This window comes from Platalea leucorodia, assembly GCF_965183815.1.
Source record: "Platalea leucorodia genome assembly, chromosome: 2".
Classification (NCBI taxonomy): domain Eukaryota; kingdom Metazoa; phylum Chordata; class Aves; order Pelecaniformes; family Threskiornithidae; genus Platalea; species Platalea leucorodia.
Window position 1 is genome coordinate 24,231,468 of NC_138824.1, and position 144,179 is coordinate 24,375,646.

At 40.2% G+C, this 144,179-nt stretch overlaps 1 protein-coding gene across 1 annotated transcript; it reads left to right on the forward strand.

Moving 5' to 3' along the window:
• Positions 1 to 21,430: 21,430 nt before the first annotated feature.
• B3GLCT (beta 3-glucosyltransferase) lies at positions 21,431 to 82,876 on the forward strand. Its single transcript, XM_082333637.1, has 15 exons — positions 21,431 to 21,545; positions 29,755 to 29,816; positions 32,397 to 32,436; positions 40,302 to 40,411; positions 54,131 to 54,207; positions 58,108 to 58,219; positions 61,162 to 61,298; positions 62,642 to 62,705; positions 67,561 to 67,692; positions 68,668 to 68,737; positions 72,443 to 72,556; positions 74,052 to 74,151; positions 75,154 to 75,273; positions 77,653 to 77,797; positions 81,249 to 82,876. The coding sequence occupies exons 1-15, from the start codon at positions 21,458 to 21,460 to the stop codon at positions 81,414 to 81,416; spliced, it is 1,539 nt and encodes a 512-aa protein (XP_082189763.1). The 5' UTR covers positions 21,431 to 21,457; the 3' UTR covers positions 81,417 to 82,876.
• Positions 82,877 to 144,179: the final 61,303 nt, after the last annotated feature.

Sequence of the window (144,179 nt, forward strand, 5' to 3'; positions counted from 1 at the left end):
TCTTAGGGCTTGCAAAAAGTAACAACAGGTTAAATATATTAATGCTACAGATCACTTGCCCTCCTTAAGAGGACCTTTATCTCTGTGTCCAGTGCCACAATCCACTATAATACAAATGTCCAACAGGACATTGCCTCCTAGCTGTCTCGCTCTAGCTGTGTGTTCAGGACCGCATCCCCTGCTACAGGCAGGCCTTAACCTCCTGCATTCCACGTGGAGGCATGGCGGGTACACAGATGGCGATTGCGCTTGTCAGTGGTACATCTGTTACATGCTGCCCTTCTGGTCCTGGCTTGTTATGAAGGGCAGGGAGAGATGATTGTGTTCGGAGTCCTGAGTGTCCATCTGTGGAAGAGGCAAAATGTCAGTATTCTGCCCCTACTCCCTTTCTAGATACTGTGCTGTAGCAATCTATCTCTGCTAAAGCTTGGCTTCGGAGTTGAGTAACATTCAGCTCTGTGTTGGATCTTGACCCCTCCTGAGTGTATGTGAGGAGGAATTGGTCCCCTAAAATAATGCTTGCCTGTTTCAGAGGAGCCACATAGCTGAAAAATCCACTGAGACTGCTGTGTGACTGTAGCTGAGGATGTAACTTATAACTTCAGAATAAGCTGACAGGTTGGCCAGACACTTAGGTGTTTGCGTATGTTGATGAGGTTCCCTGTCCCTGCTTGACATGGTAAATATTCCTGATAATGCACTTCCCATTTTAAATGAGGAGGTAGACTTCAAACTATGTAGGTGCTTAAATATCCTGCTTTTTCTTGGGTGGTACAGAATTGCTCAAAATACTTGCGTCGCCTTTATGAGTGTCTAAAGTCCTTGCATCCTGGATAATACTTCTCTAGAGCTTGAAGGTGAAAATCCAGTCCCTTTATTACCAGTTGATCTGTACATCAGCCTTCGCCCTGTCTGACAAGAAGCTGGGTGCCTAGTATTTTCAGTGATTGTTTAGAAAAATCCTGTTGTGGCAAATGATAAACATACAGCATACCCGCTAGTTTAAGTGTCACCATAGATTATAAAAGTAGATACCAAACATTCCTTTTGCTTTTTCTCCTTGGGTGTAAATTGTTTATCCTTGAATAGAAATAAGAAAACTTGACTGTTTGCCCAGATTTGCAGCTGGTCTCTAAAGGGAGAAAAATGTTAATCTCGGCAGTGAATTTGGAAGTTACTCTGCTGGCACCATCTGTCTGATGGTGCAGTACAGTGTTGTGCGGTGCAGTGGCTGAGCTATGGCTTCAGTGAACTGGGATCCCAGTACAGAAATAAAGTTTTTCTTACTTGGCTTAGAGCAGAAGCACATATTGATAGCGACTTGCATCGTCTGTGAATTCCCAGTGTGGAACTGTAAGTAGTGTGGAGGGTTGGGGAGGAGTAGAGGGGAGATAAGAACTGCTGGGGTTGGTAACAGTGGTGAGATGCTTGCTCGCGATGGCCCCTAAGGCTGGGCCTGGGGCAACCAAAACAGCGGTGAGGGCTGTTCTGAAAGGGCAGCCGGTGCTGCACGTGGCCAGCATTCTGTAGGCTGGAAACCCTGTGGTTGTGGACGCAGCCCATGTACCACCATGAAGTGCTCTGTGGAGGAACAAGTTTGACTGTTGTGTCATGAATAACAACACCCTGTTTTTCAGCACCGATGAAAGCCAATAAATACAAGATCAAGGAGCCATCAAGAAATGATACGACATTGATTGGCGAAGATTAACACACTGGTTAGGCCTGATAGTGAGAAGATTCACATCTATCTGACTAGGCTGATGCTCTAGATGGAGCCAGCAAGATTGGAATCATTAAAACTGTGATTTACCAAGGGCTGTAGAGATGAGATGATAAACATTTGTTAAAAAGTCTAGGAAAAAATCCTTAAAACTGTTGGTTCTTTCTTCTAATGATGTGGAGACTCTGGGTGTCGCTCTCTTCTGAACTACAGGTAGTATGGGTTACACAGGGACAATTAACTGTCTCCTATGGGGAGGGTGGGGAAACACTGTAACTAACTCCTGTTGGGGTTTACTTGTGTTGGAAAGCTTGTGATTTTAGAAACTGAGAAGAACCGGTGTGCTGCCCTTCCCCTTGATTGTCACATCAGCCTTTACTGAACGGCCGTGTGGATACACATGCTGGCCTGATGCAAAATTTCTGTTAACGTTCCCCTTGGCACCTGGCACGTAGTCTGGGATCTTAATGCTGCTGGGAAGGGAAGAGGAAGGTTCTGCTGTTCCTGCTTTCTCACTGCTCAGTGGGATATTGAATTCTTACACATGGATGCTCTATTTCAACCTTTGTGTTTTTGCAATGCAACAACTACTGCAGCTTGTTACCAGAATGTAATGATTGACCCATGTTGTTCAACTTTCTAAGGTTGCCTTGCACAGTTAGGATGAGTGTTGCTCAGTCTACCTAGGTGTTTAGCTTACGGCAAATAAGAAGATGGTTTGGTGACAAAAAAGTATCTGTTCTGGATTTCCCTTTATTCCTCAGCATGTGCAGGAAGTTCAGCTATGTAGGTGCTCTTATTGTCTGTGACAGTTAAGGGCTTCTTTAAACATGTCCACGTTCTGACTTGGAGAAAAGAGCAATGTGGCCTTCATCAGTGCAAGGAATGCTTTAAAAGGGTAGCTGGCCAGGCCTTTAAAGAATTATTTTCATATTTGGTACTGGATGTTCTATGTTGTAGCCTCTACCAGAGCATTAATAAGGGTGTTAAGAAACTGAATTTGACATGGGAACAGGAGTATCTCATCTGTTAAACCAACCCTAATGTTGGTAAACTGTCATGGGCTGTGGAGGTAGAATGAGGTAGTATTATAAACTATTATAAAACATGACCTAAGTGAACTAAAGAGAACTGGCTAATGTCCCTGTGGAAGGCCAGGCATCACAGAACGTAACATAGGAATCTGTTGAGTACTTAGGATTTCTGCTGTGTTGCCAGGGGCCCAAGCAGAGATGTAGAGGAGCTCTGCTGGGACAGTAGAGGCAGCATTCTTTGTACATAATCTTCATATTTTATTTAAAACAGGAAAGCCCATCCCAGCATAGGCAGGCAACATCTAAATTTTGCATTACAAGTAAATAGGTCTCTGTATCGTTTCCCTGGGGACTTGATATATGTTCTCACTTTGCATTTGTGGGTTGAGCTGCATTCCAGCCCATGCTATTGTTCTGATCTGCTTGGAGGTTACCTCTGCCAGCTCTACAGCAGCTGGCATTCTGTAACTGTGAGCAGTTGGCTCTTATGATAGTGCATGATGGACATGCCGGTCAGTCTAAGCTTCTGCACCATTTCTGTCGCTCATCATTTGAGAAGGTCTTTAATGCAAACCTGGTGAGATTATGGTTCATTTGTTCTTGGGTTCTAGGCTTTAAAGGGTAAAGGGCATTTGAGATCATTGCTTATTCCAAAGACAGACTGACGTTCCTGTCAAGTTGTGGTTCTCTGGAAATATGAATTAATTCACTAGGTAGCTCCAGCAGTCTCACCTGTGCTGTACAATGCTGTACTGCAGCTCCTTTTTTACATTGATTTTCATACCAGTACGTTACCACTGTATGATATTTATTTTTGTGTATGTAAACATTTTGTAAATCAAGTGAAAAAGATCATAGCAATAAGGAAAATAATATGAAATGCCAAATGTTTATTCAACTATATGAAGCAATAGGTAACACATTATGCTTGTAAAATAGCCAAGTATTTTCATTTGGCCTTTTTTTGGTCTCTTCTGTATAGGAAGTGTTAATGATAATGTTCTACAGTATTATCTTTGTTAATACCTCGATCCGCATACTTATCCTGGAGAAAGAAAGAAAGAATGAAGAGGATATGTCACCAACGCGGTAGCGTAACCAGCCTGAAGCTTAGCAACCAATGGGCCCTGCCTTCTAAAGGTTTGACATCTGAACTGTGCTGTTCAGAGCATCCCTACTGTGGGGAATATCCACTTTAAACAAAACGCACAGCCTTTTGGGTAAGGCAAATAAGCCTCACTTGACAGATTTTTGCATGCTTCCTGATAAAAGCCTCGGCACCTGGCAAATCCTGATGTGGCTCTTCACGGCTCTGCCCATGTATGGCATACTTTAACACACAGCATAGCACGGATCCAGATCCCAGAGTAACCAAGGGGGTGATGCTTTATCTTCCTGAATAAGACTCTCAACCCACAAGTAACTTCTTAATCCAAATACAAGGATGTCCTTTTTCTGTGATTGCTTTTTTTTTTAATTTTCACACCTATTAATAGATCTGTGTGCTTATGAAACATGAATTAAAATGGAGCAGGCTTTGCTTTCGAGGTTAACGTGAATTCTTCAAAAATTGTAATTGTGAATGTTTGCTTTGATTGCTGGGAAACTACCATTACTGTCTGCTGTTGATTAAGCATTCTTTGGATTTAGAAAAACACAAAACTAAGACTGAAACTAAATAATGCAAAGGTGGAAAAGGTAGGTTAAAAATTAGAGGGCCAAGGTTATTGTAAGCTGCTTAGTTCTATTCACTTAGATGTACAGATCTTTTGATCCTTTCACTTAAACAACTGGATCATCCTACTGGAAAATGTGAAGATTTTAAGAAAAAGAACACTTATACTTTATTTACTTTGTATTTAATAAACTTAGTACAACAAGGTAAGTGTACCGTAAATGCTTTAAGACACAAAATTATGGAGTTCAGGAACATTCAAATAATACTAAACCTTAAGTGTTCATGAATCTCAAATACTTTATCTTGAGTGATTATGTGTTTATAATTCCCTCATAACTTTTTTTTCCTCCCTGTTGCTTAGACACAAGAAGTGTTTTGAATAAGAAAATCAGACAATAGGATTATGGTGCAAAACAAATTTAATGTAGGTGACCAGCTGCACATCACTAATTGGAAGTAGTGAAGAGTTGAACAGTTTTTAAGTAAATATGGAATTAGTTTGCATAAACTCTCTGATTCCTAAGTGCAATTAATGATCATAATAAATGTTTCTATACTGATAATAAAAAATGTTTCTATAAATGCATTAGCAACAAGAGGAGGGCTAAGGAGAATCTCCATCCTTTATTGGATGGGGGGGAAACATTGTGACAGACGATGAAAAGGCTGAGGTACTCAATGCCTTCTTTGCCTCAGTCTTTAATAGTCAGACCAGCTGTGCTCTGGGTACCCAGCCCCCTGCGCTGCAAGACAGGGACGGGGAGCAGAATGAGGCCCACATAATCCAAGGGGAAATGGTCAGTGACCTGCTACACCACTTAGACACACACAGGTCTATGGGGCCGGATGGGATCCACCCAAGGGTACTGAGGGAGCTGGCGGAGGTGCTCACCAAGCCACTTTCCATCATCTGTCAGCAGTCCTGGCTCACCGGGGAGGTCCCAGTGGACTGGAGGTTGGCAAATGTGACACCCATCTACAAGAAGGGTCGGAAGGAGGATCCAGGGAACTACAGGCCTGTCAGCCTGACCTCGGTGCCAGGGAAGGTCATAGAGCAGATCATCCTGAGTGCTATCACGCAGCATGTATAGGACAACTGGCAGATCAGGCCCAGTCAGCATGGGTTTATGAAAGGCAGGTCCTGCTTCACTAAACTGGTCTCCTTCTATGACAAGGTGACCTGCTTAGTGGGTGAGGGAGAGGCTGTGGATGTTGTCTGCCTGGACTTTAGTAAGGCCTTTGACACCATTTCCCACAGCATTCTCCTGGAGAAACTGGCTGCTCATGGCTTGGACGGGCATACTTTTCGCTGGGTTAAAAACTGGCTGGATGGCCGCACCCAAGGAGTTGTGGTGAATGGAGTTAAATCCAGCTGGCAGCCGCTCACAAGTGGTGTTCCCCAGCGCTCGGTACTGGGGCCAGTCCTGTTTAATATCTTTACCAATGATCTGGATGAGGGGATCGAGTGCCCCCTCAGTAAGTTTGCAGATGACACCAAGTTGGGTGGGAGTGTCAATCTGCTGGAGGGTAGGAGGGCCCTACAGAGGGACCTGGACAGGCTGGATCATTGGGCCAGGACCAGCTGTATGAAGTTCAACAAGGCTAAGTGCCGAGTCCTGCACTTGGGTCACAACAACCCCAGGCGACACTACAGGCTGGGGGAGGAGTGGCTGGAGAGCTGCCCAGTGGAAAAGGACCTGGGGGTGTTGGTCGACAGCTGCCTGAACGTGAGCCAGCAGTGTGCCCAGGTGGCCAAGAGGGCCAATGGCATCCTGGCTTGTATCAGGAATAGTGTGGCCAGCAGGACCAGGGAGGTGATAGTGCCCCTGCACTTGGCACTGGTGAGGCCGCACCTCGAGTACTGTGTTCAGTTTTGGGCCCCTCACTACAAGAAGGACCTGGAGGTGCTGGAGCGTGTCCAGAGGAGGGCAACAAAGCTGGTGAAGGGTCTGGAGCACAAGTCTTAGGAGGAGCAGCTGAGGGAGCTGGGGTTGTTTAGCCTGGAGAAGAGGAGGCTGAGGGGAGACCTTATTGCTCTCTACAACTGCCTGAAAGGAGGCTGTAGCGAGGTGGGGGTCGGTCTCTTCTCCCTAGTAACAAGTGATAGGATGAGAGGAAATGGCCTCAAGCTGCGCCAGGGGAGGTTTAGGTTGGATATTAGGAAAAACTTCTTCACCGAAAGGGCAGTCAGGCACTGGACCAGGCTGCCCAGGGAAGTGGTTGAGTCTCCATCCCTGGAGGTATTTAAAAGACGTGTGGATGTGGTGCTTAGGGACATAGTTTAGTGGTGGACTTGGCAGTGATAGGTTAACGGTTGGACTTTATGATCTTAAGGGTCTTTTCCAACCTGAACAAATCTATGATTCTATAAATGAAAATCGGGGGGGGGGGAACGGAGAAAAAGAAGCTAAGTTATTACTACTTGATCTGATAGCAAACCATCTGGCAATAAGCTGCCAAACCATTATGTATCATTTATATGACTCAGTGCTAATTAGATGTGCACAGATTATGCAGACTCCTTGTGCTTTCAACTTTGGTGGAATGTTTTAAAAATAACACTTGCAATATTAGTATGACACGTACTTGTTATGAATTTCTGACAGTAATCCAAGCCATTTTTTCACTAGAAAATATCGCAAGCACTTCAAAGACTGTTCAAGTTTTGACTTATGTTAAAAAAAAAAAAAACAAAAACCCCCCAACAAACCAATATAATATTAGAGCCTTCTGTACAGACACTAAGAAATTAATTTCTTTCTTTCTCACTAACTTATCGAAAATACACTGACTAAGCAGTTTAGGCCTGAACAGAATGAAAAGATGACAAACTAGATAGATATATATACGCTACAGCTTGCAGTGAGCATGTTTTGAAAGAGCACATAATAAAACATCTTTGAAAAGTGTGTGTGCATGGGACTGTGCCTATGCATACACAAATCCAACATTTGTGTATTTTTTTCTAAAAAGAAGCATAGGTATGTTATTTCTCTGCTTGCATTGTCACAAAGTCACCAAGTGCCACAAACGGAGTACTATAAGTTTCCTTTGAGTGTTTATAGCATGTCTATAGCTATACTTAGAATAAATTAGCTATTATAAATATATGACTATCTATCTTAAACATGCTGTCACAGAAATCTGTTAATAAAATGTATTTTGAGAATTCAAACTCTCTGCATGTGAAAGCTACAAAAATCTATTGGACAGAATATCAAATACTGAAAGTTAAAAATCAACAGGCTGAATAATTAACAGGTCAAATTGCTCCCTTCTCCTCAAAAAATGTCTCAAAGGTGGTACATACAAAACTATGAAAATGATTCTTTTGAAGAAAAAAAAATTGAATATGCTTGACTAAGAAATATTATGTGTATTCTGGAAATTAAGGGCCTATGAAGGGAGCTTGTTTATTTGTTAGGCGACCATAAGATTCAGTTATGAATATGGTGGAAATAAGGCAGCACAAACCCATAGTTGTATAAAGGACTAGCAAATGGGAAGAAGTTAAGTAATATTTGAAAAACTATCAGAGCATTCTACTAGAGGGATATAGATCTTAATGCGACTACTATTTGTGATGTGGATGCTTGTGTAAACATAAGTGTGACTTGGTGTGTGTAGTTTCTTGTATTTACAGATGATCTGGAAGAGTTGTAGATAGCTCAAAGAGCTGGCAGCATGCTTTACAGGGTAGAAAGCATGTTCTGCAAAGTGGCATAAATAATCCATTGTTTAGATTTACTTACAGACTTAGAATTACTTATACAAGAAAGAGGTATATGCTTATCAGAGCATTTTTTAATTTTAGTCATAGTCATGTAACGTTCCTCCAGTAGAAGGATGAGAGCAAAATTCAAAACAAAAACAAGATGTACACTTTTAACAGTGAGTGTCATTAATGATCTCCTGGTAAACTTTTCCAATATGATAAACATGTTTGAATTCTTTGTAGTTATGGATGGTTGCCTTTCTAAAAAATTACTGTCCTTTGAATGTGGGCTAGATTCAGGGCTCCGTGGATGAAAACTGGATTTTTGTGCAAGAGATTTGATTTTAGTAGTGTCATAGTAAAGCCCATGCACTGCTTGGAACATGCTGAAGACTGGTCCCTAGGAGAGGCCCCAACTGGGTGGGCCCAAAGAGTGAGAAACTAAAATAATGAGGACCTTAGGAAAATGCTGGTAAATGTATTTTGACAGCTTGTCTGGATTTACCTGGGCTATGCTAATTTCCATTTTACAGAGAATTCAAGCTGAAACAAAAGAAATATGAAATATTTGCCTGTTTTGACGTTTACCACATCTGTTAATCTTATGTCTGAGCCAAGCCTTGGCATACAGGTATGATTACTAATAAGCATTACATACAGTTTGTTGGTTTGTTTTTTCTTTTTTGCTTGCTCTTGGATCAATGAAGAAAAACAAGCTTATGTATAACTTCTGGACATTGGGTGGCACCGTTGCTTCACGTAAGCCACCATATAGATGCCTTCTGGCTTAAGTTTTACAGTGTTGGCTCAGCTCCCTTTTTTCCTTCAGCATAACTATATAAGGGAAGTCAAAAAGCAGAACTAGTAGCCTTCTTTCTTTTCTTTTTTTAGCTTGTTTTAAGTAATCATCTTGCTTTAAATGGTAATGGATTTTTGACCAAGAGCTGATGTTACTTAGTTTAAGGAACCGTTGTTCATTTCAAGTGCTGATCTACAGATCTTCTGTGAAGCTCTTGACTGAAGTAGAAAGATATTCTTTACAGCCAATCTGCTTTTGTGTGCCTGTGCCCCAGCCAGCCTGTAGTGAAGCTGTGCACTAATGTTGTAAAAAGCAGGAATAGCACCTGTGTGTTTTATTGTCTTTAATTAAAACTTCAATGTAAAATGATTTTTTAATTGAGCTGATTTGCGTCAGTGACATGGCTGACATATCAAATACCATTATATGTTTCTGTAAGTGCAAGATCTCCTCTTCGTTTACTTTTAAGATGTATTTAGGTCTTTTTAATTGGATCTTGACCTCCTTGCTGGCAGGTACAAAGTTGTTCCAGATCAGGAGACATTTGTATGTATGCCACTTTCAAATTTAATGTATTACTGGTATAAAAGCCTATGACAAATACCTATTTTAGCTACTGGCATAGATTTTTTTTTCTGGGGTTCATTAAATTTATTGTACAGAGCAAAATACTCAAATGGTAGCTAACAGTAGATAACTAATAGCATTTTGCCATTAGATTAATTAAACAGTCAGAGACTGCATTTTGAAAGTTGACTGACCAGGTACACAGTATTTGCTACTGTGGAACTGAATGAGCCAGTAAAAAGGAATACAGTATTTGGGTTAATTTTTAGTTTATGGCTGTATTTGAGGCAACAGTGCAGAATTAAGTTTTGCAGTTGTTTCAGAAAGTCTCATAGCAGAGCAATGTCAGAGTTATGTAGATCAGTGTTAGGCCTGACTTACCTGAGGGAAAACATTCTGATGAAAGCTGAAAGAATAACAGTGATTTTTTTTTTTAATTAAAAAAATCCTTGTTTGCATGTATGTTGGCTGTTCAACCTATATACACCACAATTTTAGCATAAATAGAAATCTGCATGAAAGTATTTGTTATTTTTTGAAAATCTTGCCATGCAGTTGAGTTATCAGAAACAATAACAAATCACATATCGGTAGTATCTGCTATAAACCACTTATGAACCTGCTACCTGCAGAAGTTTGCACTGTTAAGCCTTGTAAGGAATGTGTTTGCTAGAATCTGAACCAACAAAGTTCAAGAACAGATTATTAAAATAAATTTCTTGGATTATCTATTTGATATGATACTATTTCTCAAGTACTGGAAAACCAGGTAAGGATTTTCTCTAGGCCCATAAAGGGTATGATGAGAAGTAATGTCCTAAAATTAAAACAAAGAAGATTTAAGTCGGACATCAGAAAGAAGCATTCTAATTGTGAGAAGTAAATACTGAGGTAGACTGTTAGATAGCAGCTTCTAATGACGAGGATTTCAAACAACTGCCAAAACGGTTTAGACACAGTTCGTGGTGCCTTCTGGCTGGAACTGGGAGGGAGGAGATAGAGGAGGACTAGGGACTGTGGTTGGAGAAGTGACGCACTGGACTGTATTTTTCTTTTCTTTCCGTAGGGACTACACAGCTGATTGTGTACCTTTGGGCTCCCACAGGGTCTGGAGCTCAGTGTCAGCCAGGAACTGGAGTCAATGCCTTGCACAACTGAAAGATGCTTTTGGTTTCTGGTGTCTCCATGCTTTGAGAGGCAGCATGGGTCCTGCTGTGTGCAGATGTGAATGAAATGACCTCTTGAGGTTTCTTCTAAGTCCTGTCCGATCCCACCCTGTGATTTTAATATTGGACATTCTGTAGTAGATTAATCTGCTGGAAACAATTTGTCTTTCAAACTTATTATTCAGACCAAGATCCCTGATCTGTTACAGTAAATTCACTGCAAATAATGGTGATTAAAAGAAAAAAAAGTTACTGATTTAGAGCTGAGCACCCACACAGCTGCTTGCTCACTCCATCACCTCCCCCAGCAGGACACTGCACAGAGGAACAGCAAAAGCAAGAAAACTTGTGGGTTGAGATAAAGACAGTTTAATAAGCGAAGGAAAGAGAGGGGGAAAGACCCAAGTGATGCCAAGGCAATCGCTCACCACCTCTCAAAGCGGAGCAGTGTCCAGCCAGTCTCCATGCAACAGCCACCTTGGAAGTCAAACCCCTCACCTTCTTCTAACCCTGCTTTTATTACTGAGCATAACTTTGTATGGTATGGAATATGCCTTTGGCCAGTTTGGGTCCTAGCTGTGTCTCTTCCCAGCTTCTTGCTCACATTGGGGGAAGGATGGCTCCATCTGGGCTGCTATGAAGACAATTAACTCTGTCCTGCCCAGACTCAGTACACCTAGTCTTTACAGCTTTTTAGGTAAAATTCAACAAATGAGTTGTTTTCCACACCATCTACACAAAGCTTCAGTTATTGAGGTTTACTGTGTATCTCATAGGCATTTTCTCAGGACTGGTGATGGTTTCTGTAGAGCTATGTAAAGATTTGTTCCTGCTAAGCAGCATAGCATACTGGGCATGACCACAAAGCAGTTTTTCCAGAGTCTTAACTGAGTGGTTTTGGTTTAGAATATATTTTGGGGGTTTTGGCAATATTTTTCTTTGTGATTTTGACATCAATCTCCTAAACATCTGTTGACTTTTGTATTTCCTCTGTGTCATGTTCACTTGATGTTGCTGTATTTGAATGGTTCTATACCATGTGTGACCTTCTGTGTTTTTTGTGATCCGGTTCCATTTGACTTTCTGTATCAAAAGCAGAATGAAATAGTCCTAAGGGAGCAATTGCTGGTGGGCATAATCTAAAACTGCTTTGAGGCTAATACAGGCTGCGATGAATGCAGTTGCTCTGAAGTGACATGAGGACATAATGGCTCCTAAGGGCCATTTCATAACCGAAAATTCCTGGAATGAGGAGTGCTCTGGTTCCTACTGTCAGTTTTGCTCAATAAGCTCCTCATCTGGTTAACAGTTCCAGCCCTTGTTTCCCCTTACCCCGGTCCGCAGGACAAGGCAGATGCCCACCTTTGAGCAAAGAAGATGAGGATGCAGAAGTCCTTTTCAGACATAATTAAAACTATTTTTATTGCACAGAGGATGGTTTTGTGGTTTTGTTCATGTCAAGGGATGGTTGTTAGGTGACTTTAGTCATAAGCAAGGATGGTTGGCAAGCTCAGAATTGAATCATTTTACCTTTAATAATGACTGACCTTTCTGCCAAATAATTATTTTAAACCACCATTTTGCCTAAGTAGGGGGCCTCAACAAGCAGCAAATACCAACTTCTGTGCTTGGAGACAGTTTACAGGCCCAAAATTATAGATCGATTTTGTCTGTACGTATGTGCCAGATAGGTGTCATGTCATTTTCCATTCCTCTCCTTACCATCTCAGAATAAGAGAATAATTTAGGCTGGGAAGGACCTTTTGAGGTCATCTGGTCCAATGCCCAGCGCAGAGCATCTCTAAAGTTGCTCAGGCTCCTGTCCAGTAAGTTTTGAATGTCTCCAAGGACAGAGATTCTTCAGCCTCTCTGGGCCAACTTGTCTCCGTGTCTAATCTCTGTGACTTTTTTGTTATATTAATTTAGAACTTCTCTTACTGCAACTTGTCAATGCTTATTCTCTTGCTGTGCACTTACTGAGAAGAATCTCTAGCTTTCCCTCCGTAGGTAATTGCTGGCAGCAATTAGATTCCCCTGTAGTCTTTTTTTTCCATCTATCCTGAACAGTCTGTTATCTCGCACCTGCCTGGTACGCCACGTGTCCCAAGCCCTTAACCAACTTAGTGGCTGTCCAGTGGATTTGCTCCGGTTTGACAGCTCCGGTTTGACAGTCTCTTTTGTGCTGGTGGGCCCAAAATTGTACAGAATACTCTAAGTGCTGCTTCCAGATAACAAGTCGAGGGTATTAATCACTTCTTTTGTCCTGCTGACTGTGCTATTACTGATGCAGCCTGTTGTATAGTTGGCCTTCATTATCACAAAAGGGCACTGCTTTCTCACGCTCAGCTTGACCACCGGGACTCCCAGGCCTCTTCCAGCAAAGCTGTTCCCTAGCCAGTCAGTCTCCAGCCTGCTGATATTATATGAGGTTATTCCGACCCAGGTGCAGAATTTTACATTTATTTTTGTTGAACAACCTAAGGTCTCTATCAGCCCATTTTTAAAGCTTATCAGGGGCCTTTTGAAGGGCAGCCCTGCCCTCCAGGGTTTTAAGTGTTCCCCAATAGCTTGGTGTCATCTGCAAACATGCTGAAGGTGTGCCTCCCAGGAATTGTTTGGGACAGTAATAAAAAAGGCCAGCAGCTGCCTGTATAGTCCAGAGTTGTTGGTGTGAAGGCAACTGCTCTATTTTATCACTCTGTATCAGGTAGCTTCAGATATCAGGGCAGAATGTAACACTATGACATCATTGTCAGAAGCTTTTTTGGGATCTATGAGGTTTGGGCTCCCTCCTGTTTTTCTACTCTACGCCAGAAAAAGTTCCTGGCTGATGATGAGCATGAGAAGATGATTCCTCAACATACTGGCCCTCCTTTAATCCGTCCATGCAACTTACTAGCTTTTTGACACCCTATGCACTGGGATGCTGTGAGATGATCCATGTTTGAAAGCTACTCCTATAGTAATGCCATTGGCATTTCTCATATCTCAACTAGAGATGAAATTTCTCTCAAGTGTCATTAAGAACAAAACATTTATGATACATAACACATGTCATATTTATGATACATAGCTGCAAAGGTTTATGGAGACACGGGTGGCAAAGTGAGAAAACTATGCCTAATCTAGTTATCTTAAAATAAAATGCTGAGACCTACCAGCTAGTGGGGATTTTCCAACTCTGCTTGTTCAGGGGCATGATTATTGTGGAAATCCGAGCTGGTTCACAAGAGAGCTACTTCAGCTAAAGGAACTAGCTCTTATGTTCCTGCCACTGCTTCGGGTGTTCTTATCTAAGTGTAAACCCCCTGCACTTCTTGGGATTACTGCCATTAAACACTGTAAGACAGACATACCCCAAAGGCTTTGGTGTCACCATCTTACAGGATGGATTTTTCCAGGATCTAAAACATAGTTCAGATGTTGCACGCTGTTGGAACATCTCTGGATGTTACTGTGACTATTTGTCTCTTCTACTCCCAGGGATTTTTTTAAATTTTTTTTTTCCCTGCCAAATTGGGATGTCATAACAACTTTTGAGTTGGTTTCTGAACTGTCAAAGTTTACAGTGCAGCTGTAATTAGGTAAAACAAAATATGTGGAACCTATTTGTGAGATGTGGGACATCTTGAGGCAGTAATCCCAACAGCTGATGCAGGTTAGTCAATGCTTGAGTGATCACGTTATTTACAGCCCATCAAAACAGCAGAAAAGTTAAAGAGAAATTCAGAGGACATTATTTGTCCGTCCACTCCAGTGTTCCTTGAGCAGTTCACCTTGTTTTTTTCCCTGCCACTATGACTTAGTACACAGTGGAGAAGGGTAGGTGATTCTTTATACCGCTATTTCTTTTCTTGTAGGAATAGAGGCAGGGGAAAGTAGTCAATATGGCCGCTAAGCTCTTTAAAATATATGGAACCATTCTGTTCCTACATGGTTTTGCTCAGTTAAATTCCTTGCTGTTCATCAATACTTTGACTCTCAGTTGACAAGGTAATATTTTCAGACATTGATAAAAAGACACTATCAGGTAGTTTAGGACTAATGTTTTGTATTTTCAAATAGCTGCACTTCAGCAGGGAAAATATAAAGACTTCAGATACGCTTGGTGGAGGCAGTTCTGTGTCAGATGGAAGCAGCAGGAGACAAAACAGGAAAGAGTATCGAGTCTGACAGTTCTTTTAGGCAAGCTGTTCATTTGACCAAAGGAGTGGGCAATATGCCCTTGGCTTATAATCAAGACTGAAAAGCTTCAGTCCTCTACATCTGCCTGTAGAAGTATTACCCTTGTTTCTCCTTGACTGTGTGCAGTACAAAGACGGGAGCGTAGATCATCTTCCTCTCATCACCCGACAGTTGCAAGAAATCAAAATAATGCATTTTCTCTCTAGTTTTAACCTGGCAGCTAATTGTCTGCAGATACTGATTCTGAAAAGAGTTTATACTATAGCTTTTCAGGAATGTTGTACTAAAAATAATTCATAGCTGAATCTTCCTGTCAAGATCATATAGGATTAAATAATTTCAGTCAATTCTGAACCTAGATGAATTTCTAATCAAATTATTTAATTTTAAAAGTAATCTCATAACATAAAACTGGAGACAACACTTCCAAAAGTAGAAAAGGAAAACTTTATAATTGCACATAGTTGAATGTTACAAAATAGTAATACTAACTTAGGGATAGTAAGGTCCTTTCCACAAGACACTGACAGTCTGAGTTCCTTCTCTGATATGATAGGTTAGTATAGTAATTTTCAGGTAGACTGGATAATCTCGGAGTAGGTTTTTTTGACAGATTAGATATATTGCAGTTAGAATGAAGCCAAGGAGGAGGTCAAAGTTTAGGAGTGCTGAATGACTAAAGCCAACATGGTGACTTTGCAGGGAGAATAAAGAGCTGTAGAGAACATCTGAGGATGTTCTAAGATCTAGTCAGTGAAATTTAATGTCTGAACCAATATGGCAAGAAAGAAGAAGAATCAGATTCTGCAACTGAACTACTATCTTGTGGGAAGGAGGGATAGCCAAGTTATTGACTGATTTGGAGGAAAAGAAGTGGAAAAGGTTTCAAGCAGGGGTGGGGAGGGAGGGAATTTAGTTCCTAGGTTTACCTTCCAAAGGATTCCAGATTCCAAGCTTGCATCTCTCCCACAGACCTGTTGATTTACTGCTACTGTGTGTTTTAAACCACAAATTTAAGAAATACAAACTTGACAAAGCTGCAGCTAAAGGTTGTATTTTTTATGCTATCTGAATAATAACCATAACCATTTTAGGTTTCCTTCAGGCTGTTTCTTTAAGATTATGCATTATTCAGAAGGTGAGCCACACCTGGAATCTGGCAGTCCGGAGGCAACAGATTTTCAGTGATGCCTACGAGAATGGTCTGCTCGGAAATTTCAAGGTGTGGTCTATAAGGGAGATTGAAGGAAGCACTGATGTCTAAGTGGCTTGATCGTCAGGCTTACAGCGTGCGTGTGCTCTGATACTGCAACTTTATCAGTTCTTCTGAACAAGATGGGGCAAGTCCCAGGCCAAGCGTCACTGACTGACTCATGTCTACAGCGCTCAGGGCTTTCCCCGCTACTGCAGATTTCTCCTGGGAAGAGCTATTTAGAGTGGTCCAAGTGGGACAAGGGAGCGTAGTTAAGAGCTGAGCAATGCAGACTATCAGAGCTCCCATGCTCAAGCTCACTGCCTAGCATTTGACAAATGCATGCGTACTCCCAGGGTATTAGCTGGACATTGTGATGTTAATGGAATGGAACTGTCATTGAATTACTGTCTTGAGTAGCTGAAAGCTGAGAAACTCTGTTTCCAGATGCACGTTGTGATTCAAAAAGTAACTGTGTGATTCTGAACTCATTGGGATTCGTTTTGCTGATTTCTGCAGGATTAGTCATAGCTGAAAGTCATGCCCCTGCTTGTGCAACTTGCTGAGTCGGACAGAGAGGTCAAACGGCAGCAGCCTGAGGAAGAGCTGGAACAGAACTCAACTCCGGTGATTAATAGGGCTGTCTCCGCTGAAAAGGCCTTCCCGCCCCATCCATTGTAAGAAACCATCCAAGTACACTGTCATTCCTGCATTAGTTAAACATTTTTCAAATGGCTAATATAACAAAGTAGTTCCAGTCAAGTTCTCTAACTCAGTAATTGCCGTTGTGTCTGGTTCATAATTCCTCTCTTCTTCTCCCATAGAATCACAGAGTGCTTTGGGGTGGAAGGGACCTTTAAAGGCCATCTAGTCCAACGCCCCTGCAATGGGCAGGGACATCTTCAACTAGATCAGGTTGCCCAGAGCCCCATCCAGCCTGGCCTTGAATGTTTCCAAGGATGGGGCATCTACCACCTCTCTGGGCAACCTGTTCCAGTGTTTCACTACCCTCATTGTAAAAAATTTCTTCCTTATACCTAGTCTGAATCTCCCCTCTTTTAGTTTAAAACCATTACCCCTTGTCCTATCGCTACTGGCCCTGCTAAAAAGTCTGTTCCCATCTTTCTTCTAAGCCCCCTTTGAGTATTGAAAGGCTGTAATAAGGTCTCCCCGCAGCCGTCTCTTCTCCAGGCTGAACAACCCCAGCTCTTTCAGCCTTTTCTCAAAGCAGAGGTGCTCCATCCCTCTGATCATTTTTGTGGCCCTCCTCTGGACCCGCTCCAACAGGTCCATGTCCTTCCTGTGCTGAGGACCCCAGAGCTGGACGCAGTGCTCCAGGTAGGTTCTCACCAGTGCAGTGTAGAGGGGCAGAATCACCTCCCTCGAGCTGCTGGCCACGCTGCTTTTGACGCAGCCCAGGATACGGTTGGCTTTCTGGGCTGCGAGAGCACATTGCTGGCTCATGTCCAGCTTTTCGTCTATCAGTAGCCCCAAGTCCTTCTCAGCAAGGCTGCTCTCAATCCCTTCATCCCCCAGCCTGTATTGACAAGTGGGGGTTGCCCCGACCCAGGTGCAGGACCTTGCATATTATAGTCTTTCTATAGGAAGAGATGACAGAGCCAACAGAGTATCCTGAATTGCTGCTGGGTTGCCAGTGCACAAGGGCAAACCACCCTTGAGCAACATGCCAGCCTGGCCAGTCTCAAGCGGACACTGTTGTCATCTGTCTCTGAACTTCCCCCACTGTTCCCTTTTTCTCTGACGGGGCAGTCTTAGCATTTTGTTCTGAGCTAGAAAGGTTGGCTGTCCCTTCGTTTATGTGAAGGGGTGGGTGAATAACACATTCGCCCAAATGGCACAGTTGGAATACAAGTAGGGTTTGTATATATTGTGGAAGTTCGTCTTTATGCTTGGTAAAATATAAACACTTGCCATAACTTCAAGCTTATTTCTCCATTGGGGCTCCAGATTCTTTGATTTCTTGTAGCCATTTGATTAATGAAAAATGTGAAAATAGTGACACTGGGTCTATGAAAAGGTGTAAGGACTTAAATTGACCATGTGAATGGTCCTGTTGATCTCTTAACTGCTTATGTACATAAAGTGTTTTCAGGACCAAAACCATAGGTGAAAAGTCCTCATTCCAGTCACTGACAATTTTCAGTTGATGAAACATTGCTTTGTCTCTCGCATCAAACAGCTTTGCCAAAGTAAATCAGCAAAGCTTCCACAAATCCATAAGAAAAAACAACCTCAGAAATTCTACAGGCCTCACAATCCCACAATTTATGATACAATACTAAATGTTATTAACTAAAATGTAGTAACTTAGATCCAAAATTGCTGTAACATACATGCTATTACAAATATTTCAAAGGACATAGTCATTTACTTTATTATTTTAATTACTCTTTTTCCAGAAAGTCCAGGTTTACTTTTCATTCTGGAAAAAATGCTGGTTTTTTTTTTTCTTTTTTCCTTCTAAAATTCTCACATGTGATGAATAATTAATTTAAAATGTTTAATTGTATTTAATATCTGTAAAAGATATCCTACCAGGACAAAATAAATTTAATATGCATAACTTTATGTATATATTTCTGACAGGTTTTCTTTGTATTTGCAGCCCCCCTTGTTAATCTGAGAGGTGGGACAGCAACAGTGCTACATTTGTATTATTTATGAATGTAAGATATATGTAATACTATAAGGAAAGGAAGCTTGGTGGTGTTCTCAACCTCTGTGTTCCTTACCAGAAAGTTCATTATTTTCGTCCTTCCTGAGATGGAAATTCTCAGCAGGGTAGTTAGAACAACAAACAAACACAATCTGAGTTTGTATGTAGAGCAGAATTCAAGAAAGAGTTATTTCCTCCTTCCTCCTTCTAGCCCTGAATATGAAATTTAAAACACATAAGTGGTATTTTTTTTAACAGTTGGAGTACATTAGGTTTCATGGTAGAGTTCCGTATTTCTAGGGAGGTTGTTACAATGAGATTTCTCTTATATTTGTGAGAAACCAAAACATTGATTACATCTCAGCAAAAGGTGGGTTTTTTTTTTTTTTCCTTACTGATTTGCTGCATGGGGAAACATTTGAGCATGGGTCTATCTTAACCATCTTGAAAGTGAAAAGTCTTATGTTTATCCCAGCTGTTGTGGGCATGATCTTTGTGACGTGAATACTTACAGAAACCAGCACAGAACAGAGAAATGGGAGAAAGGGCAGGAAACGCTGCTGAAACTTAAAAGGAAAACCAAGCAAATGCAGAGATATGTGTTAAGCGGAAGGATTCACGCCTTTTATGTTGTTACAGGTATAGAAATGGAAGGATAACTTACCACTTCTTTTTCTGGTAATGAGCACACACATAGAATCAGAGATAGAAATGTAATATAAAAGTTTCTTTTTCATTTGCATCGGAATTCTTATTCTTGAAGCCAATAACTTGTTTAGTGAACCAGAATGTCAGCAACAAGCAGTTGTTTTGCAAGGCAAATAACAAGCTGTGGTTGCTCACGCTTGCGTCCCATATTCCCTCTCTCTTCAACCCCCTGCAGTATAAGGGGGAGGTAGCAAATACATAAAGCAAGTCTAATACCCCAAGGAAGTCTGGCTAAAGTATTTCTGTTGCAATAGTTTTAAAGGAAAGTGTGAAGTCTCCTACCAAGTTACAGTGATATAGATGAGCTTGCCTGAACTTGCAGTGAGAGTAGATCTAAAAGCTGCAGAGTTTTGAGGGAAGGTCCAAGTTGGGTCCCATGCTGTTGGCCTTACTGGATTAAAGATATGGGAAGTTTATGGCTGACCTGGCCGTTGCACCATTCATCTCCAGTGAGATCAGTGCATAATGAATGGTTGGGTTGGTACGAGGGGTCTGCCTGGAAAGTATTTGATGGGAACATGTGTACATATAGACGTGGCTGAAATTCGTGTCTATGTGTACCCAGCGTGTAAGGAATCATTACCTAGGAGCACCAGGTGTTAAGCTCAAAATCATGTTTAAAGGCAAAGAGGAAGCATGCCTTATATATAAGCAAAGCCAAGAATTTCTTGTTACTACAGTTGAAATGTGAAGAATCTAATAATTATTAATACAGATCTAATTGCTACAGAAAAAGAAAGAATGACAGTGCAGTGAAAATCTTATACACACTGCTGGGTTTCTCCTCCTATTCCTGCTCACCCTTCTGTGGCTCCCCTGGGTCTGGAGGTTGGCGGTTTCATTCTGGGGTGTGGGGGGGGCGTCACAGCGAGTTGTCAGCATGTGGGGCTCTTCACTGCGACAAATCTGACCTTTGTGTGGATGGTGTCTTCTTCCTTGCTCCAGGATCCATGGGGGGTCATTTTTTGTTTGCTAAGAAGGTTTTACCCTCCTGATCTTTCTTTGTTGGTCTGCAGCTCTGTTACATCCAAATTTAGTGTGTATATTGTGACATTAATGCATGTTAGATACTACTTCTTTGTCCTCTGTGTTATCCCCAAAACCAGTTTTGTGGGGCTCCCGGTCTGCGCTTCTTTAACCGCCTGTGGGTGAGTTGTTCGCAGCGCCAAGGCTGTGCCCTGCCCGTGCGGCGTGCCCGCGCTCTGTCCCGCACCCCGCGTCTCCGCTCCCGGTTACACAGGTAGTTAGGAAATGGCTGGCTGGAGGTGTAACGTGCTCTTTTGGGGTAATGGTTTGTGAGGGTTGTTTTAGAGATGAACTGGCCCGCTTGTTACTGTGGACCAGGTTCCTCTCAGAGTGCTGGGTATCAGTTGACTGATGATATTTAAATTTGTTTGTTAGAGAAGGATGAAGCTAATAACCAAAAAAAAAACCAAACCCTTTTGTCTAAATTGGACAACCTAGAAACCTCGTTGGAGGACTTTCTGCGGAGTTAATAATTTAGCATTAAGAACTACAGACATGATTGGTTTTGGTAGCAGATGCTGGCTGATCAGTAGTGGTTATGGAGAGCTGCGCTTATCAGGATTATTTTGGGTTGGGCCCTTACTCCATGACCGTGCGCGGGGCTGCCGGAGCTGCGGGTGCCGGGGCGCTGACGGCCGGGTGCCCGCAGCGCCGCTGGGCGCCGCGGGAGGCCGCAGCCGCCGGGAGGCGCGGGGCCGCGGGGCGCCGCCGGGCCGCGGGGCGCCGCCTCTCCCGCTGCCGCCCGCCAGAGGGCGCCGCGGCCGCCGCTCCGCCTCCCCCTGCTGCCGCCGCTGCCGCCCGGCCCTGCCGGGAGGGAGGGAGGGAGGGAAGGGGAGGAGGGCGGGACGGCGGCGGCACCGCCACCAGCCGGAGGCCGCTCGCCCGCGCTCCTGCGGCAGAGGCGGGCAGGCGGGCGCACCGTGCCCCTCTCCTCCTCCCCCCCCCCCCCCCCCCCCGCCGCCGTGCGGCTCGGCGGCCCTTGCCAAGATGTCTCGGGAGCCCGGCTGCAAGCGCTGGCTCTTTTTCGCTGCGTGCGCTCACCTCTGCTTCCTTCTCCCGCCGCTCCGCACCCGGGGTGAGTGGCCGGGTCCGGGCCGGGACGCCATGGCGGGGTGAAGGGAGGAGATCCGGGACGCTCGGCCCCTCCGCGGAGGGGATGAGGGGGAGGAGGGCACGGGACAGAGCTGGAGAGCTGGGGGGGGGGGGGGCGCCGGAGCCGCCGCCGCCGCTTCCTCGCCCCTCCGCCCGCCCCGTGAGGGGAAGCGGCGGGGAGGCGGGACGCGCCCCTTCCCCCGAAGTTTGTTGGTGAGCTGGGCTGGAGCGCGGACGGGGCAGCGCCGGCTCCCCTCGGCGGCCCCGGCTCCCCTCGGCGGCCCCGGCTCCGAGGTGCCGGTGCCGGCCAGCGCCGGGACCGTTTCCCGCCCCGGGGGCCCCGCGGCGGCGTGTGGGGAGGAGGGGGGGCCTCCCCCCGGGCCCCTGCGGGGCAGGGGAAAGCCCCGGCGGGCAGCCGGTCCCGACGGGCCAGCCGCTCCGGTCGAGGAAATCTGCTTTGCACAAACTCGCTAAAACCCACCGCGAAGCCACTCGTGCTCCTGTTTGAAATAGCGCCTTACTGCCTGGGTGTCGCTGAGGGGAGGTGGGAAGGTAATGCCGCCTGGTTACCCTGTCAGCATAGGGGAAAAATAGTCTTATATTTTAGAGACGTTTTTAATGTGTCTAGGCAGGTGGGGGAAGATTAAAAGAGAAGGGTTAGCAGTGTGTCAGCACTGGGATCGCCACAGGCTCTTGGAGTTAGGAGCTGCTGCCGTGAGTGTAAGAGTAATGTTTACATCTGTAAGAAATGTTTGCATCTGTTCTGTTTCTCATTATTTCTGTTCCTGAATGTTTCCATCTCTGTCAGCATAGGCTTGTCAGTTTGTTCTGAGCCTTTGCATTTGATTCTCTTCCACTAGTAGGGCTTGTGGATCAAAATCCTGCAGGGGAAACTTGGTACAAATCGATCCTGTTTTAAGCAAAGTAAAACTGTGATATTTTCTTTTTTCTCCTGTAAAACACTTTTCACCTACGCAGCTTGGTTTTTGGAGGAGTCCTAATATTCTACAGCTCTTCCTAAAGCTGTATTTCATTCTTGCTGGGGTGAGTAGTTTTGCTCCAGTGCTTCAGCGAGATACTATAGCACTTGCAACCTCGAAGGGATTGTAATTGCAGTCAGAGAACAGCAGCTTCAATTTTCCGTGTCCGTGTATGTATATTTATTGTACACACTTACATACATACATGTAGGTAGAAGGCAGAAATGGAAAAACTTGGGTTCTTGTTTGTGCGACTACATCTGGTTTGGTAGGTCCCAATTAATGCTTGTATAGAATTTTTTCACCTGAAGCTTATTGCAGTATCATGGCTTTCTTGTAGTTCTTTAAATATCCTTTTATATTAAAGTCCTTTATTTCGTAAATTTCCCATGCTTTTGAGATGGCCAGGATAGTAAGTTTGCAAAACAATCAGCTTTTCTCTTGGAAAACAGAAATAATTTGGATTGCATTTCACAGAAGAAAACAGCTTGTCAGTTAGTCGTTAAGTCATTTCATAAATTCCAGCTTGCAGGTGGCAGCTTGCAGAATGGCAAAACATATTCAGATGATTTTGTTTGGTCTAACTTCTAGACAATCAGAAGGGATAATTATGATGCTTTTTCTCTGTTTTTCTTTGCTCGGCTTTTATAAAGGTACTGGTGTATGCAGCAGTCATTTAGACGTTTCAGTGGCTCACACTGGTGATTTCAGCTGCCTTCTTCCCATATGTGCCATTAGCTTAAAGAAATCTAGTAAAGAAATAAAACGAGTTGCTTTTATTTTATGAAAAGCGGGAGAAATGCTGGAAATTTGCTTGCATCACCCCCTCCTCTTCCTCTTCCCCCGTTCTCTCTCCCCATTTTGGGTTGATAAATCTGTAAGTCTTCACTCTTGCCTGGCTAGACCAGGGTCTTTGATGCTGATAGGGTAGCAACAATGAAGAAATATTATAAAAGCTTGCATATAAATAAATGAAGCTGATTTATTTTGCTTGCTAGCGCTCCCAGGCTGTCTCATTATAGAAGATCCTGTCTCTTTGACTGACAGCGTCAGTGCAGATTTTTTCTGGAATCACGTCAATCCATAGAATCTTATGTTCTTTGAAAACTTGGGAGGGGGAGGAAACCCAACCAACCCCCAACTAAAACAAAAATAGGCCTTTCATTAAATTGTAATTAGAAGTATAAAGAAATGCTATTTCAACTGTTTTGTCTACTGTGTACAACGTAATCAATGGCTTTCGTTATTTGAAGTGGTTATTATTAGTCATGGTTTTGCCATACATAAGTCACAGAATCATAACTTTTTTGTAGCTCATTTAAACTGACCCACAGTCCAGTGAGGTGACTGGAGTGACTCGGGGGTCATTCAAGTCGGCCTTGAATCAGACTGTAAAAGAGGAAGGTAACAGAAGTGTTGCCTTTCTGCCTCGAATGGATTTTGTCTGTGAAAGCAAAAGAATTAACTCCTCAGTTTTTAACACCCTTTGCACTTAAAGGACATATAATTGTAAACGTTTGGAAGTTGTTTACACTTGAAAGGGTAATAGTGAAGAAAGGATTACTTCTACATTTATAATGTGGTATTATATCATTACACATATTTATACAGTATATTGTATTTTAATACTACAGTATTTACATCTATTTTCCTAATAGTTTGTTGGCACATATTCCTGCACTTCAGCTGCTGAACAATGAAAATAAATGATTAAGTTCTACTTTCTAGTGTTATAAGCAAGCCTATTTACTCACCAAAATTTTAATGGAAATAATGGAACACTTAAGAAAAATAAATAGGAACTGAAGTTGGTTATAGTACATTCTCAGATTAAATTTCCAGGTTTTGAATGGATCCAAAAATATTGTCTAGCGTTTTTAGTGGATTTTAGTCCTGCTTTCAAAAGAAATAAAGATTGATGAAAATAAAGAGCTTTAAAGTCTTTCTAAAATTTCTTTCCCTTTCTTACTTATCCTCAGTTCTTGACCATTTAGCAAAAGGAGGGGAGGACTGGCAATTGGCACATTCAGCTTCTGTCTGCTTGTGCCAAATGATGTAAATAGCTACGTGTGTTAACAAACTTCAAAGTACACAATGCATTAAATAATGAAGTGACAAATATAAAATTACAGGTTGCGTTTAAGACAGTGCCTTGCTGTTTTTTTCTGTTTTAGATAGCTTTGTTTGCGAGAAATTGTACAGTTAATCGCCCTAGCTTTTTTGGTTACTGTGGCGCCTACACAGTTTGCACTTTACCAGCTAATGAGTTTCTTCTTGCAATATATTTTCTCTGTGCTCTATGGTAAGTCAGTGGTCCACCTGAGGTATGCTTGCATTGCATCAAAAAACTCAAAGGGACTAGAGGAAATTCTGGATTTAGCAAAGGTACCTTGAGCTCCAGAGATTGATGTGTGTCTTAGGGACTTCTATACTGAAAGAAATCTGTTGCAGTGGTCTGAATTAATAACGATGTTTGGACATGAAAAGTTACTGTTTTGTTATAGTAGCATCCGATAGCTCCCAGACATAGGTCATCCTTCTTTGTACTTTACAACACAACAAAAAGATATCCTTGCCACAGAGAGTTTACAGTTTCTATCTGTGTTGTACAACTTATCTGGTCATGAGCTGCATGTATAGTTAGAATTTTTCTATCTGTGGTCCACTCCTGGGCACATCTTTTTCAGAAACCTCTTGGGAGTGAATTATGGGTGGATGAATTAATCTTAGAGATGTCCACTTGCACCCAGGCACTGTATTTCCTACCTGTCCTGTGACCCCATTGTTGGTAAGTCGTATGCCAGCTAGGTTTACCACATTATTCTTATGCTGCTCTCTTCCCAGTAAATCCTTAGAAGAGGATATTTATTTCCAGACTGAGAGATCAGGTTGCTTAGCCAGAACAGTCTTGGCCGTATGTTAGTAAGACTTGAATTTACCCTCCAGGTGCATCCCAGTTTATTTCTGAAGACTGCTTTACTTGTATCAAATTATGTGTGCATAACAGATTTGCTAATAAGGTTGTAGAGCGGCCATGGCATATTTGTTACTAAAATAAATTCATACAGTCTGCCCGAGTGAAAAGCTTGGTTACTGTTGATGAAGACTCTTGAGGCTTTTTTTGTGGTGTCTTCAGGGGTCTGCTAGTCTTAGTGAATGGTTCTTCAGTAGTTTAAAAATAGTCTGAACAGTTCTTTTCTTATCATTAAAATGTATTAGCTGGAAAAAGTCTTCCTGAAATATTTAATGTAAAAGATACCGAGTCATTTTAATATGTTTATTTGTTGGAAAAGAAGGGGAGGCTGCATGTCTGAAATCACTGGGACTAAGAATAATGGTATAGAGAGAGACTTGAACGTTTGTCACAGATATTGGTTTGTTTAATAAATGATGAGTGTTGCACTGTACATCAGGGCAGCTGCAACAAAAGTAATTTTTAGCCAGGCATATTAGGTCTACCACCGTCCTCAAAAATGCAGAAAGATTGATATGGGAGATAGTCCAGGAGAGCTGATTCATTTTCAAGGTTCACCTCCTACAACCTCAAGAATGGTCCATCCCCACATGCAGGAAGGCAAGCAAAGATGGCAGGAGGCCCACACAAATGAACAAGGAGCTCCTAACAAAACTTGCACATAAAACGGAAGCACACAAGAGGTGGAAACAGGGTTAGGTCACCCCAAGAGTCATATGGAGACACGGTCTGAGAGTACAGGTATGCCGTTAGGAAAGCCAGAGCCCACCTGAAGTTGAATCTGGTGAGGGATTCAACTTGTGAAAGGCAAGAAAAAGGTCTTCTATAGGTGTATCAGCAGCAAAAGGGAGACTAGAGAAAATGTGGGCCTGCTTCTGAATGGGGGGAGGGACTTGGTTAAAAGAAGGACATGGAAGAGGGCGAGGAACTCAAAACCTTCTTTACCTTAGTCTCTACTGGTAAGACTCGCCTTCAGCAATTCCAGGCCCCTGAAACTCATGGGAAGGTCTGGAGCAACGAAGAGTTACTCTCACCGGAGGAGGACCAGTTTTGGGAACATTTAAACAAACTGGACATACAGAAGTCCACAGGACCTGATGGGAGGCACCCACAAGTGCTGACACAGCTTGACGATGTCAATGTAAAGCTGCTCTGGATAATCTCTGAAAGGTTGTGGTGACTGGGGGATATTCCTGAAGACAAGAAGAGAACAAATGTCACCCCTGTCTTCAAGGAGGGCAAGGAAGAGAATCTGGGGAAACTATAGGTTGGCCAGCATCACCTCCTCATCACTGGGAAGGTGCTGGAGCAAATAATCCTGGATACCATTGCCAAACGAGGAAGGACAAGACAAACATACAAAGGACAAGAAGGTGATTGGGAGAAGTCAGCATGGTTTTATGAAGGGGCAATCATGCTTGACCAACTCAGACTTCTGTGATGAGATGACTGGCTTTGTGGATGTGGGGAAAGCAGTGGATGTTGTTTATCTCAGCTTTAGCAGGGAGTTCAATACTGGCTCCTGTAATGTGATAAACAAACTGATGAAGTATGGGCTAGATATGTGGACAGTGAGGTGGATAGAAAACTGTCTGACTTGCTGGGCTCACGGGCTCTGATCAGTGGCATGGTGCACTCCAGGGGTTGATAATGGCTCCAGCAGTGTTTAGCCTCTTCATTAATGACCTGGACAATGGGACAAAGTGCACCCTCACCAAGTTTGCACAGGATACAAAATGGGCAGGAGGGGTTGATGCTGCCATTCAGAGGGACCTGAGCGGGCTGGAGAAATGGGCAAACAAGAAACTTGGAAAACCAAGTTCGATGAAGGGAAATGCCAAGTCCTGCACCTGGCGAGGAGTCACCCCATGCACCAGTGAACACTGGGGGCACACTGTCTGGAAAGCAGCTTTGCAGAGAAGGACCTAGGGGTCCTGGTGGGCAACAAGCTGACCATGAACCAGCAGTGTGCCATTGTGACAAAGATGGCCAGCAGCCTCCTGGGCTGCATTAGGAAGGGTGTTTCCAGCAGCTCAAGGGAGGTGATCCTTCCTCTCTGCTCAGCACTGGTGAGACACACCTGGGGTGCTGTGTCCCGGTCTGGGCTCCCCAGTACAGGAGAGACGTGGACATACTCGAGTGAGCGCAGCAAAGGACCATGAAGGTTATGAATAGATCAGAGCACCTGACACAAGAGGAGAGGCTGAAGGGGCTGGGGCTGTTCAGCCTGGAGAAGAGAAGGTTCAGGGAGAATCTTACCAACATGTATAAATTCCTGATGGGGGGCTGTAGAGAAGACAGAGCCAGACTCTGTGGTGCCTAACAGGACATGAGGTAGTTGGCACAAACTGAAATACAGGAAATTCCGTTTAAACATGAGAAATATTTTTTTTTTTTACTCTAAGAGTGATTGAACACTGGAAGAGGTTGCTCAGAGAGTTTGTGGAGTCTCTGTCTTAGGAAGTACTCAAAACCTGGCTAGACAAGGTCCTGAGCATCCTGCTTTGGGGTGGGGTCGGACTAGATGATCTTCAGGGGTCCTTTCCAACCTCAACAATTCTGTGGTTCTGTGATACGAAGATGAAGTAGGTTATTAAAATGATTCCCTGAAGAGCATCATCTGTGCTCTCAAAGGCATAGTATGAAATAGGCCTTTCTTTTCCAGGTTATCTGAGTATTGTTTGATTTGTTTCAAGGATTATGTACATTAATATTTTATAAATCTTAGAAGCAGTGTGGCATGGGTTATTGAATGTTATGGTGAGAGAGGCAGCATCTCTTGTCAATCATAGTTTTTTCAGGTCTCGTGTGCCGTTCCTCAGCTGCATATTAAAAACTGAAAGTCATGAAAATTCTGCTTGCATTCAGTCTTGCGAATAAGCTGAATTTATGAGGTGATACTTCTTCAGGTTAATTCTACGTAATTAGTACATTTTGCGGAATAAGGGTGTTTTGTATTGATCTTGTAATTAGGATTGTGTCAAGTAGAAGATGTGGATCTGGTTTGTGTAGGGGAAGATGTTCCTTATCTGGAGCTGTAAGTACTGTTATGTTGGAAGAGAAGGAGGAAAAGGATCAGAACATGCTGTCAGCAAAGGATGTAACATAATTGATGAAATTTGGTCTCCAGTTGAAAGAACATAGGGATACAGGTAATCAGAGATGGAGCACCACAGGCTTTGGACAATCTTGTCTTCTTGCTTTCCTACATTCCAGGTTTCTAGCATCTCAAAGGAATTGACAGTTGCTAGCAATTCACTTCAAAATCAATTTCAAGCAATAAATAATTTAAACTTGCAGTGAGACACTCCACTTGTATCTGTTGATTTTTTTTCCACCCCAGTTTTTAGGAAAACCATCTATTTGAACATGATGAGTAGTGTCTTGAGTTCCTTCCAAATTATAGCAATTTACTTTCATTTTCATATCTTTAGTGCGTTTAAGAAAAAGACTCCTTACGAAGAATCTTAGCAAAGCTCTCTTATGTTAAATGGAACTGATTTTACAAATGAGCAAGCTGAGACAAATTGATTAGATGACTATATCAGCAACAACAACAAAAAAACAAAGCCAAAAACCCAGAACCCTTTTTTATGATTATTTTTCTAATACAAACCAGAAGCGTGTGCATGGGGTGGTGTCAGTATAAAAGGTTTAAGATAATGCTAGATCTGTACAAATTAGCTCTTCGGGATCTCTGTTCTTTTTGTAAACGTTTATTTGGGTCTCTTATGCATTAACAAGTTTGGCTGTTGCTCAAAGATGGCATTCAAAGTGTATGACAGTCCTCCTCAAGTTTGATAGAAATTTCTGTCAGCTGCTGTCAGTTTCTGTGGTTCCATGTGAAGCTTTGGTAATCCAAACTTTAACCTAAAGATAGAGTGGAATGCAGGTCTCTTATGTATAAGACAGCACATTATGCTGTTGTCAAGTGAACTACTGGACTGAACAGATTTGATTTTTTTTTTAAATGGGATTTATTTGCCTTGAAGCCAAGATAAATTGGCTTCACATCAAAGAGTGATCTTTTCAGCGGTGTATGGGAATAGAATTATCAGGCAGCAAACGTATAAATACTGTAAGAACGGACTGTCTTATGTTCATAAAGATTATTACCAATATAGTATCATTTAATGTGAAAATCTACCTAAATGTTGTTTTTTTTCTTTTGCTGCAGAACTTTGTCAAGCGTGAAAATGAGCTCCTATAATATGAAAAAAGTCTGCTTTTTCTTTCAGCTTTTGCTGTAAGTGTAGTTCCTGAAGGTGCAGAAGATGAGACTGAACTACCAGTGCTGCAGGTAATAAATTTTGATTGCCAGAGCAGGAACGTTTTACAGACATTATAAAATCATCTAGAAGAGACCAGAGCAGAAAGCCTAACATCTGTGACATGGATTATTTTGATCACTGACTTCAGTGGTACTAAATGTCACATGGTGCCTTTGTTTTATGTGGCCTATGAGAGACCTCTAATGGGACACAAGTTGCATGTAGCACTACTCTTCTAGTATTACTACTATCTTAATGTATCCTATGGTTTCTTAGAATTACTAGAATAAACTTATACTTAGCACTTTTGATTTCTTTGTTATGCTGCATTTTCTGACTTCTGTTGACATTTGTATTAAGAGAATTAGGTTTTTTGGGTTTTGTTGTGGAACAAAATTGTAATTTAGGAAAAAATTTATTTTCTTTTTTCCAGGATCAGCTGAAGAGTGCATTAGAAACTTATAGTAAAAAAAACTTAGCGGTTTTGCATAGCTTCTACAAGTTGATAGTGTTACTGCTGTTGAGAATAGTTTTTGAGTATATAACCTTTATTAGTTCAGAGACAGGTTTTCCTTTCTTCTTGGTTTTGTTAAATGTATAATACATTGAGAGGGAAATGGGTGCCTCTCTGCTAAATTAGCATTATTACATATTGCTACCCAAGTCACGGCTCAAGTAAAGCTTGCGTATGAAATTTCAAATTAACAGACTAGAATCAAATAAAAGTACTGGAATGAATCAAGACTTAGAATCTATAACTGCCGTTTAGATCTAGTGAGCTCACATCAAATGCAATAGAAGTATGATGAGAGATACGTGTTTCTAAGTAATTTTTGGTTTTGATGATGATTGCTATATCTACAGTAATTTTCATAAATGAAAAAGATCCTTATTGCAAACTGCTGATCTGCTGCAGTGTATCTGGAAGACTAGGTAATGTTCTGTTTTCATTACTTACAAGTTGCTGGTTGTCAAATTGCATTACTGTCTCAATCCAGCTGTTTAATTATATCATTCATATGCAGGATATAGTTTATGAAAGCTTTCCTACTATTTTAGAGTTTCAAAACCTTCCCTCATATGAAGTCAGAGGTGCCTCCTAGAACTCTTCAGGCCAAAATACTTTTGTTGGTGGTTTTTTTTTTTTTTTTCACATTAACAGGAATATAACGGGCAACAATTGTTTTGTGTTATAATAAAGTTAATTGTAAAATACAGCTTGTTCATCACTGTGTACCACAAAACACATACTTTTTTGTTTGCATAGAAAATTAATCTTCCCATGTTGTTTATGATATAGGTTAACTTAGAATGTGGTGTATTTTGCGCAGTAAGGTGGCAGTACTGTGTATAGTCATCAAAATAACTTAGTCTTATAAGAATTTTTTTAAACTTTATTGACCCAGTCAACAAAAAAGGGTCGTAAGCATGGATGCAATGCAGTCATTCTTGAAAAGGTTTTACAGATGGCTACCAAGGAAGTTTGGAGCTTATGCATTTCAGTGTAAAAGTCAGACCCGGACAGAGGGAGAGATCATCTGAGGCAAGTAGGACTAGAAGGATTAGATGGATATGATATTATAAAAAAAAAAGGGGGGAGGGAAATGTGTTTATAAATAGGAATTAAGTCACAAGGGTAGGAAAAGCTATATATGAGCTTATTACTGAGGGGTGCCTTTTATGGCATTTCTATCTGAAGGTCTTAAAAGACTTGAACCAAGATAAGTCCTGCAACACCCGTATGCAATTAGTAAAGATGGTCTTGATTTTACATGTGGAGAAACCAAAGCACTGAGGTGCTGTTACCAGGGAGAAATTGTGCATTAAATGAAGGCTCTGTTTTCCTTCCTACAATTTTTGTAGGAAGCACAGAGCTATTTCTCCAGTCCTATCTCTCTACCAGTCAGCAGTTCTTAAACAACACCTTTCCACCCAGCCTCTGTTAGGTAGAAGCAATTGAATATGCTCTAAGGTATTTTTATGTGTGTGTCTTCGTTTCCTGGTTAACGATGCAAATGCAATGTCACTGTTGTGTGTTCCTCAGCACTCTGTTAAAATTCCATCACAAATGTATGTGATACCTGAGTAAATCCCAGTGAAGTCATGTTATGTACAACAACCTCTTCATATTTATTTGTCTTGATATAAATTGCTTTTGAGTCGTCTTTTAAGAATTGTGTTTCAGTAGATGCTTGATAGTGGATCAGATGAGTGTGTTGGGTTTTTTTTACACACTGAACAGGTGTGTTTGTATTATAGAGTTCCATATTCCAAACTTTGTGCTCAGGAGATACATATTAAAAAAAAAAAAAAAAAGACATCATTAGTATTAACTTAAAGAGCTCTGGTATAAATTGAGTCATGGAAAAGCATTCTCTCTATTCTTTTACTGTATTGTCTAAGTGATAGTATACAAACATGTAGAATATCTGTTTCAATTCTCAATCATGAAAAACTTTTTACTTTAGTTTTTTTTTTATTAGTTCTTAAGGTAAAACCTCTGTGTATGCATTTACAGTCTGATGAATGCTTTGACTCCCTCTATCTCTCTATAGAAATATTTGAGTTTTTGCGTATATCCTTATTTTGCTTTTTCTCCTTTCTTCTAGAAGTCTGAAAAAAGTGGAACAAATAGAAAAATAAGCAGAGGTAAGTACTGTGTAGTCTGTATTTGTTTTCACTTTTGGCTGCTTTTTTAGTATAAATAAAATATGGTTATGCTTTGAAAAGTGACTGTGTTAACAGTGCCTAAATGCTCGACAGCATTGTCAGTTAATTGCCAATTCCCAAATACTTTGTTTTTTTGTTTTTGTTCCTCATGTAGTCTCATCAAACAGAAGCTTCTCGATCTTTGTTCATATTAGCAATTATTGTAGTTAAGTGTTTTTCTGAAAATGTGCACTTGCGCTATGAAACTGATGCATTGCTTTTTGTAGTACACAGTATTTTAAAATCAAATTTCATGATACTTAGTAGCAGTTCTTGTAAAAATTTAACATGAAACTGAATTTTACCATTCTGTTAGGCTCTCATGTAATGACTAGGGTTATTATAAATTACTTGTAACAACCTGTAATAACTTTGTCATATCTGGAAACAAGCATTAAAGAAACATGTTAAACATTAATAGGATACTGAGTGGTAAAATACATTTTTACTGGACATGTGAGATAAATTATGAGAATAACAATTCTGCAAGCTTCTGCCTTTTCTGAAAACAAGTCTGATGTCCTTCCAGCAAAAAGTTTACAGACCTGAGATAAGGACTTGCCATCTCTGCACTGTAACCTAGTGCTGCCTCTGCTATACTACAGCAGTTCAATTCGTAAAGCTGCCTGGACTGTTATGGTACTTCTCACCCTTTTAAGCCCTGAGCACTTGGGTCTGCTTGTTCTAAAAAGAACCAGCTTGACCAAGTCTCTGTTGCAGCAGTTTCTGAGTAGTTGTGAGTTCATTCTGACATCAAAGCTGAACACTGGCAAGGCTTACCATGCTTTTAGTGGAGTTGCTAACAGAACTCTGAACGGTGCTGAGAAGATCTGTTTTTTGTTTGTTGGCTTTTTTGGGGCTTAGTTGCAAGCTCTGTCCCTAACACAGATAACCACTTTTGTGGAAGATAATTAAGTCCATTGTCCCATTAATGTCCTGTTTTAGCATTGAAAGGTCAGGACCTTTCTATAGGAGCTTTGTTACTCTGTTTCCCTGTTCACCCATCCTTAGCTGGTGTCAGTGAAAGTCCATTTCCTCTTTGTACTCTTTCATCTCTTTCTGTGGAATCTCATAGCAGAGCCAGATGCTGGGTGCTGCTTTTATCACTCCCAGCAGACCTGCCGGGTCTCACTTCATAAAACCCCCAGGGAGGCATTGACAGACTTTTTTTTGGCTTTTGACAGTGCTCAGTTTTCGTAAGTCTTAATATAATCTCCTTGCTTAGGAAAGTTCTATTTAGGAACATTACAATAGTACATTAGTGATGTAACTACCATCTGTCATCTATTGTTTGTTTCAGTAGGAGATCACTTTAAAGCAGACAAAAGTCTTTTATGCAGCAGGTAGCAAAATTTAGAAACTTGCTTAACAGGAGATAGTGGAAGCAGACCATACCAGCAGTTTCAAGAGGGGACAAGTCCATAAATATATGGTGAGATAAATAGGCAGCAATGTATCTTCTGGCATTTCCTAATGCAATAGCTGTGGATGCTGTTAGAGTATGAGGAGCACTGGAGAAAGTGAAGGTCTTGTGGTGTCCCTAAATAGTATTTCCTGTTGCGACTGTTAAAGACGATATACTGGACTAGATGGACCATTGGTCTGACATAATATGTCGTTTCTTGTGTTCTCTATCTTTTTTTAAATGAGATTCTTCCTCTCCTTAAGAAAGAATATTTTTTTTTTTTTAAGAAGTTTCTTTTAACCCATTTCTGTGGGTAAAATCAAGGAAGGACTTGAAACAGAATGAAGTTCTTGATGTTCTTGGTTCCTGTGATTTTTTTCATTCTTTTTCAAACTGTTATAGAAGAAAATTCTTTCTTCTTTATAAATAAGCTGTACCTTTGTAAGAAGGAAGTGGAGTTACCATCTGTAGTTTTAATTTCAGAGTTTTAAGGGATCTCTTTAAGTGTCCTTAGCCAAGCCTTTGAAGACAGCTATCATCAACATCTTGATATCCTAGTCACTGGGAAGGCAAGTGTAATACAGAGAAGACTGAACATTATGTTCTTACGGTTGCTTTGTCTTCCCAGAATGTGAGATAGCTTTCTGGATTGGCTGGTGTGCAGAGTTTCATGCATGGATATGTTATAATCCAGCCGAAAGATCAGTGACGTGACTTACCAATGTTGGGTCATCATTGCCATGCCATGGCAAAAAGTTTTGCCCTTCAGGTGGATGTATAGGTACTCTATTGATGGGTGTATTTGACCCCAAATGGTAGGCCATATTGCTGACCAACAGTATTTTTAGCTTTTAGAATATTTGAATAGCAAAAGCAAATCTCCTTCTTGAAGTGAGGCACTGGCTGTTTCAGGATAGTGTACAATGATTTCACCTTCTTTGGAAACTCAAGGAAGCACTGAGCTTTGGAGCATGAGTTCTCTAGATTCCTTCTGCAGTCTGTGGAAATGGTCACCCTCTGGAAGTGCCCCTCTGAGATCCAACATAGGTTGAGTCATTCTCTCTGGAGATATTCCTTTCACCACAAGAGTATCTACTAGCTTTTGGCTGCAGGGTGAGAGGGTGTTTGGTTTGGGTTATTTCTTTCTCTCTTTTTTTTTTTTTTTTTTTTTAACGTCTGTGTTAAATGAGAGAAGAATGAAGTAGTCTTGAGGCTTTTTTTTCGTTGGATTTGATTCTTGCAAATATGGTGATGTTATACTTCCTCTGATCTGCAAATACCTGCAATATTCTGAAAGGATCAAAAGTATTTTTTGCAGTTATGTCCTTTTAATATCCTGCCTGGCCTAGATCTGCATTTTATCTAGGCTCTCTAGGAATTAGTGAGGGAAGTTTGGGTGGAAGGGTGAGAACAACATGCAAGATTTAAATACGTTTTTCCTTTAGTATCAGAGCAAATGCGTAGGTGATGAACCTTTTTTTTTTTTTTTTTTTGGGGGGGGGTGGTTAAGTAAGTGTTAAGACAAGTCATGAGTTCTGAAGTGGTAAGCAACATACTTTATGTACAACAAAACTATGAAAGCGTGTGCAGTTTGGATACTATTATTTCTAATTTCAAGAAGTAAACAAGTGTACTAAAAATGTGCATTTGGAATTGATTTTAAAGGGGTTTTTTGGATGTTACTAGGGCAAGTAGTTTAATAAAATTCAGGAAATAGAAATATCTGAAATATCAAACTGCGTTGAGAGTGAGTGTTTGAAGTTAGGATGGCTTTCAGTTCTCCTGCTGCAGGCCATAACCAGATAATCAGTCATTACGATACTTATTGCATATATGATAAATAAAGAAGCACGCACACACAGATGAGACTGTGTGTCTGTATCTATCTATCTATATATGTGTATGCATACACTGCCTTTAATCCAGAAAGATCCCAATAACTTTTGTATAAACACGTGTACAAATTGTGGTTCTTGGCATGAGAAAAGACTTGTCTCCGCTTTCTGCTTTTAACTGTGGAAGCTTTATATTAGGCTACAATAATTTGCTCAAAATATAAGAACTAAAAGATCCTGATGTGGAGTTTCAGGTTGATTCTAGCGTTGGTATAAAAGGAGGGGAAGGCCTATAGAATATGCAAGTGGCCTAATTTTTTTAAACCTAAATCAGAAGCTGAGTTTTCTGACCCACACAGTAGAGTTTCTGGTTTGTGAGTTAAAGCACCAGTGCTTCTGCAGTTTAGTTTTTGTCTGACTAAATAACGAGACATTTGGTACTTTCTCACTGGAATGAAAGCCCTCTTTTCATTGTACAAATATTCCATTTAGCCTTGAACAAATTAATTTTATTGCCATCATTTCTTAGGAAAGAAAAACCCAAAGAAAAGAGGAGCTAGATTTAAGCACCATTGACAGAGCTGCAAAGATGTCAGTGGCATTCTTTTACCTATTAGAGGATGGTGGTTAGACTGCATCCTAGTTGTTTTAAAGTCATAATTGTAATTTTTGCAGAAATGGTTTGGACCATGTCAAACATACTCCAGGAAGTATATAAATCATCACTGAATTCTGTCTTTTCTGTGGATGCCTGTTCTACCTTTTTATTGATGTGTTTAAACATTCAGTGAGTCAGAGGCATGGTTCTAGATGCCCGCTGTTTCAGGAGAGTTAGGTAATTAGGAATCTCAGGAGCCATTTTCACTCTTCTCCATTTCTAGAACAATAGGAGAGAATGGGGAAGACCCGCCTCAGAATATACTTGCGGCCTGACAATTAAGACTGGCTTGGAATGCTAAAGACCTACATTCAGGCCCAAACTGCCTCACAGATGAGAACTTGGGGTTTTTGCATCCTGGGTGAATGCTTTAACCTCTGGCTACCAGAGGAAGGCTAGCAGGCAACATTATCATCTTATGTTCTTCTAGGAGCTTTTTTTACTGGGGGGGGGGGGGGGGGCGGGCTGAAATGTTTGTCTTAAATTTTTCAGTAGCTCTGAGTTGACTAAGCAGCCTTTTGTGGTCAATAAACTTTGCAAAAAAAAAAAAAAAGTCATATAAGTAGTTCATTAGTGCTGGTCGTTATACTGCAATGCTTATCTTCCAAATAGCAGTATTTCCCCACTGCCATCTTTTGAACTGATTTAGTGGTAACTCCTAAGGAGGTGTATTTTGCATAGGGTCATTGTATAGTTGCTAAAACGTACATTACAGTTAGTGGCTTGTTAAAAGTTTTTTTAAGGCTCCATTCTGTTTAGCAATGAGATATGGTTGTGATAAGACTCAGGAAGTTTCAGCATTCCTGTTGCCCCCCCCTTTTTTTTTTTTCCCAATATATATTCTTTTTTCTGTGAACTTGCAGTATCTTTCCAATCAATGAGCATTTGAGATTGTTGAAGATATTTTCCAGATATGGAAATGTGCTAGGGAAATAAAAGAGAAAAGAAGACAACAAGAGAAATAAAGTATATCAGTAGCTCTTTTGGACATTAATCTTCCGAAAGACTCCATTCTTTGTCTTGCTTGCTTGACTATTTCTCAACTTGAGAAACAATTTAGGTGTTTAAAATTATACATACTTTCTCTTGACATTTTAATACACTAAATATTTCTCTTAATGAACTATTTTAAATTGTCTATAGCAGGGGAAACTATTGCCATTGGATTAAAGCAGTAACACCAAGGTAGTTAATAGATTACTCCTAGAAAGTATTCTATTGTGGGATATCACAGCTGTTGTTAAATGTATCATAAGTGAAACAGTGTAATTTAGATGCTTGTGTATCTGTAAATGTACTGATAACTAAAACAGTAATTGTGTAAAGCAATATGGTTTTTGCTTTTTATCTCTGGGGATATTTTCAGTGTTGCGCATGTAGATTTAGCCCTTTGACTCTCACTAGCATCACTGAAGTGTAGTTTTAATTTTTGCACTAGTTTCAATTTTTGCACTAATTTTAATTTTTGCACAGGAAATCTAGCAAATTTCTTGCTAGATAGCAAATAGCTGTTATTCAGACATTTTTAGTGTGCATGGTTTTTTTAAGCAGTTTGTTGGGTGGGTCAGAGCATGAAGGAACGCTGCGTGGGAAAAAATGTGAAATGAGAACTGATATCTGTCAGTGCTTATGCCATCTCCGCAACTTTATCACCAGAAACCTCACACAATTTGACATTTTCAGAGTTTGTCTTGGTGAATAAGCTAATAAATTGAGGGAAAAGAACATCAGGGGAAAAGTAGAAAAAGATTTAACTGCAGCTTTGAGCTGCCGTAGGTCTAAATTAACAAGTAACTCTTCAGAGGAACGAAGGAATGTAATTGATGGTCAGGTCTTGGTCATGGCAATCTTCTCATAATCTTAGGAAAGATATTTAGGGTTAATGATCTTTTTGTTGCCACTGTTTTTCTTGTGGTCCTTCATTATGTGCTCAGTTTTACTCTTTTTCCTGGAGACTACTACATTCCTTCTTTGGACATTTATTCTCCATCTTTGTTCTACTGTTCTTCACTCATTCTACTCTATTTGCCAAGTTAGCGTTTTTAACCTAGAGGTCAAGATCTTGATGTGAAACTAGGATCTTTTAGGTTGACTTGGTCTACGATGCAAGAATATACATTTTAAAAATAAATATTGCATGAAGTAAAACTTGAATTTATACCTCAGTGAAACTGCAGATTAAAAGTGTTGAAATACTCTGTTGCCTGACACGAAGCTTCACATGGTTCCTCTAAGGTGCTCTGTCCTTGGGATGTTTATCTTTACACAGACATTGCTGGCAGTAAAATCTGGCGGCTTTCAGTCCGCTGTGACTCTCTGGATTTTCTCTACTGAACATTCATCCTGGACTGTCTTCAATTTGACATGTATCCTGTATCTCATTGAAAGTTTGGTTTTGCTGGAATACCAGTAACTCTTCTTAGAAAGCTCTCCTAGAGGTTTTATATCTTTAATTTCTCTGTCAGCTTTCCTAGTGTTGCTAATGATGGTGGTCTCGAAGTTCTGCTTTTCTGAAATTCGACTCCTATGTCTTTTTTGTTACCTATATATTTTTTTTGGTGTGCACTTTGTTCCTTCTCCACATTTTTTGACATTCTGTGCAGATCCCATGGGACTTCATCTTTGATTTCTCTCCTTTTGGTACTGTCTTGTCTTGGAGTGATGTCATCTGTAAACATTAACTCAGCAGCCTTTTCTGTGCTGTCTCCTTGAATTAACTAGAATCTGTTATCTCTTACGCCTGATCTGACTGTCACCTCGAGTGACTGAACTTAAATGCAGTTCTCAATCCCCGTCCACCCTCCCCACCAGTCGACTTACTTATCTCCTTGAACACTGAACATCATTACTGTCTTTTTGTTCCTTAGGTAGTAGTTGGTCAGTCACTTGCACCTCTTAAGTTGTTGCACCCTGGATGTCCTCATCTGCACACTTTCTGCATAGTATCTATAAAGTTCAGCCTTTTCTGGCAAACCAAAGAGAAACTGCAATATAGTGGCTCCTCATCTCATACGTTGCTACTTCGTTACAGTCTTGGGTGGGCTATGCAGCATAGGTCAAACTTGTTAAGAATTTTTGAAAGGGCATCTGTCCTCTTCCTTTCATCTTCTCATCCTCTGCTGTGTTCTGCTTCTGAATGGGATCAAATCTGCCTGGTTTTCTTAGCTTTCAAGGTGCTGAGAGATTATTCTATCTACTATCATCAAGAAAATTTGGCTATCATCAGCTTCTCCATGGTATCAGCCTTTGTTACCTACTTGTATTTTTTAATAAGCGCTTTTTTGGGTCCATAAATGTTTGCAAAGCTACTTCATTATTTTCTTTTAAATTTCTCACAGTCACCTCTTGTGTTGAAAGTTCTTAACTATTGTGCCTTTAAACACTGTGAGAACACATTTGAGGTGTTGATGCTGTCCTACCAGATAAAAGTTGTACCTCATTGTTCTCATGTGCGTCTCTCTCCATCTGATGTTTGTTTCTGGGTAGGGTTTTTAGCTCTTTATTGAAGAAGCATATTTTCCATTTCATGTTCATCCATTGCCTAGTGAGGGGAGATTCTGGCCCATAACTAACACCTTTTAACTCTGGTGATAAGGAGTGCTGGTGTATTGGAGAAAAAGGAACTTAATGAATGTGGCTACTGTTAACTGTGGGCATAAGTTTCTTTGTTGCTGCAGTTCTCCTAGTCGTGTCATACTTTTTATGTGTTAAGCCTAAAAAGGACTGGTTTGGATTTTTTTGTCTGTTAAATTATGCCTTTTTATTATTTCATGAAATGTTTGTATAACTAAAGAAATAGCTTGCTATGTAATAGATTCCCTTGCCACACCTGGGTTCTCAGTAGCTTTGGAGCAAAACTGAAAATAACTTCTTTTGTCTTTAAATCTTGTTATTTTCTGGTTCACAGAATTAAAAGAAATTGTATTTATCATCCAGAGTCAAAGTAATTCTTTTCATTCCAAGAGAGCAGAAGATCTAAAAAGAGATATTTTAAAACAGGCTGCAGATCTTGGAAAGGTATGTTTAGATAATATAGATTGTACCTTGTTATGTATGTTTTTACTGCATTTTACTAAAAATATAGTTTGCTATTGTGCCTTTTTTGGATCCATTTTATTAATTTTATTAATTCTCTTCTGTGTGCTTATAAGAGAACTATTTCAGTGGGTGTTTATTGATTGTATGCCATGATGTATCACCAAATACTTTTAGTTTGAACTATCTACCTTTTTGTATAATAATGGTTTTTGTTTGGATGGCATTTGATGTAAAAGTGATAACAAGAAAGACTGTAGTGTGCGTTTAAGAAAAAGTCAGATGCTTGCTTTATGAAGTGAAAAACATAATCATTTAAGCACTACTTAGAATAATCTTTAGGTGAGTACTTTATTACATCCAATGAAGATGCTGTAATGTAGATTTTGTCAGAATTTCATTGCACAACCGTAGCATTGTGGCAGTAGAGCAGCAATATATGTGTACGTTAAAATTCCGAGACAGGATTCCCTACTTCCTACAACAATAGTCTTCCACAGCACTCTTGCCCACGTAGGTATTAGCTCCCTCCCTGGTGCAGTACCTTCCCTAATGACTCCTTGTTCCTCTGCCACCCCACTGCAGACTGAGCACTCTGCCTCTCACTTGCTGGTGAGCCACGCTGGCCTGGGAGCTGCACATTGTACAAGTCTGCTTTTGGCTTAACACTCTAATATGAAATTTTACTTGTAAAGCTTTAGTCTAGAAAGAAGAGGTTTTTGAGTGACTTACATTGAAAGTTAAGGGTACATAAACAATGCTGTATTTTCTTTTGTCTTTAATAAAAATAAGAAAAAAGTAAGAGAGGCATACATCCCCTGATATGAAATAGCTTGCTGTGAGGCTATTGGACCTATTTTTCAACTCCCGGTTCTCTTGTAAAGGAAAAAGAAGTCTGATTTAAATTGTCTTATCTATCTTGGCCTTGGAGTGCCTAAATTAGGTTCCTGGACGTTTTAGGCTTCATTATCCAAGCTTATCAAACCTGTTGTAATTAAATCCATTCTAACCACAATTTTTAATCCTTTAATGAAATCAATCATGTGAACAGCCTTTGTTCTGCAGAGTTCTGCTCTCTGAGAGTCCTCTTTGGGATTGAGACAAGTGTTCAGATACAATGTGTGCAGACAGGATTATGGCTTCAGTTGTTAAAAACAAGGATTTTAGTTGAGTTCTGTAATTGATGTTGCAGAATATGAATGATGAAAAGATCACTAAGTGGAAGTATAAACAGTTTCAGTGAGGCAGGAATATATGCATGTTTTATGGGAGAGGTAAAGTCTTTTTTGTAATCAAAGAGTTGTACCTGTGAGTACTTTTGCCTTGAGCAAACTGAACTGGCTTTTTAAAAACTTTATTATCTAATTAAGGAGATTCTTTTATTGGAATGCTGAAATGGTGATGCTTTTCCAATATTAAGAGGTACGTGTTAGACAGCATTCATGGCATCTTAGAGATGCAGTGGTGGAAATATATCACACCAAAAATCTCGTACCTGAAATCTGGGAAAAGGTGAAAGCCATCAATGTACAGGAAAAAAATGAGCATAGCCAGCATGTACGTGGCATGTCTTGGTTGTTTTTTGTCAGCTCACAGTTCCACTGCAGGCCACTGTGAGGCATGACCCAATAATACTAATTACGGAAAAGAGACAGAAGGTGTCTTAAATTCTGCACATCAACATTTGAAGTTCTCATTTTTCATTAAAAGAATACATATGAAATTATTACTTTCAGGCAAAGGAAGTTAAATCCTTGCGTTTTAAAAGACAACTGCTGTATAGAAACAAAGGACTGGATCAACTGAATCATCAGGTTCACTTGCCTGTTGTCACAAGACCAAATGATAGATGTTTAGTCCATAAGGATTCATTAATTATTATTTTCCTCTTGTAAAATGAGAAGTGGAAGCCAGCTGTTAGATTTTTGTTATTTAATGAAACCAGAATATCTGCATTCCTTTAAAATGGATTAAATCACTCACATTCGTATTTACTTTACATCAATCTTTACAAGTAAGTTGTCTATTTATTTTCTTTCACTATGTACTTAAAACATTTTTTTCATGTGAAACTAATCGATAATTCCGGCCACCAGTAGATGTCAGTACTGTGTTCATGCTTCAAAGCCTATACCATAGTGATTTATTGAATATTAGTCAAAACTCTTAAGTTAGAAATAGCAATGAAGAAAATTTAAGAAAATTGGTAAAATTTTAAGGAATTTCTGAGATTTCTGAGCATTTAAGAAGCTCTGTAAACTAGGCCTTCCTAAGAAACACCAAATAAGAATAAGGAAGCTGTCAGAGTGTGAAATAATATTTGGGACTGTTCCCTTTCTATCTTCTTAAAAGATTGAAAACCAGGATTACTTTTCTGGCTGTTACATTTAAGACTAGAAAACAGGTAAAATATAGTTTCTGAAAAATGATAGATTTTGTCTGAAATACTGTTTTAGATGCAGTTAATGCTATTTAATTGCCTGGGCTTGTGATAATGTTCTGAAGACAAAGGTCCGCGTATTTCTTTATGAAAACTGGTCTAGTAGAGTAAATGCCTTTGTTTGTTTCTTTGTTTCCTTGAGGGTTCTTATATTGAACACCCTCAGCCAATTCATTATGTTCAAAAAACTTTTTTTTTTTTCCTGAAAATCCTAGAGATTAAATGGTATCCTATATATATTAACCAGAAGAAATATAGCAAATTAGTACTATTCATTATGGAGATTAAAAAACAAACAAACAAACAAAAAACCAAACCAAAAATGTAAGAATAAGACTTTAAGACTGATACCATGGAGTACTGGAAAATGAAAATGAGTATCAAGATCAACCCCATTTTTTTAATTAGAACAGGTATGTTTTATGCATAACTTTATTTCCCAATGTTATTAAACCTAGTGTCTTTTTTTCTTTTCTGTAAAATGTTAGTGTGCAATCTGTTTCCTTCCTAGCAACAGCTTTCTTTTCTTCTGCAAGGATTTATTCATGTCAAATAAATCCTGTAGCCTCATGAAATGCGCTTATCACTTTAGTTCTTAAAATGCTTATTCTTTAAGATGTAAGAGTTTATCTTGCCAGGCAGCGGACAGTTTTTTGTTGACTGACCTTATGAAAAACACGGCTCTTTGGCATATCTTGTCCATTAGCTTTCCATCTCTTTGTAGAACAAAGATCAGGTGCCAGTTATACAAGAGCTGTTGGGGAAGGTACTGCCGTGTCATCTGTGATATTAATCTTGTACGCCACTCTACTTGGCCCAGGTCTTGCTAGTCTTTGACCGATCAGCAGGACTCTTTCCACAGCGAAATGATGAATCTAGACTGTGTGAAGGTATCTTGCTGAGATGACAAGTCCTGCACTTCCCTGTGGTGAGGGCAGAGATGCTGATGGGGTACCTGGAGCATCTGGCACTCTTACTTTCTCAAAGAACTGAAGTCCCTGCAGGGGGTCCCTCATGGACTGAAAAAATTAGAGTTATTAGGGAACATGGTACTGCAGCAAAAGAGAGGGAGGAAGAAGTTCCAGCCTTTATCCGTGGCCTCCTGAAACCACATAAATCCTTGTCCAAAAGTTTTGAGTATCGTAGTACCTAGTACGTGTTGCTCTTGTGATGCTTTTTTCTGACTGTATTGCTTGAGTCAGATGATAGTACCAGTAACTACTAAAAGCCCTGGATCATCTCTGGTTTATGAATAGAAAATTCTGGAAACAAGATTTCTTTGTCCTTTTCTCCTCTGCGCCCCCAACAATATTTTCCATTTAGAGAATGAACACCTAAATATTGCTGTACCAGTTGAGTTTTCTCCTAAACTTGCATGCTTGCACCTTGCATAATTTGGATTTTTTTGTTTAAAAGACAGAGGACAAATTAATGGATTAATTTAGTATTTCAGACTTGCCCTCATTTTCAGATTCCTGTATAAAGTTTAGTTGGACCTTCATTTTTATCCAACCTTTTCTCTCTCCCCCTTTGCTTCTGTTTTGCCTGACTTCTATTTGTAGCATCAACCAAAACTTTCATATTTATACCTGTCTTCCAAATCTGTCCACAAAACTTCACATCTATTACGTGGGTACAGCTTGCAGTATAAAAACCTTGTCTTTAATAAGTGTGTGCATTTAAGTGGTCAGTGTATGAAGTTTGTATTTCCCCTTCCTTCACCATATTAATATCTGCATTTGTTTGTTTTCTGATGTATTACTTATTCTGCTTACATACATTGTCTGATACCAGCATGTTCTTGGTCACTTTCTTTCCTGTTGAGTACATAGTTTCTCTTCATAATGCTTAATTTGTTTTAGGATTTGCATTTTAAAATGCAACTGCTCATTTTGGGGCCTCAATATTTGGGTGCTCAACTTCTGAAATGCTTCTAAACTCTGATCTGTTGAAGGGTAAGGTGCCTCCAAGTTCTGAAAATCAAACCTTTTGAAAATGTTTCAGGAAAAGTGTACAAAATTACTATTTAGTTAGGAAAATCTATTTCAGAGTTGTCTTGAATCTTTTCTCTTCAAGGGCATCTTGCAGGACTTCACAAATTTGACTGACTTCTGTTTTATCTCTGCTTTCTTCCAGCTGTTCTCTTGGCTTTTTGTTTTAATTGTTTGATCTCTGACTTTTCGATATGCCCTTGCTTCTTATTCTGCAAAGGTACCAGAATACTTTTGACAATTACTAGGTTTTATTATCAGCAAAATCAATATCTAGCCTATTAATTATTTTGTGCTCGAGACTGTAAAACTTACCTACACTGTAATGCTAGAAGATTAATATGATCATCTTTCCATAACAGGTATTCAGTAGATTTGAAAGAATTTGTAGAAATTCGATAATATTGCACTGAGATCTTATAACAGTTTCAGCAGTGACAAATGGGCTCCTTTCAGCCCTGCCTTACACATCATACAGTGTTTTTACAGACTTGCTTTTCCCAGTCAAATATGTGATAATTGCATTGGCTTTTGTATGCAGAAAATTGGACCTGTCACCTTACAGAGATGTCTTCTCATGTCAGGACAAAAAAAAAAAAAATATGTGAAATTGGCAAGTTTAAAGTGCTTAGGCAAAGGTGCCTCTCAGCCTCTTCTGCAGCAATCTCTGCATACATCACAGGATTTGAACGAAACCATTTTGCTAAGGTATATAGTAAAGAATGAATAAGAGATTGATCTAAAGTTTCCTCTTCTACTGTGACAGCTGTCTGCTATGTTGAAATTGCTCCGTCATCTTTGAATAGAGTGCCATATTTGCTGCTCTCAAGTATACATGAGACTAGAATTACTAAATCATTAAAATTAACCCTTAAAATCAGTACTTGTTAACAGTTTTCTTTGTTTCTTGTAAATTCTCCTAAGCATCTGCAGTAGTGCTTGAAATACATTTACCAAATACCTTTGTGAAAGCTTCTTTCTGTTCTCCTGTTCCTGTTCATTCTCTTCTTCCTTTCTTCTTCCTAAGTTAGAAAATGGATTTTAGGTTTACTTGGTAAGAGACTACTGGGGAGAAGGGACCTGCTGCCCCACGTATCACATTAAGTTAGCTAGGGAGATGACCGCCTCAAACTCGCTGTTAGTGAAAGGTGCTCCAGACTTATTTGTCTGTGAATATAAAAATCTACTACGAAATGGAAATACTTAAAACTTTCTGTAAGGCTAAGAATTTCAGTAGATATTGCAATAAAAAGTTGAAGGTTAGTGAGCTTATATTGTTTCCATAGACTAAAGGGAGAGACAAGCAGAAGACAGAAGTAAACCATCGTCTATTTGTGTGTATGACATGGAATTTGCAAACCGTCCAATGTTAGAATAGACTTTATAGATTTTGAAGGGACAATGTGCTAATAATAAAAGAATCAACAGAACCCCATAAATAGCTTAATTTCATTTTTGGAGTGTTTTTATTTGTTAGTTCTGATTGGGAATGGATTTTAGTATTGTGGCTGATATTAGCGTGTAAGGTGAGTTTTTACTTAAAAGCAAAATCTATCTTAAACAGCTATTATAAATAAAGAATTGTATTCAGATCAGTTGGCAACATAATTATTATGGTTCACCATTAATACTTAGTTTTGCGAATAATAGCTGTGTACTGTATATCACACGTCTGTCTTCTGTATGGTTGCTTTTATTCAGAATGTGAGCTGTGGAGACAGTATTCCTCACTGCTTTTATCCACACAAGTGATAAGCAAACAAATGGCACTTTAGAGCAATTTATTATTGTCATTCTAGGCTACTGTCTCATTATACGCATCTCTGGTGGCATTTATTATAATAAACACTCAAATCTTTTCCAGATTTTTACACCTTTTTTTTGTCTTGTTACAAAATAAGACTTATTTTGGGATGTTGGTGATCGTTAACTCTCAAAAGGATAAAACAGGGAAGATGGGATATCTGGGGGGAAGACAGGAGATTCTAGGGGAGGAAAAAGAAAATGCAGAATAAATCGGTGAGAACTCTCATATTAAGTTTCTTCCTCCAGAGGTACACTTTTTAATTAGCAAGTGCAAATACTTGTCTCAGTTTTCAAAATTCAGACTTCTGCTCAAACTAAATATTAGACTGACTTAAAATCCATGTAATTATTTTATTAAATCCCAGTTAACTGAAAGTATAGCAGATGTGCCATACTTGCTTGGCACATCTGGACTAATATTTGGACTATTTCTACATTAGCAAGTAGTTTGGTGCAATAGGACCAAATATGAGGAGCAGTGCAGTTGATTCTGAGGAGCTAGCACTGGTGTTACATGACATTTCAAAGGGTTTTACTTTCGACTAGTTCTGATTTGGTTCTGTGAACTGGAGGTCTATTAGCAGTTACAGCACATCATCCCAAAGGAATACAATTTGTGCATTCTGTGATGCAAGCCAGTGCAGTGAGTAGGAAAAAATGCACAAAAATGGACTAACCTAGCCTGAATATATGAGGGAGTGTTAGGAAGAAGCAGGAGCTGCTTTTGGTCTAGGTCTTGATCTTGCAATTAGGTTTGAACTTTATTTAGCAAATATCTCTTTTTTTTTTTTTTTTTTTTTTCCCCTAGATAATAAGATTTACGATAATAATTTTCAAATGGATCGATACATCTGAATGTCGTTCACATCTCCGTAATTACAAGAATAAAATTAGTTTGGTTTTTATATTGTTCAGTTTGAAAAGTCAGGACTTGACAACTCTATCAGCAAGCACTAATTGAAGACTCCAGACTTCATTTTGATCTTTGAAACACGTAGCCCATGACTAACGGGGAGGGGGGGCATAATTCATTTGTTGATAGATATACATTTTGAAAAAAAAAATTTTTTTAAGTTTAGTAGTTTCTTGAGTCTTCTCATGTCCTGGGCATCTGAATTATGATCTGTTCAGGTTTTCATCTACAAGATTGGAGGAAATTGTATTGGAGTCAACACATTTTCTACTCCTGATCATGGAAAACATAGGCGCACTTATAAATTCTTTGTATGACTGTCTTTCAGTTTGCGGCCGGACAAATGTTTGTACTGGTAGTTGAGGAAAATCTTGTGGTGTCACGTCAACATAATGTAAACCAAATTAACACTGATTGCTGCTGACCACAAGTGAATTATTTCTGCATCACTAAAACCTTATTGGACCTTTTACTGATTTTCTAATTGTGGGAACTCTAGGCAGTATGTTAGCAATTGGCAATAGTGTAATATGCGTGATGAAATTTACTCCGATTATTGTTGAAGAACAACCCAGTAAAATAAAAAAAATCAGTGGCTACCAGCGTCTTTCCCACATGAAAAAGTTATATCAATAATTATAGGTTATTGAGACAGAAATACATTGTAGTCGAAAGCTTTCTTTTTGATGATGAAATAGCTTATTGCATAAGGATTAATATTGCAGCTAACTGCCTAAAAAGTCCCTTCAGATACACATACTTATTGTAGCTATTTTCCTAGGCAATGAGTTGCTGGATCTAGCGTGCAAGCACTCAGAAGTCAGTGCTTTGGTCACGCGTCCAAGTATATTTTCTGGCAGCTAAGTTGTATTCTGAGGATTTCAATATTGTGTACAGTAGGAAAAAGGAATAAAATTACTTCCTCTTCACTAAAATTCTTTTTTTGCCTCTTATCTGAAGTTATAGTCAGGAACACTTCAAATCACTTTCTTAAGTTGCAGTTATTGCCTCTGTAAGATTGGGTAAATGCTTCCATCTTTTCTTTAATGTAAGATCATTTGACGACAAACTTACACACAGCATCTTGCTCTTGATTTATGAAAGCAGACTGCTGCTATGGCCTTTCCATGAACCCTTTGAAACTGCACATAATATATTACGAAAACTTAGTTCTTTTTAAAAATGATAACCAGGCATCTGAGAGTAGAACAGAAGTAGAGATTCTCTCTAGTGGAAAATAGTAGATTATATTTTATTACTTTAGGCTTCCTGAGGAGCAAAAGACTACAAAATGTCTATTTATTGGATATTATGCTTTGTTAGCAACACAGGTTTTTTTAAATGTTATCGCAGCCTTTCAATACTTAAAGGGGGCTTAGAAGAAAGATGGGGCCAGACTTTTTAGTAGGGCCTGTAGTGATAGGGTAAGGGGTAATGGTTTTAAACTAGAAGAGAGTCGATTCAGACCAGATATAAGGAAGAAATTCTTTACAATGAGGGTGGTGAAACACTGGAACGGGTTGCCCAGAGAGGTGGTAGATGCCCCATCCCTGGAAACATTCAAGGTCAGGTTGGACAGGGCTCTGGGCAACCTGATCTAGTTGAAGGTGTCCCTGCCCATTGCAGGGGGGTTGGACTAGATGGCCTTTAAAGGTCCCTTCCACCCCAAACTCTTCTATGATTCTGTGAAAGCAGCTTAAAGAGAGAAATAAAGCAAAGGTTAAAAAGGCCATGACCATCTTGGAGAAGCTCCCAAATCACTGACTTGTTAAACAGAAGCAAAGTACTTTTGTTATAGCTGTGTTGTAAAACAGTACTTTAAGTCATTCATGGGTTTTATTTGAAGGGGTATAGCGAAATAATGTTTTGCCCTGGATTTTTGGACTTGATGTTCTGATAAATATTGATACTTATGTCTTTAAAACATGAAAAATATTTGAAATGTGTATTGTAGTTTTCAATGTTTAAGCAAATTGTTAGAATATGGAGAAGATATTGTGTGCAGTGTAGTATTTGATGGTGGCAATTCCTAGCAAATGGACTGGCCTGCTCGATTTAGAGGTAGGAGATTTGCTCTTACTTTCTGTCATTTTAGAAATACTTCAGGGTGTCTACAGAAGTGGCATGTTTGTGAAAATAAAGCTGTAGGGAGACTTCAGTGTGTATTCCACAGCTCTACTTCTCAGAGTAGTCATAACGGATGACTGGAGGAGCTTGGCTTATTTAACCTCCCAAGGGAGGGTTGAGAAGAGGGTAGATAGGCTAGCTCTGAATGTGTCTTAGGATTAATTTTTGTAAAGAAGATAAGAGAGCAGCGAAAATGTTAAGTGCTTGTAGAGCATGTAGAGCAAAAACTAGGAAAACATTTCTAATTCTGGAACTATGTGATTCAACAACAGTGTCTAGGGTTTAGGATCTCCCCTCTTGCCCCTCAGTTCTGGGTTTCATGAGGCAGTTTAATAAACTTACAAAACGCAGAGATATAGGCAAGACACCGGCAGATACCAGCATGCTGGACTCATTAAGAGCAGATTCCTATACACTACTGTATTTTACTATAATGCGTTATAAGTAAGTTTGCTAATTGCTCTGATCAGATGACTCAGTAATATAACAATAAACATTACAGTCATGTTTTGCATTTTACCGCAGTTCCGTATCTGTTTATATGTAGTACTTGCGATATTATGTCACATAGGGCATATAATAAATAGTGGTTAGCAACGTCCAGTTTGAATTATGTTCTAAAAACCATGTTCTCATTAAACCATACACTTAGGGCAAGGTTTAGTTATGCTTAGATGAAATTCAGTGGAGTCCATTCTGCAGGAAAACAAAGCAAGCACAGGTCTTCTAGGAGGTCGTAGAGGATGTGACCTAGCTGTGGCTCTGGAAATCCCATTTTAGCTGGAGGTGATCTCTTCCAGCCTGGGTGCTTACAGAGGTCCATTTTGGCCTTGTTTCTTCTAGGAGGTTGGGTAGAGAAAGAGAGCAGGCTTATGAGGCTTATGAGAATGTCAAAAAGAAAAGATACCTTGCAAAAGTATCAGATTAGCTCAAGAAAGAGTGCTTTTTCTTTATCGCCAGTCCATTGATCTGCACAAAGGAAGGAGTTGGGGTTTTTTTGTTAAAGAGGAGATACCTAAGTATATGGTACAGCTACTTAGATTATGCAATTTACTTCATACCTTTTGCATGGGCAAATGTTGTTTGTATCTAAAATGAATACAACTTCAGCCTTTAGCGTGATACAGACACTGAATATATTCTTAACTACTTTTATCTCTGTCTGGCTCCTATTGTACATGAAATCCATGACCACATACAAATACTAGCATAACTGCAGGGTTTGTATGCTTGTAAATAGAAATGTTCTTGTAAAGACAGAGGTCTGCCCTTTTATCTTCCTATCTGCAATCCCATAAGCAAACATATTTTTATGGTTTTACCATGAAGTGGTTACATTTTAGTGAAATACCAGATGTTGAGTATACTGTTACTAAGATTTGTCACTTCCACTAAAAACTTCTGGACTTCCTTGGTTTTGCGATAAATTGAAATTAACCAGAAACGTATTTGATGGATTGGCTTGAACTAGAACCATAAATCAGAACCACTGATATTTTAGATGCAGGTGAATATCCTGTTCCAAATTAGAGTTTTGGCATTGTTTCTTTTCAATTTTGGTCATTCACAATCGCATAAATATTTTTAAAAATAATAGATCATTTTTTTTTTTATAGGGTTAATGCACTCCTGAGAGACACCATTATTCTTTAGAGTGGTAGAGATGTTTTCTTTAGTGTATGAAGTTTGGAGGTTTTTAGGTATTTCCAGGTGCTATGCTTAACTGCTCTTAAAAAGGATTTCAAGTAAACTTGACAGAGTCTGCAAACACTGTAAACTTTATCTTATAGCTTTTCTTAGAGAATAAATTATTTTTGTGTTTAAATGTGAATTTTATGTTAATGGCATTGGCTTATATTCATGAGAAGCATTCATCAAACAAAAATGTTTTGCGTGTGCACGGTGTAAGAGGAAAGGAGTTAGGCCCTTGAGAGGTCAAGATGATTTGTCTTAGGAGCTGCCAAATCCACCAGCCTGACAGAGGTGAGGCTGCTGCAGCTCCGTGTCCCCAGGGCCAACCACTAGCAAGGCTACGCATGTGTTCCCAATAGGCACATATGCATGCATACACACACTACGTGTACGTATATACGTGGTCATCCACATAGATTAACACAGAAACCACAGCACTCTTACAAACACAAACTGCACCAATGGCCTGACCTTGTTTCACCTTTCTGGCTGGTCAGGATGAAAGCCTGTTTGTAGAATATGTATACATAAATACACACATCTACAATATGGATGCCTCCAGTAGCCGGTCTTTGACACTCGGTCTGTGCAGTCGCTGGTCTCGCATCACCGGTCTGTGCAGTTGCCAGCACGTGGGCACATGAGGCTTGCTCCATTCCGGTTGCTGATGCTCAGCCCTGCTCCTGCGCACCCGCACGCACACACTATGGATCCTCCCAGTAGCTTTAGGCACACAGTGTATCCAGTAGTCAGCCCCCGGCCTCCCTGTTGCTTCACGCACAGACGCACACACGCAAAGGGATCTTTCTGGTACCTGGTGCAGACTTACAACCCTGCTAGTAGCTTACCCTTGCACCCCAGAGGCTCTCCTGTAGCTGGGACCTCCTGTTTCCTCCAGTAACCAACTGTCAGGCCCCTTGGTCTCCCCAGTATCTGCCTCAGACTTGTGGCTGCTCCGATACCTGGCTCCCAAGCCTCTTCTCCTACTCCTAGTCCAGCTTGATGCTCACGAGCAATGACGCACACTGAAACACACACCCACACAACATGCATGCACCCCACTCTCCCCAGTTTCTGGCAGCACAGAGATGTGCACCACTGTGACTTATGGTCCCCTCTCCAGTTGCAGGCACTCAGGTCTGAATACACGCAGACAGACAGAGCCTCCTGCCCAGGAGTCAGAAATGAAATTTAAGGAGAAAACAGGACAGACTGCAGTGATCAGTGCAAGCAATGGCCAGACAAGCGTCCTGACCAGCAATCTCTTTCAAGTGACCAACCTCTTTTTTCCCTATGTTTACCAATGGTTGTTCCTCCTCAAACGACCCTGATCCCTCTTTTCCTGGCCTTTTGTCTTCCCTAAGCATCTCATAATAAGTTTTGTGCCATCCCAAAGTGCTCTTCCCCTGAATCCCATAATGAGTCACATGCCCCTGTAGGCAGTAACCCCCTGTCAGACTGCAAGGTGAGCAGGGAGCCTCTCCCTTCTCTTTAGCTGGTGAGTGTCACACCTGGAGAGGCTGATGGCTCCTCTGGGACAGCCCTTGGGGGGAGCTGGGTCAGGGTGCTCAGTTTTCTCCAATTACATTATTGGGGTTCCTACCCTGTTACTGTTCCTCTGTGCTGCTTTGTGTTTGTGGTGATGAGCCTTTAGTCACATAACTTAACAGTTTGTATGATGGAAAGGTGGGATCGTTTACCTGCTAGTATTAAGTCGTTTGTGTTAAAGTGCATTACTGCCACCAGAGCTTTGTTAGGTTAATTGTTGTAATGGGATGTACTTAGATGGTGAGGAAGTTTAGATAAACTGGGAGGTTAGACTCTTCTGGCAGGAAGATTTTTGCTTCAGTGCTAGTACAATTACTGAACCCAAAGGATTTAGACATTTGTGAGGTGGTTGAGACCCTAATGATGCTGCAATAGAGAATTATACTTGTAAGTGTAGTAAATCAATGGAGTAAGATACTGCCTATATATTACTGGATATATATCTCTGTCCCACTTTTTACATGTATGAACTAGTGAATAAATTACGCAGTCTGGTTTATCAGAGGGCCGTGTTTAAAAAGTGTTTTCTTGGGAACTACCCCAGAATGATAGCTTGTCTTCTAGACATCGGGATCTGCCACACCGAAGAGATTTCAAGTAACAAAAGAGCAAAGAAATTTATGAAAATATTTTCCTTTGTAGGAAGCTTCTTTGGTTTTTCAGGAAGAAAAAATGCTAATGCATTTTGATTTTTGCATAAACTCGTGGGTTTTTGTCATGATGTTAGTGTGACAGGTCAAAGCTGAACTCAGCAAAATAAAGAGTGTTAGAACTCTCGCGTAAGCTCTGTGTAACGTCCAATGGAAGCCTTTGTAGAATACCCTACATTATTTATAAGTCTTTCTTTACAGTATGGGATTTTATGATATGGTAAAGAAACAAGTATGATATATTGCTTAATTGATTACATGGGACCTATACAAAATATTTAACTTGAAGTGTATTAGCTTTATATCTAATAGAGAATTAAGAAATAATGAGTTGGAAGAAGCACTTTCCCTAAATTGTGGGTCACCTTGTTTCATACCATCCTAAGTCATGTATTCTGCAGGGCTACTTGACAGTAAAAAACAATGAGAAACTAAGTAGTTGTTCCAGAGTAAGTTTTTTTAAGATTGGGTGGTGTTTAGGAAAAAAGTGCATATAATTCAAGTTTAATGGGAATATTTTTATTTTTCTTAAAGGAATTACCTACGGTTCTGCTTATTCATCAGATGGACGGGCATGAAGGTGCATGGACAATATTACCATTAATGAGAGAGTAAGTGTAATGAATGACAGTTATTTTCAGAATTTTTTTGTAACTAAGAATATAAATATTACTTAGACCACTTCTTTCAAAAGCAAAGTTTTTGAGTGAGAGTTGCAACTTTATCTTTTCACCTTCTTGCTCTACTATTTTTGGTTTTCCAAAAGCTATTTTAAATAAAAGAGCAAGAGTAATATAATGTAACTGAATAACTACCTTCTTCAAAGCATTGTGGGTTTTAAAATTATTAGGGAAGTAAACTAGTCAAAAGAGATACCATTTTTAAATGTGTATTTTCCTATTTGGTCCCCATTTCTCACAGTGTGAGGTGTGAGGTATTTCAGAACTTTTGACCTTTCAGATTTCTTGGCTGAATGAAGTGGATAAATAATTTTTAAGAAATAGATAATAATACCTGTTTGGGGTTTCTATCTTTTATTGCTTACAGTATTTCTAAGAGGTGGTATGCCTCTATAGTGAAAAGGTGTAGGTCTCAACATCTTTTTAGAAGCTTATATGGCCAGTTTTCATCTTAGTATGGTCAGAGATGACAGGTAATCTCAAATATCTTTTCTTCTTAGCTTATGCAGATGGCTCCAAGGAAGACATGCTGCATTTACAGGATAGTATGTTGCAAACTGTCAGGAAGCAATGATTCTTGTTTCAGAAAGTCCTAAAGCTCCATGGTGCTGAAGGCTATCCTTTGCCTAAAGCTTGCGTTTGAAATTGATGCCAGAGACTCTGCAGCCTCTTGATGTTTAATTTAGTTAATATAATTTGTTAGAGTTACTCAGAAGGATGTTTTTGTTTTGGTTTGAGGTTTTTACATCAGAGTGGTTGCAGGACAGGATGCTTTTCCTTCTGCTTTCCATTGCTTTCTGTGTGTGTAGAAACATGAAAATAGTGCTTGTATAGTAGCTATCTTTGAGATACATGTAAACTGTGAAAAGAAGCAAAAGGAGAATTAAAGTAAATTGAAAAACTGGAAGATGATGTTCCAACTATCAATCATCTTTGTTTTTCCTTCTTAGCTCCTGTTTCAATGACCTAGTGGTTTCTCTTCTGAATTATTTATGTTCCGGTGACAGGGTTTACAGATCCAGTTCTCATAGCAAAACTCAGAAAGAAAAATACAAATGCTCATTTTTGTGATAAAGCAGAAGAAAATTCTTCAGAAATCAGAAGAGGAATCTAAAGTAGAGATTTCCATCTTGAGAATTCTGGAACATTAATTTCCTTGTGTCTACCGCTTCGCTTACCACTTTTGGAAGAATGAATTGTGATATAAGATGCATTCTTATCTGAAAACTGCTTTCAGAAGAATGGCTTTCCTCAGTTCTGTAATTGTCAGCATTTTTACGGAAGCCTCTAAACAGTTATGACAATTCTTAATTTTTAGTTCTTGGGCACAGGTTAACTTGGACAAAATACTTCATTTCAGAAGATGTAATCGTAAGGCATCAGTGGATGTCTTATGACACAGCACCCTTACTGTCTCCAGAAGGCCCACTACATTTCTTCTCAGTAACCATGTTAACTAAGCAGAGAAGAAATCACTTTTTTAGATTCTTACCCTGAAACTGGATCTTACCTGAGCATCTCCAGTGGCTCCTTGCAATCCGAACTCCAGATCTGTGTGCTATGAGTTCTACATAGGACTCTCTGCAGGCCTTAAATACTTGAAAATCATTCTGTTTCTCCATCAATAGCTAGATGAACAGATCATTCTTCTTGTGAGCTTTTGTGCTGCATTCACAAGATGCAGTAATACTTTTTGTGGGGGTTATTCTAGTATTTTCTCCTTGCCCTTCACCTGCTTTTGTGTGAATCCAGATATTTCTCTCCTGAAGTTCTATCTGAGCACTAAAGCGTGAGAGAAAAGCCTTCAGTCTTCACAGGGCATTGGATACTGTACATATTTAAAAACATGAGAGTATCTGATACCCTTTCTGTACTTGTTTGGCAAGTTTTAGAAGGAACAGCTAGGAAGTGTCTTTCCCAGCTAATTGCATCTTGTTTGCTTGCCTGAATGGCAAAGAGTTGCCCAGATTTCAGTGTTGAGTAGGCAACAAGTATATGCTTTTATGAACTAAGAGGATGATTGGATCATTCTTCTGGCTATTATAGTTCAGCAGATTATCATAAGCAGAAAGCAGTGAATAATCAGATACCATTGCAAGACACAGAGGAAAGCCAGCTTTATAGGAAGATGACTATCGTGGTTTAACCCTAGCCGGCAACTAAGCACCAGACAGCTGCTCACTCGCTCCCCTCCAGTGGGATGGGGGAGAGAATGAGAAAGGTAAAAGTGAGAAAACTCATGGGTTGAGATAAAGACGGTTTAATAGGTAAAGCAAAAGCCACATATGCAAGCAAAGCAAACCAAGGAATTAATTTGCTACTTCCCATCGGCAGGCAGGTGTTCAGCCATCTCCAGGAAAGCGGGGCTCCATCAGGTGTAATGGTTACTTGGGAAGACAAATGCCGTCACTCTGAATGTCCCCGCCTTCCTCCTTCTACCCCCAGCTTTTATTGCTGAGCATGACGCCATATGGTATGGAACATCCCTTTGGCCAGTTGGGGTCAGCTGTCCCAGCTGTGTCCCCTCCCAACTTCTTGTGCACCCCCAGCCTGCTCACTGGTGGGGTGAAAAGCAGAAAAGGCCTTGACTCTGTGTAAGCACTGCTCAGCCATAACAAAAACACCCCCCCATTATCAATACTGTTTTCAGCACAAACCCAAACCATAGCCCCATACTAGCTACTATGAAGAAAATTAACTCTGTCCTAGCCAAAATGAGCACAATGACTTGTCCCAGATGAAAAAAGACTGAACTAGTTTAGCACCTGGCAACCATCTGGTGCTTCTAGCATGTAATTAAAAGACCTGCAGAGGCAGGTATTACATGTTCTAGCATAAGTATTTGTCAGATAGTGGGTTTGGGTTTTGGGTTTTGTTTTGTTTTTTTGTTTGTTTTTGTTTTTGTTTTTCTTTTTTCAGGCAAATACCATTCCCTAAAACAGAAATTATTGTATCACCCTTTTTAACTTATTTTTTCTGACGTACATTTCTGCCATTTATTTTCATTGCTGATTTTATCAGTAGACAATGCTGTAGAGGAAAAAAATCTGTGATGTTTAGAGGTGCTAATTTTTTTACCACTCTCCTCAGATTATTTTTTTAATTAAATCAACGTAAAAGCTATGCAAAGGAAACTGGAAAAGGAAATAAAGATTGGGCTTTTTTTTCCCATTAGGATGTCATGAATTAATAAGACTTTGTTTTGTTAAGTAGTGGAAGGATTAAGCTGGGAGAAGTAGAGAAATAAGGATAGAGAGTTTTCTGAAGGAGTCAGGAATCCTGCATTGAGATTAGTGTTAGCTTTGAGGAAGGTAGGGGAGTCCCTTCAATCTGTGTAGTTTCACTGTACTGAAAAAGCTAATGAAGTTTTTAGGTTGGGGATGATCGGTGTCAAACAGCTGTGAGAAAACCTGTCATTAGGCGTTTTCATGATTGTTGCAATGGTGTTAGATGCCCAACAGTGGGGCTCCTTGGAAGAAAGTTAAGGTACAGAGGGGAAGGTTACTTAAACTGCTATCTGTAAACTTCTGAATTCATAGGTGGCTATTAGACCTGTAGTACCTATATATTTCTGAGTGGACATTCTTTATGTATCTCTGTTCCCTTCTTTCTGGAATAACTGGTGCTATATAAATAGATAGCAGCAGAGGCAATATCTTTATCCATTCACTGTAGTCCTTCAATATGTAATTCCAAGTTAGTAGTAAAAGTTTATGTTTCTGTGTAAATGAATAATTGATTGCAAAGTACGTATATTTGGGGAAAGTGGGTTGAATCTATCATTCTGTTCATAAGCCAGTGTATTAGTAAAATGTTAATTTCTTTTGTTAGCTTCTCTGTTACCTATGGTAGGAACTCCTCATGGATTTTCTTCTGTGAAGAAGATACAAGAATACAAGTTGTAAAGCTGCTAGAAACACTTGGAAGATTTGATGGATCTAAGGTGAAATAAAAATTTATATATTTAACTTTCTTTCGAATGTGCCTGAATAGGTTTTTAGATGGAACATGTGGAATCTTTTTAAGTACAAAATTATAAATACAGAATTTTAGAATTCCTAGTTATGGAACAGTTTCTGTCGTCCAGAATTTGATTTTATAACGCTGCCTGGATGGCTCAGGTCTCCAAACATTGAAAAAGATGCATCCAAACAGCTTAAAATAGGGGAATAGATTTCTGTTGCTGAGGCTGAGAGTGAGCAAGGTATTTAACGTGAAGCAGTATGAGCGCCTGTCTAGCTGTTGAATAACTGTTAAAATTGATCAAAGACTCCTGTGGATAGCCTGAAAATGATGTAGCATCAGTAAAAAGATGAATATAGTCTGCTGTGTGGTCCCCTCTCCCCATTTTCCTGTCTGTCATCATTTCTGTTTATCATCAGACAGAATGACTGATGTTAGTTTGACTGTCTCTGATTTAATATAGTAGGGTATTTTATTTGCATTCTGTTTCTGAACCATCTTGGTGATAAGACAGTTTTCTCTACCTGCTGGAAAAGAAACAACACCAAAAGACTTGCAGAACAAAAGAAAAATGCAGTCACCAAGGAACAAAGGAAATTTGGCAATGCAACTGACATGAAAGCTGTTAATGTTTAGAATTCTCAGTGTTCAGAAAAAAATTCAGCTTGATGTCCATCCTTTGCCTGGAATAAAAGAAGCCAAAATCTCCTGCGCGAATATGTTTTCCCTCCTTATTGTTACCTTGACTGAGTATTGAACTCTGCTTCAGGCCTCACTTTAGCATATTTACTTCTTTTGCAGGCACAGGGCCTCGTTGTGTTTTCTCACAATTCTTTTCTAAAATGGTAATAATAGTAATTCAGAGATCTTACATTTCTAAACACTCTGTCTTCAAAATGGCTGACTGAAGATATTCAGGCCTTTGGAATATCCATTTATTTCCGTTTCAGAAACACCTACTCCTAATTGATGTTCTCAGAATAGAAACATAAACATTTTTGTTCTAGATGCTGCCCTTATGCCAGTTTTAATCTCTCCTTTGCATTACATGTAAATTCTATTACAATAACAAATTGCGTTTCAACCTGCATTAAAAGGAAAATAAAATGTTTTGCTTTTGTACATAGTAATTGTCATCTTAGTGTAATAGCCTGTAACTGATTCCTTATATACAGTGGTAGTCCATCAGTCACAAAATTTAAGATGAGTTAGACCAGAATGAGCTCATTCATTATTCATTTTAAAATGTCAGCAGTCTGCATAATAAAAAGCTGGTATACATTAATCACAATAAAAGGTCTACAAGGGGCATGTGAATAGTTGATGAATCTGCAGCTTTTCAGTCTGGTTATGTAGAGATTAGTAACAGAACTATTCAGACTGATATGAATGTAATATTGAGTGAAAACAGATGTGTGAAAGCATTGTAAGAGACTGTAGAGGTATGTTAAGAGAATGACCTGCATTGATAACCAAGGATGATATTGACGGCAGTAAAACTAAAAAACAGTGAGGAATATCTCATTTACATAAAGACCTCAAGGCAAGCACTCAGATAGTGAATTATATCTGAACATCAGGAAACACTTTTACTGTGAGGCTGACTGAGCATTGGCACAGGTTTCCCAAAGAGGTTGTGGAGTCTCCATCCACATATCTTGTGACATAACTCACAAGCCATCTGGACATGGTCGTGGGCAACCAGCTGTATAGGTGACCCTGCTTGAGCAGGGGAAGTTAGACCAGATGATCCCCAGAGGTCCCTTCCAACCTCAACCCCTCTGTGATTCTATGTTTCAACAGCAGATTGATTCAACCTGTGCTTTCATAATGGAAGATGGCAGCAAGGTTAAACCAAATTGTATGTGCTACTCCTCTTCCTGTCCTCCTAAAATGATGGGAGACTGCAGGCCCAAAGATATCCAGAATGAGTAAACCAAGCTGATGGGCAGCAATGACTTAGTAGCTGTTGATACCTAAAGGGTATAAAAGATCTATTTAAAAGACAATTTGTCTTTGAGAATCATAAGAACTCATAAGATGTTGTAGTAAGACACAGTGAGGATGTGACATTTTTCCCTTCCATCCAGTGAGGATGTGACTTTTTTCCCTTCATTACAGTCCTTACTCTGCAAAAATTTGGGGGTATACTTGTTTTATATCCATTCTAAACAGAAAGATTAAGACAACTGAGAGTAATGTTAAAGCAGCAGTATTTAAGTCTGTTAATTATTTTCAGATACAGCAGAGTCAGTAGTAAATTCTGAAACACTGTTATTTAAAACTCTAATAATAATACTACTACTTAATTTTTTACTTTATAAACGCATACTTGGGACCTTCTTCATTTAACTGTTTTGAAGATCAAGGTATTTAAAATGTGTTTGCTTTTTAAGTTCCCTAGTGTAAAAGAGGCTAGACAGATGGAAATTCAAAATGGACATATATATAAAGTTCCTGAATGCACTGCTTTTGAGTGTCTTCTCTAGTCAGTAGTCAGTTTGTGTGGTCAAACCCTGGAACAGATTGCCTGGAGAGGTTGTGGAGTGTATTCAAAACATGACTGGACAGAGTCCTGGGCAACCTGCTCTGGCTGACCCTGCTTGAGCAGGGCATTGAACTAGGTGATCTCAAGAGGCTTCTTCCAGTCTCAACCCTTCTATGATTCTGGGATTCTGTGCTCTTTGAACAAGTGGAATTCAGGGCATATGCTGGAGTTTGAAAATATAGTGTGTATTTGAATTCAGAGAACTGCATTTAGTTTCCTTTCTTACCCAGTACATTTTTTGTCTGGATTATTGTGAACAATATGCTTCCCTTGTTTTTGTTTTCAGGTTTGCTTTATTCAGCATGAATGCAGTCGTCATCTTCACTAAAAGGATGCTGTAGATGAACAAAATTGTTTCCTATATTCCTTTACAGGAGTGGTTTTTAGGTAAAGCGTTATATGATGAAGAATCTACAATAATTCACCATTATGCCTTTGCTGAAAATCCTACAGTCTTTAAATTTCCAGATTTTGCTGCTGGTTGGGCACTTAGCATTCCACTTGTTAACAAGTAAGAATTGAATTTTTAATCACTTCTTGTTTATTGATAGTAATTAAGAATGTGTTTAATTTAGATGCTAATCAATATTATTTTAATGAGTTACGATTTCATATGGATTAGTATTTGTTATAAAAGATGAAGGTGTTCATGTACAGTTGAAGGTCTTATTGCAGATCATGTAGATATGCAAAGTCAAATTTTAATTTTGAGCTGTCTTTGAATTGAAGCTGCTGATTGCAGCTTAGCTATGGCAGACAGCTTGGGATGTATCCAACCAATGCAGGCTGGCGTCTTGACTTCAGATCCTACATGGAGCTTTTGCTGCTGCCACCTATATTATCAACATCCATGCCAGTACACATAAGCCTGCTTTAGTTTGAGGATCTAAGGTGCATAGCAAGACATTCAACCAGGCACAGTAATGTACAGCTAGCTCTGGGTATGCCTACATAGACTTGTGCTCCCACTATAAACTTACCCAGAAAATACTACTTTGATAAAATTCCATTTCTTCGTTATTCTATGCATTCCAAGCTTAATTATTATAAATAAACACTTAAGAATTCATTAGTAGACAAGGGTACAGAAGTAGGTTTCTGTATCGTTGCTGTGTGCGTCATTTATTTTGCTTCACTCTGTGTATCTAAAAGTTAACGTCATGTCAGCTAGTTAATAGTTCAGTACTAGTTGTTCAACTAGTTCAATACCATCTCTTGTAATTTTAAAAATGTATTCTCTGCCAGACAGCAGTTTTATTCCTGGATCTTAGAATGACTGCATAGCCCTCTAGAAGTGTTTCTCATGCTATAGAGACAACCCAGATGTTTATTTCAGATTAGATGCTTAGTTTTTAAATTAGATTTGAAAAGTTCATAGATTGCAGAAGTTGAACGCATCTTGCTGTAGCAAGGATGGATGTTTTCATAAATTGAAAGTGCCTAAATACTGTGCTTTGGAATACACAAAAAGAGAATATTGTCTGAAGTTTGAGATGCTGATCAATATTGAGCTTCAAACACACTGGTGCTTTTAATCTGTTGAAAATGTTATGCCAGACTTTCTGTCTGCTCCAGATGAGAACGTTCTTCTTGGGCAGGAAGAATGTATCAAAATGTGCGTGCTGAAGACTAATATTAACATCATCACACTGTGCTCAGATGAAAAAAAAAATTATATGAAAAAGAAATATGAGTTGCTTCTTGGGGCAATAAATACAGAAGTGTGATTTATTTTTTTTCCCCTTATAAGATGGTCAGTAATACCAGCCACATTTTGCTGCATACACTAGTGATTGATTTTTTTTTTTAATATGGTTTTTTTTTGAGTAAATTTCTTCATCTTTAATTGTATAGGCTTGCAAAGAAGTTGAAAAGTGAACCACTCAAGTCAGACTTTACAATAGATTTAAAGCATGAGGTAAGCAGTGATGTGATGAAAGAAAAAATTGTCTCAAATCTATATATTTGAATACTGATAAATGGTAATGGAAATAACAGATTTTTCTTAGATGTTGCTAAAAAGTTTGACTGCAATGACATGTTTAATTTCTTTGCCTTCCTTTAGAGTATTGTAATACTTTAAAACTCTATTTCAAGCTTCAAAGAGTTAATGAATAAAATTGCATTCCTGTATGAGTGCATGCATGTTTGTATACAGTAAGGTATCTTCTAATGCTTGGTCAATAAAGAAGGAGAGAGACTTCCAATCCATGAAGCTTAAGCTGACATGAATAGTGTCTCAGATACTTACCAGCCTCACTCTCTAAATCAGACTCTTAAGAGCTGGATATGGTGGACTTGGTTTCCTCAAGCTATTTAAACCAAGCTGTTGTGTGAACAAGCAACATGGCAACTTGCACGGAAGTCTGGAATTATTTTTTTTTCTCCTCTGATTTGCAACAGTTTTAAAAGGTAGCTACCTGGTCTTCCAGAGAATAAGTGAGTTGACTGAAAGGAATAGGAGAAGAAAGGAGTGGGGAGATCTGAAAGATCAGTGCTGCCTTTTCTGAAGCTTTTTTATTTTTTCTGCCTTCAAGATGTTTGTGCAGCCCGGGGTTTTCTGCAGGTTTCCAGCCTGAACCAGGGTGGAAGGGGATGATGAAGCTGGAATAAGCTTGCTGATTTTGGCCTGAAATTATGAGTGATTTTGAATTCATTTTAATTTTTTAAAACTCCTGAAAGTCAATTGTGGTTCTGGCCCAGAAAAAAAAAAACAGCTTACTTAAAACTACTGCTGCTCTTCCAGATCTTTATTCTGTAATGGTTATAAACCTCCTCATTTCCAACATAAATCTACAGTGTATTTATAGAGTATAAATTGGTAGCATATTTAAATGATTTGGTTTTGTGCCAACACTATTCTTCCACATAGTTTCCCCTCCTTGACTAATGTATTTCTAAGAAGCATTTGGACCCCTCTCATTTTGCTACGTGAAACAAGCCAACAAGCTGTTTCTTTCCTCTTGTTAATTTTTCTAAATGCAAGACCTTGGGCTTCACACTGTTAATCTTTTTTTTGTAAGTTACCTCAAAGTCGTTCCTATGTTCCCAATATTTCAGTCTACCTCAGCACTGACAAAGCCTCTAAACATAGTGTCATAAAAAAAACTTCATTAGCAGATATTTCTTTTATGTGCCACAGATTGCTTAATGAAAAACAGTTGATCACTCGACTGGCAAAATGACTTCCACCCACTTCTTATTCTGTTAGCAGTTCTTTGCGTATGTTTAATTTCAAATTTATTGCTACTGATAACCTACTTCAGCCCTGTAGTTATTCTTTCTGCACAGTCTCGTGTCTCCCTAGAGACAGTTCCATTCCCCCTCATTTATTTTGTAAATTGCCATCTTCTCCTTCTTAAATCATTTTTGTCTCTACATCCTTCTTGTGTGAATCAAGACTGATAAGAAATCAAAGGATATAATCTGTGATCTTTAATGATTGTGTGTAATGCTTAAATTTATGAAGGATGATAAGTGTTTTAAGAAATGTTTTAGTTTGACGGAGTCCTAATAACATGTGCCTCCAGTCCTTGGTATTTTATTGTGCTCTGTATCAGGTTTTTTACACCCTACTACTTTCGAAGTCCCTATTTCTTATATCCATAACATTAATATCACTTTTGATCTGTAAGGCCTATCTTGCAAATATGGTAAAGGGTTTTTGTCATGCTGCTGCTCATTTGTAGATTGTTTTTTAGACTTTTTGTAACTGCACAATATATAGCATATTCCCTGATGCCTGTTCAAAACTGGAAGTGAATACTGGATTTTTTTGTATATCTAACATTAGACTTGAACTATGACTAAAACTACTTTTTGTCTTTTTATTGTAAATCCATTTCCATTGTTTTAGGAACTGTCTATCATCCTGTTCTATAACCCAAAATGGCACTCTAACCTCACTTCTGAAATATGATAGCTTCACACCGTTCTAAGGCTCTCTATTGAAGATTTCATTATTCAGTGGGAAATCTTAGGACATTATGAACTTTCATAAATAATTCATGTTAAGTTACAATGGTTAAATATTCTTTGTGCTGCAGGAGCATTGCTTCTTTGTTGGTTCATGTGATAGACATTAATTCTGAATAGCTGAATTTTGAACTAATACAATCTTAAAATGTACTGGAAGCTCTTTAGAAATCCTATCCCTTGCTGTTATGGAGTCTTTCCGCTATAAGGCGGGGTCAAGAACCACTTATATCCCATAATGTGAATGTGGTGACAAGACAAAAAGATAACTTTGGAGGTGTATGTGTGTTTATTGGCTGCTCCTTACCACAAGTGTGTATGTGTTGCATGTAATTTCTGTACTCCTCCTCTACTCCAAGCACTATCAATGGAATTTGTCTTAACTGCCGCTCATGCTTATGCATTTTCTTCCCTACAGAGTGGCCTTTCCCTGTAGTACTTTGTTGCACTCATCCGTAATGCTAGGATCATCTGTGTTTTCAGAAGTATTGATAACATGCAAAGAAACGTTGATAAACATTCAGAAACATTGATAACAGCAAAGAAACAGACCACTTAATAATGGTGAGGCTAAGAGAAATTAGAACTTGCAAACTACAGAACTCATTGTGGTATTGAAAGAACCTGAAGCTGAGTTACAGTGGTTTAGCAAGTCGCTATCAGCTGAGCAATAGTAGCGACCACATTTGTACTTACAGCTCCCGGTCATCTGCATCTGCTCAATTACAGGGAAAAATAGAGTAATTTAAACTGTTTTCAGTGCAATCAAACTAAATGTTTTTACTCTGCAGTTGAGGTGGTCTAAGACCGCATGTGTAGTTACAACAGCCCAGCTACAATCAGCAACTTGCTAAAAAGTCATCAGTTATTTGTGTTCTAGTATGTGACTGTACCCTAGCTGTTTGCTATCAAGAATCTTTCAAATCTGGAAGCTTAAGTTTCAAAAATATTATTATATAATCAATATAATATCAAGCCTGCCCCCAGTCCAAACAGGGCCTGTAGCAAACAGGCCCTTCTATTTCATTCCCTTTAAGTTCCAGAAATGGCTGTGTGCAGGTAGTTGGGATTTTCTGAGGATGTTGAGACCTAAATGAGACGGACAGGAAAATAATCATCTATAACTCAGAAGTCTGTAATTGGTTTGGTGACTTGGGCTTGTCCAGACCATAGTTAATGCTCTTGGTTTGCACTGGGTTCTTCCTGAACACTGGGGAGAAGGAAATATTTTGCCCTCTTAATGATCACATTATTTGCTAAAACAGGAGCTGAATTCTGGCCCAGTGGGCCGGGGCCAGTTAAAGCTAATAGCCCCTAAGCAGGCATAAAACAGTGAAAAGGAGACTCATTTTCATTGCCTTTGGTGTGTGTGCTGGGTCTCGTCCCATACTCCAGTGAAGCACTTGTTTTCCACGCAAGAGTCATTGGGAATATGTGGAAATAACATGGGAAACAGGAACTAAAACCCAAGACTGGTTTTCTTCCCTTGGACGAGTCCCATTTTCCCTGTGCAGTAAAGTCAGGCTCCCCTTTGCTACACTATCTTGTTGGTTCCATGAATCTTACTTTTTGCACAGTAACTCAGTTTCGTGAGGTAGCGTGGAGAGTCTTTGTCCCAGAATATCTATGGTTTCTTGGTGTAGACACCCTTTTGAAAACTAGAAGCTGTAACTTCTGACTGAGGCAGAAGCAAACCTAGAACGCAGATCTCCTACATCTTGAGTATATGCTGAAATAGCTCTTGTCCAAAGATGCTTTCACATCTTTGGCCTACCCTCAAGAGAGATGAAGCGTTCAGAATCGGGAGTGTATGGCAGTGCAGCTGGGAGCCTCTGAATCCACATACTTACTGAGATATTATTTTCTGCCTTTTAGATTTTTAAGAAGTTCATTTTGTTCTTACAAGTTTCTGAACAGTTTTTTATATAAAATGAACTTAATCTTTTAACTGGTCTGAGGTAGGTATCCAGCATAGAACTTTCCTGCCTGAATACTTAGTCTGGGAAAGTTATAAGCAGTGTAAAACTATTGCAATAGAAATGTTGGGCAAGTCTCAGTGTTCTTGATGTGTCATGAAATACAGATTGAAATATTGTTCTTTTTATTATGAACTGAATGTAAATACAGAGGTTGGGGTTTTTTTTTAATCTTCAGATATCACTGGTTTGCTTCTTCCTTTTTCCCCTGTAAATTTTGGCTGGCCTTTTTTGTTGTTGTTGCATTTAAAATGGACAAGAGTCTACTATAGGATAGCATATATATTACATTATCTTTCATTGTGTTTTACAACTTCTCAGAGTTCCGTTACTGATTTTGAGCATTTTAAAATGTCACCAGAGAATGGGTCTATTTTGAAAAGCTGAAAATTGCCACATAGGATGAAACAGGCCTAGCTATGCCAAATGATCAAAATAATTTTAAAAGAGCGACACAATAAGAATTTTTGTTTACTTTGAAAGAATGTGTAAATACTCACTTTACCACTTCTTATAAAAGTTAAAGATGAGTTGTTTCAACATGCTTAAATATATGAAACTAATTGTAATTCTATGAAACAAATTTTGAAACTTGTCTGTCTATAGAATTTCTTTTATAGCAAAAAAATTACATGTTGGCTCTGGAAATGTGAGCAAGGAGTAAGGTACGCAGCTAGTTAATCAACTAAGGGACAAATCTTCTGCAGCATCCCATATTTTTCAGTTTTCCTGTTAAGTTTGTCCTGTAATATGATTTCTTTGTAAGCCCTGAGAATTTTTATCCAGTTTCATTACTGATACAAATGTTTTCTATTTTGATAGATTGCCCTGTATATTTGGCAGAAAGGGGAAGGACCACATCTTACTCCAGTGCCTGAGTTCTGCACAGATGATGTGAACTCGTATAAGGTTGATCATTGTGCAACAACATTCAGTAACTTCCTACCACTTTGTGTAAGTACCATATTTTAAATACTGCTTGCTTAGTAAAGGTAAAACTCTTACTAAAATGCATAATACTTGACTCGAAAAATCTCAAACCTTAAGAAAATATTTTTCAATAAGTTTAAAAAAAAAAAAAAAGTTTGTTCTGGCATTTATCTGTTTTTGGATATGCTTTCAGCATTCTGTGCATCAGGATATTTCCTGGCAAACATACATCACATATGCTTTAATGGGTCTTTCTACCACAATGTTTGAGCAGCCCATAATCTATAAAGTATTTCTCCTTACATTTCTGTGAGATACTGAAGTGTAGATAATCTTTTTTCACAGATAGGAATCTAAAACTTGTTGAGGCTGAAGATAAAACATAATATAATATTTGGTGTATTAAAGTACAACCCACCTCTTCCACCTCCAGGAGAAGACATTTATGATATTGTGGATTAATTGTTGCTAGAGGCCAAAAAGTGTTCCATGCTTCCAGGAGAGCAAAAGTCTAGGTGCCAAAAAGGAAAACAAATAAAAGTAATTAAATGATTTTATTACAGTTGAAGAAATACAAAGATTTCTAGTGTGTAGCATTTAAGCTTCTTTTCCAAGTATGATACAGTTCAACGTGTTGTCACAGTGATTAATTTCAAAGAAATTAAGAAAATGGTCTTTTTCAGATGAATCATTCTTAGTTCAGCAAGTTCTATTATCATTCTCTTTTCCTAATGATGTGTGTTTTAGTTCACATTAGAATATTACATCAATGGAAAAAGTACTTCAATAATGTTATTTCAGGAATTTTAAACCACTAGTGACCTTTTTTCAAGGGACAAAAATGTACTTTCTAGTATATTACTAGTACACTATCCTACTTGATATGCTATACAATGAAAAGATATTTTCTGTTTTAGTTTATGTATGGCCATACATATAGTATAAAATGTTACAGGCAGAGCCTGCAATAAAAAATTAATTTTTGTTCTGTTCGTATAGGGAGAGCCAGTGAAAAAGGAAGATGTTTTTGTTGCTGTAAAGACATGTCGGAAATTTCATGGTGACAGAAGTAAGTTGTTGATTAGTTAAGGTAGTATTTCTGTGCAATATAGTTTATGAAATTAATATTTAAAAAATAAGCTGATATATGCTGTCTGTGTAGCTCTAGGACTGAATATTTGCAAAATGCACTGGGAAGCATGAAAGCTTCAGAATTGTAAATGGCTTATTCTTTAGGTAAATTTTTTTTTGCTATTCAGAGTTCTTCAGGAGTGCTGTGAAATGTTTAAGACAAAGTTGTGGTTGTTTGATGTTTCATCATTAGTGATTGGTTGGCAAAAATCTTGAAACTTAATATCTAAATGAAAAATATACATAAAGTTAGCTTACACTGATGTAAATTGGAGCTGTCGCAATATTAATTAATATAGCAACTATTAATATCCTTCGGTGTGTTTCCCCCACATAATTGGTTCAGTTCTATTCCTTGTGCTAGCAGTGACAATTGTGCAGCTGTATTTAGAAATTAGAGCAAGCTGAAAGCTCTCTCTCCTCTCCTCCTTCCTTTTGTCCTGCCCTCCCACCCAATAAAAGACTGAGCAACTTATGCTGTCATATTGCTTTTATCTGTTGTCACCCTATGCAATTGGATGTGCACAAGTGTTTTGTAATGCTTGGTATGGGAAATTTTGTCTCTTGTAAAAATCCGGTCAGCTGTAGTACTTTGTACAAGCCATGGCCCAGGTCAGGAGTCTCCATGGGTGCAACGCTATAGTGTGTTTCATCTGGAAATTGTAGTGTTACACAAGTAATGAAAGTCACCATGAAAATATGACCATGATATCCATGGTAAAAAGAACAAAGAAAAAAACCTAGCACAGCCCAACAAGATACATCCAGTGAGTATTAGCTTCCTTCTCAGAGGCATGGAAAATAAAGACACAGAGAGACACTCAGCTTCAGCTAATACACAGTAAGGCTCAGCTAAGTTGAGGTAGATCCAGTGTTTACAAAACTTGGAAGGAAAAATTCCAAATCCACTGATTTAACAGAAGACACTCTAGCTACTTGATGCCACCTACCAGTCCATTCTAGTTTACTTCTAGACATTTTGTTAATAAGGAAATTCAGGAATGGATTTATTTCCAGGAATATACTTGAATTTTGTGTGCCCTCATTATTATTATTATGTATTATTATTGCGTATATTATTATTACGTACTCCAGGTACGTGATATTGTCGCCATTAGGCTTACTTTGTTCATAAGCTTAATTTAAAGTGATTATTATTGGCAAAAAAAATTGAAAATTAAGTGATGTCTAGTAGTTGTACCAAATTTTGTGGGGGTTTTGCCATGCCTATTGTTAGAGGACAGGATGAAGATAAAAGCTCTTCTCTTGACCAAATCCCCTTTTGCTAATGCATCCAAAACTGTAGGTTCTGTCATGTCTATATTTAGACTATTTGCCAGTTGTTCTTCTTTTTTTCAAAATAAGATTTATGTAATTTTTTTCTTAATATTATGGCACTTGATGAAGGCACATTTCCTGTATTTTAATCACCTAATCATTAGGGTATCTTTAGCAAGTAGCTTTTGACAAAACAAAATTGACTATCCTGTAATTGGAGTTCACTGAAGAGTTCTCCTTTCTGGATCCATGTTTATTTTCTTACATCAAAATTAAAATAAAAAAATAAAAAACTAGAAAGTCAGTAAAAAACATAAGGCTTCAAAAAGGTAGTGTAAACATCCTTCAAGAAACACCTGTTGAAGACTGAGGAAAATTCTTGAACTTTCCTCACAGCTTCCAGTGTAATGCAATAGAGGATAATCTTACTCAAGATTTTGAAAGATTAATGGATGCCAGCTTCAGAGAGCTCCTTTTACCTGGTAAGTCATTTTTTATTGTATGCCAAAAACTACATTACTGCAACATTAAGGCTTAGAATTCGATGTGCAAAAGCTGCTAAATTTTACTTCGGAACTTACTCAGATATAACTCTCCTTCACACACATACTGTGTATGGTTATATAAGAAAATTTCAAGACTGCAAATGCATCACAATTCTAGAAGTACCACAAATAAAATATAATTAAGAGCTTAGAGCTGACCTTCTATAAGTAGATCTCAGTAGTGCGGTATTAAAAATTCCATGTGATCACAAGTATTAATACATATTGATAAATATTTGCATCAACAGCTAGTCAGAAATTTCAAATAGTTGTTCTTTCTTTGGAACATATGAGTTGTTAGAAATTACAAAGTATTATGGGATTCAGTTTCCAATAGACATTAGTCTGGGTGGTGACACTTCCATCAAAACAAGCAAGGAAAAGAGAAAGACACTTTAGCTAGTAGCCCCCTTGTTAGACCACTTAACTGATGTGAGACTCGGGTCCTTGCTTCAGCGAACTTTTTTCATTTATACAAAAAAGGGGGATTCCACTGAAGAAATTGAGAGGCTCAGGCCGTAATAGCCAATAGTTCTGTGTGTTAAGGCACCCTACTGAGGTTGAGGTCCTTGGTTGGAGAAAGGTGAAACAGCCTTTACAGGTGCATCTCTTCTGCCTGGTGAAGGTTGGAAGCATTTTGTATATCTGTGACCCTTCTGTACTGGGGCCTTTCTGAAAGCTCTCTGATTTTGTTCTCCTGAGAAACACTTTTGAAATAGAACATTTCCACAAAATAAGAAAATAATGTCCTGCCTAGTTGTGTTTTTAATTCTATTTGGGGAAAAAAAAAAGTTTACATGGCATTCTCTGTCAATGCATGATTATACAGTTGTTATATGATGTAAAGTGACTTTTTAGTACATAGGAGGTAGAGATAATGTATTGTGAAATTCCTGGGTTTGCATTTCAAAACTCCACTGTCATGTTGTATGAACATATTTTTTGTACCTAATTCCCTTTGGATTTTTTAATGCAAAAATTTGAGAGCAATTTTAAGTGTCTAAAACTTGTAAAAGCAGTATTGTCCCTTGCACAATGGTACAGAAGTGGAATTATATTTTTCCCAAATATTTGTAGCATCATTATTAGAATTTTGTATGATCAATTTTAAATGTTTATGTCAAGTGGCAAACTAATAAGAGAGGATTGCTCTTATAAAGGAACACTAAGCAGTCCTCCTTTAGAAAGAATCTCCATGGGATAAAAATGGGTTGTATGATATTTATAAATGTCCTTCTGTGAGTGTGTCTCCAGAGACAGGTGCTTTTCAGCATTAACGTGACATTGCTGTCAGATATGATGTATATAACACAAGCGTAGTGTTTCAAAAGGTGCATTTGGTCTGTTTCTGATTCAGAATATTTTACATGCTGTACAGTTGGATGTGCTGTTTTTAAAATGTGACAGTTTCAATACTGGGAGAATGATTGATCTCTGATAGTGTTCATGCTGATGTGTGCTATAAAGTCTACCATAGCAAGTGTAAAAGTAATGAATTCCACGCTTGGGTTAGCATAAATGTAAACATCACAGTTTTCAATGTAATATGAATTAAAATATAGTAATTTTTTAAAAGAAAAGTTATTACTATAAAAATAAAACTGCTCTGACTGGGTTTCATAAAAATGTAAAGTTGTTTCTCTCTAAATATTGTAGGAAGGAAAAAAGAATGAATGTTTAGAACCATGATGCTGTATTTGAAACAGCATTTTCATTACCATGCAAAAGAATATATCAATTAGCAAGGTGCATAAACGTTTTGATCAAGTACTTATTTTAATCAAGTTACTTATGTTTCAATGTCAATGATTGTTTTGCAGTACCAGTTGTAAAGCAGACTTGGGAAAGAGAAGCTGCCCTTATTGAATACTACAGTGATTATGCAGACATCTCCATTCCTACTATAGATTTAGGTGTACCTAATACTGACAGAGGTGAGCTATTGACTGTTGTTGTCAGTTTTGCGCAAATAACTGTCTAAAGATGGTAAGTTTTATGGATGATATGTATATTTCATGTATAGTATATGATTTAGAAATTCTGTATTTCTGTAGCACGTTTGTGCAGTCCTAAACTAAAAGAATGCTTTTGCCACACAGGAGATTGATGGAGAGCACAGTTCACCTATAGAATTCACCTGTAGAATGTTCTTTTTAGTAATGTTCTTTTTAGTATCCATCTTTTTAGATGGATGGAGAGTACAGTTCACCCACGTAGGTAGATTGTTCTCTTTAGAGTGATCTTTTTAGTAATACTGTGAGTATGAAAGCATAGTACACTGATATACTCCAAGAGACAAAAATTGGTGGTATTACTCTGGGTAACAGTAATAACTCTTGAGTTATTGATGATCTTGAGTAAGATCATCAGTGGTAGCAGAAGTCATAGATTTATGTCAAAAGACCTCAGACAGTGCCAGCTGGTTACTGAGCATAAACTACTTGCCATATGGTATTCAAATATTTATACATTTGTGTCTAGTATGTCTTGATTTAAGCGCAAAAACTAAATGTTAACATTGGAAGATCTTTTTATGGCAAATAATGTTATTTTAAAGTAATTTACTTTTTGTTTGAATAGAAAAAAGGCTATGGATATGATGGATACCATGAGTTTATTAATTTTAGGGCTTTTTCTTTCATTTGATCTATTGTTCTTAGTCTCACAGCCTCTGCTACAGGCTATTACCTTCTGAATTAGGGGTGTCCAAGCTGTGGCCTATTAGCTTCATCTGGCCCACAAGGTCAGTTGTTCTGATCTCTGGATTATTTCCAGGTGTCCTTTTTTTGTCCTTCACAAGGTCTAGTAGAGGCAGAGAGCGAATAGGCAGGGGTTTCCATTTGCACAGGTGCAGTGTGACACGTGCCACCAGTGGGTGTTTTCAGGAGGCAGCAGACCTGCTGGGCACATGTGGATCATCTGTAGAAGCTGTGCCCAGTAGTTCCAGTCACACCAGGGGAAAGGCACCTTCCACGTCTGGCCTTCGAGCATTGCTGCGGGGAGCAGTGGCACCTGTGGGCTACTGGCATTCTAAACTAAACAACTTGTGCTGAGTTTACTCTAGTACTATTTTTGTCCATCTTTTGTCATGGAATATAATATAGAAATCTTGGTTTTGATTTTGTAAATGTTTATATATCAGTCTGCATTAAGTTCATGATTTCACAAAATCAGCAAAGCTAGGACTTCCTTCATTTCTTAAGCTGAGAGCTACTGCATTTTCTCAAAAAATATTTTTACTGGAAGTAGCTTCAAATATAGTATCCTAGCCTTATTTTTTAATGCTTGTTTAGTAATTGTAATAATGGTAACACCAATTGCTTTAAACAATCAACTGTAATCTAGATGAATAAAGACTGTTTGCAATTAGATTGTTCCAAGATCTCATTTTGTTTAAATTTACATATTCTGTTATTTCTCTTCCTTTAGGTCACTGTGGGAAAACTTTTGCCATTTTGGAAAGGTTTTTGAATCATAGCTCTCCCAGAACTCCTTGGTTAGTCATAGTGGATGATGACACACTGATAAGGTATACATTTCAATATATCAGGAATTGCCACTGTTCATGTCAATAGGAGTTTTAGCAATATTCATCTCTTCTTCTGTATTTAAGAGATACAGCTGTTTTATTAATGTAGATTTATATTCCTTCAAGGAAAAAAATTGTCACTTTCCTTCAGCATTCCTTGACTGGTATTAAAAACAATGTGATCTTGTAACTTGATAAAAACTATGCATATTAGCGTTATTATGTAATCATATAGTCTGAATATGATTACAAATTGTCACATGTTGTGGTTCTTCAGTGTAGGCATGTCTGAGCTGATTGGTTTTAGTCATTTGCTAATACATTTTCTAAGATTTATTCCTCACATAAACGTGCCAGAAGAAAGGTTCTGTAAGTTAGGGTCAGTTGTCAAAGCCACCCAGAGTGGTGTCCAGGGGCTTGCCTTTGTTAGAAAATTAGATCCCATTCACATGAAAACTGACACTGCAGTATAAGCGAAATAAGGCACAGTGATCAACCAGCAGAATCACATGATCATGAACACGAGAATAAGTGGTTCAAGATAATACTTTTCATTAAATGATGTGACAGAAGAGGAATTTGGAAGAGACTATAACTGTCGATAAAGTAGTATTCATGTAACTAAATCTACCTTTTTGTTTTTCAATTATTGGGGAGAAAAGATAATTTGCAAAGATCTTGCCATTGTTTGGAAGAAATCATTTCATGTTTTCTCTGAGATGAGACTCAGTTTTGTTGAGAAACTGTACTTGCTTCTTCAGAAAAATATTTTTCAGCTAATTGATTCATCATTTGACCAAATTCAGCGATCGTATCTCATAGTAAATAACCCATCATAAATTTCTGTTTAAAAGTTTGTATCTCTTTCTTTTTTGTAGAATTTCTGAATTTCTCCTGTCATTTTTGTGCTATTTACTAGAATGCCATTTAGGCTAGCAATGTCTGTTTCAAAATGAATGTCTACATGACTTAATTTTTTTTTAATGAATTTTTGTATTATAGTATCTTCAGGCTCCGAAAATTGCTCAGCTGCTATGACCCAAATGAACCAGTATTTCTTGGAGAGCGTTACGGTTACGGCTTGGGAACAGGAGGATATAGTTATATCACTGGCGGCGGAGGGTAATTTATTTAAACTCCTACTGAGATCTACATCAGTCTGTGCTTTGAATGTAAATGTTTTGAATTACAGCACAAACCAGCTGCAACAGAAACAGTGATGTTTCCTAGTACAATTAAAATGTAATGATGCTCAGAGACCCAAATGTCCTAACTAGTAAGAAGTTGTGCTGCCCATTGGGATCAGATTTGTAGAGCAAAACACTTGGTGCTGAGGACCATGCATGTTTCAGGAGGGGTCATTTCGGCTTGACTGGTCCTGTGAACTGAGTGCCTATTACCAGTTATCTGCACTACATGTTCTCCTGATACACATCATGCAGCTTTGTTTCATCGGATAGAATTCATTCTGCATACTCGGAGGCCATCTTACAATGTGATTCAGGGTGTAGTAAGCAGAGACAATTGGGATAGTTACTTAAAAAAAAATACACTTGTTATCTGGACCGTTGTGGAGCTTGCAGGAGAACCCAAAGCAGCACACCTAGGGATACAAATTACCACAATGAGAATGTTCTTTCCTGTTATCTTTCTTTGTGCAAGCATGGAGAAAAATGATAGTGATTCTTCTTCTGTTTTTGAACTTCATGCAATGATTTATGGAGACTTGGCTGAGCGAGGAGTTTGATGTTGATGTCCTGGAAAATGAGTTTCTCATAGAAACAGATCATTGTGGGTTGATCTCATGCATGAGACACAGGGGTCCCTGTGATTGTGTGCAAGATTTGACTTAAATTAACGTGTATATGAACTTTCAGGTTGGCTCATATTGCAATAAGAACAATCTTTAAGACTCTGATCTGTCCATCTTGTGTGTCTAAAGCAAGTAGTGTGGACGTCTGAATGTCCTTAGTGTCTTTCTCTGTGAAAAGTAATGGCTATAATAACTTACTAGATTCTTATCCATCCATGAGTAAGTAAAAATCAATTGTATGGCCTTCGCACTGTTTTGCATAGTTGCGTACGATCTCACTTAAGTAGGGTTTATGCTTGAGTTAAGAAACAAACCTTCCACTGGTGCTGGTATGTTTGTTGGTTACCAGTCCTATACTTCTATATTTTTTTAGTGTTTATCTCTTAGTTTCTATTCTGTCATCTAGGTGTGGAAGTCTGGGGGTTATTTTCATTCTCCAGTTTGAGCATATAGAGGCACGTGTCATCCATCTTGCTCCATACCCTAATTTTGAGAAGGTTTGTTGTAAGTAAAGAATTCTGTATAACTGGAGGGACACAGTCCAGATAATCAACTAGCAAGAATATTCACCAAATGTGTGCAATTTATGTCACACCTTCTGTGTAGCAACACATGCTGGTCACAAGTCCCAACTCTTTTTTTTTTTTTTTTTTTTTTATTTATTTATTTATTTTTATTTTTTTATTCCAAGGCTCTAGCTTATTATTCATTCTCTATTTGATCTGAGCACTGAGATATGACTTCCTACTGTGCTCTCCATTTTTTTTTTTCTTTTTATGATACATGCAGTCTTCAAAGTTGCAATGACAGTGATGGAGTCTTTTACAACTTTAATCTGACAGTATTCTCAGGTCAGTCTTTTTGCCTTAGCATTCAGTATTTGTAGAAGTTTTGCCATGACCCAGCGTCAAGCAAAGGATTGTTATCTAGTGAATGAACTCATGAAGCCATGCAGTGATTTCGGAGTGTGAATCTTTTTAGTATAACTTGTAGCTAGAGTACCCTGTATTCTGATGAGACTGGGTGGATGATGTAACTTCAGAAAAGGCAGCTATGGAATACTAGACAAGATTATATTCCCTCAGCTATTGAATTGAAGACATCATCATGTTTCTGGTCTATTGAAGGCTTATTTTAGTGATAATGATCTAACAGGTCCAGGCTCTGATTGATATTTAGATGAGCAAGAAAGTTAGGATGAACAAGAGAGCCTTGCAATGGCTTCAAGGAACATTTTTCACTTATGGAGAGAACTCAGTATAACCGAGGAGTCAAGGAACGACAGTTCAGTTTTAGAGTTCTTTTCATTTAATCGCTACATGATAACTAACTGGACAATACATTTGAGTAAGATAGAGGAGAATATCCCTTTAAAGTCCTGGCCAAATTTAGGAGGAATTATCAGCTGTGGTAAAAATGGTGGCTAGCTAAGTAATTGTTGGAATAACAACAATTGGCATAATTGGTATAATTAATTTTCATGGTATAAAGTAATTGCGTTTCAGAAAATGCCTCTTGCACTACTTGTCATTACTGACTTCTCAAATTTTGAAATTTCAGATATGTTGTACCAGAGGGCTACATTTTGTCTTGCAGTTTTATATCATTTAGCAATATTTATTAATTACAGTCATTTGGCTTCTCTAGTAGTTACTGTCTTATACGTTTCGTTTGCTTTTTTTGTTCAGGATGGTTTTCAGCAGAACAGCTGTTCAGAAACTACTTGCCAGTAAATGCCGGTGTTACAGCATGGACGCGCCTGATGATATGGTCCTTGGGATGTGTTTCAGTGGCTTAGGAATCCCTATAACACATAGTCCACTTTTCCATCAGGTCAGAGAGTTATTTTTACTAGTATTTAAAAAATATTTCACTCTTTTAAGTATACGTGTAAAACAGGACTCATAAATATTGCAAACCCATAAATATTGCAAACTCGATCAATGTGTGATAACAATAACCATGCTGCTGCTGCTGCTATGCCTTATTTCCCTCCAGATCAAGTTTGATCAAGCAAATAAGAGTATTCTCAAAGGATGGATTACTACAATGCTTTAATAGTTTATAAGATATTTCAGTTACCCTGTGACTACATTTTATAAAAAATACATTTTATAAAAAATGCATTTTATAAAAAATACAGTCAGAGGTGGGAACTTTAAAAACCGAAGAGAATTAGGAGCCACATGCTTTGAATGCTTGTGATATGTCCTTTTAGAAAAGAAAAAAAAACCCACACCACAATACTTTTTTTCTTCAGCTAATGGAGAACTGACTGTGAAATTTTTCAGTAAATTTGTCTTCTCTACTTATCCAATTTTTCTTTTGATTCAGTGTTTACTATTCGGAAATATCTCATTAGCAAAGATATAAAATGTAAAAGTGTTCCAAGAACTGTTGCTTTTCTGGTGGATTCTGAAGAATGGTATAAATATGATAAATTGCCCTATGCTAGCACATGGGGAAAAAGAGGTCACAAAACATAATTCGCTTGTGAGTATATTCTCCAGTTTGGGACAATTAGGTTGGAATATATTTGAATGTTGTTTCTGTCTTCCAGAATATTTAACAATCTAGCTGTAGTGTCACAGTGGAAAACACAACACATTGAGTCCCAGAGAGATTTGCTGCCTCCTAAACCAAATAAATACTTTATCTTCCTCCCGTGGCATTAAAGAGGAGAAGCACTTATGACTTTTCCCAAACAGTGCACAACTTTTTAAAAAATCAGCATTTAAATCATTGTAGTCATCAATGTTTTTCAGGTGTTAATCTAGTTTAAAAACTAGGAAGACCTGTGTAGCTGATATGAACTGAGATTAAGAGAACAGGCTACTTGAAAATTAGTAAATTGCCATGTAATTCAAAGCAGCTGTCAGTGGGGGGAAAAGTTTGCTATTTAAATTACGAGTTTTTCCTATATTAAGATTTTCTTTCTGATTACATTTACTATTTAGAGAAATGGGAAGACTGAGAATGCACTATTCAATATTTTGATTCCTTGTCCATATAAAAAAATCGTATCTCTTTGCTTTCCTGTTTTGTTTATCATCGCTTACTTGTTTCAGTATAGAAAGTAAGTAATGCATCTTTAAAAGTCATCAGAATTATTGAATAATTTGTGCTTGCACTTTTTTTTTAGAAAAACACCTAATTAAAGGAGGGTTGGAATGAACAGAACACATTTTACAGATTTGTAGGAATAGCCCTTATACAACAAAACAAAGCACCTCCTTGTAATCCTTAATGGTGTACATTTGATACTGAATCACTTTGAAAGTGAAATCCTAGCAGTTTCTTTTTCCACATAGAAAATTACACTTGAATTGTAATTCATCTTTACTGTCGCTTGGAACAAATTCTAATTTAACATACCTTGAACAGAAATTAACCATGGGGGGGAAGAATACTGAATAAAAATTGAGTGTGCTTATTCTACGAATTCCACTATTATGCAACAAATATTTTAAAAATGAGAAAACCAAAATTGGATTTTCTATCAACCTGAAAATTATTTTTTAAAGACTTGGCTGAAATATCATGATGTACGATATTCCTTGAAGTACATGAATCCAAAATTGTACCGAGTATATATTATGAAACAGAAGCAAAGATGTCTTCATCCTTAGCGAGTCTATGATGTAACAGTGTTTGCTCTTTCTTAATGGTTTCCTGTTTGCTACATGCTAAGGTAGGCACGTATTCTGTAACCTGTTCCAGAGGCTTCTGACGTGATGAGACTGTTTAAGAGAACAGGAATCTTCCCATGTTGAGTAGCAGTCAGGATTGTAGTCTTAAAATATAAAATCTGGGCAAGAGCAATGTATTTATGTATTTGGCTTTCGTAAAATACCAAATACAAATTCTAGCAGAAAAAAACAAAAAACAAACAAAAAAACCCAACCCAAGATTACAATAATTGATTCCACAAAATATAAGGAAGAAGAAAGTCAGGGAATTTGTATCTTAAGGTCAACTGCCTATAAAGCGGTATGATTCTCGGAGAGCAATGTGAGAAATACGATGGTTATCAGAGCAGATCTCATTCTTTCAAGATTACCAGAACAACAATATTTTGTCTATAGCTCAATAAAAAGCTGATTGATTTTCAAACAGCAAAAACCTTTGGTCTCGGATATCTAAAAACTGTCTCTATCCAAACTAAATTGCAGTAAATTCTTCAGGTTTTTGGAGCCAAAATATTCATCAAAGATTTTTCAAAAGCCTTGAGGAAGATAGGCTCCCTCTTGATTTCTCCAATGGAATTTTTTAAAATAAGCACTCTGTGGTTTAAATATAAAATTTTTTTGTTTGTTTTAAATATATTCAGACTTCTTACTGTCAAATTCTGTTGCCTAATTTTATGACTGGAGTATATATGGAACTGCATGAAGAACGCAGCATGTAGAATCCATTAATACCGCCATAAGTACGTGAAGTGTGCAATATTAAATCAGTTACTAGGTTAGTCATCAAATCAGTGATTCAGTATCCAAACCACTCAGTTTTCTTCTTGTGTTTTACATCTAGAAAAAAAATGCATGCGTGCCTTTCATGCATTCCTCTTTACAAAAACTCTGCTTACAATGGCAAAATCGAGTTGTTTTACCCGGGACCACTACAGGTGGGGTGTTTCTATACAATGATGCACTTAACATGCCTGTCAGAGGAAATGAAACATGCTTGGTGCATTAAGAGGTCAGCTGCATCATGTGGCTGTGTTGTAATTCTGTCTCTTTTGATATAAATCCTTTTGATAAAGGATAACAATGCAGTTTTTCAGCACCACAATGTTTCCTGCGTTTGGTAACCTTTCCCCATCATAAAACTTCATGTATTTTGGCTGCTTGTGGCCTTATTAGGATCCTGCAATCACACTGGCAGTGCTGGCAACTCTCATTAAGAAGAGGAGCCAGAGAATATTACTTAAAATCATTTTGTCATTATTGAACCAAAATTTTATATTTAAAAAGATGCAATACAAACTACGCTGTTTATCACTTGCTTTCATAGATGGTGACCATTTCATCCTGAGAAATAGGGCATATTTAATATCAGTGTACTTTGTAGCATGATGACTGCAGCGCAAGTTGAAGATCTAAACTAATCCCTATGTATCCCTAATAGAATGATGTAAAAACCCCTTCGTTAAATATACAAATGTTTTGTCAATGCCACATTGCTTTGTTATGATACAGAGGTCATTGAACGGTGATACTTTCTTGTTCTGAAATTATTCTTCATCACTGAGTACTAGCGCTTTTGGTTTATTCTTCCATCTTAGGCACGGCCAATGGACTACCCAAAAGGCTACCTTTCTCACCAAATTCCAGTATCGTTTCACAAGCATTGGAATATTGATCCAGTGAAGGTATATTTCACATGGCTGGCACCAAACACAGAACAGTCACTTAATGGAAAAAAAGTTGGATATAACAGGGAGGATTTATAAGCAGTAGAAGAATTTAAGTGTTGATTAATGTACTGCAGATGAGAGACAATTACTACTGTGATTTTTGTGTTGTTCTCATGTTGTTCATCTGTTCATGACATAGAAGACAATGTTTTGTTCCTGCTTGTTACATTCCTTCAGAGCGATGGAAGAAGGCACCTAATTGACTTTTGGATTCTTTGTTACACTTGGTGTCTTTCTAAAATGTTTTTGGGCTTTGTATACCAATGAACTTGACACATTTAAAATGTCTTGTCTGAATTTATCTGTGTTCTGGTTTGGACTTTGAGTCAGACAGCATCAATTTACATCACCTTCCTTTGTTCTCTCAAAAGTTGAAGTGATGTAATTTGGGAGCCTAATATTGAACATGTGTTGAACATCTATTGAACATCGACTCTCATTGACCTACAGAAAACAGGTCTCTAAACTGTTCTGGAACAGGTTCTTGATCAATCAGAGAGGAGACATGAGTTTGTTTCTGTGACCAGGAGCTAGACTGTGTGAAGGCTATGTTTCTTTCTACTCATTTCAGCTAGAAATATTGTAGTTTCCTGGGACAGATGGACCAAGCATGAACCACTGTTGTACTTTTTAAGTTTATTAGCGTTTGTGAGGAATGTCATGTTCAAAATCAAAAAAAAAGGTTTAGGACAGGGATTTCTTAAGTGGCCACGGGAGGTCACTGTGGCTCCTCTAGAAACCTAAGTCACTGTGTATCTATTTGGCAAGTATAAATCTGACTCTTAAGGATTTTTGCAGAACTAACACTTCAGTATTTCTGATGTGTGTATTTCAATAGTATATGGATGCCAGCTTTAATATTTTGTAGTATTCCTAATTTATATCATCAAGATAAGTGATTTTATGCATATAACATGTAAAGAGTGATTCATATTTAAAATGTTCTTGATTTTTTTCTTTGAGTAATTCAGTTTTGTAAAAATGTTTGTACAAAAACTGGCTTTACTATGTTCTAAACTAATTTTTATACTGCAAAACAGCTCCTTTTAAGATGACAGTATATGGCACTTGTATGCTGTTATTTAACTTCGCTTGCTATATTGTAACCAAATACAGGGTCTTAAAGCCATACTGCTGAAGTCATTTGTTTTGTTTTCTTTTAGTAGGTTAAAAATTGATTCCACTCCAAAGTAATGCAATACTTGCTCTTAAGTCGAAGTAGGGGAGCCACTGATTCCTGTTTCAGTAATTACTGAAGCTGTATAAACATTTGTTTGTGAATGTAGCTTGTGGAATTTAAGCATTTGAATAGCAAGCACATATTCATAATTCGAATTCTGATTAAATAGGAGCAATCCATGTTATGTCTTTTTTCTTTTTTCTTCCCACTATCAGTGCCTTAAACAGTAGACATTTTACTTATACCAGGACTATGTTCTCCAGTACCATGGGTGAATTGTTAATTATGTTTACTGTTTAGAACTGTGAGAGCTGAAAGCTGAATAAAAGCATTCTTCTTTAACCTTTTGTGGCTTCTTCCTCTTTGCAAACTGAGTACAGGCTTATTTAAGCACCCGTGTCATAATTTTATCACCTGAATAGTATTCTATGGTCAGTTGTACTAAAAGGCAGCTTAAACTTTTTTTTTTTCATATTCTGTCCTGACATGCTTCCGCAGATCAGGTTAATTTTCAAGTCTTTAGTTTTCTGCAAATGAAAAATGCTTTTGCAGTGGGCACCTCATGTGATTGGGGATCTTGATGCTATCACAAAATATGTCATTATCGAATTGTCCAGAGGTCTTGCAACGTAGTGCAATCACTTCCAGGTTCAAACTGGTGATATTTCACATCTCCTTGGGCCCTGTGCAGGCAGAATAGGTCAGGCAGAGACAGTTAGCTTTGGGTCCACGCTGTGTTGCACTTGTAGGCTTCTGTCTTATTTAGATTGGGAGCCATCGACTCATTCATTGCTTGCTTACTTGGACTTATACTTCTGGTCTGACAAATGTAATAGCAGCTGTCTTGAAGTCCATCTTTTCTCTTGCCATTAGCTCTGGGTTTTACTGCAAGGATTCTGGAGATGTTAGGAAGCATTAGACTTCTGATTCCCATCTTCATCATTTTGAAAGCAATGAAGCAGTAATATACTCAAGTATTCTGCCCCAAAAACTCTGACTTTTGAGACGTAACAATGCTAGCAGCAGCATGACAAAAGTGACCTTTTATTCCATGAGCTAAAAAATTTAAGATTTTTTTTCAAGCAGAGGATCCCAGAGAGTTTCTGAAAACAAGATGTAAAGCCTTCTGTATTAAATTTAGTTTTAGAAGACTCAGCAAGGCTGTTACTATCTGAAACCTAAAGACAAAACTGCACGTTAATGAGCCTGAACAGTACTAATGTTTCTAAGGAAAATCAGGGGGATTATAAATGGTGTAATGTTAAACCAAAGCAAGAGAAGGGGACTTCACAGCTCACTTCTGTAACAGGCAGATTAAAACAGGACTGCAAAGTTGATTGACTGCTTGAAGTTCCCTTTTCTGGGACATTCCAGAATTGTGGTGTGAAAAAGAAAATCTGGGAATCATTACTGACTGTTCGTGTTTAATGTTTATAACATAGAAAATTACCATGTATTAAGATTTTTTTTTTTTCATGGCATTCTCTTGATAATTTGGTTGGTTGGTTAATCTGCTTTCAGGAGCCAAAAAAAATCTTGAAATACTGGTGCCTTCAATATAGCAGCACATGTAAATGATGAGAGATGAAGTATTTGAGTTCCGCATTTGATTACAAGTGAGAATGAGGGCTGTGAATCCATTTTTATTTCCCTACATCTGCAGATGGCCCAAGCATGGAGACACCCAAAAGGAACCGACCGTTGTCTCTTCCTTTGTGAGAAGGAAAATGGGCAGGAGTCTGAGGCAGCTCGCCAGCTGGGTAACTTTCTTTTTGTGCAGCTCAGCTTTGCCCTAACATGAGCAATAATGACTGCTGACTGGAGGGAGGAGTCCAAATGACTTTATTTTCAGTTCCTTAATTTTTCATGGTTTAGGACTTTTGTTATGGTGGCTGGAACTAGAATATGTCTCAGCCAGAGGCCCAAGACCCTTCGGCTGGGGCTGCACGGCTAGAAGGTGCGTCCCCTGGGTGGTGGATAGGGGATCCCTCTCTGGAGGGTGCACCGGATAAAATTAAAGAAGGTGCCGCGAACCAACGCAGCCTAAGGGAAGGCCACCCTGACAGAAAAACCACTGGCCCTCCAAGTCATGGGGTTGGGCAGGAGGCCAACTACCTCCTCCCAGAAAAAAATAAAAAGTTGCAGAAACGACGAGCATCAGAAATGGCGGGGATGGAGAAAATCGGTAACGAAGTGAGGAGGAGGAGATGGAGCTGGATCGGTCGTGTCCTGAGGGGGAAACCGACGGAAGACTGCGCTGTGGCCCTTGACTCCAGAGCACGCAGCCGCGGACCGATCGAAGTGGAAGAACGATGTTCGCGCCTTGTGTGCCTCCTGGCACTGAGAGAATTCAGATTCAGATTCAGAGAGGCCCAAGACGCCATTCCGTTAGAATCCTGGAAAGTGAGATCGACACTGGGTAAGGACTACCATAACAGGCTACTGTGAAGTGCCTCCAAAGCCAGTAATGGCACTTCATTACCAAAAAACATGCAAAAGTAGCAAGAGGTTTGCTTTTTAGAACACTGTAAAACTCTGAAGGCTTTTGTTCATTGGACTCCGTGATAATAAATATCTTTGAGTTTGCTTTAATGGAATTGCTTCTGCTTCATTGGTGTCCCTGTTAGTCGGGAAGCAGCAGTGCCCCCACTGAAATCAGCAGAAGAAATTTGATGAGATTAACTGGGACCTACATTTGGATGGCGAGAATGAAATGGCTTTGGTGGAGTGTCTTGTAGACTGGTTAGTTCTGAACACTGGGGGAAAAGATACAATAGAAATAATGTACTTAAAGATGCAAAGGTAAGTAGACATTGTGCAAATGCATACAGTGGCCAAAAGGATTCACAAAGAAAGGAAGAACCATTTTGGAAAGCAGGCTATGAAGAGGAAATTACATCAATGGAGTATCATGAAACATTCTTTATGGAAAAACCTGTAGGCATGCTGCTTTTGTAAGCTACAAAAAATAGATGCTAAGCTATTTCTGTGAGAAATAAATTTTTAAAGCAATGTTTTTATAAGTCTGAAGGCTTAAGAGCCTAGCTCTTACACAGAACAACTCTAAAAAAGTAAAAAGCAGTAGGTTGCTAATAGTCTACAGGCTTGACTTACAAAAATAAAAAAAACTAGAGTCTAAGTAGTTTGTTAATTGTCACAATAAAAAGCTAATAAAGAAAATGTTCTGCTGGGAAAATTGTGTGTCATCAGTTCGCTTTTGCCCACTTCTCCTGTATGTATTTCAAACAGCTGTGACTTTGTAGGAACATCTGCTGCTCATTGATGCCATGGGACAAAGTGTTAAGGTGCCTCCTCTTCGTGTGAAAGCAGTAATGAAGTGGGCCAGTAAGTGCTGCTGTGTATGCTGGGTACTCAGAGCTAACTCAAAAGCACTTAAAGACAGATATTTACAAGAGAGAGATCAAATCCGTGGCCTATGCAATGGAAAGAAAAGGTGCTGAAATAAGAAGCCAACACCGACCACAGCCAACGTTACAACTCAAGTTCTCACCCATCCTTGCCATTTACTCTTGAAATTCCTTTTGAAGCGTGGCGGTTGTGGACCACAGTCAAAGACGACGGGGATGAGCCCTGTGAGCTTTGGGCGATGCGTTGGACGCTTTGTTGGATTCTAGCTGGGACACCCTCCAGATGAAGGCCTAATCGGTCTGTTTATACTGAAGCCCATCAAAGTCTTCACAGCAGGAACTCGTATGTTAGCCCTAGTTCTACAGGCCAGGCAAGCACTGCACGCCATCTTCACAAGGTGATGGTGTCCGGTATCTGCTCCCCAAAAGCCTGGGACAGTGGCAAGAAACACGGTACGTATCCCTCAGGAAGGAGGGAAACATTGCATGACTGAGGACCTAGTGAGGTCCTTGACTGTCTTAAGGAGAGCTCTCACTGGTCCTGCTTCAAGTAAGTTAGCTATTGCCTAGCTGGCAAGCTAGCAGAAGTGATACAGAGTGTAACACTAAGTAAACACGGGAAATAATAGCCGGTGCCAGGGCAAGCTCAGTTACAGCTCAGGAGGCATTAGTAGCTCTGTGCTTGCTAAGTACAGTCGATCACAAGTGCTGATGGGCGATGTCAGCCAATTCACCAGCCACTCTTTCCAAAGGCTTCTTAAAACTACTAATCTCACTAATGTTCTGTTTGCAAACTCCCTTTAATTCCATTTGGAAACAAGTACGGCTGTGTTCATCATGGGGACATGTCCTTGAGGTTCACAGGGATTCTCAAAGCCAAGATACCCTTTGGCTGTAAGCATAAGTGGTGGGGCAGCTGGGATTCAGCAACAGGACAGTTGGTGGCTCACCAGCCAGAATAGTTCTTTGTCCCACAACTGTAGAGGCTCTATGATGCTCTAATGTATCAAAAGTGTTAAAACACAATTTTAATGAACTGGTTTTGCCCTCTGCTTTGAACATACTAACTGTCTCTGTATGCCACTTCTTTCTTGCATGGGGCACAAGGTACTAGTTTTCACTTCTGAAGCTCTTTAGCGTCTGTCCTTGTTCACAGGGAGCAGATTGGGAGCTCTGCTCCAGGCACGGAGCCCTGATGCAGCCTACGCTGCAGTCCTGTGGCCTCATTCTGCCCATTCGTGTAGCTCTGCTGAGAAATTCTCAGCCTCTCTCTTGCCCCAACACACCGAGTTAATCATTTGTTCTTTTTCCAGTACGGTTTGTTCAGGCTGGAATTTTCCTGTTGATGGATTGTACGTTAACCAAAACGCTTCTGATCTTACAAATGCTAGTTCTGGAATGACTTTAAACTTCATAAACTTACTTAATAAAGTTTTTAACCAAATAAAATGTGGAAAATCGTCCCATAATTACCAAGTCGTTATGTTCTTGTGAGGAACTCTGCCGAGTGCAGTTTGAATGTCTGAAAAAGATTAAAAGTCCTATCGGAATAAGACATGATTTTGTTTTATGAGAGCTGGCTTACCCCTATCATGGCTTGCCACTTGTTCACCCCGGTGGTATAATGAACACTTCAACAAATACTTGCTTTAGAAGCCTGTAATTGTCGGGCCAGTCTTTCAGAAACAGAAAATATTTGCTGCCCCTCCACATCCTCCTAGGTGTTGCTTATAATGAATGTTTTCATGGCCTTTGTTAGCAATTCAACCACTTCATTCTTGAAATCTTTCTGGTTTCTTGAATGAATATCCTGGAAAGTCAGATGGGTTACAGTGAAGAGGGTAGAGATTGTAGAAATGCAGAAAGTAAAGGAAAGAGATACTGAAGTGGAGCTGTAAAAGTGTACCAAAGTCTATGCAGCTTTTATATCCTCATGTTAGTGCATGCACCTGTATGCTCACAGGTTTAGATACAGACCTCCATGTTGGAGTCAGCCTTGGCAAACCTTTTGGAGAATCATAGAATCATGGAATCATAGAATCATCAAGGTTGGAAAAGACCCTTAAGATCATCAAGTCCAACTGTCAACCTATCACTGCCAAGTCCACCTATACCATGTCCTCGAGCACCACATCTATCCGTTCTTTAAATACCTCCAGGGATGGAAACTCAACCACTTCCCTGGGCAGCCTGGTCCAATGCCTGGCCACCCTTTCGGTGAAGAAGTTTTTCCTAATATCCAACCTAAACTTCCCCTGGCGCAGCTTGAGGCCGTTTCCTCTTGTTCTGTCACTCGTTACTAGGGAGAAGAGACCGACCCCCACCTCGCTACAACCTCCTTTCAGGTAGTTGTAGAGAGCAATAAGGTCTCCCCTCAAAGTTGCTATCATGCTCATTACTGCGAGGACAAAGGATTGTGGACTTATCTTAACGATGGACAAGCTCATGCTGCAACTCATTGCTTTGCTTCCTCATGCATGAATTTGCGGTTGTTCTCCAGCCTCTGCAGAACTGGGACTCTGAGCGGGTGGGTTAACTCCCACCTTTACATCCACCTGCCCACAGGCAAGATCCCAAAACAGCTGAAATTACAGCCAGTTTTAAACAACACAGCTAATGTGGCTTATGGCTCCATGGGCAAACATAATAAAAGCACTGCTCTTCTTGGAAAGCTCTATTCAAGCACCACAACTCTCCACACGCTGAAAAAGGCAAGATTCTACTGCAGAAGAGTCCAACTGCGGGACTGAATAGATCCCAAGAAGCGATAACGTGGCCTGGCTCACTGTATTGTTATTGCCTGTATCGCACGTGAAGAGATATTGAACAGAAACATTAAATGCAGTGAGATGAGTGAGATTATTACGGCCCCTTGAGCTGTTTGCTTGTCAATACTCATTTAAGTAGGAGATATCTTCCTTTCAGATTAAAAAATAACATATTCCAGAACTTGCTCAGTTTTATTTCTAAAGATAGTGAGAAACAATGCGAAGGGTGATAAGGATCTGTAAAAATATGGAGCAGTTTTTGTTCTGTGAAAGACTAAATAGGGTAGAAGTATCCATTTGAAAAGGCACGAGTGGGGCAGAAGTCCATCTAATCATGAATGATACGGAAAAGGTGAACAGGGAGTGATTTTTCACTCTCTTATGACCCAGGTACTGAGAGGTAGACAACAAATTGTCAGGGTAGTTTCAGTACAGGCAAGTGTGTTTCGGCAGCACTGAACTGAACTGCAGAACCTGACGGCACAGGCGGTGCAGGGGCTGAAAAGTGCAAGAGGGCTTATAAAGGGGTTGTACAAAAACACAGCAGAAAGGTCCATAAATGGCTAATAAACACAACAGTTTTTAAGAAACATCTTCAAGCTAAGGCCCTAAACTACTAATACTTGACACTGGGCAGGTACACTGGGCTAAACGGACCTTTGCCCTGACTCAGTATGAGTCTCCCTATGTTATACTGCTACGCACAAAGTTCGGTTCAAAGGGAAGGCTTGGGGGTTTGGGGTACCACCAATGGTGGCTATGGGGAGTGCTTCAGTTCCTGTGCTTATAGACTATCAGAGTATCCTGTGGTTGTACAAGCCACCTCAGAGAGAATGGATCAAAACAGAGGATCTGTCAAACCCCTGCTTTCCTCTGCCTTGACAATGTCTGAGGACCCCAGACAAGGAAATGGTTGTCAAGGCTTGGACGATGGGCCGTGCATGCATGCAAACTTAAGTGCTGGTTTATAACAACTTATGGGCCAAGAAACGTGCCAAAGACAAAGACTCCAAAGCTCGGGCTCTGCAGGGCAGCCAGCCAAGCTCTCTTTGCTGAATATGGTTTTAGGATCCCAGAGAAACTGAGCAACTTTTCGTATCGGGAAGTGAACAAGCTTTGGAGCTGATATGTCGACACCATCAGACCCATCTGTCAGTAGCCTCCTTATCAACAGGGCTGATCACTTTGGGAGGTGGTCTCAGCCATTTCTAAGCCCTGCATAACAAATGGGAGTTAGGGTTTGATCTTCTAGAGATCATATTTGAGGACAAAGTGATTTTGAGGTCAACCTTCTCCAAAGTCTAACTAGAAATACCAGTTATTCTGTGGAAGGCAGGGCTGAACCTGGGTTCTTTCCAAATCTCGTGTTTCAGAGGGATAATTTATGCCTCTCCCTCACTTGGCCGACTTCGAGGGTCCTCAGACAGAGCACCATAACTCAGCATGCCTCCACCTGGACAAAACAGTTCTGGTTCCTCGCTTGCCTAATGTGGCAGGAAAAAACCCAAACCCCTTCCCCTCCTGCCCAAGTGGCTCACAGAGCACTCAGGGAGGACCGGCTATCCAATCCTCCCCTCCCTCACAGCGTAGGTGCTGGGTGAAATGTGTTCATCTTTGGCAAGCACCTGGCAGAGGCCTGGTGGCCACCCAGGGGAAGAGAAGAGACTCTGCATTCTCTTCCCACTGTTTGGGAAGTCCAGGTCTTCTTTATGGACTTTCATCTCCATTATTTTGTGCTGTCTGCTAAGGGTGAGGGACTCAGTTCTTTGTGGATGATTTCCACAGATCACCCTCCAGTAAAGCCTTTTTAAAGATTTCCACATCCCACAGTTCTCATGGGTTTTTCTGTGGGCCGTAGTTAAGGTTTTTCCTGAAGGATGCCCCGTCTCAGCAGGGCTGATGTCTGTCACAGCAGCCTCCTTTTTGTTTCTGGATGTCTTACTCACTGCCACAGCTATTCATGAAGGTGACCTCCTGATAGCCACGGCTTCTGCTGGGCACATATTAAAAATTGTGGCAGATCATCCTTAGCAAACTTCTTCATCAGTAGGATGCCCCTTCAGATATCTGAAGCTTTTCCTGTGCTTATGACATTTTCCTTCGAACTAGGCGTTCAGATGGCCCGTTTTGTTTCCTTTTACATCACACCATCAAGACTGAGATCCTGGGTGACCTGGATCCCAAGAAAGCTCTGTCCTTTTTGATCCACAGAGCCAAACCTCTTGGGCATACTCCAGCAGTCACTTTGATAGCCCTGCTAGGCTACCTTCCCTTGTGTTTTGCTACACCATGATCTTCTGGCTTTGCAAGTTGAAAGGAGTAGACACGGGGCACACTTGAGACTACACATCTGGTCAAGACCAAATGTTCTTGAACACCTTTATGCAAACAGCAACCTCAGCACAGCTCTAGCAAATACAGTGTTGGGGGACCTGTGCACCTACTATAGCTAACCCATGGAGCAATACTTCTACCAGCTCCTGGTCTGGACTGCACACGGGCCCATAAGACCCGAATTTACATGTAAATTATCATTTAGACAACCCAGTAGTTCAGAAGTGATATCTTCGCCCCAGGGTTTGTGGTGTCTTCTGATGCACTGCAATTCCTGCTGCAACTTGGCTCTAAAGTTAGTAATTTATTACTAAAACCACAGCAAACCAGCAGAGAGATGAGGGAAGTAGCTGTGTGGAAACACAGCCTTGAGCCAGTGCAGTGCCACCATCATCCAAACCCTGCTCTCAGGGACTTGCTGCTTGAAAGCTGAAGCTCCAAGCAGGGAAATTTCTTGGTCTTGTCTGTATTTTTCACTTGTGCATGGCAGAAACTCCAGCTTTGTACATCCTGCAAAGCCTCTTTAACGCTGGCCCTGTGAATGGAGCGCTGCCATTTCTCCTGGCTTGAGAACAGGAAGAAGACAGAGCCCAGCTCTAGCTGGGCTGAAACACTCACTCCAGATGAGTATTTCATTGACTCCAGTCAGTATTAATCACACTCAGTCCCTGAGAGGATTGGAGTCAATGCTGTACTAGCTGCTTCTGGGTAAGCAGACCCCTCGTATTTCACTTCCCCCGGGAGTGCCTGTCAGAGCTGTTTCTCAAGAAAACAGCACATTTGCACAGTAACTCAGAATCACAGAATAGCTCAGGTGCCTCTGGAGGCCATCTGGTCCAGCCCTCCTGCTCAAACAGGGCCACCTACAGCCGGTTGCCCAGGACCATGTCCACATGGCTTTTGAACATCTCCACCACCTCTCTGGACAACCTGTGCCAGTGTTTGATCATCCTTGCAGCATAAAAGGGTTTTCTTATGTTTAATTGGACTTCCCTGTGTTTCAGTTTGTGCCCATTGCCTCTTCTCCTGCCACTGGGCACCACTAGAAGACTTCGGCTCTGTCTCATCTACACCCTCCCGTCAGATACTTATTGATAAGATCCTCCCTGAGCCTCTGCCTCTGAGAAGTCTCTGAAGCTGCCTAACACGGGTTCAGATCCAATTTATTTTTATTTACTTGACAGACTTTCTTTAACCTGGCAAGGTGACTCCAGGCGCTTTCCTCTGGAGCCTGTTTACAAGTTTTTAATAACTGTCACAGTGCCAGGCATTTGCTGCACGGTGAGAAGCTGCTGGGGATAATTAGCACCGAGGGGAAAATGTCAAAAAGATTCAAACGTAACATTTATACAAAATGCTACTGCTTTTTAACGTTCTCGTCAGTGGCAGCATGAAACCTCTGCGAGTCCCTGGCCCCCGGCGTTCATCCCACCTACACAGCTATGCAGAGCAAGTCCCCCACCCAGATCTCCATTTCTCTTCCCTGAGAAGCTGGTGCCAGCAGCACTGGGAGCTGGAGACCCACACGAGCTCCCCGGCATCCTGCACGTGGCACCTTTCTGCAGGAAGGGTTATCCACAGCTCATGCCCCTGTAGGAAGCTGCTCAGGCTGTCTGCATCACTTACCTCACATCACTGCTCAGCCCATCGCTCCTATTACCTCACTTTCCTGCTTGGCTTTGCCTCCAGCCACCCTGTCACCGTACCTAGCTCTCCAGATCTGCACATCAGCCCCCCAGTACCGGCGATGAGTTATGTGGCATGTTCCTTCTGCTGCCCTCATCCCACTGGAAATTAATTGGGCAGTTACCGCTGTGAGCTGTAGGTTTTCAATCTTTTGCTTGTGAAGGAGAGTCTGTTTTCAATTAACACTTTGCCCTCTTGCAGGGCTCGTTAGCAGTATCTGGCATAAGGGTTTTATTGCAGCCTTCCTAGGGGTTGCGTTGCTTGGACGGCAGAGGTGTAACACTGCAGGCGCTGGGGAAGGGATCAGTGATTTACTCCAACTCCCCACTTGCTCTGTGGCTTCCCTGACACTCCGGTGTGGAAGTGCCTCTTCCCACCAGCACGCAGGCGATCTGCTCGTAAAAGTGCACACTTCGTTGTGTTGGCTATTTGCGCGTCAGACTGAGGCTTCTCCATGCCAGAGCCTCTCTACCAGTGCAAAGAATGGAAGAAAAGTGTTTGCTGCTGAGACTGAGCAGAGGGTTCAAAGCATCTAAGGGACTGGTGCAGGCAGATATCTCTCTTAATGTTCACAAGAAGTTGCTTCCATGGTGAGAAAAAAAAATATATTTCTTCAGCGATTGCCCCAATAGGACTGAAGAACCAGTTTGTATCTTCAAAGCACTTCAGGAGCAGCCAAGTAGCTCAATGGCAGCCCCACTGCTGAGTGCAGAGGACACCAGGACCAGCAAGCAAGCTCTAAACTGGTGCCCTCTTGCAAGGAGCTGCTCGCTGGTGGCGGCTTCCCGTGGCTCTGTGTCAGCCTCCAGAGGAATTACTGATTGCCGGGTGCAAGGGAGAGGCATCTGCAGGCTGGGCTGCACAGAGCAAAGTTTTTCACTGGAATCATTTAAAGAGGCAATATAACTCTGTTTTTCAGTCAGCTCTCAGGGATCTGACCTACGGGTGATAGCTTGGAGAAAACAATCTTAAGCTGTTTAAACTTGTGAGATATGAATATTGTTTTCTGTAGTATCCCTGCCCTCAAAAAGTGTCCTCTTCTCTGTTAAGTGCTCCTGAATAGTGAAAAATTAGTTATTAATTGCAGATTTCCAGATAACCATGATATATTCTCCTCTCCCATCCGCAAACAGATAAAACCCCAAATTTCAGTAGCAATCTCTGTGGAGCATGTGCCCGAAGAGAATTTATAAATCTATGTACTTCTACTTTACATAGGTACACTTATAAGACCTGTTTCAAAGACCCATGATTCTGTCAAACCTCAGTGTTCAATAGCTCTGAGGAATTGATTTTACATGGTCACCGCCATTAAGATCCTGTATTTACATCTCACTATCACTGGACTGGGAAATAATGCTACAGTACAGGGGAACATACAGTTAATGATTTATACTGTCCTGTGTAATTTTTTCAGGTGTTCCTAATGCCTCTGTTGGCCAAATCCCTTTCTGAAGTACCCTGTTCACCTGGGCTGAAATACCCCAAAGGGATCCAAGCATTAAAGTCTTTGGACTCCACAACTGCAACTGTTTCTGTCTAAACTCTTCAGGTACCCAAGTACCTGTTAGTGAGAACAGTTGTGATGGTGCAGCAACGTTAAGACTTTTAGCCCTCCTCTGGGGTTTACAGACAAGATGTTTCTGCACCAGCTGCTCATGACAGGGTATGTTTATCCCATCCAGAACACAAAGCTTTGCATTACCCAAGCACACAGTGGTGACAGCATTACCTACAAGCTGGGAAGTCATCTGAGAAGGAGCCTGAACACCCATCTCTCAGCTTTAAGCAGAAGCCCGCTGTGCTACCTGAAGCCACTGGACTACACGGAGCAGCAGTGGTGGACAGGTTGCTGTTGAAGATGTTCCATTTTGCATAGAGCACTTACTTATACACCCAGAGGAGCAGTGTATAGATCCCAGGTCTGCCTCTCTACTGGCTGAGTAGCTGCTGGATCTGTTGAGACAAAGAAATGCATGAGGCACACACGCAGATGACAAGGCTGCAGTTGCCCATCTTTCCTACTAAGAAATGTTTAGTGAAGTTGTGGCTGGCTCGCTATGGACATAGAGCGTCTCTCTGCAGCAGAGGTTCATTTATGTTCCCTGTTACAGTAGCTGCGAACCCAAAGTTTAAAAAATAAATGTGGTTTTCATTAGCGGATATTGGGTTTTTACATCTCGGGCACTGTGAGTAACGTTGCAAGACTGTCTTAATTCTGTATCTTTAGAGTTTATTTTTAAATGCACTCTTTGTAATAGATCTCATGGAATAACTATTGAACAAGAAGAAATAGCCTGCGTTAGACAAATTAGACAAATACAAACCACGTTTGAGTTGACTGAGTCATCCCCTTCAGGGTACAATTAATTATTCAAGAAGTACACATCCAAATGTTGCATAAGAGCTCTCTTCCTACTGAAATGATCAAATACGTTTAAAAATTTATTAGGGAGGACACAAATAGCTTCAAATACCTTTGTGAACTTCTAACTGTTTTCAAGATAGTTTAAAAGTCAGTATAAAACATCCATTTGTAACAGCATACTGCTACACGCTATGTGCTCACAGGCATGTAGAGCCCCCAGAAAAAATCATAGCATAATCCATGAATCCTTTATTATTCAGCACTATATCACTGCCCTCGCAGACACCAGTGAGAGCTCACGTTGTTGACTTCTCTGGGAGCAGAACTGCCCCTGAGATCACCGATGGTCACAGCAAGACATCTTGACTCCCCGGCGCGCCCTGCCCGCAGCACCCCTTTCTACAGCAAGCGTTGCACGGCCCCCGTTTCCGAGTGGCAGCATCCTTCTCGGGCTGCACTAGCTCACAGCTGCTCTCAAACTGTGGTCTAATTTCAGATAAAACCAGGGTAAAGCCTAAATTTAAATCACTTACTAGAAGATGTTATTGAATAGAAAATTATGACAGTTTGTTTTTCCTATCAGCAGGAAGCAGGAATTTTAAACAATAAGCTATTGAATAACAAACATTATAATCTTTGTTGGACGAGTGTCTCAATTTTCTTTATGAATAAGGGAGATAAAAAAGGAGATTTACTCACAGGCTGAAGAACATAACAATTTTTCATTTCTCTCATTATTTGTCAAGGGTTGTAGAACAGCCCTGTCAGACAGGCATGGGGAAATGCTCTGTAAAAAAAACAGAAGTGGATTAACCTGGTGGGACTTCTTCACAGGTGTGCTGCAAAGCTCTAGACAGTTCATCAGTCCTGCAGGGATAATTGCAAGTCTGTCGGTTCCTCCCAAAACACTTTAAACTTTCACACCACTTGGGTTTCAGAACCGGTATTGCTTAACAAATCCCATGGCTTATAAGACTCTTAGAAACTCTTTTTCATGCAGTCTTAAATTGGACTTCCCTGCCCAAATTGTCTTCTCTATTTCTTCCTTCCACTCAAAGCAGAATAGCTTCATAGGAGAAAGCAGAGCTCAGAAAAGGGGGGAGTTTTGCAGCCTGTAATGACCAATGCACAATTACTATTTTGTCTTTAATCAACTCCTCTGCACCCAGTACCTGTGAATACTGCAGTGGTATCATTTCTCTACAAAACCGGGAGAAAATTCTCCATAGCCAGTGGGATTAACATCCTTTTCCCAGGAAATCAGGCTGGTTTGCTTTCTGCTATGCCTAAGAGTCTCCAGCTAAGTGCACCAAGTAGCTGTCTTAATTCAGGAGTGCCGAAAGAACCAGACAACCCCACGGTCATTCTGCTCAGGCCTGAGCCTGCATCAGCCTGGCTTTACCTGATGCTCACAGCAGCAGCTTTGGGGCAGAGCAGCAACAAAGCTGGGGCTCGTCCATCCTTTCCTTCATCCCCCAACGTGCCCTGCATGGGCAGACCAGCCACCAGCAGCCTCCCCCGGCACCCACCATTGCAACAGCACAGCCTGGGCAGGGGAGCAATCTGTGTCTCACCAGGGTCCCATATGCAGCCAGGGCTCTGTATGCCCATACAGCATTCAGCTGCAAGATCCCTATATCCCCCGCTACCCCTCAGAGCTGCATCTGGGAGAATATTCAATTTTCACCCATTCCCTCTCCTGTGCTCTCGGTGACCGCACTGCCCATGATGTCTTCGGTATAGGAGGTATTGCCATTCATTGCTGGATATTTCATACCTCCCTTTTGGCCTTCTCCTTTAGCTGCCCACTCCAAGCAGCATCAGCGGGATTTCAGACAGCCTTTATTGATTGATTTTTTTTACTTAAAAGAGGACTTGACAATGGGATTTCAAACTGTATTTAGTAAGAGGCAGTATTATATTAAGGCAGTAGTCAAACAACTTCAAAGTGCTTCCTAACTATGTCCACAGCAAAAAAAGCTTTCTGGTTGTTGGTTCTTTTCACCCTCAGGAACCGCATAAAAACAACACCCCAGCAGCTCGTGCTAGGGCTGAGATGAACAACAGCCAGGGACCAGTCCCGCACTCACATGCCGTGCTTCCTGAAGGGGAAATTAAATGATTTGTTACTCACAAAAACTTAATGAGCCTCATACCCTGCTTCTCCGGGCAGTCCCGATTACCTGAAGCACAGGGTTTCACGTTGGGTCTGCACAGCTTCAGTCCAGCAGGTGATGCCAGAGCAGCCTCAGGCTCCCAGCAGGGAGAGGGCCCATTTCCCCAGACATGGAAAGCCTCTTTCCCCACATTAAGAGGAAAAAAGGATGCTTCATCTTTGTTCTTGAATGTCAAAAGTTCAATAGCCCCTTTCCAGAAACATTCTCTTTCCTCCATCAAATTTGCTTTCAAGCTCTGTGTATCTGTACTTCCAAGCTTAACTGGAACTTACAGTTGCCCTGCTGGGAGGTTCACTTTTTGGACATGGGAAGAATTTCATTTCCACAACTTCATTTGCTTCTCTCTACTTAAACAATAAAGGCATAAAAGGAATGCTGCAGATTTCTCTGGGACATGTAGCCATTGTGAACTGGTGCGTTTGGGACCTTCTCACCCCTACTAGAGCAGGTCTCCTGAGAAGTAACAGGTACTGAAAAGTACCTGAAATTACAGGGTTCAAGTCTCTTCTCACTATGGATATCACTGGATTTGGCCACAGGCTTTCAGGTTGGAAGGAATTAGTTACTCTCCAGTCCGATGTGCTGCCGAACAAAAGCCGTATGCCCTACTGGAGGCTGGGTGCACAATCTGGGGGGAGAGTGAGGTGGGCAAGATGGGACCTCGCTGGAGAGAGGCCTGGCAGCATCCCTGGGAAGGGGTGAAAAGCACGCGTGGACTTAGGGGGGCCGAGTCGTCATGGAAAGGGGACGTGCGGTAGGGGCGGGAGGAGCTCTAAGACTTGCAGAGAAAAGGAGAGGAGACCCAGGCAAACAGTGTGAAAGTAGCTGCTCTGTTGTTATAGTAAGATCTCTTTAAGGGCTAAATAGAAAAAAATACAGCACTGAAGGGATCAATTTACTTCATTTTAAAAAAAATCAAAACCAATTCTCTGCATATCTTGGAGTGCATGGCTTTCATTGACATTTATATGCCAAAATATTACTGTATAGATAAATATAGATCTTTACTCCAAATCATGCTTGAATATTAGAAAAAAATTACGTAAACTCAAGTATTCAAAGACTGATGGCATCTCAGTTATATTTTATCATGTCAGTTTCCACTGAAATCCTTTTTTTGTGAAGATTTAGTTATGACTCTAAGCAAAATTTAATTCAAACCCAGGCCCCAGTAATGGTTTATCTTTGCTCAAGGTTTTTAAGTAGTGGGCAGCCATAAAAGTTTCTTCTCCTCCCCACCTGCAGATTTCCAGACAGTCTCTATCTCCTTGTGCACTTTGGGTCATCCCATAAAAAGCATTCTCAGCTGATTTTCAAGGCCTTTTTCCTGCAGGTACCTATTGCCCAGGGGCATTTCACCTTCTCCTTCCAGAGCACTGCTCTGTACTGCAGTCCTGGCAAAGGTGATGAAACTCCACAGAGACTGAGAGAACATGAATCAACGCCCCCCCCCGCCCCCCCAAGGGTCGCTATGGGCTACATGATTTCTGTGTGGAGCCTCTACGGGACTGCTAGAAAAGTCACCTCCCTCTGCTGGCTCCTGGGACATTCCTCCACAGAGACCAGCATCAGCGGGGTATGTGAAGAAGCTGGAGCAGCAAAAGCCATGCACACAAGCAGAGCAAACCAAGGAATTCATTCGCTACTTCCCATCAGCAGGCAGGCGTTCAGCCATCTCCAGGAAAGCAGGGCTCCATCAGGTTTAATGGTTACTTGGGAAGAAAAACGCCATCACTCCAAATGTCCCCCCCCTTCCTTCTTCTTCCCCCAGCTTTATACGCTGAGCATGACGTCATATGGTATGGAACAGCCCTTTGGCCAGTTGGGGTCAGCTGTCCCAGCCGTGTCCCCTCCCAATTTCTTGTGGCCCCCCAGCCTGCTCGCTGGTGGGGTGGGGTGAGAAACAGAAAAGGCCTTGGCTCTGTGTAAGCACTGCTCAGCGATAACGAAAACATCCCTGTGTTATCCACACTGTTTCCAGCACAAATCCAAACCATAGCCCCATACTAGCCATTATGAAGAAAATTAACTCTATCCCAGACAAAACCAGCACAATATCACAGATTCATTTTGGCTGACATATATTTTAAATACTGCTCCTTACATCATCTCTGGCAGCTCTTCTTTGCTAATAAATTTGAGGTTTGGGAATCAAGACAAACAGAGTGTATGTAAATTAAAACCTACGTGATATAAACAGTGTCAGACACCGAGTCATAAAACTTAATGCATTGAAATCCATTGGCAGTAATTCTAGCTATATCTGGATGTTGGACAGGAATAGATTAAAATATTTTTAAAGGCTAAAAAAAGAGACAGATATTTCTCTTGCTTTAAAGTCAAGATTTAAAGCTGAGGTGAATTGTTTGCTTTCAAAGAAAAAAGGAAGATGGATGGAAGCTGCAACATCAGCTGGGTGGAAGGCAGGGCTGCCCAACGGGCTTATCTCACATAATTAATGTAAGGCTGTTTGCCACGGCGAGCACTACAGCTGCCTCGTGGCGGATGGCAAACTAAAATCAGACTCAGAGGCTGGCTTTGTTTTGAGGAGGCGGTGGGTAGGGTTCCACCACAAATGTAACAAGCTCAAACCCATCCCCAGGGCTCGTATTTGGGATCAAAGAGAGAGGTACTGCCTCTTCAGTTCACCTCTTAGAGGCTGTGCAAACTAATCTTTTGCCCAAATGGAAATTTCTGTGAATGTCATATTTGAATAACTGCCTTCCACCCTTACCGAGAGAACGGGAATGAGTGCAGGATCAGAACCCCTTGAGGAAGCCCTCTTGAAACCTCCTCCATGCCTGTGGATACCTCGGCAAGCTGGCTTTATTTAAACTCCTTGGAACTATTTTGAAACGACCCTTTGATCAAGTAATGGAGAGCAGAATATGTATGACCTGCTGGTGTTAGAGTCCTTTTTCTCTCTGAATGCCATTCAAGCTCTGGAGTGTGTTATGCAGTCCCTCTTATGTTATGCAGCCTGGGATAATCTTTCATGAGAATGAAGTGGATCTCAAAACAGTTCCTCGGGTTTTCTGCTCATTTCAATAAATCTGAACAACAGCAAGAGATTTTTGCTGAAATTCTATTGTCAGAAAAATTTTCCTACCTTATTTAAAAGTCCAAGCTGGTAAGCCTACAAAGATCTCTTTAAAAAATTAAACTTCTGGTTATACATTTTTATTGAAAATTAGAGTTGATAAGAAAACTTTGATTTGAAAAGGCATTTAAGGGAAAAATAATTTTTTTTTAAAAAGTGTTTTCCTGGGAAAAATGTCTTTTTTCATAGGTTTGAAGTGATTCACAGTGTTCTGTGAACTGTCATGAATTGTCTTGAGTCTGCAGGGTTCGAGGAGTCCTGGCTTGTTTACCCTTTCCTTTCCTCTCATGGGACAGGGTCTCTAGAAAATGGTATGTCCCGTCGGACAACACATGCCTCCTTCTGGACGTGTTACGCAGCGTGTGGTGGAGGTCACACTACCCTGAACCTGTTCCAAACTCTTGCTCACAGAGGTCAATCAGGTCATCATCAAGCCTGAGCTGGAATTCCCGTGAAGAAGTGGAAAATATCAAATGAACTTACTGACGAGATCAACTCAGTGTGTTAAAACAAAGCACCTTGATTCTGCAAATGCTGGAGTGATTTACTCTGATCTCTCTCAAAATGATATGTCTCAACTTTTGCCCTGGCCTGGGATGAAAAGCAAGGGTTTAAGGCCAGCATTTGCTGCAGTCTGGATCTTCTGGGCTCAGCTCAGCTCGACAGAGCAGCGCATGTGGGAGCGTCGCTGCAACATCATCCCTCACCTTTGCAGTGCAGACTGGAGCGAATCCAAATCTCTAAAGGTCGCTGAGGTTTCCTCAGGGCTCAGTTATCAAAGAACCTGTAACTTCTGTGGTTTCAGAGTGAGAATTGAGCTAAGGACGCCCTGTGCCTGGCAGGGTGATAAATGTCTATGCCTGGGGACGCTGGCTCTGTTCTTCAGCTTGTGCAATGGTCATGCAAGAAATTGTCTCTCTCAAGACCCCTACAGGGACCAACCCTTCTCCTGCTTACTTGAGTAACTGTTTGGCCTCAGTGCTCATCCAGAAAATCCAACAGAAATAGTTGCTGGTTTTCAGTGAGCAGTTACCTAAATTCCAGTGCCTTGGGCATGCAAAACTGAACACATTTGAGACTTTGCTTTTTTAAAACAGCACCCAAAAAGGTCCCTTCTGGAGCTTTCATCAGGATCATGTAAGTGGTACTTCTAGAGCTTTGCCTAGTGCTTTTTTTCTATTTTCTGTCTCTTGGTGGTGTGTGTCTGCTGCGTATTTTGTTTTGATATGCCGCTGAGAGCCACTCAGCTCACTGTCTCTGCATTATCATTACATCCACAGTAGGAAACCATGTCACTGAATGAATCAATATCCCGTATGGCCTAATTCTAGGGAGGTAGATTTAATTAGTAGAAGCCGCCACTGATACTGCGTTTTTCCATTGTTAGGCCAAATATATCCAAAATTGGCGTTGTCTACTGACTGGGACTCAGTGCATGTGTTAACAGTTTTCTCAAGCACCCAGAAAACTGATCTGATCCAACTATTATGAGCCAGTGTGGCTTTCAGTGCCAAAATGCCCAGGGCTGGACCAAACAGATAGAAGTAAGGGGAAAAAATGAGTTTTGGACTGCAAAACATTAAAGCCATTGGCCCATGTCAGCATGAGGCTTAGCTGTACTTAGTCCCATTAGGCTAATGAGGTCTTAGGGTAACATCACAGACTTTTTTTGCAGGATGCGGTGGCTTAGGATTTATGGCTCTGTTATTCTTTGCACATAGTCATTAAGTCAACGGCTGCTTTTAAATAATGCATGTTTGTTTACATGTTTTATGGGTTTCTTTTGAAGATGTGGATCTCTCTTAAAGCAGTTAATAGAGGTATGCAGAACAGAGTTTGACTCTTTTCCTCTAAGAAAAACCAAGGAAAAGGCTCTGAAGCTCTTTGAGACCCGCAAAGCCAGAGTTTGCTCCCTCGAGGTGAACTAAGCACAGCAAGGAAACACCAGGCAGAGGGAGGTCCTGATGCAGAAAATGTGCTGTCCTTCATACCTGAATCAGAGCAATATTAAACACTGTCCTCGGCTTGCTTATGTCGCCGCTTTCCTGGTATCAGCACCATTGACACACATGGGTTTTCATCAAGGATTGGGTGGGGAGAACTTTCTGAAAAATCTCTTCTTGGAAACATTGCCTAAAAAAGGATTCTTTTAACATGTCGACTTCATATTATTATAATATTATAGCTTCATATAATAAAGGAATAAATGGACAGGAGTCACTAAACTCTAACATACTTGCTCTAGGATCTTTCAATTTAATTAATGTGTTGCTTGCTTTGATTCCTGGGGCATGCCTTGGCACATGCATGAAACGATTACTGTAATTGAAGGAGATGCCCGTTCTGTTTCTGCCTCAAAGCTGGGCAAAGCTTCAGGGCAGTCCATCCCAGACCCAGCTTCTTCCTGATGTCTCATGAAGGATCCCTGTGGGGCAGGAGGTGGCCTTCAGGGCAGAGAGATCGGAGTCAGGAGGCCAACAGGAGGGTGCACAGTGTGTCTTTAGTCCCTGCTGCCCTCGAGTGGCACAGAGCAGTTAGGCCTTGCACCCTGGCCACCCTGGGCATGCAGACAGCAGACACAGCCTGCCCAGAGCCTTGGGAAGCCCTGTCCCTCCCAAGCCCTCAGCATAACAGATGTATCTGACAGGGGAGAGTATCAAGAAAGCAGAAGGGAGACCTTGAGGAGAGAGCAGACTAGTGTGCAAGGCCAGCACTGACCACTGCATGCACCTTCCCTTGGGAGATGCACCCACAGACCAGGGTTTCTTGCCACATGTGAGGCCTGGGAAGTGTCAGGTGCTGCTCTCAAAGAACCCTCCAAACTGTGCTGTGCAGCCCCCAATCCAAGGCTGTCAGTCCACATGGACACCGCAGCTCAGCACAGTACAGCAAACCAAGGGCACGTGAGCTATACACCCAGATGGAGGCAGTCAGTACAGAAATCAGGTACAAAGGTCCCATTTGAGAAGAGGGAGATCATCGCATGGTCCTGTTGCAAGCTGAAACCTGATTTGGAAATGATCCTACCTGGTGCTCATACAGCGATTCAGTGTCCAACTGTGGTACCTCTGTGTCCACTTTCCCCCCTACCCCTTTGCCAGAGGAGCAGTAAAATACATGGAGTAAAATTACTTGGAAGAGTCTCATGGGAGTTCATGTGCAGGGATTTCACTAGTCAGCAGCTGTAGCATTACCCAAAAAATTCTTATTGAGGGCTATAAATCAACCCAAGCAACTTTCACATCCAGGAAATCAAACAGCTGTAAACCTAACAGTGTCCATTGCCTGCAACGAGCTGTGCTACGGCTCTTAACCTTGGTGTGGAGCACAGACGTCCCACCCAAAAGGTACAGGATGAGTGGAGAGAAAAGGAAGGTAGGAGAGCGATTAGATCAAAACCAGACGTGGTGCTTGAGGACATGGTTTAGTGGTGGACTGGGCAGTGCTAGGTTAACGGTTGGACTCGATGATCTTAAGGGTCTTTTCCAACCTTAACAGTTCTATGATTCTATGATTCTTTTCTTCCATAACTGAGCAGCAAAAGGAGGAAATCAGTTTTCTGAATCTTGTTAAAACATTCATGGAAGCCCAGGGCCTTCTTAACATGTAAAGCAAGAATAGCCTCTAGAATTTGTTGTTCTCTTTTGGAGAAGTCTAAAATTGGCTGCTAATTGATTCTCATCTGTGCTGGCCAAAAAAAAAAATCCACAGATTACTCACATTTGACTTAATTTGAATAAATGTATTATCACTGACATGATTGCTAATTATCCTTGCACTCAGTTAATCAAATTAGGATCCTATGACTTGATCAAAGTTGGATAAGCTGTACCAGGGAAAAGATGTTTATTTGCCTAAACCTGTGGTCTTTTTCACGTGCAAATACCAGTGTATAGAAGGTGTTTGGCCTTTGTCAGGATGAGTCTGACCGTGCTGCTATTTCAGAGCAATTAGCACTTTTCCTGTCTTCTGAGAAGGGATCAAGGCTGGCTGCTCTCCCACCTCAGCAGATGGCAAAGGGACTGATGGTACCATTTTCACAGGACCTGGCTGGGAAAAGGGAGAGGGACATGTTCAGCTGCTCAAAGAAGGTCTTGTGTTCTTCACTTCTTTTTCTCATGTCCTAATCCCATTTACCACCTTTCCTCCCTAATCCTGAAACATCCCAGTGAAAAGGAGAAGAGGTTGAGTGATGCAAAGGAGAAAGATCAGGAGAAGAGCCCTGGAGGTGTTTTCCCTTTGCCTGAGAAAAAGGGCAGAGTTTCCTCAGCAACACGAAATGCAGAAGTGTGCTGAGACAAGACAGGAGAAGGCAAAGAGGAAGAAATATTGAGTGGAAAAGTTAGTTACACTGGGGCTAGTTTAATATAAGAGGTGAAGACACAGATGCGGTCGGTGTGGCAATGAAGGGGAACCTGCTTGTTGTGGGGTGGAAGTGACCAGTGAGACGGAGAAGGGGCAGAAGCAGGGAGCCAGGAGTGAAGACACTGTAATTTTGGTGTCCTGGGAGAAGACAAAGCCCCTCATCCAACCCATCAGCTGTCTCTCCAATGTGTCTGATTTATCTTGGTGGGATCACCTAGCTGTGGGAGACCAGAGCATCGTCATGTTAAATATGCATAAGGGTTGGCAAAACTGCTTTTATCACACAGAAAGTGTGGTGCAGGTGGGAGAAGCAAAAACAAAAACTAGAACAAACAAACAAAACCCAACACAGGACAAATTTTTTTAAAAAATCACTGTTTTAATTTTTTTAATCTTGTGAGTAAGTCGTAAGAGTGAGTCCTCTGAGTAAGAACATAAACTGAAAATGAACTTAATAAAACCTCACACTGCAGAGAACAAGTGGAAAGGACCCACTGAGGAATACTTTTATCAGATCCCATGGTTTTTGAGCCCATCTTGGTTTTTGACTCTTTGGATATGGCAACTCTGGCATTATGTAACTTGGAGAGACACAGCAGAAAACTGAGTCATCCTCACAAACAGATAAATAAAAATGTTGAAGGCTATTTACCTCAGCACTGCTGTGTATACATCAGGAGTGACCTTGGGCAGTCAGTATGTAATTTTTTGATTCAAAATCTTCGGTCTAACGAAACATGTCTTTTTCAGTTCCTACATGAAATGCTCAAGAAGTGACTTGCCTGAAATCACTCATTAATGGTTGTAACGAAGTGCATGGCAACCTTAGAAAGCAAGGAAAATGTGACAAAGCACAAGGATCTTCACAGCTGTCAAAGTGCTAGTGTTCACCAGGATTTGTTGGTCATGGATAACCTTGGACCTCATCCAGGGTTCACTGAGCTAATGAGAACGAGTTGCATGGATCTGGGATCAGGCCCTGCACACCAGCAGGTGCATTGCCTGTCTCTGGAGATGGCTGAGCGATCTTCATCCACAATTTGGCTGAGGTGCAAGCCTCCAGCACTGGTTTAGCTTGGATACACCCAGGGTCAGTAATTTAAACAGAATCATCAGAATTTCAGGAGGTTTTTCATCAAGAAATAGGTGCAGGAAATGAAGCTATTTTGAACAACATTAACTGGGGAGACAATGTGTGTTTTGAGTAATCTGATTTTTCAGGTTCCTTCCAGGTAAGTCAAACAGTAGAATGAACTGCAGGTTTTGCAGGATTTTAACCACATTCAAAACATCTCTCATCCCATCTTCCGATGTGATGCAGAACCTGAAGTGGTGGAGTGGGGATCTGGTGGTGGAGATGAGAATAAAACCTTCCTCTCCCTTCCAAAACCCAATAGCCTAATCCAGGTTTCTAGCCTTGTAATTTTTCTATTATTTTTCCCCTTCCCTAAATGTATGAGATCACTTACTGCAGAGCTCTTTAATAGATGTAAGACCTACAGGGCTTTGACCACAAGAATATAGTTTCACAAGACATTTATCCATAGGTAAGTGAAATCATGAGTCAATGCTTGAAAGCAAGAGTCTAAACGTAAGAAAGGCTCTAGAAAGCAAAAACCTCTTATTTCCTGCAAGAAAGAGCAGGCCCATGCCCATGAGTCTTGCCAACTCCAATGGTCCCATGGCAAAGCAATCGCTTGCAACTCTCAGGATGTCAGCGGGAGCTGCACATGCTTAGCATCTTTGAAGATCACATCTTTAACAATATCAGATCAAAAATGTTCCTACAAGTCTATATAATTGGTTCTTCACTGTTTTTTTAGTTTTTTCTTATTTAAACTGCCATAAATGAGAACTTGGCCTGGGGTTCTTCAACTAGAGTTCAAATAAAGAATAATGTTTGATATGAAGTAGGACCAAAATCAGCTCACTTTCCCAGAGTGGCTTGGCTATGTACTATCAAAAGAATTAACACTCACTGCTAATTAGGCGAAGGGGAGATGTCACTGAACACATCATGAAGAAAATATCTTTTTTAAGCAGCCCCAGTTAAAACACTTCCAGCAGCTATGCTATAAAGGCACAGTATCAGGTAAAACAGACCCAAGAGATATAGGAGGTATCCTACAGATCCAAATCTTACAAATCATTAGTTACATCCTCTTCTGGACAACTTTCCATCACCTGCATTTGACTCTGTTTTGCTAAAATTGCTGCAAAGAATTTCTTTACTTCAGAAAAAGAATATATTGGCAATCTGCTAAAATTATTTGGTTATGTTCACCAACTATTTATGGCTTTGGATAAATAAGCAATTAAATCTAACCTTTCAAAATGTCTGGTGTGAAAGCTATTCTAACAGTTGAGACCAACCAAATTCAATACAATCATAAGTTATCAGAAAAGCCTCTGATAATTCTGTTACAGGACGACACATAATTCTTGCAGGCAAACATAACCAGTGGTATATTTGGGCTGTTGACCTGTGACCTTTCCCTGCCTTTATTACAAGAGTGTAAAAACAGGCAGGACATCATCACCCCTTCCATTTGTTTTCACTTTTGACTGAGATAAATCTCACCTCAAGCATAAGATGCCTCCAAACTGTTTCCCAGTAGCTCAGCTGCCCAATTTCATGTAAAGCTAATAATGACAAAAATTCTATGAAAATAAATTTAATATAGAGCAATGTCTGCTAACAATCTTGTTAATCAATCAGGCTCATGCTGGTTTGTCGGTAAGTGTCCCACAGAGCTGTGAACATCCAGCCCCCGAAGCCTGGGGAAGTCACCCGGCCCCCCATCAGTGCAGTCCCAGCCACTGCAAGGAAAGCAGGCTCTGAGCTCGTTTTCTTAAACTTTGCATACTGCAATTAAGGCATTGGGGATCTTTGCTTCCCTCCATTTTCACCTCTCTCTTTCCTTTGAAAACTGCTAATTGTACTTCGCAATATTTTCTGGCAGAGATCTTAAAATATATCATAGAAACAAAATTAATTATCACCTCAACGCTTCTACACCCTGGCATACTCCATTAGCTGAGAGGAGAGGTCAGCTCACCCTCTGTTAATTGATGCATCTCCTGTGTTACGTAAACAGTCAGGAAATTTGAAATATAGCATTGCTAAGGGATTGTTTATAATATGCTAGCACAATTTTTTGCTTTATCCAATTAAATTTTCTGATCCTGTTGAACTGTATAAAGCCCTTTGTTTGAGTTACCCTTAACTTGAGTCTAAATTATTCTCTGTTTTGTGTCCTGTGCAATCCTTGAGTACCATAATGCCGTTTCAGCCACACAGTGATATAGGCCAGTGTCGAAGTTGACTCTCCATTTCTATACATAAATCAAAGCAAACATAAACCTGTGCCTGGCTCTTAGGAATTACTTTAAGCCCTCAAATAAACTCCTTGCCATTTAACATCGCAATTAATGTCCATTACTCTTTTTAAGTAAAACAGTCAATTAAATTCATTCTATTAATGGGACTCTTTCTGTTAAGCAATGTAATAAATAAATATAATATTGTCGCGGTTTAACCCTACCCGGTGACTGAGCACCACACAGCCGCTCACTCACTGCCCTCCAGTGGGATGAGGGAGAGAATCAGAAGAGTAAAAGTGAGAAAATGTGTGGGTTGAGATAAGAACAGTTTAATAATTGAAAATTATTATTATTATTATTATTATTATTATTATTACTACTACTACTACTACTACTACTACTACTACAATAATAATAATAATAGAATATACAAAGCAAGTGATGCACAGTGTAATTGCTCAACATGCACCGACGGATGCCCAGCCTGTCCCCAAGCAGCAGCCCCCCGGCCAACTTTCCCATTCCAACTTTATATACTGAGCATGACATCATACGGTATGGAATAGCCCTGGGGCCAGTTTGGGTCAGCTGTCCTGGCTGTGCCCCCTCCCAGCTTCTTGTGCATCTCCAGTCTTCTCAGTCGGTAGAGCATGACAAGCTGAAAAGTCCTTGACTAGTGTAAGCACTCCTTAGCAGCAACTAAAACATCCATGTGTCAACATTATTCTCATACTAAATCCAAAACACAGCACTATACCAGCTACTAGGAAGAACATTATCCCAGCCAAAACCAGGACAAATATACTTTCAAGGAATGACATCAGTGCTTTTCCCCCTTATCTTTTTTTTAGTCTCTAGAAAGCTTCCCCCCCGCACTGGTTGCAGGCTGCCTCTCTCTCCGCACTCTCGCCTGCATTGGTGCTGCCATTGCGACGGTTGCCAAACGTGGGGGCCACCACCCCAGGGGAGCTATGGAAGCTTTTGGTGGTGATGCACACAGTCACAGTGCTCCTCCCCGCACTCCCAGCTTCTGTACTTCCAGCCTAATCTTTGCCTTTCATGCTTTGCTGCTCCCAGCTGCGTTTGTCAGACACAAACAGGCTCAGCACATTTCTCTCCTTTCTTTCTTTCTTTCCTTTCCATTAGCAGGCTTGAGGCAAAGGTTCAGCTCATACAGGATTTCACTTCTGTTAAGAGCTGTTCTGCATCTGTCCTCAGGAAGCGCAAACCTTTTATCTCAAAGCAGGGCAACTGAGCACTTGGAAAAAAACCCTTTCAGTAGATATATGTCACAGCTTTAATTGAATCCTTGTCATTTCAACAGGGTCTTTCAACAGCTTTGTGGAGTCAGTGAGCTGATGAAAACTTGAGCTGGAAAAAGAGCTTAGTGTGGCTGCTGGCCAGGACAGCTCGCCCCCACAATTCACGCCACATCATTGCGTTCGTTAGACAGAATTAACTGAAACGGTAGCATCTCATTTGTATGAGTGCCGCTATTGCATGAAAAAGCCACATGACTTCATTCAAGTGCAAGCTTGTGTTTGTATCTTGTATAAGATATAACTCTGAGTCACAGAGCAAAGCCTTTCTTATTTGAGTGAGGTAAAGTTAATACTACATTTTTATTAGCCCACCAGGCAAAACTGCTAAAATTAAACAAGTTTTCAGGTACAGTATTCCCTGAAACCGTGAAGGGACAGGAAGAAGAGCCACTTCAGAACCTAAACCAGGGTTTCTGTGCTCAAAATCTTCTTAGTCTTCCAATTCTACCGGCTGATCTCCTGGAAGACAAAAATTTGGCTCCCTTACACTCCTAGACAGTGAGGTCTACAACAGTACTGGGTATTAGTGATTCATTTATGCCTCATGCTACATGTCCACTCTATGGTGGTTTTGTCTAAACTGCCTCATACAGTGAGGTCCCCTCAAAAGACTGAAAGCTCTTAAACTCAAAAAAAGGCAAGTATCATTCAAATTAAAATTTGTATCTTTTAAAATAAAAATCAGTGGCTTGGCCAGATAGACAGAAATAAAAATATTTATCTTTTTTCTATATATGTGTGTATATGTACATAATATGTAACTTCCTCCTGCCCACCCTTGAAGGCATGCTCAAGGCCAAGTTCTTGTCTCCAGCTAACTCAGTGTCTGAAAGGCAACATACTCTGCCTGGTCCCCTCTGGTCCTTACGCAAGCCCTCTTTCCCTGGGAAGCCTGCCTGTATCTGATCTTCAGTGCAATCTTTTGGCCTCTCTGCACAAGACAGGGATCCTCAGCTTCGTGCTGCAATCTGCTGCTCACTCCATCCTTCAGTCTCTGAAACCATCTGTCCTGGAGCAGCAGGGACATGGCTAGAAGGAAAGGCACCGTCTCCCCCAGCCTGGAGCAGATGCCTCCCCAACCAGCTGTCCCACAGGAATGTGGTTCAATGAGTTGTCCCTCATACCTGCTTCACAGCAGCTTAGCAAGGGTACGGATTCAAATAAGGTTGAAACAAAAAACACTGACATTTAATTTTTCCCTGGAACACAGACATGGTTTCTGAAATGAAATACACTTGGTACTGTAGTTGTGAACCAGATAGCTATGAAGCTGTAACAGCTATGAAGCTGGAAGAATCTGTTTCATAGAGTGGCTCCTTTGGCTTCCTGAGAGTGCCGGTGGGACAAGGCAGTCCCTTGGCTTTGGGACAGTCCAAGATTTTCCATACACTCCACCTCACTACAGAGCAGCCCACGAATTTCTTCGATTTACATGATCAAAAAGCTCTCACTTTTTATTTAAATTCCCATGCAAGGCCTCTTTTAACTCAATTTATAATGTTTTTTACTTTATGCTGATACTTCCTGAATTCCAAGGAAGTATCTTCTTGTCCTTCACAGACTCACTTCATAGTCTGTTCTTCTGGAGGTGAATATTCACCTGATTCTGTAATATTCACCTGCAGTCAATGACTGCAGCTCTGTTCTTACAAGCATTTATCCCTTGGTTGAGATGCATGTTCCAAATGTTATTTGTATTTTCGACTTAAAGGAATACCAAGTTCTCTTCAGATTCAAGACTTAGAGCCCATCTGCACACTTGGCTGAACTAAGCAGGTCCTTTCATTTCTCAGAATATTCTCCTTCCATTTCTCAGGACATTCTCTTCTGGTCTGGTTTTGAAGAACGAGAGGGATTCACAACATGTCATGTTACTAAATTATGGACATGAAAGAGCTCAGTATTCAGTCTGCCGCTGAAGAACTGGAAAGCTATATGCAATATATATGCACATGTGATGTTACAGATTTGTGTAATGAACATGTATATATTTAATAAAATCTAATTTCTACCAGATGGAACAATCATTTTCTCAATATATTTTCCAATACAAGAAAGTATCTTTATTTTTGTCATAATTTTATGCTTAGTAAAGAGTATAATTTTATCTGAAGTCTTTGTTATGATACATTTGTTGTTCTTCAGGTACTTCCACACCATTAGAAAATGTCTGATTTAAGAGCAACTGCTGTGATTTTGCTTTTAAGAAATTATTGCATGCTCAGAGTCAGATACCTGAATGCTGTACTGAATGCTAGTCTGCAGGTACTGTAGCTAGTCTCATGGTCAACATGAAGCATGATAATAAATGTGATGCGAAACTGGCGCCTGCTCTGGTTCCTTCCCCAGGGACTCTTGCACAGCAGCATGTTCCTACATGATTCAGAGTTACGTCTGTCCCTGTTCCTGACATTTCCATCAGAAATGGTGTGACTCTGTCTCAAAGTTACATGAGACACACTTCATTCAGCAAGTCGTGCCGAGCAACGGCTGTCCTCAACACAGGCTTGGATGAAGTCTGCACGTGCCCAGTACCCTTTCTCTGAACATGATCATAATATCCTCCTGAAAGGGTCCTTTCCTCATTCAGAAGAAAGACTCAAGTGCAGACTCCTTCAACATGAGCACGATGGACGCACTACTTACTTAGACCACTGACTGAAGCAGGGTGTAGGATGGAAGTCGGGGGGCTCATAACCGCCATGCTGAGGAAAAGCCTTCTGCTCAGTTAATGGAAGAAGCTGTGAGCACCGAGTACTCCAGCAGAGGCAGGTCCAGCCCCAGGGGCAGCCGCAGCCGGTGCCCAGGAGCTCCTGGTAGGTTGTTTCCCCAGGACATACGCATGGACATGCCGTCACAGATGTGCTCTCTGTCCCAGTCCCTATTTAAGTTCATGGGGCATATATCCATCTCTCTCAAAATATACATCAACCCATACCTTGCAGAGCTACAGTTATGGGTAAGTGACTTCTGCTTCTATCATATTAAGAATACCCTTGGAGAGGAGAGGGAGAAGACCAGGAGCTAGCCCCAGGTTCGAATGCTTGTGCGTACTGCTGGAGGCCAGGGGAGAGCGGCCAGGTCCATGCATGTCTGCTTTATTCCTTCCAGGGATACTGAGAATGGAGGTTTATTTACAGCTTCTGGGCTATTCTTTGGAGTGGAGGCTGGCATGCCTTGTATACCTCAACAGAGAATTGTATCCCAGCTTGCTAGCACATGATGTACTGAAAGCTCATAGCTGTAAATTTACAGATGTTTTTCCAAGAACGGATTTTTCTCCCATGGCAAAAGGCAGTGGCAGGCACGCTCTGCTCCTTCAGTGTGTCCTCTAGGCCTGGGTGGGTAATGCAGCTTTATGGTGATTCACAACCTGGGGATTAATAATGCAACTGAAACACCACAATCATAAGACTTCTTGGCTGAAGGAGGACTGAAAAGAAACATAGATGAGAGGTCTTTCGGTTGGGAGAATATTTTCTTATGGGGCCAGATATTTTCCTAGCTGTAATTCCCAGAGATGATCTTTATTATGTGAACATGCCAAAAAATTTACTACCACTGTTAGACAGCTGTCACAGTGTTCAGATTTTGGATATGACAGTGTAGCATGAGTTTTATTTTCATCTGTGCAAAATGGCTGGGTAACATTCTGCAGTAGTACAACATATAAATAATTCTGCTGCTCAGAGAGTTTTAGAAATAAAAACAGAAATTATTTAACATCACTTTTAATTTGAAGTAAGCCTAGCTACCCACTTTCAAAATTCTTGGCTCTAATTTAATATATATATTTTTCCTTGTGTCTTTCTGTCTTCATAAATGACAAATACAAGATTTTTCCTCCAGGAGATACTGTGTTTGTATTGACATTGATAAAATCTTTTTTTTTTTTTTTATAATTTTTAATTAAATCAGCAGAATATGTCCTTCTGTCTTCTTTATTGCTGCAACTTCCTCCAGCATTCACTGTATGATATTAGAGGACGAAAAATAATTCCATGGTAGAAATATAGGATTATTATCAGAAGATGTCAGTTCTCTTTGTGCTTTTTACAGTTTTCATTACACTTCAGAAATGCAGACAATATGTATTTACCAACATCACAAGGTAGTTTGAGTTTTAATTTTCTTTGCTTAGATTTTTAAACCTTTAAATAGTGGGCACTTTATTCAGATAAAGTACTGCTTCCCATCTATTTTTGCAGGGTGCCAGTCTGATGATACTCCTCTTTGATTTACCAAGTCATTAAACGCTGCAAGATGCTAGCTGGTGCTAACAATCATGCTCACATAGCTCTCCCAAAAGTGGCTGAAATGGTTATTGTCACCTGGAGGCCATTTCCTCCGGTGCTGAAAACATCAAAACTGATTGTGTGAGCACTCCAGGCTGCTTCACAGCAAAGTAACCATAAATTAACTCAAACTGTCTTCGGCCCCAGAGGTCAGGAAGCATTGGGATAAGGTGAAAACTGCAAAAAGGCAAGCTAAATTATATCCTGCAATTACCTTACATTTTCTTTACATTATAATGAATAGAAAGCCCTTCTTAAGTCACATGAATTGAAAGAGGAAAATAAAAGATACAGGGTCGCCAGTAAGGGGAGGCGGGGAGCAGTTTGAAACCATTCTAGGCACAGTCCCTAACTAAATGCTTACGCTGACTCTGTTTTTAGTGAGATAGGTTTGGAGTACGATGGCAAAGACAGGGTGGATGGTCAGAAGCAGGCTATGGAAAGAGAAATCTGAGGAAGGAATAAAAAATCAGCTTGATGAGGAAGGGCATAATTCCAGCTCGTGGAATGAACTGGCTTCAGAAACGGTGGATCTGATAGCAAGAATTTCAAATAAATCTCTCGAGCTGGGAGACTTGATTGAGACAGTGAGCCAGGCAATGAAAGTGCAGCTTAATATTCATGTTAGTTTTTAAGCGGCTGCCGACATTATTTATTTGTGGACTGCCAGTTTGTACGGCTTAGCTGCGCAAAAGGCGAGGCAGTGTGCCCGTCACCCGCGTCCCTGCCTTTGCACAGGCTCAGCAAAAGGCTGCCGGGGGCACAAGGCATCCCGAGTGCATGGGCTCCCCCCGGGAGTCCTGCCGTTATCCCAAAGGACCTACTGGCATTAAATGGTGAGCCACGGAGCATATGGCAACTGTGGTGCCACAGAGCAGGCTGAATTTGCCACTGGAGAAAAAAGCAATGAGGAGGAAATGAGGACAGCTGCTGAATCTACTTACTAGATTCAGCACAGAAAAACACATGAACAAATGACTTTTATGCTGTTAATAATGTTCCACTCTATAAGCTTTTACAATTCTATTGCAAAAACGTCAAATATCAATTTATTTGTATAATGCACTCGCTGAGGTACATCACATATTTACTGAGCAGCTGAGGCTTATCGTGCTGCATTCTGCAAGCTCTCTTCATGCCAGTGCGTGACTGATGACGGGGAGGTTTTCCTGCCGGCTCCTCAGCCCAGTCTGTAGGATGTCTCACAGCAGGAACAACCCTCGGCACATCTGCATCGTCTTATTCACACTCATAAATCCAGTCTGATGCCTATCTGACTGACTCAGAAATAGCTCAGAAAAATCCTTTTTCTGCACTGAATTGTGCTAGTTATTCCCCCAAATGTGAGATGCTCTTGGCCTCCTCCTTATTCTGTTTCAAATCTGGAAATTGTCCTCTCGGTTGCAAAGGCAATTTTCTGATTTGCACATCCTTGCCTTAGAGGTGGAAATGGTTATATGTTCAGTTTGTGCTCTCGTAAGTGTGCTCATCCCTTTTCTTTGCATTACGTACACATGTCCTCTGCAAGCTCTTTTTAGTAACCCATAACCCAAGCAGAAGCCCTCCTCCTCTCCTCAGACCCTGGTTCAGCCCATTTGCTCCTGTGAATAACACTCTTGTTAATGGCAGAACATTCCCATCCCTATCAAGGAACAGATGGTTGGAGTTTATAACTACACGCTGAAAGCAAACTCTGTTTATGAGAATGTGTAACTTTGATTCCTAACTCAGGGTGTGTTCTAATTACATTTTCCATTTGCAGCCCTGTGTTTATTTCCACATTCAATTCTAGATTGGTTCTATCATCAACATTAAAATGTCATCTTTTCAGCTGCTCAGCTGGATTCAAGAATCCCACTTCTTTGTGGTTGTCATGGACCAGCATTGTGTTACATATTATAATACAGAGAGACCAACATTACCCTAGTGATGCTTTATTTAACTGACACTGTTACGACATGTAAGAAAATAGGAATAATAGTACAATCTATTTGACCATAAGGAATGAATTACTAGAGCAAGATGCAGACCACACAAATTACTCCTGATGTCTTTTCTCTTTCTTCCTTCTGCTCAATTTTTCATGGCAATGAGCACGCCTGCAGCCTAACTCCAGCTGTCATGGGACCTTTCGCGCTATTTGTGGGAGTAAGTATTGATTTTAGCATCATAGAAGATTGATCACAGCTGAGTTTGTGTGGGGGGCTTAGGCACCAAAATCCAATTTAAGGAGGTTTCAGGCAACCTGTGAAGTGGTCCTTTAGTTATTAGTGGAAAGCAATATTTTGTTTCTATTTTTTCAGGTATCACTTGTATCTATCACAAAGTTTGGTTTTGCTCATCCTGTTCCTAGGAGACAGTTGTGTTTAGTCTTTTATGCTCGCTCATATACACGTATATGTACACACGTATGTTAAGTATATGTATGTATATGTATGTCTTATATATATACATACACATATGTTGCTCTTTTTCCAATAACTCAGAGCAATTAAAAAATGTGCTTTGTAGTTGGAACATGAGATTCAAGAAATAGCTAGAACAGTTTTCCTCTAAAAATCTCATTTTTTTACAAAAATTGGTTTTACTCTTTTGCCAACATACATTTCAATGACATTTTAAAAGTAAAAATTTTCCATTTAAAATTTTGTTAATGGAAAAATGTTCATTTTTGACCTTGTTCTTGATTTAGATAAGTTATATTCAAATACCAATTTTAAAATACTATTTTCCAGACTGTCTATAACATTTTAATGCAAGCTTAATACTTACAGAATAATCCCCATGATCAAAAATAAGGAAGTAATCACTAATCAAAATGAAGCTTTTCCTTGGTGCCAAAGTGAAATGTTTGGAAAAACGTCAAGGAATCTCTGACAAGCATCAGTGAGGACCAGTGGTGGGAAAGGAGCTGCAGAGCCAGCGGCTGCAGCAGGTGCTGAAGCCTCGGGAACCCAGCTTCGGGCGGGAAGCCTGGAGCCAGGCTTCCCATCTCCCAGTCAGCCAGGCTGCTTGTGCCTCCTGAGGGCACGAGACCTTCCTGAGAGACCTTTCCTGAGTCTGGATAATGACCTGCGAGCAGAGCTAAACTAGCAGACGTGGGGAAAAACTTGCATCCAGCCAGACCTGCTTGATCCAGGAGGAGAGCTGGGAGAAAAACTGTTCTGTGCATCCTAAGGGACTGTGGTCTTTCCAACAGGGATTTGCACAGGACTCCCAGCCTGATCCCTTTTTGTGGTTCCCCTTCTTCCTGCAGTAAAACTCTGCTGGCACAAAGCCTTTTGCATAAACCCCTTCCTGCCATGTGGGAAAGTGTGACTGCTGCTTTTGGAGCACCTTGACAAAATCCTGCAGGCATCATTTTTAAATTTGTCATTTATGAGTGACTGGCAGATGCCAGGGTAAAGGTCTAGAAAATGATATTGTGACATGGCCCCAGGAGTAGAAGGTCTCAAGTACAAGGCTACAAGACAGAAATCATCAGCCAGCACTGACCATTCCTGTATCTTCCAGCACTTGGGGTCAGAGGCTCATAGGAAAATTCAGGCTGGAAGGCACCTCAGCAGGTCCAACCTTCTGCTCCAAGCAGGGCAAGCTCTGAGGTCAGACCAGGTTACTCAGGGCTCATATTCAGTCTTATCTTACTTGTACTTTCCTTCAGATATTGCTTGTTTCTATGCTTCTTTATTTCCCCCAGTTTTACAGATCTGCTTCATTTATTGTTGCCAGAGCTGCTCATTCCTCTGGGCTACCTCAGTGCTCATGTTGCCAACACCTTTTATTCTTTTATATGAAGTGCCAGAACTGCAAACTGCTAGATTCTGGCCTCTGCTCTCAGAATCCCTCATCCACCTGCCATGTCAATTGGATTACTGAAATTCATTATCTGGACAACTTTTCTGTGCTCCCCTGATGATGTTGGCTCAAAGAAAAAGGTGGCAGAAGAAGTCATTTTTAGGGAGAAGGTGTTCAATGGCAGCTCGTGTAACCTTTTAATCTTGGGGCACAGGTTCATATGCGACTGTCAGTAGAAAATATAAGTTTTTTGTGGTAGCTCAGGTGATGAGCCAGCCCACTTTCTTACTTTCCATTAGCCCTTCCTGGTATGCCTTCTGTGCTTCTGCGCACTTCTGCACCATGAGCCATGCACTGGGCACCCTGAGAGCCCACGCTCTGCTCCACCACAGCCAGATTTGGGCTGTGTCCTTTCCTGCTCCCTGTGCATGCACGTCTGTGAATGGGGAGATGGAAATAAAAATATGCAATGAAGTAATTTTCTTAATAGCATGCATTGTACGTTTAGCAATATTTTTGTTCTAAGCTGAAACTAGGTTTCCTTTTTTTTCCCAACTTTTGAGAGGATTGTGCACGATGCTTTGAACATCAGATGCAGTCAATATACTGTCACAAAAATAGGTACCGAAGTTGTAGTACAAAATACTCCCACAAGCTTGTTTAAATGCAAAGAAAGCCTTACTCTTGAATGTGAAATGTGCTTTTCATAGCAACGAAACAAAGGGAGTTCACAAGTCCCAGGTAAAATGTAACCTTTAAGAAAGTATAAAAAGAAGTGGAAGACTATTAGTAAGTGTCCTCAAAATATCTGCTTGCATATTAGATGTGTTAAGAGGACCTACGCATGGAAATCAGTGATTTGTAGGCTTCTCTCCAGTACAATCTACTCTCCTATCGCCAATACAATAAGCACATCCACTTGAAAAGTTCTGATGGAAAAATATGCATCAGAAAAATACACATCAGATAAATGTAGTTTAGATACAGTGAAAGCATTTCTGCTGAAGCAACTTAATGTAAAAAAAGGAAAAAAGTTGAAACACAATATTTTGACTGCCCCGCTTTGCTTCAAAGCACAATAACAATTTTTGTGCCATTACTGTTAATTTATCTGTATATATTATGTAATATCTTTATATATATAATTTTAAGTACATTCTGATGAATATTATACAAGTGTAAGATGATACTTTTTTGATCCAACTTTCTGAAAGTGTAAGGTTTCAGTGTTGTAAAAGCAAATGCTAAGTCCAAATGAAAATATATTTTAATTTTCTTTCCATGGAAACAGAATTTTCAGCTTGGCATCCAGATGTGGAAGAAAACCTGCTAAAAACAACCAAGAAGAAAACTGGAATTTTATGTGCAAGTGGATACTTGATTTCTGATTAGTTCTAGTAAGCTTCTGCAAGATGTTGGAGTCTGAAAAAGTCTGCATTTCTCAGCTGTGCCAGCAGCAGCATAGCTGCACAGATTGTCCTAGCAGCACTAATTGCCCTGATCCTTCCATTTTAGCTGCCACTTGCTGTCACCCTTTGAGGAGCCTCTTCTATCTTTGCTCTTGGCAACAGTAGTTTCCTATAATATAAACTCAACATAGATGAACATTGTACAAAGCATAGCTGATGAGCAAGTAAAAGTATTTGTTCCATTTTAGAGAAGGAATGGATTTTTTGTTTCCAATTAACTTTACTCCATTATTCATCACAAAGCCTGTGCCTGAAATTTTTGCATCAGAAATTTAGGCAATTCAGCCAGTGGATTAGACCTCAAATTCATTTATGCACAAAGCCTTTAGGACCAGAATATTGAAATGATCTCTTGAAGATAAAAGCTCAAGACACAATGAGCATGTCCTGCTGCCTAACTACACGCATTTCCAAAGAGAAGAAAATTTCATGAGCGGCTCATGAAACTACTTCTACAAAGACACTTTTCTTAGAGGATCATGGGTACAATTTGACAAAAAGATAGCTACCTTTTCTAAATGTATTTTCTTTGAGATAGAAAGTCACACTCTATACAAGAAAAAGGAATTGGTGTCAACCAAGAGGAATAATATAAAACTTTGATCCCAGGTTCAAACAATACCAGTAAAACTGCTGTGTACTATATTTGTAGTCTTAGTGCCATGACAGTGAATCCTTGATTTTTGCAATAATGTAGTAATTTAGGACATTTCTTGCAAAACAAGAGCTGTTGCTAAAATGAAAGTAGTTGGCTATACCCACTATTGAACTTGCTGCTCTTCAAAATTCCCTGGCTAAAATATTGATGTGCCATTAATCAGTCCATGGCTGACTTTTTCTCTTAGTTTTGGGGAAAAAAGTTGTAGCTTTCCAGGAGTTAAGTCCTTAGCTGGTATGTTCCATCATTCCTTCTCTGCAGTTTTCCTAATTTTTTTATTAATTAAAGAAACGTAATTCTAAGTTACTATATGCTGGACTAGAGCCAGAAAACATCGTGTATGAACTTCAGAGTATGTAAGGCAGTCAGCAGTATTTCTCTACTTTCATCATATGATTTTTTTCCCTTTCATTGCTGCCAATGCAAAATTCCTGCTCAGTTTTGTTCAAGTAAAGCTGTTTTGTGTGTACCCAGGTGAATGTTTAAAATCAGGTGTAAAGGTTTATAAACACAAACTGACCTTTACCTGACTCTAGGAACAGACTCAGTAGGAAGGAGCAGCTGGTTTGTGTGTGCATGAAGCTTTGAGAACATCAGGTCTAGGCACTGAATAGAGATGACAAGGGTCAGGGAGGAAGATGGACAAGGACTAGAGCTTGGAGCAGTTATAAAATGGTGACCTTGCAGGAGCCAGGAAGCTCTTCTGAATCTCTAAAGAGATTTTAGGCATAAAATTCAGAAGAGAAACAGACACAATGGCTGACCAACATATTACTGAATTTATTACTGAAATTACTTGCTGCACAAGCTTCCTGTATCCTGTGCTACCCAGGGCATCGCACGATGTATTTATGTCGCATATTATAAGAATTTCACTGAGGCATCAGGGCTAGAACTGGCATCAGGGGAGGGCAGGGACATGGTGGGGAGGCATCTTGGTGTCAGTTATGCCAGGTTGATTGCATTGAGGTGGGTTTTCAGCAGGAATCACAATAGCTCCCGAAAACAATTGTTTTAATCTGGATGTGTCAAATCTGGAGCTTTTGTGTCTCAGCCACCAGAGAAATAATTTTCTCAAAGGATTTTGCTCTCATCTCAGTTGTGTGTTTGATCCTCAATAGACAATTACTGTGTCACCTGCTGTGTTTGCTTGGTGACAGAGACAAATAGATGAATTTGCGCCCTCTCAAAGGGAGCTTTCCCTTCTCTGTTGCAAAACTTCTCTTTTTCTGGTACACAGTGAGCCCTACAGACTGAGAGCAAAACAAATCACACCTCTCTGCCTGTACAGAGCAGTCACATCTCGAGTAGAAGAGGAGATTGGGCTGAGGCAGCTGTACAGTGGGGTTGAGACTGATGGTGTCAGCGGAGACTGGTGCCTGCCTGCCTGATATTAAAGACCAAAAGTCTGTTGGTTTGATATTACATTATGTGCTGTGACAGCCATTCCCAGTGGCTCTCCACTGGCAGACAGGTATTTATGGGTGTATCCTATCCAGGCAAACTTTCTGCCACTGGGATGTGTAGTCCAGAGTTTATTCAACCTCCTCTCTTTCTCCCTAGCAGATATGTCTCTAGTTTCATTAGGCTTTATGTACTTTCTGCACTATAGAAAAAGGTTAAAAGATGTGAATTAAATGCATTATATCTATTACAGCAGTGCATAACTCTTTTGAACCTCTTTTAAAATTCTTTCAGATCTTTGTGATCTTTTGGTATTAAAGATCCTTTTAAGAGTCCAGCTATTTTAACATTTTTTCCCTCCAACTTTTTGTTTGTTTCTCTTTGCTAAGTTGAAAACAATTAATAGGATGAAAACAGTAATAAATGTTTTAGTCAGTTAACAAAATTGCTACCATGTGTGCCTGCCATCCTTGGAGTGTGTTTTTGAGGAAACAGCCCCTGGCTCTCCCAACTCTACCAACAGCACCGACTACATCTCCCCTCACTGTGAACGCAGCATAGGCTCCCTGGTCATACGTAAACCCTCTGCAGAGAAACAAAAAATTCAGTGGCTTAGACTACAGCTGAGTCCCAGACCAACAGGTGTAGGGAAAGCCAGGAATATCAGCGAGCTACCATCTTGGTCTAAGATTGGCAGTAAAAATTGGCAGTCAAAGGATGCTCTCAGGTGATCGAGGTTGCAGGTTTTTTGAAGGATGGGTGAGAAAAGTGAAACTTTATACATACATACCTTATCTAGCCTTAACTATATAAAAGACAGGTTTAAGCTAGTCATTAGGGCTACCTCTACTCAAGGGGAAAGGGGAGAGAAAAAAGAGACATTAGCATCTCCAGAGAGCTGCTAATCCCATCGTAGAAAAATCAGTGTTACAGATTTATGGACTGAATCAATGGACTGCAGAGGGAACTTAGTTAACAAGCTGTGAGTCCCATGTAAATGGGTACCAGTTATTCCCACTGCATGTGATAGACTGCATAGATTACCAGATGATTGTTATTTCTGGAGGCAGATGTTGGAGCAAACCATGGGAGTCTTCAGAACATAATGACTGGTAGAAAGCTTTCTAGTTATAGAATTCTTCCATTGAAGAATTTTTAATGCATTAGAGTCTCCAAACACCTTGTCAAAATCTTACAATAATTAAATCTGAGAAACAGAGGACATGAAGTGTACAGCTGAGGAAAACTGTATTCTTTGCTAAAAAGACCAGTCTTAAAATTTATAGGTCCAAATAGTTATCCACTGAATTTTGGTAGGTTTTCCTGTCTCTTCCTGAGCATGCCATATAATAACATGCTTTTTAATACTGGCCTGAATTATTGCAACGTGTTATTTAAGGGCCATACAGCCTGCTTCCAATTACGGCAGCCATTGCAGATGAAAAAATAACGTTACCAGTGGTACACTCCGTAATGAGAATGTGAGACCTGGAGAGGAGCGGGAAATGAGCTTTTTTTCAGATTTTTTATTACAGAATATCCTCTTTTGAAGATCTTACTTCTGGGAGTTGCCCCAGGGAAGACTAAACACCAAGTGCTGGGACGAGCAGCGTACAAAAAATGCACTAAGAACCCAACCCTTGTCCATAAAATGAATGACTTTGGCTACTCCAGAAATGAGAGATGTGTACACACGAACTAGATGGGGAAGGGAATGGTTGTTTACTCATCCTAAGAGTCAGATAGCTCTGATATATGAGTGATCTTGAATACAAAGTGATAAGCACAGGCATTTTAGTCAAAACTACTTAGAGTTGCAGGAAACCTCATGGAAGCAGGAATTACTGCTATTGCCACCTGTCACTTCCATTCCTTCAAATTGGGCATGTGTAGAAACAGCTGTCAAAATAAGATTTAAGTACCTATGGAAAATCTAAACCTGACTGAGGTAAATAAAATAGCTACTTCTGTTTATTATTGAAATTGCCAGCTGGGAAATTGGCCATAATCATTTGGAACAGCTACAAATTGGTTTCAAATTATGGGAGTGAAGTGGGAGGTAATTGAACCACCAGTTCAGCTGGAGGAAGAAGTGTGAATTGCACATGTGGCTCAATCTGTGCTAGAGAGAGAGTCACCCATGCACAGACTGGCCATCACAAGGGGATCCAGCTTAGGTTAGCTTCAGTGGAAATCACTGGTAAGAGGTATTTTCTCACACTCAATTACAGATGCCTCAAGTTGCCTTCTCATTTGGTACCCATCTTCTGCATGGGTGCTCTACAGTGTGTTTTTCCACTGGGATAAGTTTTGATCATGCAAAGTCTGCTCTTCACCATTTTTACAGTACCATCTCCAAATAGATACTTCCACCTTCACTATGGATTTGCACCATTTCATATGAAAGGAGAATCAGTCCTAGTAAAATCACTTTCTCTGCTGCACACTATGCCTTTGGGTGCCTGTCTGTATGTAGATTTGTATTTGAAGTGGGCAACTTACCTCCCCTTTCCCCACCATGATTTAGACTTTCAGGGACTTTGTGGAGAATGGATACCTGGTGGTGGCTGAATCTTGACAGCAGCAACGACCAGATCCACACCTCACAAGTCCTGCTGTGGCCAGCCTTCTTGGTGCCACAGCCCTGCTGCTCAGCCTGCCTTTCCCTCCATCCCTACTTGCCCCTGTGTCCAAGTCACCACCTTCTCCCCTCATAGTGATTTCTCCACGCTTGCTACTGCAGGTAGGCAAGGGCAGGGGGCTCATTCAGCCATTTGGGTAGCAGCCAGATCCCACTCTCCAGGGAAGGGAGCTGGCTTAGCCAGCAGCATCTCTGGGGCTGCCCAGTGGACCATGCTGCTTTAGCTTTCAAGGCTTTCTGTCAAATATGACTAAGTAATTCTTGGACTGCAAATCCAAGGCATGCTGTGAGAAGGTGTACAACTTGCTGCCAGCATTGGTTGTGGGTGTTACTATGGGACATCAGTGGTGGAGGTAACCTTTGGAGACAGGCGTTCCCCTCCTCTGGCTGGATATGAATATAGGACTTTCTGCCCCAGTGCCTTTACAAGATGTGAGTGGACTGGATCCACATGAAGATAGATCTGTGCACTATATTGTAAATAATACAGGCTTTTTCTGTTGCTTTATTGGGTGAATAGAATGATTTGGACTAAATTTCCTGGGCAAACTCTTATAATTTAAAAGAAGTGCCTTCTGTGGACATTTTGAACTGATGTTCAAGTCAAGTAACTCAATATTATTTTTGCCATTAAATTTTGATATAAGTATACCTACAGAAAGCGAACAGTAAATGACTGTGAACTCAGCCAAAGCACATTTATTTAATAAAAACATTTCCTGAAAAGATTCTGTGGTATTCATGCATTAAATATTTCTGAAGCTTGAAAGGAGCTGTAATGGAAAGGGTGACATCAAAGACATTAACAATCCCAACAAAGTGAGTTTGGAAAATACAATTGAGGTTTCTCAAATTCTTTGCTTGGAAAAACAGGTTATTCATTCTGTTTTCTTCCTTTTCTGAAAGACTATATTGTCATCTCATGATGAAGTTAATCATCTGATTTTTATTCTGTTTGGTCACTGTTTCTGCGAACAACATGAATATCTGCAATCAGGAAAGTGGTATTTGTAGCAGTAAAGACTAAATTATCCTTGACTGATGTTGACATCTGCTGTATCAGCTGATGCTGTTCCTCCTGAGTGTGTATTTAAAATGACTGTCATTTTCATTATACTTCCACCTATCATAAATTTGTGTCATCTCATAACAGAATTACAAATTCTACTTTCTCAACTATCTAACGGTTTACCATAACTCATTTTGGATACTGGTTAGCTGACTAGCAAAATCTAAGACAACAATTAACCTTTTTCTCACTTTATCTAATCTTTATTTCTGCATTTGCTTATACTTTACAGCTTATTCCAATTACTTTTTAAGCTTTCATTGCTCCTTTCTTACTGTCATCACTGAGGATTAACCAGTTCACAAACCACTGCCCATCCACATTTCAGTGGCTATAGCTTCAGTAACTATTTGTAGGATTTACAGCCCTACCTGGTACGTACAGACTCAGAATCATAGAAGAGCTCAGGTTGGAAAGGACCATGAAAGACCACCTAGTCTAGCCTTTTGTGGTGAAAGGCAGCCTAAATGAGATTATCTATCACCCTCTCCAATCACATCTTGAAAACCTCCAGCAATGGGGACTCTACCACGTCCCTGGGGAGGTTGTTCCAGCGATTGACTGTTCTCAGCATAAAAAAATTTTTCTTCTGTTGAGACGAAACCTCCCTTGGTGCAACTTGTAGCTGTTGCGCCTTGTCTTCTCCATGTGGCTCCTTGTGAAGAGAGAGCTTCTGTCCCCTTTGTGGCTGCCCTTTAAGCACTGGAATACTGTGATGTCGTCCCCCCTGAGCCTTCTCTTCTCCTTCAGTCTTTCCTCATAGGGCAGGTTCTCCAGCCCTTCAATCATCTTCATGGCCCTCCTTTGGCTCTCTCCACTCTGCCCATGTCTGTCTTGAATTGTGGGGACCAGAACTGGCCACAGTACTCCTGCTGCAGCCTGACAAGCACTGAGTAAAGTGGGATGATCACATCTCTGTCCTGCTAGTAATGCCCTTGCAGATGTGGCCCAGGAGCCAATTTGCCTTCATTGCTGCAGCGGTGCACTGCTGACTCATGTTCAGCTTGTTGTCCACCAGGACCCCCAGGTCCCTTTCAGCAAGGTGCTCCCCAGCCACACAGATCCTAGCCTGTACTGGGCTCTTTGTTTGTATTGTCCAAGGTGCAGGACACCTTGTTTTTGTTAAATTTCATACAGTTCTTGCTAGCCCACTCATCCAGCCTGTCCACATCTCTCTGTAAGATGGCTCTCCCTTCTGATGTGTTCACCTCACCACCCAGTTTCTTGTAGATTGCTTTTTGCTTTGTCCCTATTGGTGATGTGGTGCTTATGCCAGGCACCCGTGGCTTCCCTGGAAATGTTACTGAGAGAAACCTGCTGCAAACCTGCATAATGGTGTTCGAGAGTCTGGTTGCAAAGGTGTTACTGGCTGTAGCTGTGTTACTGGCACAAAGTCAATAACAAATTTAGATGAGGAAGGGACAGAGAACTCCCAAAGATGCCTTCTCCAGCCACCAGTTCTAGAGATGACAAAGCAAACCTCTTCCCTCTCTCCCTACAGCTGGGTTGTCGCCTTGGTGACTGTCCCGTTGTGAGATGCGATAAAGGTACTCAAGGTGAGGGTCTGGTCTTGTGTGCTCACTGCAGAGCCCTGGGTGTTTGGAGGAACTCATTGGTCATTTAATGATTTACATATGCTTTATAATTATTTGAAGGTCTGTAGACCTCTTGATATTTCATCAGTAGACCTTAGGCATGGAAACGCGAATGCACAAAAGGGTGGATTCACTGGTCCTGAGCAGAACGCACGACTTACTTAACATTCCTGATTTGTCAACATATCTACAGCACCTGGGACTGATCGGATATTTGTTCTGCAATTTTTTAAAATTCTTGTCACCTAGTAGGTGTCCCAAAGGATCCAGAATCATAGAAACTTTACATAGTATTAGTGAAAATGCATGTCTTGTATGCATTCTTAATACATTAAAATAAATCTGGAAAACAGTCTCACGTTTTCTGTTTTACATTCATTCATTCAACAAATACTGAGGCTTCCTTTAACAGAGCTTGATGTTTCCATAGTTGTTTTCCTTTCCTCCTCCTTTTGTGCAGTAAATCAGTATTATAATGATGATTACAGCAGCTCTGGAAAGTGTGTGCATTGGAAAGCAAAGAAAAATGACAGATTTACTATTTCTCATGTTCTGCACGATTCATTTGCAAGCTGGATTGAAATGCTAGAAATGGAAACATCATACAATGAAAATTTAATCAAAAAGTTGCTCCAAATCCATAATAAAAGTAAACTGGAAATAGTAATTGGGAAGACAGGAGCAACTGTTGGCTTTTGCAGAAGGAAGCTTTTCATACTCAGAAATGTGCAGTTTTGCAGGTTTCGCCTCCCTGACCCCACATGTCTTGTTGGTAGGTAGCGCTGAAACTTCCTTTGCACCCCGAGACTTATTCCGCTGCCTGGAGTCCACAGGGGATTTACACCTAAGAGAGACATTGATTCCAAGGCATTCAGCCTTCCTAGGACACTGATTGATCTCCCTGGCACATTCACAGTCCAGTATGCACAGTTAAGTTTCTCGTATTTGAGCCTTAAGTTTGTCAAAACAGGCTTAGAAGGAGTCAGAATTATCTTTTATTTAAATTTGCTAGGTTATCTGATTAAAGGCTAAACACTATAATCCCAAAGGCCCAGCGAGGATTAGAGGATGACTGACAAGTGGAAACCCCCACAACCTGCCAAGCGGAGATGGAGCTCACTGCCCCAGCTGCTCTCCGAGGCCATCCCAGGGGAACGATTCAGCCAATGTCCCCAGTGGGAAACTGCCAACAGGAGTGAAGGAAAGAATCGCTCCCCCAGAAAGCCTTGCAAAATAAAGCCGGTTATTGCCTCAAGGGGAATAGGACTTGCTATTGCATGCAGGGGCAAGAGAATTTGGGGAGGGCATAAAACTCATTATAGAATATTTTAAAGGTTTTGTGAGCATTTGTGAAAATTATGATTAGGCAAAGGACCGAAGGTGGGGAAAGGAAGGGATGAAAGCGGACAAGGGAGAAATACATGAGAAAATAGAGGGGAAAAGGAGATAAAATTTGCTGGTCGCATGTAAACAAGGACACTGGTCTGGATGTCTCTCTACCTAGGCAGCCTGTCAGTCTTCTTATTAAACTATTCCTATTTTTGGCATGTACATGCTCTCTGTTTTGTGTGTGTGCCTGTACGTACATGTGTGCACGATCCACTATCAAACTGCAAGTCAGAGTATCTGGAGAGCAGGGTAAGAGGTCCAAGTGCCAGTCACTAGGGAGACAACTTATTTCATTTGATGTTAGTCTACAGCAGTTCGTATGCTAAAACTATATTTAAGCATAATCACACTGAGATTAGTTTTTAAATAGTAATTAGATACTCACACTTTTGAACATAACACCTTGATGTCTGCCTATTTATAAATTCAGTTTGGAGTCTGCAAAAGAAGTAAAATAAAATTTTCATTATCACTTCATGTAGATTTCAACATTCCAAGAAAGCTGGAAGCTGACTAAATGGCTGCAAAATTATATATTCTGCTTGTAACTCATTGTCAGAATTGAATGCTTTACATTCCCCAGGACCACCAGAAACATTTTCCTGTAATGTTCAAAGTCATCTGGAAAGTGTTTGTAAAGCTGAAGCATGTATAGCTGCCCGATGTGCCAGCTAGAGAGAAGAACTCATCTTTTGTTCCAGATTTTTTGAAATAAACTGAGTGAGTTCAGAGATGCAGCAGACACATACATTACCCAAAACACCAGGGCACTGAGTTTATGAAATGGCTGCTGTTCTCCCTCCTGATAATATACTGTTATTATCTCCATTTGCCAGGACATTTTTGCCATTTTGAGATTAAACTTGCTTTCAGTTTTCTGACAGATGTAAATACCTTCCTTTATCACCTTGGGTCTAAGGCTTTCAATATCTGATGTTGCTTTTAAAAGTGCATGGAAGATATTCCTAGCTTCCTGTAACACATTACACTTTTAGACTGTATCATCTGAAGTTTTCACTAATATGAGGGGACCAGCTATTTGCACCGTAACTCTGTCTTGTTTGTAATTGTGTCATCTTATCACTCAAGATTATGACTGCCCTAAGTTTCTTTGTGAATAGTATTAATATTTTTGAGACCTAGAAGTAAAAACTAAAGACCTGCATAGATATTCATTTGACTGCCATTACTTTGAACCACTATTTAGGCAATATCCCCTTCTTTAGGACTAAGTACCCAAGTGCAGTGTGTTCTAGGATTCTGGCACGAGCCAGGAAAACCCACTGTATTGTTTTGAATTGTATTATGTTTGTGAAGTTATCACAAACTTTGTTAAAGATGGCAAAATCCCCTGCTGTTAGGATATCAGCTGCTATATGAAAGAGATGAGCAATACAGGGAAACATGTTGCAAACAACTATGTACTCAAATAGGACTTTTAGCAGGTACCTGAACATACGATGAGAACAAGACATGCATATACAATATTTCTTCCTAATACACTCTGAGCTTCCAACTGTTTCAGCTCCAGGGACCTCCTTAAGCTGATGTGGTTTCTGTGTAGTTAGGAATCCGCTAATTGTCCCTCTGAACCCATGCGAACTGTTGCTATCCTCAGCAACCTGAAGCAAGTTCAGAGATTTACTGCATTTTCAATTAAGAACTCCCTGCGTGACTGCAGCCTAATCACGGCTGAGCGACACCCGGCTTTTCCAGCTACTGTCACCCAGAGCAGCAAAAGCACCATAACCAGAGCACCGTATGCAATTTCTGAGGTACTGCCACTCCACTGGATATTGCACACTAAAAATCATGCAGTTCCTGGAAGTCCTTCAAAATTGCTGTTTCACCAATAATTCAAGAAAGCTGATGACTTTATAAAGAGTTTGCTTTTTCTTTTTTGACTATGCTTCATCTTCCAGTGCTCTGGAAGGCATTCCTTCATGAAGTGCTGAGTCTCAGTGTAAGGGAATGCATGCGGTGCATATTTAATTTGAAAAAGCAGAAATAAAAATATATAATACACAATATAAAATACAGAAAAATAAATACATAACACATTCAGGCCAAGCATGTTGCCACTTTGGTCTGTAATTTTTATTTGTTTCTATGTTTTTGCTGCATCCTTTAGTTTGATGTGACTTGCAGATATGTGTGCTAAATCTAAGTTTGCTTTGCCAGCCCCAGCAACACTACAGTATTTGTGCCCTAAAATTTGTCCTTCATGCAATCCATTTCTTCTGTGTTTTTTTTCTCCCATTGCAAATTCCTTATATGTTGCTCATGACTTTTTTGTCTTTTGCAGAGCCAGACTCACAAACCAGCACTGCACTTTGCTGTCAGCCATATTGTCCTCATCCTTGACATGATCTTGTCTCCTCTTGGCTGACTTAGAGTTTACAAGATAAGCAACACTCTTCAGAAAATAAATTTTTACAAAAAGAAAAAAGAAAAACTACATCTGTTTGTGCCCACACATCAGACTTCTTTGTCAGCCACAGTCCTCTGTTTCCAGGTCAGTCCTGTCCTACGGACTGTCCAAAGGCTAGAGAACTTACAGCTTCCATAGTCCTGGTCATCGTGCCAGGAATCTGGTTGGCCTGGACACCTGGAAGCCTCATGTTCCTCAGCCAGTCACTGTCTTACAACTTACTGTTTCCAGAAAAAGTTATTACACCACCTCAGCTCTTCCATAAATTTCTTTTATGGTATTTTTGGGAAAAGGGGTTGAAGATGAGTCACAAGTTGGGATGTGACTGCAAAAACATCTGGAAACTGCTGGTAAACTAACAGAAGTTAGCTTTTTCCTGGCCAGCTGTGTCATGTGTATAATTTCAGTTGCTTACAGTACTGAAATTTATATCTAAGTCACTACCCTGAACGTCAGCAGCGGAAAACAAGCACTGTTTTGCCATAATTTAGCTGCTGTATGTTAGATGTCCCCATAAGGACAAGAAAAACTGTGCTCTGATGTGCCTGTTTCTTTTTACTGACCATAAAGGGAGCCAGGGATGACCAGCTCCAATGCAGACATGCACATTTTGTTAGGTGAATTCTACCATTGCTTCTCACATTCAGCCCATGACATGACCTTAATATGTTACAGTAGTCACTCCCAAACAGAAGGATCCTGACATATCACAGTGCCTCTTGATCTTATATATATCTTTGCCATGAGCACACAGCGGTAACAGGAAGGTGTGTTATCATGTATGAGATAGCATCTAAGTGTGCTACAGTCCATTTATTTGGGGAGTAATGCTAAGCTTGTTTGGAGAATAGCCAGAAAAAGATTTCCTTTACATTTCCCCAGCTGCTTGCTACTTTCTTATCTGCGTTATCATAAATCTGTAGAAAGCTCTTTATAGGAAAATACACAATAAGGACAATAGATATTATCTAAAATAGCACAGCAAGGAGCAACAATGAGAGTGAAACACAGAAGATGGTTTTAAAGCAATCTTCTGCTGATGCAAAATTTGCAAGGCAACTTGAGCTAAGGGGGGCAGGCAGCGGTGAGCAGCAGGGCAGCTAAGAGCTGTTTCTGGCAAACAAAACATTCACCTCCCTTCTCAACCAGTGGTGCTTGTTCCCTTCTACACCCCCATTAATACTGCTGCCTCCAGAAGAACTGCCCAATCTACCCAGGCTTGCTTGGCTGCACTTACTGCCAGCATCCCACAGTGATGGGACTGCAGACAACTTTTGAGACATCCATTTTCTTTGCTCCTCAGGCATGCAACAGAGAGTGGCCAGAACATTAGTGCAATGGATTCACATTACTGAAGTGACATGAACGCTAACATGATTTAATGCTTGAAAAGTACATAACTGGTTGTAAAATGTGCCAATTTGATATCAATAGATCTTAAATGTGTATTTAAAATTAAGTGCTTTTGAGACTGAAGCGCTTTTTGGGTCATAGCACATGTTGAAGGGCTTTAAAAGGAATGTTTAAAAGGCTTCTAAATCAGTGTTTTAACCATAAGCATTTTCATTTAATTTAGATTTGGGCTTGAACCAAAAACCCAGCATCCAATTTTGCATGTCTTAAATTTGAGTCCCTTTCTGTTTGGACTTCAGTGGCCCTCTGTTTATGTTAGCTAGGAGTCTGGCCCCAAAAAAGTTGGGTTTAGCTAAATTGTAGTCGGGTATTTATTTTTAATAAGTATTAAGGTGATTAAAATAGTATTGCTTTACTGTATAATCAAGTACTCCTAGGCAGAGACCAATTGTGCCTGTCTGTCTTTATTTACCTATCCTACCTAGAATGCACAAGTAGCCATAGAACCATGCCATTGCAGAAGGCAGCATTTCTTACCCTATTTTCTTATTTCTTTTTGTATAATTGATTAGCTGTAATGCTAAATAATATCAAGGAGCCAGTGAAAATTTTACATAAAAGACTTTCCTGTAGGAAAGTGGGATCTCATTGAAATTTTCTATTAGAAAGAATACTCTTTCCACACACATTTCTATCAGGAAAATCCAAATGACATATTGTCTGTGTCATTCTTCATGCCCACCTCAGGCACTTCAAAATCCTGTGCTCATAGTCCCATTTCTGCCTTGATTCAATTTTCCGTTACGTGCCCATGAAATGATCGGTCCCCATCACACTGGACTCAGCGCCATCCTCCCAGCTTGGGAGGTACCGCAGAGGCGAGGCTGCAGGTGAGCCCACAGCTCACCGGGGAAGATGTGCTGCAGGAGGAAAACAAGGGTCATGCATTCCTGAGCTATGATTCCTAGAGAGCAACATGCTGGGTCTAGAGGATGCAAAAATGTTTTCTAAAACAGACAACGTTAAAATGTAACTGGTTTGATGTTTCACATATGAAAGCAATTAGACTTTTAGTACATTAAGTATTTCTGTATTTTGACTTTTGTCCTTGTGACAGAAAATCAAATACAAAAATATTGACATGCCCCACACAATGGAAATCCGGGAAGGGCTAATCTCATGCAGCGGTATCTTTGCTGGAACACTGAGGGTATTTGTTAGCAATATGATATCTGAGACCTAGACAAAACCTTAAAAAAAAGCTGAATTAGATACAGACTTGCTCTTTTTGCCTGTCTTATTCCCACCATTTCTTCTAATTTGAATTTGGGCAAGCTAGAGCATATAAACAGTTAATGGTTGGACTCGATGATCTTAAGGGTCTTTTCCAACCTTAACGATTCTATGATTCTATGATTAAATAACTGGTGTGCAAAGCTAGCATTGACAGTCATACCTGGACCTTTTGCTTTTGTTGCCAGGGACAACAAGTGAATGTTGAAAATAATGGAAAAATGATAAAGCACATGCCATAGGAAGCATTGTGGCAATGGAAGGAACTCTGCTAAAGAGGTCTACACAAACACATCGGTGGAGCCATTGGGATAGGACTAGAGTCAGCCGCAGTGCGGACAAGGTAGGACATCAGAGGCAATGACACACCACGTGTGGGGCACAACATATGAAACTAGGAAGATGGAAGGGGAATACAGATCCTTTTTCTGTAAATAATGAAGAAATTTCTTCAGATTTGGCATATGCACCATTTCTCAATAAGCTTAACCATATGGGAAGTTTGATGCATCTGTGTTATTTCATTACTTAGCTTATTTGAGGTACAAATAGAGTCTGACACAGATGCTAAATTTCTTAGAGGGTTCAGTTTTCATTAATCTTCATTCTTAAACTATCTAGCAGATTGAATTGTAAAATGTCAGAAAATTCATTTAGTTCACAAAAGAGTATTAATACTGTAAGGGGAGGTTATGTTTTATTTCTCACACATAAAAGAGAGAATGAATCTCTATTTTAAGCAAAAAATTGTTATAATTCTATAAATCTGAATAACCTATCAACGGAGTCATGGTTTTACTTCCACAGTTATCTGAGGTTGATGGTAAACAGCCAAGATTTACTCTTGGAAGAAGTCGAGCTGAAAAGTCCAGATTCTTCTGCCGAACAAGTCAAAGCCATTTTCCTTTGGATTATGTGATTCACACGTAAACAACCTCATTTTATTATGCCTTGTTTTTTTCACTGTGTACTCTCACTTGCACTTTGCAGTCATATTGTGTAACAAAACTGCAGAAATTCTGCATTCCCCACAAGTCGGGTGTAGGATTGTTATTTATCACCACCTCATCCTCTTCACTGCAAGGCACCATGACAGACATACAAATCTTTACACGAAAGAATGTTAAGAGTTCAATTTTTCTGAAATTCATACCAAGAATAAGAGATTACATAACTCTAATACCTCTGATTTTGTTTTGGTTTGGTTTTTTTTTCCATGTAAAAGGTGCTGAGTTGCCTGGTTTCTAAATTTCAGACTGGTTTTGGGATGTTCTACATCTCTTGGCAATGAAAGCAGATAAAAATGAAAATAACAGAAGGGAAGATTCAGAGACATTTCAAGTGATAAGCCTTGTTTGGCCAATATGCTTCATGTTGCAGCCATTTCTTTTCTTTGGCCCTTATGGTAAGAAGACATAGTGAACAGTTGCAACTTTTGGTCTCAAGATGCTGTGTCCTCATATGTATTTCAAAGAGGACAAAGAGCTTAAATCACCTAGTCCAACTGCCTAACCACTCCAGGGCTGACCAAAAGTTAAAGCATGTTATTAAGGGCATTGTCCAAATGCCCCTTAAACACTGACGGGCCTGGGGCATCAACCACCTCTATAGGAAACCTGTTGCAGTGTTCGACCACCCTCTTGGTAAAGAAATGTTTCTTAATGTCAAGTCTGAACCTCCCCTGATGCAGTTTGAACCATTCCCACACGTCCTGCCACTGGATACCAGGGAGAAGAGGTCACTTCCCCTCCTCAGGGAGCTGTAGAGAGCAGGAAGAAAAGGCTTTATGGTCATATAGAGAGGGACAACAGTTTGCCTTCTTAACAGCCTGTGACTGACCAATAAATGCCTACAATGGAAGAAGGCTCAGTAGACATGGGCAAGGATGATGTGCCCATGAAGCATGGAGAATAATGGAGGGTGTGACTGACTACAGCTGTTGCAAAGAAGCTGAATTTATCTCAACACAAAGGGACCAGAGGGTGGCCTTTGCTATATATAGATAAACACTCATGCCAGTTGAGTGGATCAGCTGAATATATCACAGTTGAGAGGATCAGCTGGTGGCATAAATGTCCCCCCGAGTTAGCCAGACCAACACAGGGGGAGTGAACATGTGGCTGGGCTCAACACAGAGTATAAAAACTAAACAACTAACAAAAGAATTTGAAAAGAGCAATGGGCTTGAGCTGCCTTCATCCCACATATTCCTTCTCAGTGACTGGGGATACCCAGCATCCTGACAGCGACCATATTATAGAGAGCAGCAACGGGGATCACATTGGTGTTGTGATTGAACTGAATATTGCAATTGTCATATTTTGCTAAGCACAATTTACATTTGTATTACGATTTCAGTATATTTTGTGTCATTCTGCTAAATCAGAAATCCTGTGTAACATCAAATATCTTCAAGTAAATAAATGTGATATTAAACATTACACTCTCCACACATGGAATACCTAAAAGAACCTGATCAGAGAATATTGGACTCTGACACAGACTTATTGACATGTGCATTTGATGCCTGTGAGTCTCTGTCTGTGAGTCTCATTGGGGAGGAAGGGGTGTCAAACAAGCAAGAAACTGGTGGAAATGGGGCAGCGCCAAACTGGTGGAAGTTTTAAAGAAGATCTGGTGTTGCTTGGTCATCTACCTGCAATAATTCATATTTGTCCCATTAAAGAGAGGATGTAAAATTCCCTGAATTGGCAAAAGATTTGCTAACAATGTAACTGTGATCAGGATCTGGTCCATAGCACACAGTGAATGCTTTGCAAAATAATGAAACAACAGCGGCAATATGAGATCTTTTGTGCAATGAATCATACTGGTATTGATCACTGCTGTAATTTGTCATGCTTGCCATGCTTCCAGCATTTGCTCATTGATGTACTCTGTTGGCAAAAACAGAATATTGATCATTCATTATTATGGAAATTTGCAGAAAATCTGATTGATATAAAATGCAGCACATTCTTGTGTTCAAAGCCATGGAAAACAGAAAGATCACAAACAGAATAAAGTCATTTGTTTCATGCATATCCAGGAGAGAAAGTTTCTCCGCAGTTTTCTCATAGTCATTTAAAAAAAAAAAATCACTCAACTGTAGAAACAAACTGAAAATAACTAAGAAGAGAGAAAAAAAATACAGCTTCTTATACACAAAAAGAGGTGCTGCTAAGGATTTACTTAATATGAATGAATTTAAAATGTTCCAGCTTTCTTCTCTTTTCTATCTCCTGACAGAGCTATCTTCATAGGACTTTTCACACGGACTTAAACTTCAGGTCTAATAGATCCAAAGCCCTTTTAAGTGCTAATAGTTTTCTTTGAGCTTCAAAGAGTATATGTCTACAAGGGGGTACTGTATGAATTTATAGTAACGCAAGAGCTAAAATATATTGAAAACATAAAACAGTAAACAATGGAGCATTGTGGCTAGCTTTTAAATGAGAAGTTAGTAGCTGAACAAATTTAAGAAATATCACTACATTGTGCATTTTATAATAAAATAATTTCATCTTCCAGAACTTTAGGGCTTAATCCAATAGAGATATGGGGTTGTTACCAACATAGGCTACATTGGCTGCAACAGTCACGGTACCATTGCCCCTATGAAGCAAAAAAGGATCTTTGACAGATGTCTACACAAGAAACATGTTCCTGTTCATGTTTCAGTAGAATGTTAACTTGTCATCATTTTGAATGCTGGAAATTATTACTATCTAAATTATGTGTAGCCATAACCTTGTTGTAGAGCTATGCGCTTTGTGAAGTTATTACAAGTTAAAAAAAGAAAAAGATCTTGTCATGATTTACCTCCAGTTATTTTGAGTACTGCACTATGTTGAGTATAGTAGGACTTCAAGTGCAACTATGCTGATTAAAAATCTCGTTATCTCTCTCTTACAGAGTGATTTCTCTGGATGCTCAAAATTATGATAAACTGAAGAAGATCTATATGTCAAACATAACCTCTTTTTTTTTTTTTTTTTTTTTCATTTGGAAGCAGGTTTCTGTGCGTAAAGAGTGGATACAACAACTAGGACTCATCAGTGCAGTGCTGATTAATTTACCAAAATCTAGCAGAGTACATTCAGCATCTCCACAGTCTGAGTGCACCTCTCAGTGCTACCACCACATCTTGGTTAGATGGCAGTAATGATGTTGCACAAGAACAACAAGATATGGAGAAGTCCTGAACCATCATGTTTAACTGAATACAACTTAGAGGGCCAGAGACAAGAGCAGAGATGTGAAAAGGTCATCCCCACAGACTGCAGATAACCCTGCTGCACACGTCACACACAGACTTCAGGGAGAAACAGCTGCAAGTTCAGAGGAGAGACCCTTACACGATGGAAGTTCAGGAGGATCATGAAATATCAATATGCAGTTTTGGTTTATTTGTTCTTTCTCTGATGATGTGTTTGTATGTTTCTTGAAAGAAATCCAAATGAAGTATAGAAAACCCTGCCATAATCTTCCTGATGTGGGGGAGATCCTCCAAGACAGAAAGAAAGAATACCAGTAAAAAACGTGAAAGATCATAGACTGCAATTTGGTGATGTTTAAATAGACGTCTGTGGGTATAAAGTTCTGTTTTAACCTAATCTGGGGCAGGTGCAATTTTCTGTAGACAGTTGCTATTAGCACTAGATTCAATAGAGAAGGTAGGATGAAGGAAAAGAAACATACACCATGTACTGAATGAAACCATGGTAGCATACAGGAATGAAAACATGGGAGTTTTGGTAGCATCCAGACTGTAACAGAGCCATGACTCAGAAAGACAAAATGCTCAACTTGACTAGATAGGTTTTTTTCAAAACATGTAAAATGTTTCAAGCATTTTTTAAAATAACATTTAGGTCTAACCTTTTATGGCATAATGGCAATGATAAAACAGGAAATGAAAAGAAGCAGTAGATCAGTCCAGTTTACCAATCATAACACATTTGTTTGAGGTAACATTTTTAGGGTCTAGTAAAAGCATGGCTCCTGTGAGACTTCTTTTTCTGCACACTTGAAGGTTGCTCCTTTAAGAGACTTTGATGAAAACAGGGTTTTTCTTAATATTAAATGTACACTTAGCTTTTTGCTGCTTTTTTTTTAAATTTAAATATACGTCTCATGCACCATCTTAATTTTTTCTACTCTTTTGATTCAGCTTCTTCTCAGTTATTTGAGTTTTGTGATTTCTGATCTTGCCAGTTGTTCTGCAGCTTTTATTTTGTAAGGCAGAAACAACTATTACTAGGAGAAAAGACCAGTAGTTTTCCACATGTAGAGCCTAGGAGAGAGAAGGATAAAAAAACCCCCAAACCTCAAACCAAAACCCAGAATATTTGCAAAAGGTAGATTAGGAGTGTGTGAACAATATACGATACTACTATTGGCTAAGTACTGATATTGATATCACTGAGAAGTTCATTGGCAGGTTCTCACAGTATATCCAGGAGGTTGCAATAGTTAACGTTGTGCTAAAAATATGCCCTCGAACTTTGTTATAGCAGTGCTGATATGATTTACCAAGACAGCACACACACCTCTGGCATTCTGTATGGGATAAATGCAGGCATATTATTGAATTCTGGTCAAAGCCCAGTAGGAAAGGCTACCAGCAAGTACTTTCTTGTTTTTATTTTTGCTCTTCAAAGATGAGCAAGAAATCTGCAGCCTGACTCTGTTTGTGTCCCTTAAGTCTGCCTTCCTCTTTTTTTTAATTGCCTCTCCTCACTACTGCCTTTTATGATATTTTCTACCTTCTCATCTTTGAGAATTAGTGGGAAATGAAGGCTTACATTTTTTTTTAAAAGTGGCAGGTTGTTAACTTATTCTTTTTGCAGTTAGGCAGACTCTACGGGCTGTTTGAGGTAAGTGCTTCTGCAGGGCTCACGCTCTGCTCCTAATGTGCAAGTATATTCCTAGGTCATCTTCCCTTTCCCTTCTCACCGTCCTTGCTTACATGGGATGCTTTCCTGATGGATTGCCCTACATACAGATGGGAAATGCCTTGGAGAAAGCGTTTCCCTCTGTCTTTGTAAAATGCACAGAACATTTCTGGATGATTTGATACGTTATTCAAGAAGGAAGTCTTAAAGGCGCAGGAGCAGGCCATCCCCACGTGCTGTAAGATGAGCAAGCAGGGGAGAAGACCGGCCTGGCTGAACAGAGATCTTTGGCTGGAACTCAGGAAAAAAAGGAGAGGCTACCACCTTTGGAAGAAGGGGCAGGTGACTCAGGAGGACCACAAGGATGTTGTGAGGTTATGCAGGGAGAAGATTAGAAAGGCAAAGGCCCAGCTAGAACTTAAACTGGCCACCGCCGTTAAAGATAACAAAAAATGTTTCTACAAATATACCAGCGACAAAAGGAGGGCCAGGGAGAATCTCCCTCCTTTGTTGGATGTGGAGGGAAACATGGAGAAGGCTGAGGCTGAGGCACTTAATGCCTTCTTTGCCTCAGTCTTTAATAGTCAGACTGGTCATCCTCGGGGTTTTCAGGGCCCTGAGCTGGGAGATGGAGATAGGATGCAGAACGAAGCCCCAGTTGCCGAAGAGCTGGCAGTCACCGACCTGCTCCTCCACGTGGATGCTCACAAGGAAGTGGTTGAGTCTCCGTCCCTGGAGGTATTTAAAAGACAGGTAGATGTGGTGCTTGAGGACGTGGCTTAGTGGTGGACTTGGCAGTCATAGGTTAATGGTTGAACTCGATGTTCTTAAGGGTCTTTTCCAACCTCAATGATTCCATGATTCTATGATAAGCAATAAATATTATTGTTTGCGTATAACTTTAGGATACAGACTGTGATCATTTACAATTCAGTACATGTATTATCTGTCTGATGGATGAGCAGGATTTGCACGTCAATCCGTCAAACCATGAAGATTTGGTCTTATTCCCATTGAAATAAAGCTTACTACTGATGTCAAGCATTCTGTAGCACTGTATTTGAGCTGAATGGTCTACTCGGATTTATGAAACTTGGTAAACAAATACTCTATAAAAACAAAAAGCATGAGGGCTCAGTCTTGCAAGGATTTGAGCACTTTGGTTTTGATCGAACAAAGCACAGAAATATGTACTTAGCTTTAAGCATGTTTATTCCCCAGGGTATTACTATGCACTTTAAGTTAAATACCTGTTTAAGTGCTTTACTGGATCAAGGCCAGAGTATTTTCAGCATCTTTTAGGGTTGAGTTCTTACATAAGACTTTTTCTCTGAGACTCAAAACATTTCACAAAACACACCAAAGACAGTTCCTCAAAATAATAAGATGAAATACTGCCATAGGACAGAAAATTATATTGTTCCCCTGGGTGGGTACGACATTCCCATCCATAACTAAGGCTCTTAGCTTTCTAAATCAGTTACAGAAAAAAAAAAAATCTATTTTTGCTCCATTTACTAAAAGATGCCCTGCTCCAGTAAACACTGAAATGAATGAGTCATGTGAGAAAGGCAGGCTTTAAAGTAAGCTACAATGATGAAACTCCCTAGCTATAGGGGCTTTGTTGTGTGTTTTGTTTTCTCATGACTGGACGCAGAGGGATGGAATTTATTTCTTTAGATGGGAAGAATTAAAAACACTAAAAAGATAAACTAAACACCATTTATAATAGATGCAGTAAATTGTCTTGAGAGAAAAAACAAGGAGCTGTATAAAAGGTAAGATCCTTGCCTGGCATACTGAACTAATAGCAGTAATGTATGTTAACACTGCACATATATCTCCCTCTAAATAATTACATTATAGCAATATCAAAAACCCTATCTAATTTCTTTGTCCAAGCAGCACAAACACATATGGAGAATTAAAATGTATTTAAAGAAAGTTCTACAGCACATTTGCCCAAGAAAGACAAAAACAAAAATAAAAACTATTATTTCTCCTCCTTTCCTAGAAGGCGTCCCTCCACCCTCCTGGACTAGTTGTTTACCAGTCTGAAATGTTGGGTTCACCTCAGGAGGTCCATGCGAGCCTTTCAGCAGGCCTGGCCACACTCCCTTCTTCCAGTCATGCCCCCTCCCAGCTGCAGAGGATGGGATGTTGTGGAGAAGCCCTATGTTTCAGCCCCCAGAAACACCTTAGGAGATCTGCTTGTGGGTAGCCAGTCACTCCACCTCTTTCCTTCTATATATTTGTCAATTCAAAATAAAATTAAAAACCAAAAAGAATGCTGACTTGAGATTAGAAGGTGCAACAACACAAAGAGAATCAACGCCTGAGAAGTCTGTGCAAATGAAAAAATATGTCTTTGAACCTTCACAGTTTTGTCAAATGGAAATAACATTAACCCAAAATAACATGTATGTCAAATCTCATTTCTTCATTAGAGTTCTACAATGGCAATTGCACATTTATTTTTCATAATAGGAAAGGTATTTTCTTTTCCCCTACATTTGATCATCATTAGAAACAGAACAATTCTGGCTCAGCCACAGCAGAAGTACCTTCACAAAGTAAAGATGTCAAATTTCATCCTGAGCAATGAATACCAGAAAATCTGAAGGTACTTAATAGGACCTCATCAGAAGGAAAATGAGAAACCTTAATGATTAGTTTCTTAAAATAATCTTTAGAAAAATAAGCACCTAGGACACAGAACTTAAACTTCTAAGTTGTCAGCTGTGAATAACACCAAAGCAGTAACTTATCCTCTCACATTTGTATCACAAATTTCCAGCTTGACCCAAACAGTAAGGGCTGTGCTAGAGTAATCTTGTCCTGTTCAGTTCAGCCAGCCTTTGAAATCACTGCCAGTTCTCAAGGCCACCTAATTTTCCCTAGTTCTTCTCCCATTCCCTCAGGATTCTGTATTGCCTTAGGACAGAGGAGAGGGGGAGAAGTTCTCGCCCTTCATCCATCTGGTCCTCAGCTGAAATCCCCTCCCAAAGCTGGATGTGGAATGGGAGACTGAGGATAGGTAAGATAATGTCAGTACCAATGCTAACCCTCTGGCTTCATGAAGAGTTTTGGATCAGAGCCATATCACAGTGTCAGAGGGAATGCCTCAGTTGTCTCTGCTTTCACTGGCCTGGTTCACTTTACAGAGTGGTTCTGGTGTGCAGTAAGTTGATTTCTTTTGTTGGACACAAATCTCTCTACTCCCCATATGCACCTACCCCTGAAGGAGGCACAAAAGTCTCTGAGCCAGTGACTGGCCCTTCAGATCAGTTTGAAACATATGTGTGCTGGGAATGATTAATCTACAGAACCAGACTAAATCTGATGCAGAATAAAACCCTACAATTCACTCAGTAGAGAGTACGGAGCCTGTGCCCCAATCCCTCAACATACTGGTGCCCCAAATTCCTTGCTGATGTAGAGGTAACCATTCAGAGCTAGTCTGGGTGTCTCACCACAGTACTGCACAGTGTGATCAGTCACAGGCAGAGGTGCTTGGAGGTAGTTCTCATCACCCGAGTCCTCAACGTTTCCCACTGACTAACTCAAAGAGGTTCCCTGATGTATATACTCATTTTTGGCAACTCAGTGCAGTGCGCTGGCTGTTCTGGATCTCATTTGGATAGATTTCAACCTTGTCATGAATGGCACTGTAAGCTCCTGTATCTCCCACAGGATTTGGGATCTGTGGTGAGGGGACCAGATTACTATGATGCTTAATTGCCAGGTGCCCATACCCTTTCTAGTTTATAGACCATGGTGGCAGATGGCAAACAATAATCCTGATGTTTTGGAGTACATGTGGAAGGTAACTCTCCTAAATTATGATCTTTAAATTCTGTAGACAGTGCAATGACTGTGTTATGAAATATCTAGTAGTGTTGATTCAGGTACAATTACATGTCATAAACAATGTCACAAATTGCATCAAAAGGAACAAGATTGGAATTTGTTTTGCAAAGAAGGTGCAGCATCAGAGCAGATCTTTTAAAAACTGTTTGGTCTTGGTAAATGTACATCATGTATCAGCTGTTATTTCCAAGCCTATTTTTAAATTTGCTGTTTACATGTACAGAATTTTATCTTTTTCAGTCTCTGTCTGTTTCACATGGAAAAGTCCCTTTACAGAGCCCACTGTCAGTAGGCAGGACTGGGCAGCACTGCCAGCTCAGGCAGGCTTTTTATATGCCTATCTGGAGAATCATAAGCACAACTATGTTGACAGTTTTGATTGTTTGCATCTTTATGCTGGCTAAATGCTGGACCAGGTACTCAAGACGGTAAGGTGGTGCTATAACCTTTTGCAGATTTCTGTAGTTAACACAATTCATTTTATTGCTGGAATGTTATGCAGGTAACATTTAGGGGCCAGTGGATCTCCTATAAAACACTACATAAAGCACTATAATCAGTATCATCATCAATTGTATTCATATATTGATATACTACTTGGTTGAAAGAATAGTGTAGACATATCTGAATTGTCTGAATTGATTGGAGAAGTGGTCTGAAATCAAGAAGCCCTACAATAAGGATGAAAAATATCAAATGCAGAAGTACTAAATAGAGAAGACCCAGCAAAGCTTGAACATTGCAGAAAAAAAAGCTTTAGATGTTTTATTAGATCATAAAAGTCTTAAGTGTGCTGTTGCTGAAAAAAATGGGAAATGAGGTTCTGGTTTTCCAGAATGCATTAATAAGGGTATGATATGGCACTGATCACATGCCTGTTGGAAAGCACTGGTCAGTTCAGGTCACCACACTTGGGGAAAATATGGGGCATTTGAAGAAAATGCAAAACATACTAAGCAGAGTAGTCCAAAGCCTAGAAACTATGGTCTGTATGAAAAAAATCCAAAGAAGTGGGATCACGTAGCCTAGAAAAGAATGGAGTAAAGGAGTTTTTGTATAGGTTGCAGTAAAAAAAGAGTATTGTGGATGTTCTCCATGTCTACCAAAGCTAGAAGAAAAAATAATGAGATTAATTTTCAGAAATGGAAGTATCAGGCAGATATAAGTAAAACCTTTTCTTTTTTTAAGGCTAACAGAGAAGAAAGTGCTAAAAGGCTTTAGCAGGTTTTAAAAAAGATAGTAAAATCCCCAGCCCTGGATGATTTTGGCTTAGGAAAGTAGCTCTCAGAAGAGGTGTAATCTTACTTGATTATCAGAGCATATAAAAGGTTCATTTTAGGTCCCTTTCACTCCACATTTCTGTGATTTTTATGATTTGATAAAGTAATGGTAATTAAAACACTAGCTTTTTGCTATGATCTGACAGATGGATCTAGTGCTAAATCACATTCCCTTTGGCGTCCTTTTCTCAGCAATACAGAATTTAAACGAGAGCTGACCTAGTTTACCTATTCAGCATGGTTTGCTTTCACCTATTGTAAAGGCACATCTTTTTCTAATAATTTGCTATTAAATTCTGGCAACGTAATTCCAGCTGCTCACTTTAAATAAGGATAATATTTTTATTAGTATTTTTAACATCTCTGAC

What these genes read in the sequence shown, in the direction of transcription:
- B3GLCT (XM_082333637.1), top strand. Translation starts at nt 21,458, where the DNA reads ATGTCTCGGGAGCCCGGCTGCAAGCGCTGGCTCTTTTTCGCTGCGTGC. An exon ending in CCCGCCGCTCCGCACCCGGG is followed by an intron (nt 21,546 to 29,754) that starts GTGAGTGGCCGG and finishes TTTTTCTTTCAG; the next exon opens with CTTTTGCTGTAAGTGTAGTT. An exon ending in ATATTACCATTAATGAGAGA is followed by an intron (nt 54,208 to 58,107) that starts GTAAGTGTAATG and finishes TTCTTTTGTTAG; the next exon opens with CTTCTCTGTTACCTATGGTA.